We start from the raw sequence: 144,179 nt of genomic DNA, 5'->3' as shown, positions 1-144,179 counted from the left end.
TATGAATTAGAGATAATTATAAATGACCTATTGATTGATAATATAAAGTATGACCATGGTAGTACCACTTCAAAAAAAATGTGGCTCTCCAAGTACCACCATAATGACCATCATTAAAATACATTAGCGTAGTAGGCCTAAGTATTTATTAAAAATAAGGCTGGGACGGACGGGCTTAACGGTGTCTTGGCTGAATGAGCGTGTATCGGACGCCTCGGTCTCCTTGGACGCATCCTCGCTCATCCATACGGACTGGACACTGGCCGAGAGACGGTGGGCGATCCAGTTTTGAGTCGGCTCTCTTGGTTGCTTTGTTGGGTCTGCTCCTGTCTCTGGCTATGCTCCTCCCACCCCAGCAGACGATGGCGTGGAACACCGCAGAGGCCACCACAGTGTGTGTGGGTGTTGAAATGATGTTTTTGTTTGTTTAAGGCAGGGTCCCCAAGTTTTTGACTCGGGGGGCCGCATTGGGTTAAAACAATTTGGCCGGGGGCCGGGCTGTATATATACATATATATATATATATTACATATATATATATATATATATATATATATATATATATATATATATATATATATATATATATATATATATATATATATATATATATATATATATATATATATATATATATATATAATATATATATATATATACATATATTAGGGCTGTGAATCTTTGGGTGTCCCACGATTCGATTCAATATCGATTCTTGGGGTCACGATTCGATTTTTTTTTTTTCAATTCAACACGATTCTCGATTCAAAAACTATTTTTTTCCCCATTCAAAACGATTCTCTATTCATTCAATACATAGGATTTCAGCAGGATCTACCCCAGTCTGCTGACATGCAAGCAGGGTAGATTTTGGTAAAAAAAAGGATTTATAATTGTAAAGGACAATCAACTGATTGCAATAATGTAAATTTGTTTTCACTATTAAATGAACCAAAAATATGACTTATTTTATCTTTGTGAAAATATTGGACACAGTGTGTTGTCAAGCTTATGAGATGCGATGCAAGTGTAAGCCACTGTGACACTATTTTTATTTTTTTTTATTTTTATAAATGTCTAATGATAATGTCAATGAGGGATTTTTAATCACTGCTATGTTGAAATTGTAACTAATATTGATACTGTTGTTGATAATATTCATTTTTGTTTCACTACTTTTGGTTTGTTCTGTGTCTCCGCTCAATTGCTCCGTTTATTGCAGTTCTGAGTGTTGCTGGGTCGGGTTTGGTTTTGGAATTGGATTGCAATGTTATGGTATTGCTGTGTATTGTTTTGTTGGATTGATGAATTAAAAAAATAAAAATTAAAAAATTAAAAAAACAATGAAAAAAAAACATTTAAAAAAATAAGATTTTTTAAAAATGAGAATCGATTCTGAATCGCACAACGTGAGAATCGCGATTCGAACTTGAATCGATTTTTTCCCACACCCCTAATATATATACAGGTATATATATATACAGGTATTAGATATATAACGCACTTTCCGCACGCGCAATGATGTCACGTTATCGATGAGAAAATAAATTTTTAGACAATATGATTTGCCTGAGCGGCTAGGAGACACCGTGAGTAGCAGGCGGTACAAAGTGGATAAGAAAAGACAGAAAAAAATAATATATTTATTTATTTTTTAATACTTGGGACTTCACGCGGGCCTGATTTTGGACGCCGGCGGGCCGGATCCGGCCCGCAGGCCGTAGTTTGGGGACCCCTGGTTTAAGGGGTAAAATGACTTAGTGTAGACATGGCCTTAATATCCTTTGTGTTCTTTGATGTTTCCCTCTTACACCCCCCCCCCCTCCCCAGTGTTTACCTGTTTCTCACCTTTTTTGTAAGGGGCACCGGAAGTTGGCAGACCCGTCAGCGATCCTGTTCTGTCTCCCTGTAATGTTTGTCTGATCTTGCATGGGATTGTGCTGAAAATCTTAATTTCCTGACTTCTGAATCTGAATCTGAATACATATTCAACATATAACATATTGTTATAAACGGGACTGCTACTACATTATATATAGAATTGTAGTGTGTTGTATACAAAATGTTGGTGGAGGGTTTTGAAGTTGTTTAGAGGGTTTTGAAGGCTAAAACGGTGACTCCATTTAGCCACATCTTCCAAGTGTTTTTTATCTTTAAAACCCACCAAAAAAAGGCATGTGTTCTTGTCTCTCATAATGATTGTGAACGATAGGCAAAATTCCCAAAAAAGCGCAGTTCCCCTTTAACAATTGCACACACAGTCTTAGTAAATCACTTGCAACACGCCAACTAATAGTACGCGCTTTTTTAGAGATTGCACACGCTAGTAAATCAGGCCCAAAGAATACACTGTCCACCGCAAAACCGTGGTAACAGAAAATGAGCCTCCTGCCCGTGGTGAGGTGTTATCACACACCGCTGCACTTTCATTGGTGCATTGCAAGTATGGAGTACTCCACGCCGCCATCATGCTCAGCCCCCCCGCGGGGAAGGGAGCATCCTCTGCGCGTCTTGTGCACATTCACGTTGGCATACAGCTCGGCGGGTCCGTCCTGAGGACTGAAATCCACGGTAGTGTAGATCACAGCGGCCGTCTCCTAGAAGCAAAAAAAAACACTGTCACCAAACATGGTCCTTGTGTTTAAAACAGAAGTGTGACAAACGTGAGTCACTGAGGTCTCATGTTTCTTTTTTAAACACCTACTGTGGCCTCTTGTTTGGGTGACTCATGCAGACAGTTTCCATACTTGTCTAGAAAGAAATAGGCAATGATTCCATTTTGGAAAATTGCACAATCCACAAAATGTTTAAGATGTTGCGGATTTTACTAAATGCACACAAACACACACCTCAATGCTTACCTAACTGTTTGGATTTCATCTTGAGTCCAAAGAAAACGGCTCCAATCAAGGAGGAGACAACAATGATGAAACTCACGGACACAACGAGAGCTACCAGAGGGCCAAACGTCCAGACAGTCCTAGAAAGCAGACAAGGATGACCATTGTGTTCAAGCATCACCAAGCTGGCAGTAATGTGCATTAGAGTGAAACCAGTACGTGGGGGGCTCGCTGTGCTCCCGAGCTACTTGTGTACCAGTCGACTCTGGACTTGTGCTCGGCGTGACGGGGTCTTGATCGGTTTTGAACAGCGTGTCCTTAGACTGGCTGTGGTCAACTGAAGCTTCTGCACATTGAAAGGATTAGGTCACACTAAAAAATACTTTAGGTTCTGTTGTTCATCTGTGTTAACTCATGTTCTTAATCATGTATATATACAGATTAATCGCCCAATTAATTTTGACCGTACATGCTCCTTTACCTTTACCTTCGGATGGTTACCTGAAAGAGGTTGTTGTTACCTGAGGGTTGTTAAACGGTCAGTGATCAGGTCAATGCGTACATCAGTGCAAAAATGGGTGAGGTGACTGACTGGTGTGCTCACTTTGCAAGCAAGTAATTAATTAACTGTGATTAAAGGCTTACTGAAACCCACTACTACCGACCACGCAGTCTGATAGTTTATATATCAATGATGAAATCTTAACATTGCAACACAAGCCAATACGGCCGGGTTAACTTATTAAGTGCAATTTTAAATTTCCCGGGAAATATCCGGCTGAAAACGTCTCGGTATGATGACGTTTGCGCGTGATGTCACGGATTGTAGCAGAACGACAGCTTAAGTCGTCTGTTTTCATCGCAAAATTAAAACAGTATTCTGGACATCTGTGTTGGTGAATCTTTTGCAATTTGTTTAATGAACAATGGAGACAGCAAAGAAGAAAGCTGTAGGTGGGATCGGCGTATTAGCGGCTGGCTACAGCAACACAACCAGGAGGACTTTGAGTTGGATAGGAGACGCGCTATCCGACGCTAGCCGCCGACCGCACCGATGATCGTGGTGAAGTCCTCCGTCGCGCCATCGATCGCTGGAACGCAGGTGAGCACGGGTGGTGATGAGCAGATGAGGGCTGGCGTAGGTGGAGAGCTAATGTTTTTAGCATAGCTCTGTCGAGGTCCCGTAGCTAAGTTAGCTTCAATGGCATCGTTAGCAACAGCATTGCTAGGCTTCGCCAGGCGGGACAGCATTAACCGTGTGGTTACAGGTCCAGGGTTTGGTTCGGTGTCTCCTGATAGTAGAAGTAATAGTAGTATTGTTGATCTTCTGTCTGTCCTTCCAGTCAGGGGCTTATTTCTTCTGTTTCTATCTGCAGTTAAGCACGATGCTATCACATTAGCTCCGTAGCTAAAGTGTTTCGCCGATTTATTGTAGTGGAGATAAAAGTCACTGTGAATGTCCCTTTCGCGTTCTCGACTCTCATTTTCAAGAGGATATAGTATGGTGGTTTAAAATACAAATCCGTGATCCACAATAGAAAAAGGAGAAAGTGTGGAATCCAATGAGCCCTTGTACCTAAGTTACGGTCAGAGCGAAAAAAATATACATCCTGGCGTCCTGCACTGCACTCTAATCCTTCACTATCACTTTCCTCATCCACAAATCTTTCATCCTCGCTCAAATTAATGGGGTAATCGTCACTTTCTCGGTCCGAATCGCTCTCGCTGCTGGTGGGAATGATTGTAAACAATGTGCAGATGTGAGGAGCTCCACAACCTGTGACGTCACGCTACTTTCGGTACAGGCAAGGCTTTTTTATCAGCGACCAAAAGTTGCGAACTTTATCGTCGATGTTCTCTACTAAATCCTTTCAGCAAAAATATGGCAATATCGCGAAATGATCAAATATGACACATAGAATGGACCTGCTATCCCCGTTTAAATAAGAACATTTCATTTCAGTAGGCCTTTAATCACAATTAATCAAAATTCGGAATTGGGATTACTCTATTTTAAAACAAATTATTTGACAGCATTAAATCAAATAAACATTGCCCATGTAATTATTTTTATAGTGTTTTAGCACTAGGGCTGTACTCATGTGATTAGTCGCAAAACATTATCGTAATAATCATGTAAAAAAGTAAAATAATCACACAATTTATTTTGCCGGAAAATTGCACTTCAAAATACAACCCGACTTGACTTGAGATAATAAGGTTAGAAGGTTTTGAACAATGACGTGCGTTTGTGATGGCCCTGCTTAGCCATCACCCGAGGCTTGGGGCCCTTGGGTGTGTCACATTGACTGACGTGTGCTTTCTCTGAGGTTGCCATGGAGACACTTGACTGAGCTTGATTGAGTTCTGCCCTAGTGGAGCTGGGATAGACTCCAGCCCACCCGCGACCCGGGAGAAAATGGATGGATGGATAGTTCTCTCTCTCTCTCCCTCTCTCTCTTATATTAAATATGTTACGGCGCATGCAGTCATTCCCTCCGCTGCCAGTGCAACAAGAAGCTCCGCTAGAGAGCAGCCGGAAACGACCCGCGACCACGTGCCTACACGGCCGCGGGCAATCTGCAATCAGCGCACCTGGATCTGATGAGCCTCAGCAGTATAAAGACCAACGCAGCAGACGATCCAGCGCCGGAACGTAGTTCTCTGTTCACAGTAAGCTTCGCGTCTCTGGCTCCTCTCCTGTGTCTGCTCTCTTTGTTCCCTCGCTCCTTGTGCTGACTTGTCCCTGTCGTTTCCCTGTTCCCGCAGTATTCTCCGTCGCCTTAGAAGAGAGCTGTGCGCCTCACTTCTTTGGATCTCCCTCTGGACCCTGACTGCCTCCCTCGATCCTCGACTTCCCTCGCTTTGGACCCGGACCTCAGGACAGCTCTCTCCAGCCCCACGGACCTCATGCTTGGATCACGGACCTTTTTCTGCCCAGCCCCTTTGGACTTGTTCGCCTCTACAACCAACACACACTAACAACAAACTCCTGGTAAATACTATTTTGTTCATTCCTGCACATAATCTTGCATGCACACACATAGTAGCATACACACTCCACTCACTCATCAAAAGCTCAATATACCCTGTTGAGTGAGACTTCCTGTGTTGTGTCGTCTCCTTCCCCCTTGTTGTACATAACAAAATAATTTCAAAGTTTCCCTATTTTGGGTTTGACGGCCCTTTAATTAGGTAGTGATAATTGGGGGCTCGTCCGGGGTCTGAACCCATGACCTCTAAAATCACAAAAAAAAAATGTTCGTGAGTGATATTTGGAGACAAAAATTAGATTTGTGTCAATATATTGGCATATATAAAAAAATATATAATAATTATGCTCGCAAGTATTTAATCACGATTAATCAAACTGCAAAAAGTGTGATTAATCTGATTAAAATGTAATTGTTTTTACAGCATTAGTTAGCACTCGTCTCTGAACATTAATATTAGCAACACGGCTGTCCAGGCTGGTCCACTTAGAGCAGGGGTGTCCAAACTTTTTCCACTGAGGGCCGCACACTGAAAAATCAAAGCAAGCGGGGGACATTTTGAAATGTTTTATTTCAAAAACCAATACAATATATGTATAAAATATATACATTTAGGCCTCCACTCAGATCCCGGAGACCCCAAAGGGATTTGGTCAAAAAAATATATAAAAAATGTGTTATTATATAGTATTATTATTATTATTATTACTCAAGGTTTAAATCTCTAGATCAACATTAGGTCTATCTGTCAATATAACGTTGTTAAAGATTTAAGTTGTGTGCCCTTTTTGTCAAAGAAAATCCTGTTTTTTATGGGAAAAACACAAAATATACAATATTTTCACCTAATAAAGATTTTAAGTGGAATATTTGAGATTATATAATAATTGGAGCCTTAAAAAGGTCAATAAATCATAACAACATTGATTTTAACAATTTTTATTATTTTTTTAGCAATGACACTTAAAAAAAAAGTCCCACTAAAATGATTGGGGATCCAAAAGGGTCCTGCTCATTAAAGTGTTAAAAAATATATTACACTTTTTTATATATTTTCAACACAATAATCTCGAGATCAACTTCAGATCTATCCGTCAATTATAAGTTTTATTGTTGTTTATGTTTTTTGTTTGTTCGTTTTAGGCCCTTCTTTAAAATAAAAAAAAAGCTTAGTTTTTTTTATATGGCTAACACAAAATATGCAACATTTTCCCTAGAAATATCTCAACGTGGAATATTTAATGTGACTTAATTGGAGCCTTGAATAGGTCAATAATTCATAATGACATTGATTTTGATTCATTATTATTTTTTAAAGAAAGAAACAGCCTGCATGGCAGCTTTGCGTTATTAGAGTAAACATTGCAACATGTTCTTGTTACATTTGCTCTATTATACCACTTTTTATGTTTTGTTTAGTTTTTTATCATATTTTTAGAATGTGTCGTGGGGCCGTTAAAAAATTACCTGCGGGCCGCAAATGGCCCCCGGGCCGCACTTTGGACACCCCTGACTTAAAGTCTAGGCCCGGACATCTTGGGTTGCCATGGCACTATCACAAATCATAGTCAAGTCAAAATATTTTTTTACCTGACAGTGCTTAAGCAAAGGACTGTGTAATATTGCAAGTGCATAAGTAGACTTACCAGACACCTGAACAACATAATCTGTGTACATATAGTTTGGAGCGCTCATCACAGCACATCTGTAGTGGCCTCCATCAAGAATCCCAACCCTTGATATTTTGAACACAATCCAACTGTCTGTTTCAAACTTGGTGACTCTTCCTCTCAAGAACTGATGGGTGTATCCTGTACTGTCCAGAAGGGCATGACACCCACTTGGATAAACCTTACAGCACGACTTGATATTTGCATTATAAAACGATGGGAAGTCAAGTCTCAGAAAAATGTTGCCAAACTCCTCAATCGTCTGCATCGCTCTTGACCTGGCGATCTCTGAAAAACAAAAGCAATGTCTTAGTCCATAAAAACAGGCAAATAGTAATGACATTTTTATTCTAGCTTACCTAACAAGAGAAGGAAGACGAAGGACAACTTCATTCTGAAAGTATTTTTCAAGGTAGATGAGTAGTCTTGAACGTCTTATTCTCTTTTTAAACACTTCCTTGCAAACAAAAGAGGAAGGTGAAAATTTAGCAGCATGGTGCCCGGAAAATGGGATCCTTTTTGCACGTTTGTCATCAGAAATAGTGCCATAACTTCCCTTTTTCACGTTAACTTAAACCTACATTGCTTTGTTAACATTGCGTAAAGGACATTTGTTGACAATAATTAGGTTAGAGGGCAGCACGGGGGTACAGGGGTTAGTACGTGTGCCTTACAATACGAAGGTCCTCGGTTCAATCCTGGGCTCTGGATCTTTCTGTGTGGAGTTTGCATGTTCTCCCACCTCCAAAGACATGCACCTGGGGATAGGTTGATTGGCGACACTAAATTGGCCCTAGTGTGTGAATATGAGTGTGAATGTTGTTTGTCTATCTGTGTTGGCCCTGTGATGAGGTGGCGACTTGTCCAGGGTGTACCCCGCCTTCCGCCCATGTGCAGCTGGGATAGGCTCCAGCACCCCCGCGACCCCATAAAGGACAAGTGGTAGAAAATGGATGGATGGATGTAATTAGGTTCTACTAACATCACATTTTTTTCTGTAAACAGTAATCCCTCGTTTATTGCTGTTAATTCGTCCCAGACGTAAATGAATACGTTTATCGTAAATGCATTTACGCCAAGTAGGAATCTATAATTATAAACCAAATATTTTTTTAGCAAGAGCATAAAAAAACATGTTTATTACGCTGCAAATTGTTCACCACTTGCCAAGATTTAAAAATGTATTTCTAGCAATGTCCTTAGTTTTACGAGCTTTTGGTAATTTGTAGTAATTAACTTCACATCATAATCTTAATTTGAGTATAAATAATTATATTTGTCTATTCTAGTTTAAAAATGTTAAAATTGAGAAAATAATTATTAAAATAAGATATTTTGTTTCCCCCCCCCACATAGAAAATCTTGTTTAAAGATTATGCAACGGCCTGAATATTTAGGCTCCAGCGCCCCCCGCGATCCCGAAGGGAATAAGCGGTAGAAGATGGATTGGTGGATGGAAGTTGAATAATGCTTGTTTTCAGAATAAAATACTTATTCCCAGAGGTGGGACCAAGTCATTGCTTTGCAAGTCACAAGTAAGTCTCAAGTCTTTGCCCTCAAGTCTCGAGTCAAGTCCCGAGTCAAGACAGGCAAGTCCCGAGTCAAGTCCAAAGTCAAGACTGGAAAGTCTCAAGTCAAGTCACAAGTCCTGCATTTTGAGTTTCGAGTCCTTTCAAGTCCTTTTAACCACAGACTAATATTTTTACACGGATTGTGTATGCTTTTAAACCGCTGTATTTATTTATTAAAACAAGTGCATTTGAAATAGCAGGAAAAAAAATAGTACTGACATTGCAATTCATAATAGCACCATTAACCAGTCATTTTAATAGTTTAAACAATTTTAAACATTTAACTCATTCCTTTACAGAATAAACACATTTGCAAAAACAAGTGCAACTGTACTTATTTGTACAAAAGTGTTAACATTGTATTTCCATGGCATATTGCATTGTAACTAGTTCCACAGCAGTTTCTATTCTGTTCTTACCTTATCTCATTGATCTCATCTCATACTGTACGTGTGTTTATGTGTGCGTACATATGAAAAACATAACAAATACACGAACATAACAATGAACAGAGTTTTACTTTTTAGATGTCAGGGCCCTATGCAATATGTACACATATTCTTAATACAGTAAACATTTTAACTGACCTTTATTTGACTATGTTTGTCTTTTTGTAGGTGGCTAAAATACACGGTGCTGCTGACCGCCGTCTAACGTTATGTTACTGTCTGTGATACATTGACTAACGGAACGTTAAGTATAGGTACCTCATGCAACCCTGCTTAAAAAAATCACTTGATAAAAAGTATGAATAAGGTAGCAAACTGCAGTGGACGCAACAGATTGCTGTGTTTCAAATGATGTTATAACCATAGACATCTTATAAGTAGACGCAGTATTGGTTGCTGTGACGCGAGCATATTGCATCTTGAAGTGGTGATGAGGAGCCGGCGAGCAGCCTAAGCTGACAGTTGACAGGTAGAAAACAAAGATGCCGGGCTGGTGTTCAGCGTTTTTCTGCTCAAATGAGCGGACTGTTGAAAATAGGAATCGGGGGATTACCTTTCACAAGTAAGATTTAACATTAATGTACTATTGGTTGTATTTTATGAAAATAACATTACCACATAGTTGAGAAGGAGCAAAGATCTTCAATATTTATATGTGAAAATCACAAATAAATCTTCTGGGGGAGGATGACGACCCTACAGGGATTTGCTTTACAAACTTTCAGACCCACCTAAAACAAAATTCACCAGCCGCCACTGATTATGATGCATTCTCATTTTAGGCAAAATATAAGACAATACTTTCTTAACAGTATAATTGTAACCAGGAATAAGTCTTCAAGTAACAATATTCAAATACTAACATTGTTGGGTAAGACAGCATTTGGTTTTATTCTGAATCCAGTGAAACACATTGGTGGTTTTAGCTGATATAAAGACTTTCAGGTGTTTATATATGTTTAAGTATTTGGCAGACGCTTTTTCCAAAGTGACATACATAAAAAATACATATATAACAATCACTGTAAACATGATAATTTAAGGGAAGAATGTAATACAAAGTATCAATACAAAGTGTCAAGACAGAATAAACTCTCTGCTGCTGCAGCAACAGAGATACGGTCTATAAGATATACAGATATCTAATGTATTCATACATTGTTTATGTAGGATATACGCATGTATATATAACGTAATTATATTGTTTCTTCAACTTAAAAAATAGCTGACCTTTTTTTCCCCTTTCTCTGGGCTTATATTCCCGGTTTTGATCTCGGACGTCTGGTCACTTATAGCATATAAGAATATTATATTACTGTTAAGCAAACTATGAATAATAAAATATGTGTCCGTTATCATAGCTACACGTATGACAAAAAAGCGTGTGAAAATTAGTGGTATTCAGTGAGGTAAAATGAATTAAATGCGCTGACAGTTCATTGCTCCTGCCAAATGAATTGCACTGAGTGGAGCGGATCACCACTCCAAGATGGCGGCCCCGCGTCTCGTCTGCGCCAGTAAGCAGTAGCGCTCGATGCTGCGTACCCTTATAAGATGTCTATGGTTATGACGTTAGCAGTGAGTTTACAGCCTCACTGATTTAACTACACAGCAAATACAAGTCACGTTACTTAGCCAATAAACGTTATCTTACATTCAAAACTTACCCTTCTTTGTGCAACTTCAAATGTCGAACGAAGTTGGAAGTTGTTGCGTCTCTGTCTGTAATATTCGAACCGCATGATTTGCATACGGCAATTCCTTTTTTGTAGACCAAGTCGTAGTTTTTATACCCGAACGAAACCAACTTTGGTATAAATCTCTCTCACTGGCGCGTTGTTTGACAACTCTTGTTCATTGGTTGTCCTGCAATTTGATTGGCTGAATGCTGTGTGATGAAAACAATGTAGATCTAATTTGATTGGCTGTTGTACTGCGAGCACACACGCTGACACGCAGCACACACGCTGATAGACAGACACGTACAAAATGAAAGCTACGGAGCGCTCCCAAATAACTTTTTAAGCTTTAGGTTTTGGGGAAAGTAGCAAGTCATGTCAAGTCAAAAGGCTCAAGTCCAAGTGAAGTCACAAGTCATTGATGTTAAAGTCTAAGTCGAGTTGCAAGTCTCTTTACATTTTGTCAAGTCGAGTCTAAAGTCATCAAATTCATGACTCGAGTCTGACTCGAGTCCAAGTCATGTGACTCGAGTCCACACCTCTGCTTGTTACTATATTTTATAATGTTCAAAAAACTTTACCTTTCAAGGGTCTCCAAAACCATAACAAAAAACTACATGTGTTCAGCTCATCACTGAGGATGGTACATCATTTAACTCCTAAAACTGAAATACATTTGTGTTTTTATTTTATTTTACTTGACCTATTTCAAAAATCAATATCCCCCGTAAATGATAGTTTTCTCCTCATAATGTAAACAAGCTAAGAATACAAACTGGAAGGCTGTTGTTCTTTACTCGGAAACATAATTGCCATTGTTTTAAAATTAAATTATCGGAACATTTAACACATTATGACTTATAAAAATGGATTGGTATGATCATAACAATAATGCTTTGTGTAATATTGAAATGAGCCTTTTAAGTTTAAGTATTGGGTCTATATTTCTTCTATAAACATTTCCCCAAACTTCAAAACAATATTACATATGGAAAAATAAATGAATGACATAACATATGCAGACATTTCTTATTCAGCATGTGTTTAACTTTATACTGAATAGCAATGGATTTGGATATTTTTCTTTAATATGTTCAATATGCGGTTTCCAACATATTAATGATCAATTACTATTCTCAAGAATGTAGTTCATATACTCTGTCAATTTCCACTTGATTCAACTTTAATTTTTGTTTCACAATTTGATTTTGCACCCTGGACAGGTCGCTACCTCATCACAGGACCAACACAGATAGATAGACAGACAACATTCACACACTAGGGCAAATTTAGTCTTATTAATTTGTACATATTGAGATCTATTACTTAAAATAACTACTTAACCACTTTTGTGAAACACCTTTCTAATTTATGGGAGTATTGGGATAGGATTGAGGAAGATGTCTGCTGTGGTGGTGGTTAGTTTGGAAATCAATTTAATAAAAGTAAGTTTAAGTCAGGTAACTTTAAAGTGCAGTCTGACATTTTAGTTTGGAGTAATTTATAGTTTTATTTAGACATTGCAGTACACCATACCATACGCCCGGGAATCGTTTTTGGTGATTTGGCTCCAAAATTTTTTGTGGTCTTTGGTGTGACTCGGCCGGAGTTTTGAGCTTGCGACCTGCCGATCTCAGGGCGGACACTCTAACCACTAGGCCACTGAGATGAAGGAGGCAAACCAGATCTCAACAGCTTTCAGTTAGCTACAGATTTTGAGAGTATAATGCGAATAACTATAACTTTACAACTGTTTGCTGTGAATAGTGTTGAATAATAATTACAAATAACAGCCTACATTAATAATTAGAATAAGAGCCGATATGTAAAGTGTTAAAAAGAGGAGAAGTGTGATTAGGCCTGGCGCTTAGAGCATGGCCTTGTGTGTTTGTTGTGACTAGGTTGGATAACCAGTCAGAGACAGGCAAGGCAAGGCGGGGCAGCTTTGTTTGTGTGGCGTTTTTCCAGGAAAGGGCAGACTCAAAGTGCTTCACAGACAACAAAGTGAAATGAAAGAAAATAAAATCAAAATTAAAATGCAGACAATAAAAATAAAAACAGTGCGGACGTTAAAAGTTAAAAGATTAAAAGATTTAGCTGAAAGATAAGGAGAAACGTGAATAAATACATTCTTTTGTTTTGGAGAATATCACGTACAGCAGGAGGTCAGAGTGCAAGCATGACAGCTTGCTCGCGCCTACTGATAGACAAATGATAGTTTAAATTAACTTATAGATGGTCTTTAGGTGAATTAAAAGGGTACTTAAATACACATGAAGTAGTACGTATAATCTTTGAATTAAGGTTATTGATTAGCAATTAATGGGATAGTTAAGACTGTAATTTTAAAACGTGATATGCAAAATTGAACTAACCGAGAGGATATGAAAACGATGGGTGTACATGTTTTGAGTTCCAAATTCTGGAGAAAAAAAACCTCAACAAAACGTAAAACCATACAGACGGACTTGGGTGGTAGCCACGGTTGGAAAGGATGTGCAGCCGGGGGACTGCCAGCTTCTCTGAACAAGACAAGCTCCAAGGTGTAGCCAGAACATGCTCACAAAAAATACAGGTGCCACAGCAGGACGAACAGCAGGATACAAACAGACCCCTGCTGGACATAAGTGTCAACGGACAATGTTCAACACAATCTTTGAAGCATTCCTTTGTGGTCAACCTGCACACACTTTGTAATGACCTGCTTACGAACTGTGCCCTGACAATTCAATACCACACAGAAGGAACTTCCTGATGTTGCCTGACAGCACGACATCAGCTGACAACTACTGGGGACGCCTCCCAGGAACGAATAGAGGACGGGGACTGCTCCAACTGTCCTAGCACTGGCTGACTGAGGTGCGTCCGTGTGTACTGCCACCCAAACCGCCCAAGTGTATGATCACCAATTAGACGACTCATAATAGGAGCCTTTTGACTCTTATATATGGTGGGACTCAAGGTATGGCCGCTCATGTGAACTATCCTTACAACAATTAGCATGGTATAAGATGGACAACTAATGACCCACATTGTTCCTTTGCTCTCTGTCCTGCCTACGAAACCAAAAATGTAGGTCAAATGATAAAACAGGGCGTAGCTGCCGCTGATTGAACCGATACGCTAATACCACATTTTCAATTATTTCGGTTGTCTGTTAAAAACATAGCTATTGGTTGCAATTTGGACATTCCTGCTGTAGGCTACAAGGAGCTAGCAGCTACACAACAGCTGAGCTAAAATAAAATTTAAGCATATCAAATATTTATAGTTGCTTATTACATACACAATGTCGCAGAGAGACAGAAGTCTGTAGAAAGTATTCAGTAACAAACGTGTCCGCATTATTAAACTTTCTACCACAGGAAACATACTGAACAAATACAGCAGTTACTGTCAGACTCTAATCCTGATTACCTTGTCATCAGAGACATGGTTAAAACCCACAACAACTTTCGTTCTAATTAATGTCCCGGGGGACAAGATTACAGAAAAGACAGATCGAGTGACAAAGGGGGGAGGAATTATGATTTATGAAAGGGAAAACATTAAAAGTAGATCAATTTGAGTATGTTGAAATTAAAATCACATTTTCCTCAGAAATGTATTTCAAGGTAATTGTAGTATACCGACCGACCACAGCTAAAGACATTTTTCTTGATTCATTTTCAGACATCCTCAAACAGCATAGTATGAAAGAAGTAACGTCATGGGGGACGTTAATCTGGACTGGTTAAATAAAACACGTAGAAAGAAACTTAAGGATATTATAATTGGCTTCTACATGATACAAATGATAAGCAGCCCTACTAGAATTACAATTGGATGACAAAAATCAAAGAGAACATCTGCAAATACACGAATACAAAACCAGAAAGAAGAGTGCTAAAATAAAAATACCATTGGATTCTAATAAAGACATGAGGACTCAGCTCTCATAAGAGCAATTAAAACAGGTCTAAATACAGATCGTATGATTTAAAAGTTTGGAGGAACAAAGTTACAATGTTTATGCGGAAGTCTAAGGCTGACTTTCACTTAGAATTAATCAAAGCTGCAAAAGGGAAAAATAGAGAGTTATGGAAAACCAGATACAAACTTACGGAAAGAGAGCAAACAAGAAACAACACTATAACATTAAATATCAATGGCCCTACTGTCGCAGACAGTCTGGACATAAGTAATAATTTTAATGAACATTTCATCCAGTCTGTACAAACCCTGAATAAAAAGTCCCTCAAAATCAGTGCAAATAATTGTAATTTATTCAGGATGGACTAATTTTAGAATTAACAAATGAAACAAAGTTAAACAAAATCTTCACTGCAATATCAGACTCACGATCTAGAGATATATATATGGGTTGGACACTATCTTCCTAAAAACATATAAGGATTGTATTATTGCTCGTATAACAACGATTGATAAATAAATCAATAACGGAAAAGACTTTCCCTACCACGTCGAGAAACTGCTACTATGATTAAATCCATAAAGCAGGAAATAAAGAAGACCAGAACATGTACAGACCAATTAGCCTTCTCCACGTTATAACAAAAGGAATAGAAAATTGAAATTAAAAAGTGGATTTGGAGCAATCAAGGCTGCTCACACGGTCACTAAGAGAGGCATTATGTTGACACATCAATTTAATGAGTATTATATTTATCTATGAGAGCATTTTTGTTGTAAATTGTGAGGTATGGCTGTTAAAAGCTTGGTTGTTGTTATGAATGATGACAGATGTGAACAAGAGCAGGTATTGTCTTTGTGTGATGAGTATAACCCATTTATCATTTATCATTTATGTAAATAAGGTGTGGTTGTATTGTATATTAAGTATGTGTCCATGAAGGGGCATTTGGTGACTTTTCTTATCATTGATTACATGCTACAGTATGATTATTTTTTGGTTAATTATTGATTATTATGAATGTATATATTTATTATGATTAATTAGTGTCATATTTTATTGCTTGATTTTTGGATCCCTTTAATTTAGGTAGCCAGGGACTGCAGATGGAAAGTAGCTATATAGATATAATCTGGTACAGAACATATCTGTTTCTGAACTTAATGTTTCTGTGCATTGTCCCATCATAGATAGACTAAATTAAATACAACTATTTAGTGAATTATTGAGGCCACGATAATTCACTAGGTGTTGTAAAATATCAAAGTACTATTGCAAAAGCGAACAGTGACCTCAAACATGACCTGTCCTCCGCCTCTGTTCTTGCTGCACTTGACTATCAGCTGTCTTTTCTTTTTCTTGGATGTTTCTGAAACTACTAATACTACTACTACTATTACTGAAACTATTACTACGACTAACACTGTCCCTGTGAGAGGGACAGAGGGGGGAGGTGAGTTTGGATTGGGTCAAGTTTGAGCGTGTTGAGGTTTTATTTAATCAATATGATCAATCCGGTACAAGGATAAAGGAACGTAATGATTTAGATTGACAATTGCAGTGGTTGGCGGAAGCAACCCCAACCTCAAAGGAGGGTGCCAATTCAGTAATTAAATGTTTTGTGAATTATCTAATATCCCAACATGGTTTCCCAAAAAAGATTAGGTCAAACTACGGCACCAAATTTAAGAAAACAGGTTAATCTTCTTCAGTCACAAGATCAGCACTTCTCAGGACCAGCAGCTTCCTAGGAAGGTGGAAAGACCATGGGACCAAAATGGTAAGTTTGCAAAATGTAGAATTTGTGTGCCAGTTCCTCTGTGCAGATTTGAGGATGAAAGCAGCCACTCCAGATTCCCTTGCACTCGCTAAGAGGGGCACGGTCAAAGCCGATCCAGGACCAACACCCGATACCTGACTGGAAGGAACCGAGAGGAGAGACAACACCTTGCCAGCGATGACGAGAACGACTAAGGTTGCCGGCCAATGTGTCCACCGGGACTCCAGCAGCTGTGGAAAGAAGTGTCGGGAGTGCCGAAGCGGCGAGGAGGCCTAGAAGCAAGCCGAGGGCCTGGACCAAAGCCCCACGCCCCATACTCTTCCCCAAAGCCCCCATAGCTCCAACTTTTTCTCAGCTTTTCCCCAATTTCGGCCAGCACGGACATGCCATTGCACAGTCTGCCCAATGGACTGAACCACACCCCAAGAAGAGACAGAGACAGACTGTTTGAGTGGATCTCTTTCGTCACCAAGGCAGCCAAAAGCCCAACGAGGTGTCGGCAGGCCACCAGCCTGAGGCACCACCGAGCCATCTATACGAGCATTAATCGGACATGGACTCATACGAAATTCAGTTGTGTGTTCAAAATTAATTGGTAATTAACAATATTGGTAACTACATCCATTGCAAATGCCGGGAAAAATATTTTTGCAAATGTCTTACAGTCATAAGTCTATATACATTCATCTATTTATGTTCAATGATGTTCATGATCAAAGTATTTGTTATTCCTTTACTAAATCAAAGGGTAGGCCACTAATTGTGTTCTGTGAGATGGTTTTACTGCAGGCTGGTAACAGCGATCGCTCTGAAGGAGGGTCATAGACGGAATTTTTGCCTCGTATAAAAACATTGAGGTTTTTGCCTCTATCTGTGGTAGAGATTAGTGGTCTACATCAGAAATTGTTTTGGTCCAGGGTCTTAAAACCCTGGAAGGCGGGTATGTAGTAGAATTTCTGACCTTTGACCTATATTGCCTGTCTAATAAGGATGTACGCTCATTTAATTTCTCTTCTATTCTGTGCCAGTGGGACAAAAGTGAATATTAAGTCGTGCCAACCTGTCTACAGAATGTGTTGACTGTCTAAAGGATTCGAGTTGTTATGGAACAGATAGGGATAAGCAAAAGACATTGACGCATTAGATAACAAACAATGACGCACAAGAGACATATAAAAAATGGCAGAAGACCGGAACTCGACAGTGATTTTGGCTTGTGTGTGTCTTGTTTGTAACATGTGGTCTGTCTGCACGGCCAACTTAATTCAACCTGCACTTCTGATAATGGGTAAATAAATTTGTTGTACTAAACTACTTTTGTTGCCTGTTTAAGCTTCAGACAATCCACTACACCACAATATAAACAGCTTGCCTGCCCAATGAACGGAGAAGTTAAACAGGACAATACTGCCATCTAATGGATAGCCACCGGAACACTGAAATTCAAGTATTTTCTTTTTTTTCTATGTAAATAAAATAAATATATATATATATATATATATATATATATATATATATATATATATATATATATATATATATATATATATATATATATATATATATATATATATATATATATATATATATATACATATAGCTAGAATTCACTGAAAGTCAAGCATTTCATACATATATATATATATATATATATATATATATATATATATATATATATATATATATATATATATATATATATATATATATATATATATATATATATATATATATATATATATATATATATATATATATATATATATATATATATGAAATACTCGAGTTGGTGGATTCTAGCTGTAAATAACCACGCCCCCAAACACACACACCCCCACCCCCTACCCTCCACCTCCCGATATTGGAGGTCTCAAGGTTGGCAAGTGTGCGTCCAGGTATGCCATCTGGTCCAGCAGCTTTCCTCGGGTTCACCCTTCTTAGTATGCGCTGCACCTCATGTTCCTCATGAGGATGTTGCAGATCCCAAGTAGCCAGGACAAGCAGTCAGATAATAATGTCTAAGGAAAAAGCACACAGAACGTTTCTGTTGTTTACAGACTGGTCACTCATCAGAATTGATTAACATAAATTACAAATCCACAATTCACTTTATTTCCCAAATCTTTTGTCACTCTGTATTATCATGTCAATGTTTTTTTACTTTATCTTCACCATCATTAAACCATCACTGCATCACTGGAGTTATAATTACCATAGCAATACTGTATGCCTTTCCCATATATTTTCACATATCCAGATCATCACTCCAAAACATACAATATAGTGCCCAATTAGACCTTATTTCACTGTCTTGTCTTTCTCAGGAATATTCACCTTTAACTTCATGCACTTTTTAGCAACATTCATTTAAGCACTTGCCTTTTCTTCATATTCTTCTTCTTATGATAGCAGCTTTAAAGGCCTACTGAAATGAATTGTTTTTATCTAAACGGGGATAGCAGATCCATTCTATGTGTCATACTTGATCATTTCACGATATTGCCATATTTTTGCTGAAAGGATTTAGTAGAGAACATCAACGATAAAGTTGCAACTTTTGGTCGCTGATAAAAAAAAGCCTTGCCTGTACCGGAAGTAGCGTGACGTCAATGGTTGAAAGGCTCCTCACATTTCCCCATTGTTTTCAATGCAGCTAGAGCGATTCGGACCGAGAAAGCGACGATTACCCCATTAATTTGAGCGAGGATGAAAGATTCGTGGATGAGGAACGTTAGAGTGAAGGACTAGAATGCAGTGCAAGACATATCTTTTTTCGCTCTGACCGTAACTTAGGTACAAGCTGGCTCATTGGATTCCACACTCTCTCCTTTTTCTATTGTGGATCACGGATTTGTATTTTAAACCACCTCGGATACTATATCCTCTTGAAAATGAGAGTCGAGAACGCGAAATGGACATTCACAGTGACTTTTATCGCCACGACAATACGTCGGCGAAACACTTTAGCTACGGAGCTAACGTGATAGCATCGTGCTTAACTGTATATAGAAACAAAAGAAATAAACCCCTGACTGGAAGGATAGATAGAAAATCAACAATACTATTAAACCATGGACCTGTAACTACACGGTTAAATCTTTCCAGCCTGGCGAAGGTTAACAATGCTATTGCTAACGACGCCATTGAAGCTAACTTAGCAACCGGACCTCACAGAGCTATGCTAAAAACATTAGCTATCCACCTACGCCAGCCAGCCCTCATCTGCTCAACACCCGTGCTCACCTGCGTTCCAGCGATCGACGGTGCGACGAAGGACTTCCCCTGATCACAGATGCGGTCGGCGGCCCGGAGACAGAGGAAGTTAAGGTGAGTTCGGCGGCTAGCGCGTCTGCTATCCATCTCTCAGTCCTCCTGGTTGTGTTGCTGTAGTCCGCCGCTAATACACCGATCCCTCCTACAACTTTCTTCTTTGCAGTCTTCATTGTTCATTAAACAAATTGCAAAAGATTCACCAACACAGATGTCCAGAATACTGTGGAATTTTGAGATGAAAACAGAGTTTATTGTATAGGATTCAATGTGTCCGCATACTTCCGTTTCAACGATTGACGTCACGCGCATACGTCATCATACATAGACATTTTTAACCGGAAGTTTAGCGGGAAATTTAAAATTGCACTTTATAAGTTAACCCGGCCGTATTGGCATGTGTTGGTTGCAATGTTAAGATTTCATCATTGATATATAAACTATCAGACTTCGTGGTCGGTAGTAGTGGGTTTCAGTAGGCCTTTAAGTTACTGTACTTGAAATGTTCATTGACCATTCCTGAGAGCTTAACTTATATAACCATGTCCAAACACAATAAAATAGCATGTAAAACCTCTTTCAGAACACACACATTATACAAAAATACATTATAAAATCAATAAGAAAACGGGAGCTCTAATTTGGGAGTCTGAATTAGGATCAGAAGTTCCTATATAAACATTGCGCACTCACGTCGCCATTATGTATTAATTACTGCAGCCAGACTACTGTGCTCTGCACTGGACTGGAGGAAAAAGCACACAGAACGTTTCAGTTGTTAGAGACTGGTCGCTCTCATCAGAATGACAAGAAGCCTGCAGGTAATAGCATTCAATTAGGAAGAAACGCTCTACTGCCCCCTACTGACCAAGGTGAATACTGATAAATGTGGAATGACAGCTCCAAAAACGAATTCAAACCACAAAATAAATTAAAAAATCAACACAAAAATGTGACACATTATGGGTGGGTCACAAGGACATTGTCACGGGTTGAGGGTTGTGATGTGATTGCATGTGGTTGCTCCACCTCGAAGCGAGTGAAGAAGATGTTCAGTTTCTCCGCCAGCGAGGTTGTTGGATTTGTAGCCGGTGATGTGCTGCACCCCCTGCCACACCTGCCTTGTGTTGTTGCTGCTGAGGTGTCCCTCTATTCTCTTCTGGTATGCTGTCCTGGCCTCTCTGATGACTCTCCTCAGGCTGGCTCTGGCAGCACTGTACTGTGCCCCATCACCACACCTAAAGGCCTCGTTTCTTAAGCTCTTGTCCATTAGCAAATACACTTCTGGCATTCTATTGTAAGACAAGAAACACCATCATTATTTCACTCAACCAGCAACACATGTATAATTTCTGTTTTCACGTCTTTAATCCCCAGAAATTCCTCAGAAGCCTTGACTGCAGTTTTAATTCTATCACTTTTCCTCTGCTGTTGCATTGCTGCATTCACTGTTTTACAAATAAAGGCAATAAAGCTAGCTTTCTCAACTACCATTGTGTCTTTCTTGATCTTATTTAAACAAGGGCATGGTTCTTTTTCTTTTTGTATTTGTCTAGGGATTTCTTGAGCTCTAGAGTCTGCTGCCGGCTGAGGTATTGTGGTATTCACCCCCAGCTCTGCTTGCTTTACTTGTTTAACTGCATCTGCAAATGACTCATCGGTTACTTTGAATGTTATCATCTCTCTTGCTTGCTTTGTTCCCCACCACAGTTGCACCATTTGATGTTTGTTTCCTGCTGGCTTTTACTTTTCTTTCCACTGCGGGGGGTGGGGGGACGTGGTCGGGGGCGTGGTCGGGGTGGGGCTAAGGGCGTGGTTAAGAGGAGAGTATATTTACAGCTAGAATTCACCAAATGAAGTATTTCATATATATATATATATTATATATATATATATATATATATATATATATATATATATATATATATATATATATATGTATGAAATACTTGACTTTCAGTGAATTCTAGCTATATATATTTTTTTATTTTTTATTTTATTTTATTATACATATAAATAAAAGACATACTTGAATTTCAGTGTTCTGCAGGCTATCCAGTAGGTGGCAGTATTGTCCTGTTTAAGAGTGTCACAACATTGCTGTTTACGGCAGACGAACTGCTTTACGGTAGACTAAACGTGACTGCTGTTGTTGTGTGTTGTTACCGCGCTGGGAGGACGTTAATGAAACTGCCTAACAATAAACCCACATAAGAAACCAAGAACTCTCTCTCCTTGTTGTGCACTCTACTCTCTAAAAGCCGTAGATGTTATGACGTCATTGGGCAGGCAAGCTGCTGGGAAAGCGGACATGAGAACGGCTGTCCCCACTCAGGTCCGCATTGAGCTGGAGGGGGCGTGGCCTCCAGCTCCGGCTGAACACCAAGAAAACTAAGGAGATCGTCGTCGACTTCAGGAAACACAGCACTGACCTAGCCCCCTCTACATCAAGGGTGAGTGTGTGGAGAGGGTCCACACCTTCCAGTTTCTTGGCGTCCTTATCTCTGACAACATCTCCTGGTCAGAGAACACTACTGCTATCACTAAGAAGGCTCAGCAGCGGCTGCACTTCCTGAAGAGTCCTCAAGAAGTACAACCTGGACTCCAACCTGCTGCTGACCTTTTACCGCTCATACATTGAGAGCCTGCTGACATACCGCATCACAGCATGGTACGGCAGCTGCACCGCCGCAGACAGGGAGAGGCTCCAGAGAGTGGTAAAGGCAGCACAACGGATCATCGGCTACCCTCTCACCTCCCTGATAGACATTTACATCTCCCGCTGCCTCAGCAGAGCTACCAACATTATCAAGGACAGCTCTCACCCTGGCTTTGACCTGTTTGACTTGCTGCCCTCAGGAAGGCACTACAGGGTCTTCAGGTCTAAGACAAACAGACTCAAGAACAGTTTTTTCCCTAAAGCAATAACCACAGTAAACTCTCATAGGCACCGATTTTATAGTTTAGCACCTCTTGGTGTGCAATTTTTACTTTCCACCCACAATCTGAATGCTTCTGTATAAATGTATATAGTATAATATCTATTTCCTGTAAACAACACATTCTGTACATTCATTCTCAGGACTGGACTGTGCACCTTACCTCCTTTTGCACTATTTTTCTTTTTCTTTTCTTCCTATGTTTCGCATATTTGTAGACTGTCGCGCTGATACTTTAATTGCTTTTAATCTCATTGTACCTGTGTATAGTGACAATAAAAGGCATTCTATTCCATTATTTTCTATTCTATTCTACAAGTGGTGGAAAAGTGTATCGCAACTGAGTGCCTCTGCAGCCCATGCAAACTATATAAGTGATATTTTTTGGCAGCTCCATGGTTAAGAATCACTTTAAAAGTGTTAACATTATTGAAATCACTTTAGGTTAGAGTATTTTCCACTTGGGGGCACAGCAGTTACCAATTATTTTTTTAATTTTATTTTCTTAAAGGCCTACTGAAATGAATTTTTTTTATTTAAACGGGGATAGCAGATCCATTCTGTGTCATACTTGATCATTTCGCGATATTGCCATATTTTTGCTGAAAGGATTTAGTAGACAACATCGACGATAAAGTTCGCAACTTTTGGTCGCTGATAAAAAAAGCCTTGCCTGTACTGGAAGTAGCGTGACGTCACAGGTTGAAAGGCTCCTCACATTTCCCCATTGTTTACACCAGCAGCGAGAGCGATTCGGACCGAGAAAGCGACGATTACCCCATTAATTTGAGCGAGGATGAAAGATTCGTGGATGAGGAACGTGAGAGTGAAGGACTAGAGTGCAGTGCAGGACGTATCTTTTTCGCTCTGACCGTAACTTAGGTAGAAGGGCTCATTGGATTCCACACTTTCTCCTTTTTCTATTGTGGATCACGGATTTGTATTTTAAACCACCTCGGATACTATATCCTCTTGAAAATGAGAGTCGAGAACGCGAAATGGACATTCACAGTGACTTTTATCTCCACGACAATACATCGGCGAAGCACTTTAGCTACGGAGCTAACGTGATAGCATCGGGCTTAACTGCAGATAGAAACAAAAGAAATAAACCCCTGACTGGAAGGATAGACAGAAAATCAACAATACTATTAAACCATGGACATGTAACTACACGGTTAATGCTTTCCAGCCTGGCAAAGCTTAACAATGCTGTTGCTAACAACGCCATTGAAGCCAACTTAGCTACGGGACCTCACAGAGCTAAGCTAAAAACATTAGCGCTCCACCTACGCCAGCCAGCCCTCATCTGCTCATCAACACCCGTGCTAACCTGCGTTCCAGCGATCGACGGAGCGACGAAGGACTTCACCAGATCATCGATGCGGTCGGCGGCTAGCGTCGGATAGCGCGTCTGCTATCCAAGTCAAAGTCCTCCTGGTTGTGTTGCTGCAGCCAGCCGCTAATACACCGATCCCACCTACAGCTTTCTTCTTTGCTGTCTTCATTGTTCATTAAACAAATTGCAAAAGATTCACCAACACAGATGTCCAGAATACTGTGGAATTTTGCGATGTCCGAATACTTCCGTTTCAACGATTGACGTCACGCGCATACATCATCATACATAGACGTTTTCAACCGGAAGTTTAGCGGCAAATTTAATATTGCACTTTATAAGTTAACCCGGCCGTATTGGCATGTGTTGCAATGTTAAGATTTCATCATTGATATATAAACTATCAGACTGCGTGGTCGGTAGTAGTGGGTTTCAGTAGGCCTTTAAATATTTATTTAGTCATTTGATAAGGAAAAGATAATACAGGTACTGACAAACAGACAATTTTCCCCCTCGGCCCCCAAAAAAATAAAAGTAAAAAATAATAATATAATAAAGAAAAGAAAAACCCCAGATACCAATTTTTCAAGCTGAACAAATGGAAAAAATGTTGCAATGCTAAATTTGTTGAGGACTGAAACAGGAAACGGTACATTATCTTATGGAGGCAGAGTTGTTACTGTACACTTTTTGTTGTGCATCCCACACAGCTAACAGTTTTATTTGGATCGCCTTCCAGTTGCGTGTGTTTGGAACAAAACATGGGATCTCCTCATAGACCGCAACTACCGTACTTCTGGACTCGTTAAAGTGAAAATATTGGACACAGTGTGTTGTCAAGCTTATGAGATGCGATGCAATTTTTATTTTTTTTATAAATGTCTAATGATAATGTCAATGAGGGATTTTTAATCACTGCTATGTTGAAATTGTAACTAATATTGATACTGTTGTTGATATTCATTTTTGTTTCACTACTTTTGGTTTGTTCTGTGTCGTGTTTGTGTCTCCTCTCAATTGCTCTGTTTATTGCAGTTCTGAGTGTTGCTGGGTCGGGTTTGGTTTTGGAATTGGATTGCATTGTTATGCTATTGCTGTGTATTGTTTTGTTGGATTGATTAATTAAAAAAATAAATGAAAATAAAAATAAATAAATAAATAAAATTAAAAAACATTGATTTTTTAAAAATGAGAATCGATTCTGAATCGCACAACGTGAGAATCGCGATTCGAATTCGAATCGATTTTTTTCCCACACCCCTAATAAATAGGTCAATAATTCAAAACATTGATTTTAATTCATTATTATTTTTTGAGCAATGACAGTTAAAAAAAGAAAATCCCACTAAAGTTCTCGGGGATCCAAACGGCCCCCAATCATAAAAGTGTAAAAAATAAGTCATATATCAATATATGTTATTCTTACTTGCAACGCTTAAATAAGTATAATTATATGTTTTTTGGGGGTTTTTTTCATTACTTTTTTTTTTTTTAGCAATGACAGCTTTGTGTTATTAGTGTCAACATTTTAGGTCTGTCAAATAATTATGTTTTAAATCACATACACTACCGTTCAAAAGTTTGGGGTCACATTGAAATGTCCTTATTTTTAAAGGAAAAGCACTGTACTTTTCAATGAAGATAACTTTAAACTAGTCTTAACTTTAAAGACATACACTATATACATTGCTAATGTGGTAAATGACTATTCTAGCTGCAACGTATGTGGGCTCTGTACCGAGGATGTCGTTGTGGCTTGTACAGCCCTTTGAGACACTTGTGATTTAGGGCTATATAAATAAACATTGATTGATTGAAATGTCTGGTTTTTGGTGCAATATCTACATAGGTGTATAGAGGCCCATTTCCAGAAACTATCACTCCAGTGTTCTAATGGTACAATGTGTTTGCTCATTGGCTCAGAAGGCTAATTGATGATTAGAAAACCCTTGTGCAATCATGTTCACACATCTGAAAATAGTGTAGCTCGTTACAGAAGCTACACAACTGACCTTCCTTTGAGCAGATTGAGTTTCTGGAGCATCACATTTGTGGGGTCAATTAAACGCTCAAAATGGCCAGAAAAAGAGAACTTTCATCTGAAACTCGACAGTCTATTCTTGTTCTTAGAAATGAAGGCTATTCCACAAAATTGTTTGGGTGACCCCAAACTTTTGAACGGTAGTGTACATCACATTTTGAAAACTGGATTAATCATGATTAATCACAGGTGAAAACTAACGTGAATGATTAAATGATTTGTAGACAAGTGTAATTTTATTGTCGGAATGACATGCAGGAATGTTTTTATTTATGTGTCATTTATTTGAACAAAACTTGGTAACCGTTGTATCTAAAGTTATTTCAGGATGTATTTTAAATATAATATTTATCAGAATAGTTTTAGAATCAGAATAGTTTTATTGCCATTGTTTGAGAACGGGTTCACAAACTAGGAATTTTTCCTGGTGCAAACGTGCGACATAAAACACATATAACACATACTTGGTAATAAAAAGAGCTGTAACTGAGCTATCAGATAGACTTAGAAGGAATTCAAGGAATTCAAGGAGCTGCTGTTAGGAGTTATTGTTCATTTGCCTGATGGCCGAGGGGAAAAACTGTTCAGGTGGCGGGAGGTATGGGTCTGGATGGAGCTGATGGTCAGCTCCCACTTGAGGTCCTGGGTGATGATGGTGCCCAAGAAACGGAAGGAGTCCACAATGGGGACGGGTGTGGGAGAGTCAATCAGGGTGAGGGGGGATGGTGGGGCTGTGACTTTCCTGAAGTCCACCATTTATTTATTATCATTTCCACTGTTTTCTGGGCGTTCAGCTCCAGGTTGTTGAGGCTGCACCAGGACGTCAGCCGGTCCACCTCTCTCCTGTAGGCGGACTCATCTCCATTCGAGATGAGCCCGATGAGGGTGGTGTCATCCGCAAACTTGAGCAGTTTTACGGATTGGTGACTGGAGGTGCAGCAGTTTGTATACAGTTAGAAGAGCCAGGGGGAGAGTACACAGCCCTGAGGAGTACCAGTGTTTGTGGTTCGACTGTCCGAGACAATCTTCCCCAGCCGTACGTGCTGTCTTCGGTCTGTCAGGAAGTCATTAATCCAACTGCAGAGGGAGTCGGGCACGCTGAGCTGGTAGAGCTTGTCTCGTAGCAGTCCAGGGAGGATGGTGTTGAAGGCAGAGCTGAAGTCCACAAACAGGATCCTAGCGTAGGTTCCTGGGGAGTCCAGATGCTCCAGGATGAAGTGGAGGGCCAGGTTCACTGCATCATCCACAGACCTGTTGGCTCTGTAGGCGAACTGCAGTGGGTCCAGGAGGGGGGCGGTGATGTCCTTGACGTGGGGCAGGACCAAGCGCTCAAAGGACTTCATGACCACAGACGTCAGCGCGACCGGCCTATAGTCATTTAGTCCTGTGATCCGTTCTTTCTTGGGGACAGGGACAATGGTAGAGGTCTTAAAGCAGGACGGCACGCGGCATAGCTCCAGAGAGGTGTTAAAAATGTCAGTGAAGTTTTATCTAAGATTTAGTTTTATCTACAGTTCTTTCAGGATGTAATTTGTAGTGACATTTGCCAGCGAGACCACCAATTGGAGTCTCCTCACTCATTTTTGTACGGACGTATTATTGATCTAATGACACTCAAGCAGCTGTCCTATCCAAACGTGTTTCTTGTGTAGACAAAGCAAGCAACAACAACATGTAACAATATATCAACTCTTTATTGATCAACAACATGTAACAATATATCAACTCTTTATTGATCAACAACATGTAACAATATATCAACTCTTTATTGATCAAACGGCACAAATGTCCTCCAACATAACTCAAACCTACTTCCTGTCTACAGCACTAACCGTTCTGGGTAATGTAGTATATAAACATTTACTTCCTCGTTTACATGTATTTATTTAACATTTATTCATCAAGGGTAAAACAATTAGGAACATATTTACATTTATAATGCTGATCTATGAAAGAGGCAGCATTTACATGTTAGAGATGTTGAAGTGTGATGACAATCTCTCATGGCCTGTCATTTACCAAACAAAAATGATCACTAACAGTTCAAAAATGCTCTTAGCATGCAGGGGTAAATGTGTTGGAACATAAAAGTTAGAAGCAATTTGTCAAGCTTGTAACACAGAACAATGACAAAACATCCTGCGTCTTCATTTGCTGCTGCTGTTCTCACCCGCACACTTGTGTGTCTTACAGTGCAATTATTATGGAATCTTTCATCAAACACACACTGCAACTAAATGGTTTCTCTTGAGTGTGTGTCTTTTCAAAGTTAGACTGTCTATGAAACCTTTAAAGCCGACTGAGCTGATAAAAGGATTTTCAGCAGTGTGCTTTCTGCTCTGCATTATCAATAATGCCTTCTAGGTGAATGGTTTGTCTCCAGTGTACTTTAAGAGTCTTACTTTGTATAAAATCTTTACTACAGACTGGACAGGAAAAAAAAATGTTGTCCAGTGTACACTCTTGTGTGTATTTTCAGATGACTTTGTTGTGCAAAACCCTTACCACAGAAGGGACAGGAAAAGGGGTTTTCTCAGTGTGCATTCTTGCGTGTTTTTTCAGATTACCATTTCGTGCAAAACCTTTACCACACACTGAACAGGGAAAGGGTTTTTCTCCAGTGTGCATTCTTGTGTGTCTTTTTAGATCACTATTTTGTGTAAAACTTTTACCACAGAATGAACAGATAAATGATTTTTCACCAGTGTGCATTCTTGTATGCATTTTCAGATGACTATTTTGTGCAAAACCTTTACCACACACTGAACAGGAAAAGGGTTTTTCACCAGTGTGCATTCTTGTGTGTATTTTCAGATCACTTTTTCCTGCAAAACCTTTACCACAGACTGAACAGGAAATGGGGTTTTCTCCAGTGTGCATTCTTGTGTGTCTTTTCAGATGACAATTTTGTGCAAAACCTTTACCACAGACTGTACAGGAAAAGGGTTTTTCTCCAGTGTGTGTTCTCATGTGTATTTTCCGATAACTACGGTAACTAAAAGTTTTGTCACAGTGAGAACATGTAAAGTGTGTGTTGTCAGTGTGACATGTCTTATCATCTTCAGAGTCTTCTTCATCATCAGTGTCAGGAGAGTGAGACGTTGTGTCGTCACTATCTGATAGTGGAGCTAAGATCTTGTCTGCTTGTGATCCTCCACAGTGGTCTCCATCAGCTTCTGTTGTCATGTGTTGAGTTGAGCTGCTGCTTGGAGGCTCCGCCTCTCTCTTCTCCTCACTTTCACTTTTGTGGCTCCTCCTCTTCACCATGCTGGTGCAGTGGCGCATTCTCTTCTTTTTTAATGTGTGGGGGCTGTGGCACCTCTTCCCTTTTAACGCAGAGGACTGTGGCGCCCAATCTTCCTCAATGTGAGGGGATTGTGACTCAACTTTAATTTGAAGGGGCTGTTGCTCTACCTCTACAAATTGAGGGAACTGTGGCTCCTCTTCTTCTGTTTTGAAGTGTGGGGGCTGTAGCTCTTCCTCTACAAATTGAGGAGGCTGTGGCTCCTCATCGTCCTCTTTAATTAGGGGGCACTCTGGCGCCTCAACTACCACAATGTGAGGGAACTGTGACTCATCCGCTTTAATTTGAGTTGACTGTGGCCCCTCTTCTGTTTTAAAGTGAGAATGCTGTTGCTTCTCTTCCTCTATATATTGGGGGGGCTGTCCCTCTTCCCTTTTAATTCGGGGGGACTGCGGTGCCTTGTTTTCTTTAAACAGAGGGGACAGTGGGTCCTTCTCTTGGATATGTGGGTGGTATAGCTCCTCCTCTTCAATGTGGGGTGGTTGTGGACCCCCCGTAAAGGTCCACTCCTGCTGCTCAGGGAGAGAATGTTCTCCACAGATGTCTGCAGGACACAAATAGACAAAATCATGCTTTAGAAAAGTCCAGCTTTGCTCAGTTAAACCAGCATATTTTCTGATAATGTCCCTGATAATCTCATCAGTTTCCACATTGACATTCAAGATGCCATAACCACACTGTACACCAGGGAGTAACAGAAGCATTACAAGTCATGAAAAAACACAAAATCAACTCTGCAGTAAAGCCTTAAATACAAGCAAGACAGCTGCTCGTACACCCAAAGGACAAAACGATACAGGACAAAAAATTTATGAAACCCTATGCAAATCCTGTAAGAAATCAAATATGGGAGAAACAAAAAGGACAGTCAACACAAAAAAACAAAGAACAGAACTTTTCATAAGAAACCAAAAGCAAATAAGGAAAAGATACAAAAATGAGGGCCATAAATGAGCCATTTATGATTTGTTTGGGTGTAGTTTATTTTGTTTTGGTGAGCTATTGACCACTAGTGACACAACATGGAGTGCTTGGGTGACAGGGAGTCGCACAGTTTTTACCGTTTAGAATGCTCAGAACTGGGGATGTCCGATAATATCGGACTGCCGATATTATCGGCCGATAAATGCTTTGAAATGTAATATCGGAAATTATCGGTATCTGTTTCAAAATAATCGGTATCGGTTTCAAAAAGTAAAATGCATGACTTTTTAAAACGCCGCTGTGTACACGGACGTAGGGAGAAGTACAGAGTGCCAATAAACCTTAAAGGCACTGCCTTCGTGTGCCGGCCCAGTCACATAATATCTACGGCTTTTCACACACACAAGTGAATGCAAGTCATACTTGGTCAACAGCCATACAGGTCACACTGAGGGTGACCGTATAAACAACTTTAACACTGTTCCAAATATGCGTCACAGTGAACCCACACCAAACAAGAATGACAAACACATTTCGGGAGAACATCCGCACCGTAACACAACAGAACAAATACCCAGAACCCCTTGCAGCACTAACTCTTCCAGGACGCTACAATATACACCCCTCGCTACCCCCGTCACACAAATACGTCCGTGTGCAAAATAAACACAAATAACAATTCCTATTGTTACAAAAGTGCACACCCACATAACATGCTAATTGTTTTATATTATATAATTGATATGTATTTTCCCCACAAATTACATAGTACCGATAAATACCGGTATCGATAAGGACTATCGATAAGGGTAATGTATCGATAAATTCTTAACGATATACATAGATATTAAAAGGCTAGATTTGATCAAGAAAATGTCACTTAGAGGATTGTAAAATTCTCTGTATATCAACTAGGCTTGAACATCTTTTTTTATTAAAGCAAGTTCAAAACATACAATGCAATTTGGATGTAGTCCACATTTCCCCCCCCCCCCCCCTCCCTTGCACACATTTAAAAGCCCAGTATCACTAGTTCTATAACAAAATCCCTCCAAAACCAACAAAAAGGCTTCTTAGTTTAACAACAAATACAATTGTAAGGTTGGAAAACTCACATAAAATAAAATGACAAGGAATAAGTGTGAGTAAAAATAAATGATTAAGAAAATAAAATGAAATGTACATCTAAAAAAAAAAAAAAAGAAGGATATCATGAAAAAAATATTGCTAATAATGAAAATTGAGTGAAGAGCCCAAACCCAGTGTGACAGTTTGACCCCACACTGTCACTGTTTGATAGTGATGGGTCCGGCAACACAGATGCATCGGCGCATGCGTCGAGCTCATAGAGCGATACCCTGTGTCGGTGCGCGTACCGCTTTTAAAAAGTCGCGTGACCGATCATGAGCTGCTTTGGTCACGTGACCGATACGCGAACTGTATCGCACTGATGCCTCCTCCGTGCCCTGTGAGCAACGTTCCCTCTAAGGTGCGCGCCTGCGCAATTGCGCACTGCTCAAGCGTCTTCTGCGCACACTGTGCGCCGCACAGCAAATATATGCCGCGCACCAAATCAAACCCATCTGAATTCTACACAAAATAAACATTTATTCTGTGTAATTTTGAAATGCAACTTTGAGTGACAGTGACAACAAGCGGCCCTAACGGTGTTCGTCAACAACACGCATACCACTAAGCCACTGGTGCGTTTACGGCCACACAAAAAGTCGGACAACTCAAACACCACACAAAGTTACACTATGACTCCTCAGTCATACGTGTGCTTATTTTTCTGTCATTTATTATTAATGTTAATTTATTTATATTAATCATGGAATGCTGTTACTAGAGAAAGTTATAGGAATGACGGCGTGGCGAAGTTGGTAGAGTGGCCGTGCCAGCAATTGGAGAGGGGGTTCAATCCCCACCTTCTACCGATACATGTTCACATTATTTATTGACTGTATCTAAAAAAGATAAAAATATATTTTTATTTAAATTAAGATATGAAATAATCCTAAATGAAATAGAACGACTTGGTTTATATTATTGTATATCGAGTCATACCAAAGACTATAAAAATGGGACCCATAACCTCCCTGCTTGGCACTCAGCAACAAAGGGTTGGAGTTGGGGGTTAAATCACCAAAATGATTCCCGGGCGCGGCGCCGCTGCTGCCCACTGCTCCCCAAGGGGATGGGACAAATGCAAAAGGACAAATTTCTCCACATCTAGTGTGTGTGTGACAATCATTGGTACTTTAATCTTAATGTACTAGGTCATAAAATCAGTGTCAGTTGAGTCGGTCCATAGGTTGCCTGTAGGGATTTTTAATGTCCAGCAGATGTCAGTATTTAGTGACACAGTATCAACACAGTATCGACACAGTATCAATACAGTTTTGCCATGTGTCGAAACGCTTCATGACGCCTCATCAACCCATCACTAATGGACATACAAACATTCAATCTTGTTAGTCAGTGAAAAGCATGTGCTCAACAAACAAATTATTACCTGTCACTCACCATGGCTCTGAACAATTGACTAAAAGAGTCAGAGTGGGGCTGAGGGCTTTATATAGGTGAACACACCTGCATTCACTAATTAGGCCAAATTTGGGTCGAACCATGATTATCAAAAGCTGGGTGTTACGGAAGGACACTGGACATTTAAAAGTGATGTTACCTAAGCCTGAATATACTGTGTACAAAAATGACTGCACTACACATGCAAAAGTACTATGTGAATACTTTTTAGACATGTGATGGTTATTTATGGTGTAATTTGCAAAATAACTGTTTTCTTAATTCCCCCTGTCAAATTGGTCCCAGCTTGTGGGCGGGGCTATGGGCTATTTAAGTTGGAAAATGCTGTTTTTCTGACAGTCTGCTGTCTGTCACTGCCAGAGGAGGTTCTCTGTCCTGAGCAGGAGTTTTGGTCTCCATGCATCAAACATCTACTGAGGTGATTATTTTGATGATGAGATTATGTTGTGTTGTGACCGGTTAAATGAGTTTTGTTGAATGCTAATTGATAGTGATGGGTTGATGAGGCCTCATGAAGCGTTTCGACACATTGCAAAACTGTATTGATACTGTGTCGATACTGTGTCACTAAATACTGACATCTGCTGGACATTAAAAATCCCTACAGGCAACCTATGGACCGACTCAACTGACACTGATTTTATGACCTAGTATATACAATAATATAAACCAAGTCATTGTATTTCATTTAGGATTATTTAATATCTTCATTTAAATAAAAATATATTTTTATCTTTTTTAGATACAGTCAAATAATGTGAACATGTATCATGACTAGGATGGTAGAAGGTGGGGATTGAACCCCAGTAACCGATTGCTGGCACGGCCACGCTACCAACTTCGCCACGCCGTCATTCCTGTACCTTCTCTAATAATCAAAACAGATTTAGCAGAATCAATTAGTAGTGATGGGTCCGGCAACACAGATGCATCGGCGCATGCGTCGAGCTCATAGAGCGAAACCCTGTGTCGGTGCGCGTACCGCTTTTAGAAAGTCACGTGACCGATCATGAGCTGCTTTGGTCACGTGACCGATACGCGAACTGTATCGCACTGACGTCTCCTCTGTGCCCTGTGAGCAACATTCCCTCTAAGGTGCGCGCCTGCGCAATTGCGCAGTGCTCAGGCGTCCTCCGCGCACACCGTGCGCCGCACAGCCAATATATGCCACGCACCAAATCAAACCCATCTGAATTCTAAACAAAATAAACACATTTATTCTGTGTAATTTTGAAATGCAACTTTGAGTGACAGTGACAACAAGCGGCCCTAACGGTGTTCGTCAACAACACGCATTGCGCCGCTTCCTAATAAACAGTTTGACGCGCAGGCGTCAGTGCGATACAGTTCATGAGCGGTCACGTGACCAGAACAGCTCATGAGCGGTCACGTGACCAAAACAGCTCGTGTTCGGTCACGTGACTTTCTAAAAGCGATACGCGCACCGACACAGGGTATCGCTCTATGAGCTCGACGCATGCGCCGATGCATCGGTGTTGCCGGACCCATCACTACTAATTGATTCTGCTAAATCTGTTTTGATTATTTAATTCTTTACTTTGACATATTTGATTATTGACCTGATTGTGAATATGTATTTTCATATAATGGATGATTTAAATTTTGATTATTTTTAATATGCTTATTTTGATAAATTATATAGGCCTATTTAACGCATGCGACTTTGAAATGTATTTAGAATATAAATGTACTATATATAATATACAATACTAATATTGCCTCTATTACTGTTACAGATTGTGGGTGTTTCTTCCTGTTCACCTTTTTGACACTTTTTGGGATTTCAATAAATGTTTGTAAACCGTTACCAACTGCGTGCCTTGCCATCCTTGATTTGAAAGTCTGGTTTGCAAAGGCTACATTACCTTCACCCGAGGCGGGGTGTGACACCAGAGAAACAAAAGTTGTAATTGAGATAGAACTACTTGCACATGCTGCTCAACTTCCATCCATCCATCTTCCGCTTATCAGAGGTTGGGTCGCGGGGGCAGCAGCCTAAGCAGGGAAACCCAGACTTCCCTCTCCCCAGCCACTTCGTCCAGCTCCTCCCTGGGGATCCCGAGGCGTTCCCAGGCCAGCCGGGAGACAGTCTTCCCAACGTGTCCTGGGTCTTCCCTGTGGCCTCCTACCGGTCGGACGTGCCCTAAACACCTCCCTAGGGAGGCGTTCGGGTGGCATCCTGACCAGATGCCCGAACCACCTCATCTGGTGGCTGCTCAACTTGACCTAATAAAAGCTGCCCGCATCCTGACCATCACCTGCGCTGCTGAACAACCCGTGTTAAAAGTATATTCAGACCCTGCAGTTTGGTGTTCAGTCACGTACAGCTGGGGAGTTGGAAGTTGAGGACGGGATCAGGATCAAAAGGCGATGTCTTACTATACTACCTCGACAGGTGGGAGCTAAGGGGTCTCCAGTGGGTGTAGATCCTATCCGCATACCCTCGAAAAGAGAACTTAATGTTCTCCAGCTTCAGGAGAAATACAATTTATTGCGGCGGCGTGATCATTCCGTGTGTGCCTATGTTGACATTGAGTGGTCTGCTGTTTCCTCACTTCCCTGTATGTTTATTCTAGATCGCAAATTGTGCATCTCACCTGGATATGAGACGTCTGAGTAGGTAATCCGACAACTTGGGACACTGACAGCCAGAAAGACACAAAAAGCGCTGCCAAAATTTCAGACTGCGGGTCTATCTTAGCTGGTATGAAAAGGGAATTATCAATCAAAGTTTATTAATATAGCCCTTAATCACAAGTGTATCAAAGGGCTACACAAACCACAACGACATCCTCAGGTCAGATCCCACATCAGGGCAAGAAAAAAACACACCAATGGGAACAACAACAAACCTTGGAAGGGACCGCTTTAGGGAGTGAGAGCCACCCAGATGTCATCAAATTGGGGATCATATCTCAAGTGTTCCTATTGCCACAGTAGAAGACGTGAAGCTAGAAGGAGAGAGGGGAAGGGTGCCACAAACCAGAGATGGGAGAGAAGAAGAGCAGGAGTCCGCCTCTAATCAGCACCAGCTGCACTGGGGCGAGAAACCATCCATGGCCGCTTATCAGAGTCCGGGTCGCGGGGACAGCAGTCTAAGCAGAGATGCCCAGACTTCCCTGTCCCCGGTCACTTCCTCTAGTTCTACAGGGGGGGATACAGAGGCTTTCCCAGGCCAGCTGTGAGACGTAGTCCCTCCAACCTGTCCTAGGTCTTCCCCCGGCTGGACAAGCCCAAAACACAGGAGGCATCCGTAGTAGATGTCTGAGCCATCTCAGCTGGCTCCTCTCGACGTGAAGGAGCAGCAGCTCTACTCGAGTCTCTCCCGGATGACTGAGCTCCTCACCATCTCTGAGGGTGATCCCAGACATCCTGCGAAAGAAACTAATTTCTGCCGCTTGTATTCGCGACCTTGTCCTTTCGGTCATTACCCAAAGCTCGTGACCATAGGTGAGGGTAGAAACGTAGACGGACCTGTAAATCGAGAGCTTCGCCTTCTGGCTCAGCTCCTTCTTCACCACAACAGACCGGTGCAGTGACTGCATCACTGTCACCGCACCAATCCGTCTGTCAATCTCACGTTCTATTCTTCCCTCACTCGTGAACAAGACCCCAAGATACTTGAACTCCTCCACTTGAGGCAGAACTTCACTCCCGACCCGAGGGGTGCAGTCTAAAGCTGAAACGATTACTCGAGTAATGCGATTACAAAATATATTCTAGGAACTTTTGCAGCCTCGAGGTGTCAAATTTTTTTACGGCATTTTGCCTCGTTAATTTCCACATGAACACAGATACTTAATAAATGCATACTTATCTCTGCGTTTAGGCCTCTTGACAACACGCAGACGCATACTTGTGTCTTTCAAAATGCAGACATTTACAAACGCTGGCCAAAGTGTACAGATCCAAAACTTAGCGTATGCGTGTACACGGCACATACGGATACCTGTGATGACGTCACTGTTGTACGCTGTCATTTCCAAGCTCAACAACACTGCCTTGCTGCCTTTAAACACATTATAAGAGGACTTAATGTATGTTTGAACGTAAACATGCAGCTATTTTCACACATTAATAAAACGACACATCAAAATGGGTTTTGATGACAGTCAGCTGTTTTGGACACGATCACTGTCAAACTTCCACCTGATGGAACAACTTTGACAAGCAAGACTTGAAAAGTAAGGTGCGACATTATTTTATGTTTTTAGTCCTTATTTAACGACAAATCATGAAGTTAACTTACGTGTCTTGCGTCCATTTTTGCAGAAGCGACCAAGCAGCTAAAAAAAATAGCGTCCCCCTTGTAGTGTGTACTGATGTTAAAGACTATACACTTCATTACACATGTACTATATCACTATATCCATGATTAAATGCTTTATAATTCCACGTAGGGCTGGGCGATATGGCCTTTTATTAATATCTCAATATTTTGGGCCATGCCAAGATACATGATATATATCGCGATATTTTGCCTTAGCCTTGAATGAACACTTGATGCATATAGTCACACAAGTATGATGATTCTATGTGTCTACATTAAAGGCCTACTGAAATGAATTGTTTTATTTAAACGGGGATAGCAGATCCATTCTATGTATCATACTTGATCATTTCGCGATATTGCCATATTTTTGCTGAAAGGATTTGGTAGAGAACATCGACGATAAAGTTTGCAACTTTTGGCCGCTGATAAAAAAAAAGCCTTGCCTGTACCAGAAGTAGCGTGACTTTGCAGGTTGAAGGGCTCCTTTTACATTTCCCCATTGTTTACACCAGCAGCGAGAGCGATTCGGACCGACAAAGCGACGATTACCCCATTAATTTGAGCGAGGATGAAAGATTTGTGGATGAAGAGTGAAGGACTAGAGTGCAGTGCAGGACGTATCTTTTTTCGCTCTGACCGTAACTTAGGTAAAAGGGCTCATTGGATTCCACAGTTTCTCCTTTTTCTATTGTGGATCACGGATTTGTATTTTAAACCACCTCGGATACTATATCCTCTTGAAAATGAGAGTCGAGAACGCGAAATGGACATTCACAGTGACTTTTATCTCCACGACAATACATCAGTGAAGCACTTTAGCTACGGAGCTAAAGTGATAGCCTCGTGCTTAAATGCAGATAGAAATAAAAGAAATAAGCCCCTGACTGGAAGGATAGACAGCAGATCAACAATACTACTATCAGGAGACACCGAACCAAACACTGGACCTGTAACTACACGGTTAATGCTGTGCCGCCTGTCGAAGCCTAGCAATGCTGTTGCTAACGATGCCATTGAAGCTAACTTAGCTACGGGACCTCGTCAGAGCTATGATAAAAACATTAGCGCTCCACTTACGCCAGCCCTCATCTGCTCAACACCCGTGCTCACCTGCGTTCCAGCAAGGCGCGACGAAGGACTTCACCCGATCATCGATGCGGTCGGCGGCTAGCGTCGGATAGCGCGTCTGCTATCCTCAAAGTCCTCCTGGTTGTGTTGCTGCAGCCAGCCGCTAATACACCGACCACCCACCCACAGCTTTCTTCTTTGTAGTCTCCATTGTTCATTAAACAAATTGCAAAAGATTCACCAACACAGATGTCCAGAATACTGTGGAATTTTGCGATGAAAACAGAGCTGTTTGTATTGTGATACAATGTGTCCGAATACTTCCGTTTCAACCATTGACGTCACGCGCAAACATCCTCATACATACACGTTTTCAACCGGAAGTTTCGCAGGAAATTTAAAATTGCACTTTATAAGTTAACCCGGCCGTATTGGCATGTGTTGCAATGTTAAGATTTCATCATTGATATAAAAACTATCAGACTGCGTGGTCGGTAGTAGTGGGTTTCAGAAAGCCTTTTAGACTTTTTTTCATACTGCATTAATATATGCTCATTTTAAACTTTCATGCAGAGAGGGAAATCACAACTAAGTCAATTTACCAAAACTGTATTTATTAAGCAGTGGCACAAACATTCATGTCATTTCCAAAACAGAAAGTGCAAGATTGTCAGAGACATTTTAAAACAAGCTATTAGTGCACTTTTGTACATGATGTCACTAAGATGACATATCAAAACAACACTAAATTAAAGTGCACTTATTGTACAGAACGCCACTACAATATTTTAAAACAAATAAAGTGCACTTTTGTGCATGATGTCACATAAGATATTTCAAAAACTGTCAAATAAAAATGAGCTGCTTAATAGGAAATCAAATAGTATATGTCCTTCGTTCTGTGGTAGGTTCCTGCGGACGTTATCTCCTTCTGTTGATTTTTTTTTTCATACGGTGTTGATCTGGAAGTTGTTGCCTCGACATTTTGTGGGTGTGGCACCGAACGGAGATGTTGACATGCAGTTTCAAGCACTCTTTATTCACTCACGGGTGACTTTTCAAATTATGCTACATATTAACAGTGCTGCTACTTTTTGTAGCAACGCTTTTGCCGCATACTTGTTCGACATATTCCCGCTTGAAGCAATACCACCGCCAGACGATGCACCCGTGCTGTTCTTCTTGGGAATTAATTATTCCTCTATTTGTTACCAGATTCGCACCTTTTTTCTCTCGTATTACCACTCGCAAATCACTGTTAGCATCACAGCTAATGTTACCCATGTAGCTACCTCTCTGCTCGGGAGGGCGTGTGACATTGCACGCGTGACGTATGTAAGAAGGTGCCCTTTTTTAAGTCTCTGTGAGAAGGAGAGACAAGAAAGAGGGAGAAAAGCCTGTAGTGCAATGCCCGCAGCTAAAAACAACTGTGTGAGAACATAAACTCGAATATCACGATATAGTCATTTTCTATATCGCACAGAGACAAACCCGCGATATAATCGCCCAGCCCTAATTCCACGAGAGTTTTGCAGCGGCACACGCACGTCCGTGCACCTTATATAGGCACTCAAACATGCAAAAGGGTTTCGTTAGTGCGCGCGGATTTTAGAAAGAATGTACACTTCACTGCACATGTAATACATCACCATGTTGCTGAACACGTTATAATTCTATGAGTGTTGGGTTTCAACAGCACAGGCGTGAATACGCCTTTTAATAATGTTCCCAGGATTCTGTGTGTATGTGTAGGCAGGTTTTAAAGATAATGTACATGTCTTTGAACATCTAAAGTCGATCAAAAATAAATATAATAAAAGGTGTAATGCCACCAAGTCAGATATTGCTGATTTTTTCAGGCTTCTGATTGGACCAAATGTGCATGACAGCAGGTGTATGCGTTTGTGTGTAGACAGAGTTTTGAAACTACACGTGTGTGGATGGAGATTGTTTTAACCCCAAATATGTGTTTTTGAAACATTTCGCACAGACTGTTTAGGTGTTGCACAGCGTGTTTACGTCACAGATCATACGGCCCCTGCACTGCACAACACCGCTCTTTTAAATACGCTTGAGTTTAGAAAACTTTTTCGCCGACATAACTTGCAATGGCAAACGCCGCAGAAAGCAGTGGACAAGAGCCATAGCAAAACGAGAGAATTAAGAAGCGAAAAAAGTTGTCTAAAGTGTGGGAACACTTCACACTAAAATCGAAGGAAAACGCAGTTGTATGCAAACATTGCAAAGTGGAGCTCGTATTCCACAATAGCACAAGTTCGATGCTGTAGCACATGGGTGTCAAACTCTGGCCCGCGGGTCAATATTGGCCCGCCGTGTAATTTCACTTGGCCCTTGAGGGGATATCAAATTAACACTAAAGCTGGCCCGCCGATCCTCCCGGGAGTCCTCCAAACGCCAGCCAGCCAGCCCAACGAGTGCTGATCCAGTCACATAACGTGCAGCTTCTGCATGCACACACATTAGAATGCAACGCATACTTCATCAACAGCGATACAGGTTACACTGAGGGTAGCCGAATAAAAAACTTTAACACTGTTAGAAATATACGCCACACTGTGAATCCACACCAAACCAGAACCCTTTGCAGCACTAACTTTTCCGGGACGCTACAAGGGGTGTGTGTGTGTGGGGGGAAAGGTTTGGTGGTAGTGGGGGTGTATTTTGTAGCGTCCCGGAAGAGTTAGTGCTGCAAAGGATTCTGGGTATTTGTTATGTTGTGTTACGGTGCGGATGTTCTCCCGAAATGTGTTTGTCATTGTTGTGTGGCGTTTATTTCTAACAGTGTTAAAGTTTTTTATACTGGCACCCTCAGTGTAACCTGTATCGCTGTTGATGAAGTATGCGTTGCATTCGCTCGTGTGTGCGTACAGAAGACGCACATATCTTGTGACTGTGTCTGAACAATGTTAGAATGGATGAAAAGCGGACGTGACGATAGCTCGTAGAGTACGCTAAAGGTTAATTTGTTCAACCTTGGCCCGCGGCTTTGTTCAGTTTTAAATTTTGGCCCACTCTGTATTTGAGTTTGACACCCCTGCTGTAGCACCTGTCGAGAAAGCATCCGATTGAGGGACGTCCGGAGGCGAGGTAAGTCATATATTATCAAATATAAATGCAAAAGTTGTTAGTAAAATAAATGTTATTCATTATGATAACCAGGATGTGTTCTCTCACTCCCGCCAAGTCATCAAATGCTGTCAAAAGGTGTTGAAAACTAACAATGCTATCCGAGCTGTCGTGTTGAATTAGCCTTTCATTACTCACTACGCAAAAGTAGTCGTGCAAAGTTATTCGGGTTATTCAAGTCATGCAACCACATGCTACTTGGATAGCTTGCACTTGCAGCCACTATAGTCTCTGTAGAATGTAAGAGTTCCAAGTCCTTGTTCACAGTGGTAGCACTTGTGTGCCAAGTTCCTGTCAGCCATATTGGTTCTGAATATGAAGTTGCGCATTTCAAATGAAGTATTAAAGGCACTACCTAATCCACTCTTAATGTTTGATATAATGAAAACTGTTCTTGTTTTATTTTTAATACTAAGAATATAGTTTTATTTTAACTTTCTAAGGGCATATTAATTTTGAACTAATTTTATATATACTGTATGTGTTTTCATCTCAACAATGTTATGACGGCAAAATTAACATTGATTACTATTTTGCATGCAAATAATGCAATTAACTGTATTGCATTCTTAAAATGTAAAACTGTTGTCGTCATTATGAAGTGGTTTGTCTTTTTATATTGTTTATGTATTGTTGGCAGGTTGAAAACAGATCAGCGGATTTGCGTGGAGAAACCACTATTTAAACGGCACCGTATAATAATCATCAAAAACGCACGAGAGACAAGAACTTCATTTATGCGGTCACACCACACAACACACAGGGCTGTGAGCGCACCTGTTTTTATTAGCACACACAAATTGGCACAATCAACCACGGACGCATTTCAGCTGTGCTTGTCAGGCTTCAATAATGAAAACAGGCGTTTAGGAAATAAGACAATTAGGCCAAACAATAATTGAGGGTACATCTTAACATGTATAATTAAACCTTAATCAAGCAAAAACATTGCTCCGGCCCGGCTGCACCAAATAATAATTTATATACATTTAATAAAGTCAAAATACAAATAAGGCAACATGAGAAGTATCCCACACTTGTCTTTTGTAAAGTCAATTTGTACAGCCGATATGGGCATTTGTATCCCACACTTGTCTTTTGTAAAGTCAATTTGTACAGCCGATATGGACATTTACATCAACAATATGATTTGCCTGAGAAGCTGGAGAGGACAGAAAAAACAAACAAAAAAACTTCTTTTTTAAGCTAAAATATGATTTATTCGATTAATTGATTAATCGATCGGGATATTCAATAGATTACTCGCTAACTAAAATATTCGATAGCTGCAGCTCTAGTGCAGTCCACCCTTTTCTGAAATAAACCAAAGTACCATTTTGTGGACATTGGCTGCCCAATAATAGCTGATGAAATTGGGTCGCCCAAGCCCTGGAGTAAAGTCCTACCCGTTCTTGCGCGCTTATCATCCAAAATAAAAGGAGAAAAAATTACGATTTAAAATAGGACTTAGAAAGAAAATATGGGGGAAGATTGAAATAGATTTTTAAAGTCTATACTATAGTGGCAAACAATTCCACCTCTGTAGATCTGATTATATCGCAGCAGTTAGCGTGGCGACATGGGTAAAGTTAGCTGTAGCAGGTGGTGCTAGCGGAGCGAGTGGTAATACGAGAGAGAGAGAAAGTGTGAATCTGGTAACATATGGAAGAAGAAGAATTAATTCCCAAGACGGGGTCTATCGTCTGGCGGTGGTTTGGCTTCAAGCGGAAAGATGTTGAAGAGACAACCGTAATATGAAAAGTATGCGGCAAAAGCGTTGCTACAAAAAGTAGCAGCACTACTAATTTGTAGCATCATTTGAAAAGTCACCCGCTAGAGTAGAAGGAGTGCTTGAAACTCCGCATGTCAACATCTCCAGCCGGTGCCACACCAACAAGATGCCCAAGCAAGCAGCACTGACCCAATTGAGCCTGGCGTCTTCCAGTTCCACATCATCACCGTATGAAAAAAATTGCCAAAAACAGAAGGAGACAATGTCCGCAGTAACCTACCACATAGCGAAAGACATACACAATTTGATTTCCTATTATACAGCTAATTTTTATTTTACAGTTTTTGAAATATCTTGTGTGACGTCATGCACAAAAGTGCACTTTATTTGTTTTAAAATATTGTAGTGGCATTCTGTACAAAAAGTGCACTAATAGCTTGTTTTAAAATGTCTGACAATCTTGCACTCTGTTTTGAAATTACATGAATGTTTGTGCCACTGCTTAATAACTGTTTATTAAATACAGTTTTGGCAAATTGACTTAGTTGTGATATCCCTCTCTGCATGGAAGTTTTAAATTAGCATATATTAATGCAGTATGAACAAGAATGTTTTAATGTAGACACTTAGAATCATCATACTGGTGTGATAATATGATTATATGCATCAAGTGTTCATTCAAGGCTAAGGCAAAATATCGAGATGTATATTGTGTATTGTGACATGGCCTAAAAATATTGAGATATTAATAAGAGGCCATATCGCCCAGCCCTACCTGTTTTTGTGTATTTTGGATCCCCATCAGTCCTAAAAATGTTAAATCAAGGCATGGTGGAGATATTTAGTTACGTCAACGGATATTTCCATTTATGGGCTAGTTTATGGGCCAAACTATACCGATATGAGTTTTCATCCATATCGCCCAGCCCGACACTTGTGTTAGCGTCAGTGCTAGCACAGTTTAGGGATTTTCTCTGTGTCTGAGTGTTGCAGTAGGCCTTATGATGGCATTGAGCCTATATGTGTGTATGCGTGTACGTTGTTTGAGTGTTAATATAGAAATTGTAATATTTAGGGCATTTCATATTGCTACTACATTTTTTCTGTGTTACAATTTTTTTTCATTTAGTAGCACCAGTGCTACTACCTAAGCGTAGAGCACTGTGTTTTGCAGGCCTTGCAGACCGCGAGTGCCTTTGTTCATGCAAGCAACCTGCTTAATTATTTACGATTTCTTCCGACAAAAAAAATATATATATATAATATAATATATTTATCAAACGCATTTTATATTGATATTGTTTTATCGGGCCAGCCGTGATGAAAACTACTCGGATGAAAAGATAATAGTCTTCTGAGACATACTGAACAGTCAAGTGATGCCATGACAAAAACTTGATGAATGAGAACGTTCACTTTATTAAGGCCACAGTGTGATATTATTGTGTTATATCTATGAAGACTCTCATTCGTCCAGGTCGTTGTCATCTCAGGACTTTCAATCGTTCGCAACTGGACTGTTTGGTTTGTCTTGGAAGACGTTTCGCCGCTCATCCAAGTAGTCTTCATCAGTTCGTGCTCATAGACACCGTCCTTTCAACCATTCCTAAAAGACTCCAACAAATAACTAGAATTTGAAACATTCTGCTCACTGTGTGCCATTCATTTTCACTGAATGGAATGCTTACGTGGGGGATTGAGACTATTTTGAACTGGTAGTAGTCGATCCACAGCGATCGTTCTGCCACACAATACCTCAATGCTAATGAGGGGAATTTACACTTCAACGACTGTTGTTGGCTTTTACAGTTAGGATTGCTCGTTTGCATTAAAACAGTTGTTTTTTCTCTCACTACGATCGGGCGAAACCATCCTTGCCCAGGCACACCCTCCTGGTTTTTGGAGTATAAATAAATGGGGTTTCGGCACCAACCCTTGGATTTGATCTGACCAATCTAAGTCTATGAGCACGAAGTAATGAAGCCTACTCGGATGAGCGGCGAAATGTCTTCCAAGAGAAACAAAGCAGTCCAGTTGCGAACGATTGAACGCCCTGAGATGACATAAATATCGAATGTGACAGAGGGGAACAATTGCAGAGGTAGAAAATATGACATACAGAAAACTATTAATGCATGAGAGATTAAGAGGAAGAATAGAAGGCTGTCAAAGACTATGATTTGATCATACAGGGCTAAATAAAACAATGACATTAATAGGAAAATGTCAAACAGAAATGTGTGCCTCATGTAAAACTGTTGAAGATGTAGAACGCATTATATTATACTGCAAGAAGTTTACTGAAGAGAGACGTAAGTTAAAGGAAAATATCAGCAAGAGAGAGAAAGATTGGAAAATAGAAGATGTATTACAAACTTTGAGAAAGAGGGTTTGCAGTAAATATAGAGCTGTTATTAAATACCTCAGAGATACAGGATTATATATCATATGGCGGTATGCACCTTCTAAGTTACGGCTAACTAAAAGAAGAAGAAGCACAATAATAATGGCTTCGATTGAAGCCTACGCAAGCCGCCGTGCAGTGTGCATTATTTTACAGTAAACATGTGAGAGTAAGAAGGAAACAAACCTGCTTTGTTTAACATAAGTCGATGCCGCTTGAAGACAGCGTCCAATAGTCGACGTTGTCGCTGGTTCTCTTCCTCGTAGTCCGCTATCGTTCTTTCGAACACCACAAATATTTCTTCAACCGCCGCATTTAGTCGCTGATTCACCAACACTCTCAGCATTTGGACTGTACGCATTTTGGCACAATCACGACAATTAAACGTGTATCCGCTGAGCGACGTGTGGCCTACTTCCGCGTCTCTTTGTTAGCGGCTAGCAAGTTAAGCTAAGTCAAGCGCATCTATCTGCAGGCGGCAGACACTTAAAGGTGTGCTCTGTAAGGAACGCCCCCTTAAAGGAACGCCCACAGTAGTGTTTATTTTATTATACACACATCCAGCCATTTCCTACCGCGTGTCCCTTTTGGGGTCGCGGGGGGTGCTGGAGCCTATCTCAGCTGCATTCGGGGGGAAGGAGGGGTACACCCCGGACAAGTCGCCACCTCACAGAACAACACAGATAGAAAGACAACATTCACACTCACATTCACACACAAACAACGTATATTCACAATGTACACACAAATCAAGGCACTTTCAAACATCCACCAGGTTGAGCAATTATCGTCTCTAACAAACAAAACATGTCAAGGAAAGAAAAGGAGAAGACAATACATTTTATTTTTTAAACCTATAGGTTTAAAAAATAAAAAATAAAACATTCAAATACAAAATTAGGGCTAAACTAAATCAACTTAAATTCTTCCAATAGAGATACTAACTTAAGGACTTTTCTACTTTTCACCATTTTCCAAGATGTACTTTGAAATTAGGGATGTCCGATAATGGCTTTTTTGCCGTTATCCGATATTCAGATTTTGTTCAACTCTTAATTACCAATACCTATATAAACCGATACCGATAAATACAGTCGTGGAATTAACACATTATTATGCCTAATTTGGACAACCAGGTATGGTGAAGATAAGGACCTTTTTTTAAAAATTAATAAAATAAAATAAGATAAATAAATTAAAAACATTTTCTTGAATAAAAAAGAAAGTAAAACAATATAAAAACAGTTACATAGAAACTAGTAATTAATGAAAATGAGTAAAATTAACTGTTAAAGGTTAGTACTATTAGTGGACCAGCAGCACGCACAATCATGTGTGCTTACGGACTGTATCCCTTGCAGACTGTATATATATATTGATATATAATGTAGGAACCAGAATATTAATAACAGAAAGAAACAACACTTTTGTGTGAATGAGTGTGAATGAGTGTAAATGGGGTAGGGAGGTTTTTTGGGTTGGTGCACTAATTGTAAGTGTATCTTGTGTTTTTTATGTTGATTTAATAAAACAAAAGAAAACAGAAAAACAAAACAGATACCGATAAAAAAACAAAACGATACAGATAATTTCCGATATTACATTTTAAAGCATTTATCGGCCGATAATATCGGCAGGCCGATATTATCGGACATCTCTATTTGAAATCATTAAAGGCCTACTGAAATGAATTTTTATTTTTATTTAAACGGGAATAGCAGATCCATTCTATGTGTCATACTTGATCATTTCACGATATTGCCATATTTTTGCTGAAAGGATTTAGTAGAGAAAATCGACGATAAAGATCGCAACTTTTGCTCGCTGATAAAAAAGCCTTGCCTGTACCGGAAGTAGCGTGACGTCACAGGAGGTAATATTCCTCACAATTTTCCTTTGTTTACAATGGAGCGAGAGAGATTCGGAGCCACAAAGTGACGATTACCCCATTAATTTGAGCGAGGATGAAAGATTCGTGGATGAGGAACGTTAGAGTGAAGAACTAGAGGCAGTGCAGGACGTATCTTTTTTCGCTCCGACCGTAACTTAGGTACAAGCTGGCTCATTGGATTCCACACTCTCTCCTTTTTCTATTGTGGATCACGGATTTGTATTTTAAACCACCTCGGATACTGTATCCTCTTGAAAATGAGAGTCGAGCACGCGAAATGGACATTCACAGTGACTTTTATCTCCACGACAGTACATCGGTGACACACTTAGCTACTGAGCTAACGTGATAGCATCGTTCTCAAATGCAGATAGAAACAAAATACATAAATCCCTGACTGGAAGGATAGACAGAAGATCAACAATACTATTAAACCATGTACATGTAACTACACGGTTAATAATTCTCAGCCTGGTAAAGCTTAACAATGCTGTTGCTAACGACACTAAGGCTAACTTAGCAATTTAGCAACCAGACCTCACAGAGCTATGATAAAAACATTAGCGCTCCACCTACGCCAGCCAGCCCTCATCTGCTCCTCAACAGACGTGCTCACCTGCATTCCAGCGATCGACGGCGCAACGAAGGACTTCATCCGTGGGTTTGGCGGCTAGCATCGGCTAGGCGTCTGCTATCCAAGTAAGTAGTCCTTGTTGTGTTGGTACAGCCAGCCGCGAATACACCGATCCCACCTACAACTTTCTTCTTTGCAGCCTCCATTGTTCATTAAACAAATTGCAAAAGATTCACCAACACAGATGTCCAGAATACTGTGGAATTATGAAATGAAAACAGAGCTTTTTCTACGGGCTCCGAATACTTCCCTTGCCCTCGTGACGTCAGCATAAAAAAACGTTTTTAACCGGAAGTGTGGCAGGAAATTTAAAATTGCACTTTATAAGTTAACCCGGCCGTATCGGCATGTGTTGCAATGTTAAGATTTCATCATTGATATATAAACTATCAGACTGCGTGGTCGGTAGTAGTGGGTTTCAGTAGGCCTTTAAGCCAATGTGAAAATATAGGTTTTACTTTCAGAAATCGACATTTATGTTTAAAAAATGTAGCTTGCAGCATAATAATATTGACAAGCATTTCTACGTTACCATCGTTTCTAAATATGCCAAATTTGATCTCTTTTATTGTAAATGGGGACATCTCCACACCTCTTCCTTCCAGTCAATTTCTGATCTCCTCCCAAAACAAATGCACAGTACAACATTCCACAAACAATTGAGTCACATCATCTACTGCTCCACTGATACAACAGCTGTCTACCTCCATGTTAAATTTTTGTTTAAAAAAAAAACAGAGCAGGTTGTGGGGCCCGACTCTACTATGTCCCCGCTCCTGTTGGGTCCCTGCTCCAGCACACACACCCCAAACCCACCATAGCTCCACTCCTGCCACTGCACACCCTTTAGGTTTGTGCGTACGCAACATCCAACTTCTCGATAATAGATGTTTTGTTTTTTAAAAATCTGTCCTTTCTAATCCATTTTCTACCGCTTGTTATTCTCGGTGTCTCCTAGCCGCTCAGGCAACTCATATTGTTTAAAAAAGCAGTTATCCACTGATAACGTGACATCATCCCGCTCGGAATATGTATATATATATATATATATATATATATATATATATATATATATATATATATATATATATATATATATATATATATATATATATATATATACTGTATATATATATATATATATACTGTATATATATATATATATATACTGTATATATATATATATATATATATATATATATATACTGTATATATATATATATATATATATATATACTGTATATATATATATATATATACTGTATATATATATATATATATATACTGTATATAAATATATATATATACTGTATATAAATATATATATATATATATATGTATATACTGTATATACTGTATATAAATATATATATATATATATATATATATATATATATATATATATATATATATATATATATATATATATATATATATATATATATATCCATCCATTCATCCATTTTCTACCGCTTGTCCCTTTTGGGGTTGCGGGGGGTCGCTATCTCAGCTGCATTCGGGCGGTAGGCGGGGTTCACCCTGGACAAGTCGCCACCTCATCACAGGGCCAACACAGATAGACAGAGAACATTCACACTCACATTCACACACTCATATATATATATATATATATATATATATATATATATATATATATATATATATATATATGAGTGTGTGAATGTACTGGAATACTGGAAATACGTACAAATTGGAAAGAGAGGTGCTGTTTATCATTCACAATCCACATGCTTGGCTTTTTTATGCATTCAAAGTCGTAAATAAACATCTAACAATTGATTCAACAGATTAAGGGGGCCTCTGTTGCGCTCATTATACTCTTTAAAAACATCCAAAAAGCCATTTACATGCCGTGACCAGACTATTAATCAAATATGAGTGATATTATTATGAGCGCTTATGCGCATGACCAGTCGTCCTCTCAGGGAATAAAACACACAGGTCCATCCCAAGTTCTTTTGGATGACATAAATGTTGAGTAAGAAGGACCACCGAGACAGAATAGTACTTGGCCAAGTTTAACTAAAGCTTTAGGAGACCAGCCCTTACAATGCGACAATAGCATCAGCAAGAAGAGGTCTAAATCCAAACAAAAAGAGTCAGCTTATCTAGTGCGCAAACAGCCCCTCCCGCACAGAAATAAATACAGCTGTTGTTCCAAACAGATAAGGCCTTCTCCACAGAAAGGGAGTATACTCCTAGCAGACATTCCAGCGCCTTCAAGGTTGACAAAGAATGTCAACTGCTGACATAAGATAAAAACCCCAAAGAGTTCTCATGGAAAAATATTAGCTGCTCAAATATGACTATGGATTAAGAAAGAACACTTAAAAATATATGCATTCTCCACAGATCTTCCCCAGAAGATCTCTCATATCAGAGCAAGACTTGCAAAGCCCGCCCTACATTAAAGTAGGTGCTGTTTTGGTTAGTTACATGTAAAGGGTAGAGGGATGGATAGAGTCAACGTCAATGTCAGGGAAGGAAGCTAACAGTCCTCGAATGTCACTACTGTGCTTGCTACCCTTCAGCGACACAACAAGCCCCGTAGTTGGATGGTGTTGGCATTCAATTGCTCTCACAATGATGCAGGTGCAAAAAGATTTAGCACAAGGGGCAACAAAACATCCACAGAAAGCCATAATAGCCAGGAATACTCCAATAGAAATCAGGGCGGATTTGACCAAAAGTCCTGTGTAACCAATCTTTAGAACACGTAATTCATACGCTCAACATTCTTAGTGGGAGTGACAGGGAAAATCGCACCTATAAGTGGGAGGTTCTCAGCATCAAAGTAAACACCATCAGGGTTATTCATCAAATCAACGGAGCCCGTTACACTCCTACAGGACACAATATGGCGGGTTCGGATGTCAAAGAGGCCACTGATACGAGAATTCCAATGGGTGTCAATTTGGTGCCCACTCGGGTCAGTGGGGTCCCTAGTTTAACCATAGCACAAAGCCCAACGGCTGTTGTTGGGATTCTAATGTACAATCTGTGTTCTTCACAATACCAAAATAAGTCAACCCAAGCCCCAGGGCCTATTTTTGAGCCATTTAACAGATTAAAGAACCAGGAAGTGTCAATGTCACTCAATTTGTTGGGGGATAATTCCATTTTTGGCTACGAAGGGAAGAAGTCAAAAAGTAACGTGTCAGTGTTAACATCAGTCCTTTAAGAGGAGTTGTCAGGATCGTCATCTTGGTCAAAACACGTAAGAATCACCACGGCAGTCAGTCGGGGATCAATATCAAAAAGTTCACTTATTTCAACGACACAACTATTTATGCTAAAACAAGCAAGAGAAAATGGACAGCACCGAGTATATGGGCTTGTCTCAAGCAAGGATATACGATACAGCAGTTGAGCAGGTCTGGAAGATCTACACAATGGTTGATGGCAGCTCAATGGAGGGAGCTCTCTTGGCGTCGTCTTCTGGGCTGTGAGACTATGTGTTGCGAGCTACTACAGCCGTGTTCTTCTATGACAGCGAATCTTCTGTCAGCTTCTGTCTTTCATCAGGTGCCGCAGGCACAAAAGTCACTACTTGGGGGCAGAGGTGGGTAGTAACGCGCTACATTTACTCCGTTACATCCACTTGAGTAACTTTTGGGATAAATTGTACTTCTAAGAGTTGTTTTAATGCAACATACTTTTACTTTTACTTGAGTATATTTATAGAGAAGAAACGCTACTTTTACTCCGCTCCATTTATCTACATTCAGCTTGCTACTCGCTACTGATTTTTATCGATCTGTTAATGCACGCTTTGTTTGTTTTGGTTTGTCAGACAGACCTTCAAAGTAGGATCTATCGCATGTCTGCGTTTCACCAATCAGATGCAGTCACTGGTGACGTTTGACTCCGTTTCACCAATCAGATGCAGTCACTGGTGACGTTTGACTCCGTTTCACCAATCATATGCAGTCACTGGTGACGTTGGACTCCGTTTCACCAATCAAACAGAGCCAGGCGGTCACATGACCGTCACACGTGGACCCCGACTTAAACAAGTCGAAAAACTTATTCGGGTGTTACCATTTAGTGGTCAATTGTACGGAATATGTACTGTACTGTGCAATCTACTAATAAAAGTTTCAATCAATCAATCAAAAGTGTGAAGGAAAAAAGACACTTTTTTTATTCCAACCGTACCTCCCGTCAAAAGCCTAAAGACTGTTCCTGTCTTCACAATAAAAGTGCCGCTCCATCGCGCCTGCGCTAACAAAATAAGAGTCTCCGAAAGCCAGCGCAAACAAGCTAGCAAGCTACGGAGTTTGCCGCCAATGTATTTCTTGTAAAGTGTATAAAAACGAATGTGGAAGCTGGACAAATAAGATGCCAAAACCCAACCACTTTCATGTGGTATTAGACAGAAAGGAGGAACTTTTTTTCTCCTCCATTTGAAAACGTGGACGTTATCAGCACTGCTGTCTGATTCCAATCAATACAACTGTCTGATTCCAATCAATACAAGTCATCAGAATCAGGTAATACACCAACTTATATTCTTGTCTTCATGAAAGAAAGGAATCTATGTTAAACATGCATGTATATTCATTAAAACACCTTTAACATGTGAACAAAAACGGCAAAATAAATAAATTATATACTGTATATATAAATGTATGTGTATATATATATATATATATATATATATATATATATATATATATATATATATATATATATATATATATATATATATATATATATATATATATATATATATATATATATATATATATGATATGAGTGTGTGTGTGTGTGTGTATGTATATTTGAGGTAGATCGCCTCGACTTGGTCGTTTAAAAAGTAGCTCGCCTGCTGAAAAAGTGTGGGCACCCCTGGCTTACATGAACTCAACATCAAATTTGAGGAAGCACATCGCGGTAAGTAACGTTAGTAGATATTTTGGCTGTCACCATAGGCTGATGTTAGCTTCCCTGCTATGAATCACTGTCAAATGTACATCGTGTGGGGACATTTATTAACGCACTGCAGACTCACAGACACACACACACACACGCACACGCATGCATAGAAACACTAATCAGAAGTGCACAGTGTGTTTACCATGAATGGATTAACGTTGAAAAACTTATTGGGGTGTTGCCATTTAGTGGTCAATTGTACGGAACATGTACTGTACTGTGCAATCTACTAATACAAGTTTCAATCAATCAATCAATGAATGCCTACTGAGCCTATGGTGCTGTTAAGTTATTGTGGCTCAATTTGCCTTAATTTTTTTTATTTTAATGTATTATTATTTAATATATATTATTGTTTTAGTTGCTTGGCGGCGCGGCGAAGTTGGTAGAGTGGCCGTGCCAGCAATCGGAGGGTTGCTAGTTACTGGGGTTCAATCCCCACCTTCTACCATCCTAGTCACGTCCGTTGTGTCCTTGGGCAAGACACTTCACCCTTGCTCCTGATGGCTGCTGGTTAGCGCCTTGCATGGCAGCTCCCGCCATCAGTGTGTGAATGTGAATGGGTGAATGTGGAAATACTATCAAAGCGCTTTGAGTACCTAGAAGGTAGAAAAGCGCTATACAAGTATAACCCATTTATCATTTATTTAAGAGATATTCCTGGCTCTGAATTTGCTCATTGCTATTTTTATGTTTTTGTGCATTATTTGTTTCCGTCATCATTAAACGAAAACAGGTTACTCATCAGTTACTCAGTACTTGAGTAGTTTTTTCACAACATACTTTTTACTTTTACTCAAGTAAATGTTTGGGTGACTACTCCTTACTTTTACTTGAGTAATAAATCTCTAAAGTAACAGTACTCTTACTTGAGTACAATTTCTGGCTACTCTACCCACCTCTGCTTGGGGGTCGAAGGGTGCGGGACGTGGCGAGGTCAATGACGACGTCTGTCAGAGATCTGCCAGGTTCCTCAGCAGGAGTGTAGAGGGAGAGTTATACCAGGTGTCGTCTTGAAGGGACCAGTCCACTTGCGCTTGATAAACCTGGACCTCAACCCACTCAACAGGCGTAAGGGAATCTGGACTGGCAGATTCTGAATTTGGTCAAAATAACATTTTGCTTTCATGCTGATTCCTCCTTCCAAGGGAACTGATGGTCCTGGGAAGGGCTGACCTGTATGCAGTTCATAGGGCGAAAAAAACCTGTTTTGTTCAAGGACATTCGGATGATCATTAAAGCCAATGGCAACGCTTCTACCCAATTCATTTTGGTCTGTGCACAGATTTTTTTCCAATTTTGTTTTGCTGTTACCAGTACCCTTTCCCTTGTACTGGATTGATCATATCAGTAAAATCAAAAACTTGACACGCTCAAATTCGACGCGCTCGCCCCACACCTTCTCCCCCTTCTGTTTCTGAAAAACAGGACTGCGTTAGGAGTGCTATCACTTTTCAGAAACATCCAAGAAAAAGAGCAGCTGATAGTCAAGCATAGCAAAAGCAGAGGTGGAGGACAGGTCATGTTTGAGGTCAATGAAAGCCTTTTCAGCCTCTGTGGACCACTGGAGGGCGCCATTAGGGTTGGGGACCCCTAAGCGATATCGACTGACCCTTATAGCGATAGCAACCCTACATTATAGGCAAAATATTCGATATGGTGAAATCCACAAAATATGCCTTTTATATATGGACACAAATCTAACAAAAACACTAACCTTAACCTTAACGTGCTTTTGCAATGGTAATTAGATGGTTTTTGTTTTTTCGTTTGTTCATTCATTCATTCGGGCGGTATAGCTCGGTTGGCAGAGTGGCCGTGCCAGCAACTTGAGGGTTCCAGGTTCGATCCCAGCTTCCGCCATCCTAGTCACTGCCGTTGTGTCCTTGGGCAAGACACTTTACCCACCTGTTCCCAGTGCCACCCACACTGGTTTAAATGTAACTTAGATATTGGGTTTCACTATGTAAAGCGCTTTGAGTCACTAGAGAAAAAGCGCTATATAAATATAATTCACTTCATTAAGTCAAGCTCATCGCGCAGAAATTTGAACGATGCGGACACGTTTGTTACAGGATACTTTCTAGCAGACTTCTGTTTTGGAGACTTTGTGTACGTAATAAGCAACTATAATTATTTGATATGCTTAAATGTGCTGTTTTAGCTTAGCTGTTGTGTAGCTGCTTGCTCCTCGTAGCCTACAGCAGGGGTGTCCAAAGTGCAGCCCACAGCTATGTTTTTAACAGACAACGGGGAGTGTTAAAAATTGGGTATTTGGGTGTCGGTCAAATCAGCGGCAGCTATGCCCCGTTTCGTCATTGTACCTAAGTGTTTGACTTGGTAGGCGGCACAGAGGGAAAGGTAACAATGTGGGACAGCAATTGTGTTCATCTTACACCATGCTAGTTGTTGCAATGATAGGTCATTGAGCAGCCACACCCTGAGTTCCAACATATATGTAGGTGTAGATCAAAAGCCTCCTGGTATGAGTCGTCTGACTGTTGATCATAATATGTGGCGGGTCGGGTGGCAGTACATACAGACGCAGTTCAGCCAGCCTAGGGCTTTCATTGATAGAACAGTTGGAGCAGTCCTTGTCCTTCACTCGTCTCGAGAGGAGGCATACCCAGTAGATGTAAGCCATTGCTGGTACTTCAGGCTGTGGTACAAGCACGAACATGGAGGAGCCTTTGTAGTGGTGTCGCAGCTTGGTAGTTGTGCCATCAGGTAACACCAGGAAGGTTCCTTCTGTGCGATATTGAATGTCAGGGTACAGTTTGTAAAGCAGATCATTACCAAGCAGGCAAGATGTATGCAGATCGACCACGAAGAGATGTTTCAGTGTGTGTCCAGCAATCTGAACCGGAAGTGGTTTGGGTGACAGGTAACAGTCTCGTGACCCCAGCGAAGCCTTCGACCTTCAAAAAGGAAGCACACAGTTTCTTTGGAACAAATGCATTCAGTAGTGAGTGCGTGGCACCAGTGTCAATCATGAACTGATAACGTTGTCCATCGACAACTATGTCCAGCAGGGGGCCTTTCTGTACTTCCTGCTTTGGGCGTCCCCTGCCACGTCCTGGTGCTAATCTGTTGGCATGACGAAGACTCTCCTGCTCGGAAATGTTAGGACACTCGCGAGCCCAGTGACTCGGCTGGCGGCATGTAAAACAGTTTCCACCCTGGCCTGGCCTCGGAACGCCGCGTCCACCGCCCGAGCCCCACGACCGCTGGTTGAGTTTATTGAGGATTCTCTCACCTATTTCCTGGAGCTCGAGAGTGAGGGTGCCCGTTGCTGAGTACACCTTGCCTGATTTTTTTTTTAGCTTTTGGTTCTTTCGTCAGTTTTTTCGTGTCAGCCAATTAAAAATTAAGAAGTTGTTTCCTTGCAGCCCTCTCACCTGCCTTGTCACCCTCGTCCTGCTTTGTCCAATCCTGCATGTGTTTAAAATTACAGCATTAATTGTACTAATAAACATTAAATCAATATTCCTAATTCAAAGGTTATACGTATTTCTTCATGTAATTTACAAGCACCTTTAAAAGCATATGCCTCTAATCATATACTGACAATCCTCATGCTTTCCTCTATGCCTAGGTTTATAAGTAACATTTTATACAAACTGAACAGTGTCTGTAAGCGAAGTAACCTATACTTTTACGACTAAGAAGAGACATTCCTCCAATTATTTATATTTGTATTTGCAATTAATATTCAAAACTATTTAAAACAAACAGTTGTTACTGTTACAGTCACACACGTGTCCATGCATTGACTGAGAAATAGTGCTGTTTACCCAGCACATCATTTAAATGTCATTCTTTTACTGATACTTGCGTTTTGGGCTTTCAAACTATCGTCTGTGTCTGACATTTACATCCTAGCATGCTTATCACTTGTGCACTCTGACTTCCTGTCGTGTGTGATAATCTACAAAATAAAAGCATGCATTTATTCTCGTTCGTTTATTACTCGCATTATTCTATCAACATATAACACATTCATTTTCACACTGCTTTAACCCCATAGCAAAAGAGTTGCACACAAGGCTGTCAAACTTTTGCCATCCTCGCTCATCCATGCGGACAGGACACTGGCTGAGTTAGTGGGCGGCCGAGAGTGGAGTCAGCTCTCTTGGTTGCTTTGTTGGGTCTGCTCCTGTCTCTGGCCATGCTCCCTCCACCCCAGCAGACGATGGCGTGGAACACTGCAGAGGCCACCACAGTGTATATGTTTATTTTATTTTTCATTCATAGCTGTATGTAGAAGTGGCTGGTTGCATCAGCTCTGCTCTTTTAATGTCTTGAATGTCCCTTTTCCCTCTTACACACATGTAAGAGGGATGTGTGCTATGGCTATGAGTTTTTTTTCCCTTGGCCTCAGTCTGGACCCCCTCTCCAGGGGCCCAGGCTTAGACGGATTTTTTTTCTCTCCCCCCCTCCACATTGTTTACCCGTTTCTCACCTTTTTTGTAAGGGCCGCCGGAAGTTGGCAGACCCGTCAGCGATCCTGTTCTGTCTCCCTGTAATGTTTGTCTGATCTTGAATGGGATTGTGCTGAAAATTTTAATTTCCCCTCTGGGATTAATAAAGTATTTCTGATTCTGATTCTGATCTCGCTGCCTTTCCCGCTCCTCCTGCACCACACACAAGCGCACATTCCAAGAGAAAAAGCTGCACCAAGGCTCTTTCCCTGCATTTCGCTTTTTCATATAACTTCCACTTATGTTCATTCCTTCTCATTTTATTTTCTCATTTGTCAAACGCTTTAATTCTTGCACACATAAGTGTTGCAAGGCGTCTTTTAACCAATTAAGCTCCTGGCTTTGGGCCCGAGTCATCTCCTTCACAACTTTCTCTTTCCTTTTTGTCGCGCGACCAGTCTTCCTCTCAGGGAATAAAACACACTGGTCAATCCCAAATTCCTTTGGAAGACATGTATGTTGAGCAGTGACGTGCTGTGACGTTTATAGCTGGTGAGGCACTGACGTAGTCAGAATCAGATTTACAAATACATGCGCTCAGCGCAGATTATTTGCCATTTGATTGGCAGCAGTTTACGGGTTATGTTTAATTTCTGCATTCTTTACACATACCGCCACACGGCAGACAGAGCAGTTAATGAGGGATTGCGAAAATTCTGCGATTTTGAAGAAAAAATAATCAAAATTGGTGAAGCTAAATGAAAAATAAAAACTAACCATTAAAATAATTTTATCATAATACATTTTATTTCTTTGTATGATCGCAGGTGAGGCAAACTGCCTCCCCTGACCGCACGTCACTGATGTTGAATAAGAAGGACCACCGAGACAGAATAGTATTTGGCCAAGTTTTTTTTACTAAAGCTTTAGGAGACCAGCCCTTACAATGCGACAATACCATCACCAAGAGAACTAAATTCAAACAAAAAGACTAAAGCTTTAGGAGACCAGCCCTTACAATGCGACAATACCATCACCAAGAGAACTAAATTCAAACAAAAAGACTCAGTTTATGTAGAGCGAACACAGACCCTACCGCTCAGAAAGAAATACAGCTGTTGTTCCAAACAGATAAGGCCTTCTCCACAGAGGGAGTATGTTATTCTACTCGCAGACTTCAATGTTGACAAAGAGTTTAGTAGTGGACATAAGATAAAAACCCTAAAGAGTTTTCATGGGAAAATATTAGCTGCTATGCTACATAGCTGACTATTGATTAAGAAAGAACACATACAAATATATGCATTCTCCACAGCGCCAACGCAGACGGATTATTTTAGCAGCGCTTTGATAGCAGTGAGCTAATGCTAGCTCACGCTACCATTGTTGACACACTGAGCCGACAGCTGCTTGGTCTCAAATTTGCTAAAAGTAAATTCTAGATTATAATTCATGCATCTCTCACCTGGTAGTAGACAAATGTGGCCATGGACCGACAGGCTGCTCCACTTTCACATAACCCTTCGTGAGAATTGCGATTGAATCTTCATCTAAACGGAATTATGTGAGCGTCCGGTCAGTTAACATCCCAGTGAGAGTGGAGCTATTACAGTAAGTGTTTGTTTTTAAAACTTAGTGCCCATCCTCTTTGTGTTCGGATTAAAAAATATAAGGTTCTGGATCATAATTTTTCCAGAAGTTCTTGTTGTTGGCTCTCACAAAGTCACCTTGATTAGCATTGTTGCTGATGGGGAAGGGATCTGTGGTTCCTACTCCTCACACGATCACCCGACTGGCTTCCTCATCATCTCTCAAAATGGCTCGGGAATCTCCGTGAAATTGATACTGTTTTGATCATATCCATTTATTCGCAAACTTTAGAAGTATTTTGGTGTATTAAATCAGACATATATGATAATAGCTTCAACATAGAGGCAACTTGTTTTTCCACCCTACCGGTACTTCAAGTTCTCGGGAATCCAAAAGGGCCCCACTCATAAAAGTGTTAAAAAGGGGTCATATGAACTTCAGATCTATCTATCGATATATAGTTAAAAAAGTTTTTTAATGTTTTTTCTCCCCATTTTATTAAAGAAAACATTTTCCAACAAAAAATTTACAAAGTGGAAAATTTGATGTGAAGTAAGTGGACCCTTGAATATGTCAATAATTCATAACATTGATTTTGACTCATTATTATTTTTGGACAGCTTTAAAGTAAAAAACAGCCTGCAAGGCAGCTTTGTGGTATTAGTCAAAATTGCATTTCACCCGTATGATCTTTTATTCAACTTTTTTTTTTTTTTTTTAATAGTATTTTTAAATTATTATTTTTTTGCTGCGGGCCGCAAATGACGTTAGTAGCGAATCTTTACCAAGCGCAGAGACGTGACAGCCACTTGACTTCAATGCTGGAACATTTTATGGCAACTAAACATTTCTTCATGAAGACAATGCCTGACAGTAAAGCATCCCAAGAACTGGGCAATAAACAGGAAAATCTATTTAAATTAAAACCTCAAACTCAACAAACCCAAACATTCGTGACTTATTATTAAACTACAGTCCAGCCTGGATGAATTGTATGCAGAACATCGTCACATTACAATAATAAATAAGTTTGAAAACAAAAAAGTCTACAAATTAGCTTTCTACAATGTGCAGACATTATACAACCGGTTTAATGCCCCCATCAAATAAAAATACACCCATGAACACTAAGTAAATGAATGATGGCTATAATAAAGCAATAGAACAAGGGCAAAAAAGTATTCTGGAAAAAAATTAAAAAATTAAATGTGTTTCTATGCATCAATATTGATGATCTCCGAAGGAGATCTATAAAGTTATTGAAGAACACACAGAAGAATGTGTGTGAGTGTGACAGGTCTCTGATGTGTAAATGTACACAACAATTAAATGTTCAATACTATTATCATAACTCATGATAAATCCTTTAGTGTTCATGCAAAGTCTAAATAAGGGACAGAGGACGGTGAAGCTGATGGTTATGAGTTAGAAAACAACAGCAGGTCATTGTTGCGGTAAAGCAAAAAACTGCCAGGCAAACAAAAGAGCAAGGCGACTGGGATGTCAAAGAACCGTGTAGCAAGTAAGGCCCAAGATGGCAATGTACCTTCATCATCCATGGCTGACAAAAAGTCTCGACCTGAATTCTTGCGCGGTAAGGTAAGGGAGGGTGGGGTGGGGGGGAGGGGGGGGACAACTCTCTGTTCCAGTCATTCAGGTCTGTCTCCAAAGGTGTCTGTTGGTCCCGGACGCCGCTCCGGCTAAACCAGTTTCTTGGCTTCAAAGAAGCCCTTGAGGTGCTTCATCTGCCATATGCCAGTGATGATGAGGATGAGCGTCTGGGCGATGGACCACCAGAGGACGCGTTGGTTGGTGCTCTCGCTGGTCATACGGAAGCGCTCCTCTCGATACTACGCAAGGACAATGTTACGCCGCTGGGCAGCCAGGAAATACAAATAAAGAGGTACAGTTGAAGTGTTTACTCACTCGCTGGTAATTCTGCTCCTTTTGAATCTGCTCCACCTGATCCAGGAGCTGCCTGGCACGCAGCTGCAGCTCAGTCAGCTTGTCCTTGGCGGCAATTTCAGGGTAGTTGTTGGTATGTTCCCCGACCTGAATATCCAGGTGCACTCTCTGCGACGTAGCAAAGACACATTTACTTTAGTATACTTTCATTATTTGTACGTTTACAACGGAAAAATTACATATTTCTCACAGTGAGTGCTCACATTAGGACTAAACCCATGCATGTTGAATAATACTTCTAATAATACCTCTGCTCCTTAGAACCACGTAGTCTACATTCCAATAGAATCTGCTGTAACTTTCCTGCAAGAAGGCTAAAAAAGTAACCACAAATGTGGCCAACCTGGGAATAGGTTCCGTACCGATTACCGTAAAATCAAACGGTACAGTATTTCAAGATCTTGGCTGCACGTGACAACTCAAGCACTTGGCGTGCAAGCAGGCATATTTTGTATTAAAACCGCCTTTAGGAAGTGTAATTTTTCATACCAACAAAGCAAGCGTGTTTGCTAGAAAATGTTTAAAAGTGAGGCTCCGCTTTTCAAAATGCGCTAGCTTGATGCTAATGGATTTGCCATATACACGCTACTGTTTAGCATTAGCGATTTCAACACCTCCAAATTTAGTAATGAAAACTGAAACTAAGCCGGAGTGTATATGTACAATACCTACAATATAAACTAGAGATGTCCGATAATGGCTTTTTTGCAGATATCCGATATTCCGATATTGTCCAACTCTTAATTACCGATTCCGATATCAACCGATACCAATATATACAGTCGTGGAATTAACACATTATTATGCCTAATTTTGTTGTGATGCCCCGCTGGATGCATTAAACAATGTAACTTTACCATGTTACCATTTAGTGGTCAATTGTACGGAATATGTACTGTATTGTGCAATCTACTAATACAAGTTTCAATCAATCAATCAATCAAAAACAAGGTTTTCCAAAATAAGAGAACAACTTCAACTCCAGTTATGGAAAAAAGTGCCAACATGGCACTGCCATATTTATTATTGAAGTCACAAAGTGCACTATAATTTTTAACATTCCTCAAAACAGCAGCTTGGAATTTGGGACATGCTCTCCCTGAGATAATCCTAATACCCACTACTACTATGGGAAATACTATGTTTTGACTTTCACAAAGTGCATTATTTTTTATTTTTTTTAAACATGCTTTAAAACAACAGCTACAAAAACAATGAAGGCACACAGCTTCAGTCCAGAGTATACTAGAGCATACTTGCCAACCTTGAGACATCAGAATTCGGAAGATGGGGGTGGGGGGCGGCGGGGTTGAGGTGGGCGGGGTCGGGGGGCGGGGTTTGGTGGTAGCGGGGGAAGAGTTAGTGCTGCAAGGGGTTCTGGGTATTTGTTCTGTTGTGTTTATGTTGTGTTACGGTGCGGATGTTCTCCCGAAATGTGTTTGTCATTCTTGTTTGGTGTGGGTTCACAGTGTGCCGCATATTTGTAACAGTGTTAAAGTTGTTTATACGGCCACTCTCAGTGTGACATGTATGGCTGTTGATCAAGTATGCCTTGCATTCACTTATGTGTGTGTAAAAGCCGCATATATTATGTGACTGGGCTGGCACGCTGTATGTATGGAGGAAAAGTGGACATGACGACAGGTTGTAGAGGACGCTAAAGGCAGTGCCTTTAAGGCACGCCCCCAGTAATGTTGTCCGGGTGTAAATTGGGAGAATGGTTGCCCCGGGAGATTTTCGGGAGGGGCACTGAAATTCGGGAGTCTCCCGGGAAAATCAGGAGGTTGAAACCGATACCGATAATTTCGATATCACATTTTAAAGCATTTATCGGCCGATAATATCGGCAGGTCGATATTATCGGACATCTCTAGTACAAACACTTGGCAGTAGCTATATGAACACTTCATATCACGGTTATTTTTATTATCACTGTATTTTTAAATGTGCTCAAAAGTACTTATACACCCTAATTTTTAAATAAACAAACAATGTATTTCAACATTGTTTTGGCTTCCTAAAAGTAGGGTTGTCCCGATCCGATATTTGGATCGGATCGGCCGCCGATATTTGCCAAAAAATGCGTATCAGCAAGGCATGGGAAAATGCCGATCCAGATCCAGTTTTTAAAAAAATTCCGGTCCGTGTTTTCCAACGCACCGATTTAAATAATACATTCCACTTTTCTGCTGCTCCCTAATTTCCGTTCCGCATTTTCCAGCACACCAACACATTCACAGGTCTGTGTCCTAACCGTTAAGACGGCCATGTGAATTAAAAGTTACCGGTAAAAATGTCAGCTGTCTCTGTGCAATATAGAAAATGACTACCGGTATATCGTGATATTCGAGTATACGTTCTCACACAATTGCTTTTAGATGCTGGCATTACACGACAGGCTCTTCTCACTCTTTCCTGTGTCTCCTTCTCACAGACAGCAAGCGCACCTTCTTACACACGTCACATACTGTCACGTCAGACGTCACATATGTATACGCACTCTCCCAGCAGAGAGGTAGCAGCATGGCTAAAGTTAGCTGTGATGCTAGCGCAGCCGTGCGAGTGGTAATACGAATGAAGGAAGAATTTATTAATTCCCCCAAAAAACAGCAGGGGGTCCATCGTCTGGCGGTGGTTTGGCTTCAAGTCGAACAGACAACCGTAATTTGTCAAGTGTGGAGCAAAAGCGTTGCTATAAAAAGTAGCATTACTGCTAATATGTAGCATCATTTGAAAAGTCCCCTGCTAGAGAATGAAGAGTGTTTGAAACTCTGCATGTCAACATCTCCATTCGGTGCCACATGCCCACACCATCAAAATGCCGAGGCAAACATTTCCAGATCAACACCGTATGAAAAAAATAGTGATTTTTTTAGTTGTGATTTTCTTCTCTGCATGAAAGTTTAAGAGTAGCATATATTAATGCAGTATGAAGAAGAATGTTTTAATGTAGACACATATAATCATCATACTGCTGTGATTATATGCATCAAGTGTTAATGCAAGGCTAAGGCAAAATATCGAGATATATATTGTGTATCGCGATATGGCCTTAAAATATTGCGATATTAAAAAAAAGGCCATATCGCCCAGCCCTAGTTCAATGATGCCATTTCTGTTTGTCATGTATAATTTTGTCTATTTTGTGTTTATCCTTGAATAAACAGGTCAGTTTCTTGTTACCAACCATTGTGTATTATTCAAACTCACCTAATTCAGGTGGCTAGTTGTTATCAAGAGTACTAAAACCCTTTTCAACATGAATCTGACAACTAAGTAGGCTAAATAACTTTAAACTTTAATACATGCTCGGATAGGCCAGTATCGGATCGGAAGTGCAAAAACCTGGATCGGGACATCCCTACCTAAAAGCCATATTTTAGTTTGTTTTGTTCTTCTGTTGTCATTTTAAATGTTTAGATGGGGGTTTACTTCCTGTTTTGGACATGTCCATGTATGGATCTTCCTGTCAATGTACACAAATTAATATCTTAGTTGCACAGACAGTAATGTGCTTGTACAGATTTAGATTGGGGTATGACATTTGTAACGGGGAAAGACATTCATGTGCTTTGCATTCATGTAAGCATTTAAGCTAGCTAGCAATTACCACGATTTGAGCAGCATCTCCGCTCTGGGAGTATGTCAAAGTGTTTAAGATCATTCTAACTTAAAGGCCTACTGAAATGATTTTTTAAAATTTAAACGGGGATAGCAGATCCATTCTATGTGTCATACTTGATCATTTCGCGATATTGCCATATTTTTGCTGAAAGGATTTAGTATAGAACGACGACGATAAAGTTCGCAACTTTTGGTCTCTGATAAAAAAAAGCCTTGCCCCTACCGGAAGTAGCGTGGCGTAGTCAGTTGATCGCCTCCTCATATTTTCCTATTGTTTTCAATGCAGCTAGAGCAATTCGGACCGAGAAAGCGACGATTACCCCATTAATTTGAGCGAGGATGAAAGATTTGTGGATGAGGAACGTTAGAGTGACGGACTAGAATGCAGTGCAAGACGTATCTTTTTTCACTCTGACCGTAACTTAGGTACAAGCTGGCTCATTGGATTCCACACTCTCTCCTTTTTCTATTGTGGATCACGGATTTGTATTTCAAACCACCTCGGATACTATATCCTCTTGAAAATGAGAGTCGAGAACGCGAAATGGACATTCACAGTGACTTTTATCCCCACGACAATACAATGACAAAACAATTTAGCTACGGAGCTAACGTGATAGCATCGTGCTTAACTGCATATAGAAACAAAATAAATAAATCCCTGACTGGAAGGATAGACAGAAGATCAACAATACTATTAAACCATGGACATGTAAATACACGGTTCATGCTTTCCAGCCTGGCGAAGGTTAACAATGCTGTTGCTAACGACGCCATTGAAGCTAACTTAGTATAACGGAACCTCACAGAGCTATGATAAAAACATTAGCGCTCCACCTACGCCAGCCAGCCCTCATCTGCTCATCAACACCCGTGCTCACCTGCGTTCCAGCGATCGACGGAAGGACTAAGGACTTCACCACGATCATCCGTGCGGTCGGTGGCTAGCGCGTCTGCTATCCGAGTCAAAGTCTTCCTGGTTGTGTTGCTGCAGTCCGCCGCTAATACACCGATCCCACCTACAACTTTCTTCTTTGCAGTCTTCATTGTTCATTAAACAAATTGCAAAAGATTCACCAACACAGATGTCCAGAATACTGTGGAATTATGAGGTGAAAGCAGAGCTATTTTGTATTGGATTCAATGGGGTACCGATACTTCCGTTTCACTGGCTACGTCACACGCATACGTCATCATCCAAAGGCGTTTTCAACCGGAAGTTTAGCGGGAAATTTAAAATTGCACTTTATAAGTTAACCCGGCCGTATTGGCATGTGTTGCAATGTTAAGATTTCATCATTGATATATAAACTATCAGACTGCGTGGTCGGTAGTAGTGGGTTTCATTAGGCCTTTAAAATAGTAATAATAAGTGTTTGGAGTTGTACTGCGATATTTATAAGTACCAGACAGTCATCATTACATCCTTAGTGTAGTTTTTCCAGCATCTTGGACCCGTGCGCGTGTGAATTGTTTAAACCGTTCAGGAAATGCAAAGCCCTGCTTTATCAGAGTACCCAGATGCTAGCACTGGGGTCTTACCAGTTTCCCTCCAGCAAACAGAGCCATCTTGGTAGAGTTGGAGTGCAGACAAATCTGGTGTTCTCCAGGAGTATGGGATGTGAAGGTGAAGCGGCCATCAGATCCATACTGACGGGACAGGATGACCTGAAAGGGTCGGAGAAAATCAAATCTTGAGATTTTCTGTGTGTGTCGGCTTCACACTTCTTATTTTTCCATTCCATACACACCTTTGCATCAGGATCCTTGATTTCAACATGCATTCCAAGACCAGGGGTCGACGGGAGGAAAGAATTGGTCTGTTTGTCCCACAACTGAGTTTTGTACTTTCCTGTAAATATGACACAAGTCATTCAGTCAACGGATGGATACACAAACTTTGTGAGACTTCCACAAAGACGAGGTGTAATACGACTTTTCTATTGAGAAAACACTTAAAAAAGTTAAGTCTGATTTGTGTTTGCATTTTGCTGTGTAATTATTACAATATATGTACTGCAACTAGTTTGCACTATGTTGTGACTCAAACAAGAGGTAACACCCTGGGACAACACAGTGTCAAACTGAACTGAGCCTTGTCAGAATGTAGAAAATATTTATTGTTATTCCAACCATATAGAGATGTGTTACCAATTTACTTCCACTTGCCGCTTTTCTAGCCAGTCGACCCTCGCCACATCAAATTGATTTAGCATTTCTTAAGGCAGATGTCAACTTTTTTCGAACATGCTTTTTTATATTCCCCCCGCAATTTTTCCACAAATGAAAATGTCTTTAAATACACATTTAACAATGATCCAGCACACATCAGTGTAGTTTAGGAATGAATAGCAGTGACATAGCCACCCCACTCACTGTACCTTGCAGTTTTAAAATGAAAACATGACACATAATTATCAAATTCATGTTAGCATTTAAAATAGCAAACGAATAGAGCCCTAATCGCCAGCTCACGATTAGGGTGCCAGTTAGCAACTAGCGCTTAGCAGCTAGCGCTTAGCAGCTAGCGATTAGCAGCTAGCGATTAGCAGCTAGCGATTAGCAGCTAGCGATTAGCAGCTAGCGATTAGCAGCGCTCTAATAAATTATTTGAATATAGGGCTGCAACAACTAATCGATTAAATCGATTACAATCGATTATAAAAACAGTTGGCGATTAATTTAGTCATCGATTCGTTGGATCTTTGCTATGCGCATAGGCTCCTTTTTATTTATTTTTTATACACCTTTATTTATAAACTGCAACATTTACAAACAGCTGAGAAACAATAATCAAAATAAGTATGGTGCCAGTAAGCTGTTTTTTTTCTTCAATAAAATACAGGAAAGGATAGAAATGTAGTTTGTCTCTTTTATCCGATTATTAATTGATTAATCGAAGTAATAATCGACAGATTAATCGATGATCAAATTAGTTGTTAGTTGCAGCCCTATTTTAATATCTTAGTATTGCACAACAACAAGGTACCTTTAGCACCAGTTTAATTAAAAACAATCACAATTTTATACAGGATATAATGTGAGTGTGAATGTTGTCTGCCTATCTGTGTTGGCCCTGCGATGAGGTGGCGACTTGTCCAGGGTGTACCCCGCCTTCCGCCTGATTGTAGCTGTGATAGGCTCCAGCGCCCCCCGCGACCCCGAAGGGAATAAGCGGTACAAAATGGATGGATGGATGGATATTAGTAGGGCTTCCCCACTTCTATCCATCAGTTTGCCCTGGAAACTGTTGAAGACCCGTTTTAGTTTCAGTAGAAGCATTTAAGCCCCATCTTAAAACTAATTTGTATACTCTAGCCTTTAAATAGACCCCCCTTTTACACCAGTTGATCTGCCGTTTCTTTTCTTTTCTGCTCTGCCCCCCTCTCCCTCATGGAGGAGGAGGGGGGGGGGGCACAGGTTCGGTGGCCATGGATGAAGTGCTGGCTGTCCAGAGTCGGGACCCGGGGTGGACCGCTCGCCTGTGCATCGGTTGGGGACATCTCTGCGCTGCTGACCTGTCTCCACTCGGGATGGTCCTCTGCTGGCCCCACTATGGACTGGTCTCTCACTATTATGTTAGATTCACTATGGACTGGACTTTCACAATATTATGCTAGATCCACTATGGACTGGTCTCTCACTATTATGTTAGATCCACCATGGACTGGACTTTCATGCTAGATCCACTCGACGTCCATTGCACCGGTCACCCTAGAGGGGGGGTCGCCCACATCTGCGGTCCTCTCAAAGGTTTCTCATTGTCATCCCACTGGGTTTAGTTTTTCCTTGATGTGGGATCTGAACCGAGGATGTCCTTGTGGCTTGTGCAGCCCTTTGAGACACTTGTGATTTAGGGCTATATAAATAAACATTGATTGATTGATTTGATTGATTGATTGATTGATTTAACGCATACCCCACAACCAATGTTCCCTCTAATTTTTCATGTGTGTGAGCAAACGCACAAACTCCCTGAGCATTCAGTGGAGCACATGTGAGCAACATCAGATGTGCACACTGTGGCCACACCAGCGTCACACCTGTCCCAAACCTGACATCATAACCATTTAAATGTTTTATTAAAATAATTTTCTGATATAAGTGATTTTGCCAGAGGGGTTAGTGTGTCTGCCTCACAATACAAAGGTCCTGGGTTCGATCCTGCGCTCGGGATCTTTCTGTGTGGAGTTTGCATGTTCTCCCCGTGTCTGCGTGGGTTCCCTCCGGGTACTCCGGCTTCCTCCCACCTTCAAAGACATGCACCTGGAGATAGGTTGATTGGCAACACTAAATGGTCGCTAGTGTGTGAATGTGAGTGTGGTCTGTCTATCTGTGTTGACCCTGTGATGAGGTGGTGACTTGTCCAGGGTGTACCCCGCCTTCCGCACGAATGCAGCTGAGATAGGCTCCAGCACCCCCGCGACCCCGAACGGGACAAGTGGTAGACAATGGATGGATTGATGGAAGGGATTTTGCCCTCTTACGATGGCAATAACAAAAAAACATGTTTTTCATGACCTATGTGCTAGTATTGTATGTCTGGCTGCGGGTCCTGCCTTTAAAATAAATGTTACCCCTTTCAGAGATTACATTTAGTTCCTGTAACTTTCTGTCTGTAAAATACATCTTTGTATTAGCATTCATGAAATATAGTAACAATATTTCATGTATAATATCCTTAGATTAACATTCTTAATAAATGGCAGTAAAATAAGCACACATCTAAGGCTGAAACGACGCGTCGACGTCATCGGTTACGTAAATACGTCGACGCCGTTTTTGTGCGTCGACGCGTCGCATATTTACGTCACACTACCGTCATGGCGGACCGCAAAGCAGACGATCAAAGCAGACGATGCGAGCGGTGCGAGCGAGGGGGGAAAAGCATGCCAAAAGTGGTCAAAAGTGTGGGAGTATTTCAATAAACGGCCTAATAATGTTGTTGTATGCACACTGTGTCGAGCGGAAATGGCCTATCATAGCAGCACAACGGCTATGAACGAACATTTGAAAAGAAAACCATCAACTAGTCAATCGTCCGCGCGAGCATACGTTGTCATCATTACACAAAAACATGAATGTGTCATTTGTATCTGCTAGGGGTGTAACGGTACGTGTTTTGTATTGAACCGTTTCGGTACGGGGCTTTCGGTTCGGCACGGGGGTGTACCGAACGAGTTTCTAAGCTAAAGCTAACTTTAGCTGCTAAGGTCTTAACAAGCTGCTTCGCTCCTCTGCCTCTGTCTCAGCACGCAGCATTGTCCCACCCACACAACCATCTGATTGGTACACACGCAGCATTGTCCCACCCACACAACCATCTGATTGGTACACACGAAGCATTATCAGCCAATCAGCAGTGTGTATTCAGAGCGCATGTAGTCAGCGCTTCAGCGTGGAGCAGATAGGTAGGGATGGGCGATACCACACTTTTAGGATTCGATACGATACCGATACTTTTTCTTGCATTTTCATCGATACCGATACCAATAATTTCTTATTGACAATTTTTTTTCAGTCAAAAATATTATTACTATTGTAATTATTTAAGACAAATCACAAGACAAATACAGACCATTTATACCACATTAATTATGGTCAATATATAATAAAAGTAAAATTAAAATAAATAACATAAATATGAAAAATAAATTAAATATTATATATAATAATAACTACATATTATATATAATAATAATTAAATATTAGGGCTTTCCAATAAACAGTCAAATCCGAATTGCAAGAAGCTGCAGTTATTTTTTAAAGTTTGTGATATAATTAGCAATTAATGAAATATTAAATAGGCTAATGTTTTCGAAATGTAAGAAATCATGTTACAGATTAAAACCAAAATCACATTCAATCATATATTCAAGATTTTCTTGGAAAAAAAAAAACTGTAATGGAAAGATGAAGAATCTCCAAATTGTATCTCTTTCTTATTTTGTTTTAAATACTCAAGCAATTTTCAACAAACAGTAAATTCCCCTGTGTGGAAATACTTTGAATTTAGGATAATAATTTAAACAAAAATATTCAGTAAACATTACTAAAAAAAACAAAAAACAATGCCTGTTTTAAGTCAACAATTGGACAACACTGGATATGCCTGGCTGCATCGCTGTCGGCTGGCTGTGTGTGTGTTGCACGTTGACGACGCTCATTCGCTGTCTCTTGTCACGTGACTGGGCCAGCTCTATACTCTGCCAGGTACAGGGGTGTCCCAGCACATAGTAAGTTAAGTAAGTAATCAAAAACATCTGAAAGTGATGCTTGCACCCCCCACACGCCGTTTTTTGGTTTATATCGATACTTTTTTCAGAAAAGTGATGCCAAATGAGTAGCGTGTGGGTATCGATATATCGATACCACAGGATCGATACGCACATCCCTACAGATAGGTGTTTAGCAGGTGAGCATCAGGCAGCGGACTCTCCCCAAATGATAATAAACACCTCCCAGTCAACTACTAGTAACATCACTATGAGCCCGTTGACCTTCTAGAAATATAAACTGCAGCTCAGCTCACTCGCTTGAGGTGAAGGCTAATTACCTCTCAGTTCCAGCCACATCGACCCCTTCTGAGCGCCTATTTTCAGCTGCTGGGAATATTGTAAACAAGAAAAGAACCAGAGCATGTACACATGCTAACCTTTCTTCATTACAACTGTTAGTCACTCACTGGAATGAGTAGAATTGGTTATTGTGTACTGTGTTGGACTGGATGTTTATTTTGCACATTTTAAAAGCAATACTTAATGTTAACAGTGCTCCAGAATATTTAGATTGGCACTTTTTTGTATTGGATGTTTATCTTTATTTTTGCACATTTGAGCAAATAAGCAATACTTTCACTTTTGTTGAAATATTTACACTGTTGTTACAGAATATTTCGTTTTGCACTTTTTTGTACTGGATGTTTATCTTTATTTTTGCACATTTTAAAGCAAAATAAGAAATACTTTTACTTTTGAAATGCTTATACTATTGCAGAATATTAAGATTTGTACTGGATGTTGACTTTTATATTTGCACATTAAAAAGCAAATAAGCTACTTTTAATTTTGTTAAATGTTAAAATTTTTAAATGTTTACATTGTTACAAAATATTTAGTCTTGTTGTTGTCAATGTTGACTGAGTGGCCATACTTCTTTTTTTTTGCAAATAAAAGCCATGCCTTTTGAAAAAACGGGCCTACATTTATTTTTTCATCTTCATTTTGAATAAAAAATAATCGGTAAAAGGAAAAATAATCCATAGATTAATCGAAAAAATAATCTATAGATTAACTGATTAATCAAAAAAAATAATCTATAGATTAATCGATAGAAAAATAATCGTTAGCTGCAGCCTTACACACATCTGATTGAGGAGTCAGAGTGTTACAACCTGGCATTTACACATTGTGTGGCGTTGGGGTTGTCCGACTTTTTGTGTGGCCATAAACGCAGCACTGGCTAAGTGCCATGAGTGCGTGTGTTGGTGCAGGTGAGACAGAGCGAGCGGCTTCTGTTGAAACGACGGATGACAACGTTGGTTTGAGCCTGGTTTGTATGGCAAAAAATGACCAGTTTTTATAGATAAAAGGTTTTTTTACTCACGTTTTTGGTGTGGTTACAAACAGTTTTGCTCAATAAAGTGATTGATGGAATTCCCGTCCGTAAAGGGTCTCGACAGACAATAATTGAACTGTGTTGACAAAGATAGTTTTATTCATTGGGGCCACTCTTGTTGTCACCAGTCACTCACAGAGTTGCATTGCAAAATCATACAGAATAAATTGTAATGTGTTTATTTTGTTTAAAGTCCAGATGGGATTTTTTATTTTCTGCGCGGCATTAATTTACTGCGCGCAGAGGACGTGTGAGCAGTGCGCAATTGCGCAGGCGCGCACCTTAGAGGGAACGTTGCCCACAACACATTTGGCATAAATTAAGCATTTTCAAGCATAACAATGTGTAAATGAGCTAAAAATGTCAACACAACAGTAGTACTAACAACTATAAGAGACCAAACCAATCAGAGCACCCTGTTCAGTATTGTGGCCACTGATTGGCTCAGCCTCAGCGAACAATGACGATATTGACTTAAGAACGTGTGAAGGTGACTGTGTGGATGTGATTCCATATCTAGAGGGCTCTCATAATGTTATGAAACATAATTAGAAGGTCGTTAACAGGTTTTTATGATCTAACTATGAAACTACTTGATTAATAAACTAGGAATTGCGGAGGTTTGATCAAAGGTCGATGATTACAACATTTTACATTCTGAGCAGGCGAATAAACACTCACATAAAGATTTACTATCAACTTCGAATACAACCGATTAATGACCCATATCTCTAAAAGGAAATGTCATGGAATAGGTCGCTATTATTTCCTTGCGACTGCACTGAAGTCTTTTATGTGGGGTAAATAAAAGTCTAGCCTATCCTTAAACCCACTTCCGGTCGTCACGAGCAGGTACAATGCTAGCTAGCTTCCTTAAGCTAATTGTCAGCAATGTCTTACCGATCACCATTGTCTCGTCTGGAATCTCTTCAATGAAGCATTTTTTCTCAGTCTCTCCTATGTGGAAGTAGAGGGCGTAACTTGGATAAATACAAACTGCCATCAAAATAACTCCAGCTGTAGTGACGGTCAGCATCATGAAGCCTCCCCCGCTCGCTTGCACACGTTAGCCGAAAGCACGGAGCGTCGTTGGAGCTATGTGACGTCATCACCTAATGCGGAAGAAGGAAGGGGATTTCCTAAAGGGTCATTTAATTTCGCCCTGAGTTTTGTCTGTCGATCTGCATCAAAGTCGATGGGAAGCAGTAAGATTCAAAACAATTGTAATATATTGTTTGAACAACATTATGAACGTGTTTGAAAACGGTAATTCTGGGTTATTATTCTAACATCATTAATATAGAGTGTGCAAAATGAACCATGTAACAATAGGGAAGCTCAAAACAACATGAAAATAACATTTTGTTGACTAAAACACTGACACAGGAAATCATCCTTTAACGTTGAGAGAATGTTTGTCTAGAACACTGCAAATCACCCTTTAACGTTGAGGAAATGTTTGACGGAGATGAGACAAGCTTTTGAGTCCGACTAAGTTTTGCCTGACAATCTAAACACGGGGTTAAGGTGCTACCGTCAATTGCTAACAACACTCTCGTCATGAGCTTGACAGTTAACCTCAACCTACGCATAACGTTTTAGGAGAGCCTGGAAATATAGGCGCAGTTCAATTGTTGGTGTGTTCAAGGTCGTTGCGGTCAACTACTATGATTGGCAACAAGTTCTTCTTAGAGGTCAAACGGTTTATTTCTAGCTAGCTGCCCAAGCTAAGTTGCTAGCTGTGTGTTAGCCTGCTAGCTCGCTAGCTTGGCTGCACTCAGCTTGTGAGCGAGCGGTTGCCTCTTTTCCGGATAACAACACTGGGAAATAAAACAAGGTAACAAGGGACTTTGTATTTGTTTTTGAAAGGTAAATAACATTTAATTTGGGTTTGATTATAGTTTATACATTGTTTCAGTATCGTGGAGGAACATGACAAACGCCGAGCAGTAGTAAACACCACCCACCGTTATGTAATGAGATTGGCAATATTTTTAATACATTTCACGCTATTAACACGCATGAATATAGTAATAATGTAGTAATGTGAACAGGCATTATTTCCCAGGCTGGCGTGTTGCCCCATCCTTTTTGGATGACGTAATGCAAAGGTGTCAAACTCAAATTCATTGCGGTTATGGCAGAGGGCCGCTTATAACAGCAAGTAATGATTATATATTTTTGAATGTAATCTGTAAACTTTGCAGTAAAAAAAACTGTTAACTCAGTCACCAGATTTGTACTGTAAAATATACAGTGTTGTTTTACAACATATTACGGTAAATGTGTTGTGTTACAGTAAAAAAAAAAAGGCTGCTTGGTCGCCAGAATTTCTCTGTAAAATCTACGGTGTTTTTTTATAACAGTACTGTATATCAGTGCTTCTCATTTATTTTCTCTGCATCACGGCCTCTCCAGGTAGAAAAAAACATTTAGCGCCACCCAACTCTCTGCTGCGGCTATACATAGTATAATTTTTATTTTTTTTAGATTTAGATTTAGATTTATTGGTCCCCTTGGGGAAATTCATTGTCACTGCCGTACATTTGAACAATAGACATTACACATCACAAAAAAAATTGTCTATGAAAGTGTACATACCTGCATGCCATTGTATCCATATTACGGTGGCACAGGGGTTAGTGCATGTGCCTCACAATACGAAGGTCCTGAGTAGTCCTGGTTTCAATCCCGGGCTTCGGATCTTTATGTGTGGAGTTTGCATGTTCTCCCCGTGACTGTGTGGGTTCCCTCCGGGTACTCCGGCTTCATTCCATCTCCAAATACATGCACCTGGGGATAGGTTGATTGGCAACACTAAATTGGCCCTAGTGTGTGAATGTGAGTGTGGATGTTGTCTATCTGTGTTGACCCTGCGATGAGGTGGCGACTTGTCCAGGGTGTACCCTGCCTTCCGCCCGAATGCAGCTGAGATAGGCTCCAGCACCCCCCGCAACCCCAAAAGGGACAAGCTGTAGAAAATGAATGGATGGATGGAAAACAAAAAAGACAAATATAGATCAACTTACAACAAATAACTTTGTTAATATTGTTGTTTTAGTCTAACAGAAAATATCTTAAATGCATCAATTTGCCTGAAACTAAAAAGAAAATCAAATCCTTATTTAAAGAGTAAACATTTTTTTGACTGACGTGAACCATTTGATACTGAAAAATAAAAAAAATGTGAACTCAATAAATAATAATATTGTAAAAGTGTGTGTGTGTGTGTGTGTTACAGGGATGGTGCAGCCCCAACCTGATGGTCCACTGCAGTGGGACATGTCAGGAGAGGACAGTGGGGGGGCCCTCAGGGTCCCACCTGAGCTGGCGGCCAATGAAGTGGTGACCCGGTTGCTCGGGGACAATCAACAGCTCAGAGGTACTTTGTACTGTATTGGACTTAATGATGTTATACACACACACACACATACTGTATATATATAAATGGTAATTATGGCAGATGTCCTGCTTATGGTTTGACCCTTGACTGTATTTGGTCTAAAGCAGTGGTGTCAAACTAATTTTAGCTCGGGGGCCACATGGAGCAAAACCTATTCCCAAGTGAACCGGACAGGTAAAATCATGGCATAATAACTTAGAATCACTAGGCCACCTACTCAGTGGCCTAGTGGTTAGAGTGTCCGAGCTGAGATCGGTAGGTTGTGAGTTCAAACCCCGGCCGGGACATACCAAAGACTATAAAAATGGGACCCATTACCTCCCTGCTTGGCACTCCGCATCAAGGGTTGGAATTGGGGGTTAAATCACCAAAAATGATTCCCGGGCGCGGCCACTGCTGCTGCTCACTGATGCTGCTCACTGCTCCCCTCACCTCCAGGGGGTGAAGAAGGGGATGGGTCAAATGCAGAGGACAAATTTCACCACACCTAGTGTGTGTGACAATCATTGGTACTTAAATAAAGACAACTTCAGATTGGATTTTTTAAATAATAGACCAATCACATTCTGAAAATGTACCAATCATAGTGGTTGGTTTTTTTACACCTACATGTTGCGGTTAATAGTATTCTATCTTTATTTGCCGGTATTTATACTTTCTGAATAAAAGATGGGATAATGTACATCAGTCACATAGGTGGAATTGAGTCTGGCAGAGTTTTATAATGCTCCCATTGGTGTTAATTTTTTATCTATTAGAAGATGAATTAAACTTTAATATCAAAATCAAATTACAGGATGTTATTAATGTAATATACTCATTTTATTTATCTACGTGAAGTAAGAAGGGTATACATATTATTTCAAAATATTTGTGCGGCCAGAAAATGTGTCCCCAGTCATAAATACAACACGAAAGGTACAGATTATCATTTTGTATACTATCACTTATAAGCAGCGAAAGTGGGCAGTGTCCAAACACAGAAGTGTCGCCTGTTTTAATATGCCACATAGCTCCGCCCCCCTCTGATGCCATGCGCTCTCGCGGCAGGGGATCAAAAGCATTGCTATTGCAAAATCCAGCAGACACATTTAGAACAGCAGTTTCTTTCATTCAAACATTTCTGCTCATTTTTATACTTTGCAAACTGATCTCGCGGGCTGGATGAAACCTGTTGGCGAGCCTGATTTGGCTCACGGGCCCTACGTTTTACACAACTGGTCTAAAGTTTTAGGACAGAATTCTTCATCAATTAATTACATCACATGTCTAAATTCCCTGAGTCTTAATTTTACATCTTAGTGGCACCATTTTTTATGGGAAATTTTGATTTAATTAATAAAGTTAATTGAATGTGTTATGACAGGTATAAATATTTATGCTATTGTATTGTTTTACTGTTATGAACATATAAGTACCTAAGTACAACAGCCGTATATAGTCAATACTAGAATGATTACATAGATATTTTTTATTATCACAAAATCTTTTGACAATTTTTATCGTTAATAAACCAAGGAAATACACCCCTGGACACAGGAGAACTTTAATTATGACCAATGTATGACTCTGTAACTACTTGGTATTGAATCCATATCCAAATTTGTAGTATCACCCAAAAATTATGTAACGTATCATAAAACAGAAGAATAAGTGATTATTACATTTTAATAGGGCTGGACAATTAATCCCATTTTGATTTCGATTATGGCTTCTCACGACCAGGGAAATTTCAATAATTGAAAAAAACGATTAATGCAACGTGCATGTAAATTCCTGAACTTGTAACAGTGGAACGTAGGGTGAGGGAAAAAAAGCACGTCTACTAGAAGTTTGGATTCTCACCATGGTTGCTACTTATTATTTAACACATCGCTAGTATGCCTAATCAATAATCACTAAACTCAATAAAAAAATATAGCATATGATTTCCGCGGTGACGTAACAGCAGATGGAGTCACAGAATTGAACAATGTAACTAAATCCTATATTTATATGTATGTATGTATTATATAGTTCTATAGCCCTTAATCACAAATGTCTCAAAGGGCTGCACAACAACATCCTCGGCTCCGATCCAACATTAGGGCAAGAAAAAAAACTCAACCCAATGGGGACAACGAGAAACCTTGGAGGGTACCGCAGATGTGGGGACCCCCCTCTTGACCTGATAATCTCTCCATGTAGGACAGGGTGGCAAAGTAGAAAAAGAGAGACGGCAGATCAACTAAAAAGGGGTCTATTTTAAAGGCTTGAGTATACAAATGAGTTTTAAGATGGGTTTTAAATGATTACATTTAAGTCCATCAACTTACAAACACGACGGCTGTCGCAACTTGAGAGGCGGTCTCTCTCATTTTTTAAAAACAGCCTTAAGTCACCTCCACACATCAAGCTGAGAACAGCAGCACACTTGCCTTCCCTCCTTCACAATAATAGTGTGGTGCACCACACCCGGTCTGACCGTGCTAGCAAATAAAAGGTTTCAAAAAAGTACCTTACACAAGCAAAGTGAACTTAAAGCACTTATTGATACATTTACATAATGATTATGCCATCCATTCATCCATCTTCTTCCGCTTATCCGAGGTCGGGTCGCGGGGGCAGCAGCCTAAGCAGGGAAGCCCAGACTTCCCTCTCCCCAGCCACTTCGTCTAGCTCTTCCCGGGGGATCCCAAGGCGTTCCCAGGCCAGCCGGGAGACATAGTCTTCCCAACGTGTCCTGGGTCTTCCCCGTGGCCTCCTACCGGTCGTACGTGCCCTAAACACCTCCCTAGGGAGGCGTTCGGGTGGCATCCTGACCAGATGCCCGAACCACCTCATCTGGCTCCTCTCGATGTGGAGGAGCAGTGGCTTTACTTTGAGCTCCTCCCGGATGACAGAGCTTCTCACCCTATCTCTAAGGGAGAGACCCGCCACCCGGCGGAGGAAACTCATTTTGGCCGCTTGTACCCGTGATCTTGTCCTTTCGGTCATAACCCAAAGCTCATGACCATAGGTGAGGATGGGAACGTAGATCGACCGGTAAATTGAGAGCTTTGCCTTGCGGCTCAGCTCCTTCTTCACCACAACGGACCGATACAGCGCCCGCATTACTGAAGACGCCGCACCGATCCGCCTGTCGATCTCACAAACCACTCTTCCCTCACTCGTGAACAAGACTCCGAGGTACTTGAACTCCTCCACTTGGGGCAAGATCTCCTCCCCAACCCGGAGATAATGATTATGCTTTGACCTAAAATACTGGTCAAATTTTGTATTGCAGCAATCAATGTGAGGATTTTTGCATTTAATTAACAAACATTTTATTACATTTTATTTGACACAAAAAGCAAACAAACACTCCATGGTGGTAAAAATAAGTGTTAAAAGTAAAAAACGGAACTAAAAACAATTAAAACATTAAAAATTATATTGTAATGTATTTTATATTGCTATTGTTATTTAAATGTATTGTTATTACTATTTTACTGGTTGTGTTTTTTCGGTACTAATTCATATCAGGTTTTTTTTACTACATTTGGAGTTGAGTTTTGGTGGTACAAGAAATACTCTTGTTTTCAAAATAATTAATAATCGTGTAATTAATCGCGATTACAATATCAATCAAAATAGTCGTAATTATTATTTTTGCCGTAATCGTCCAGCCCTACATTTGAACAGTAGTGTAGCCAGAACCTGTTAAAACAGAAAGTAAGCAGATATTAACAGTAATGAACAAGTAGATTAAAGGCCTACTGAAATGAATTTTTTTTATTTCAACGGGGATAGCAGATCTATTCTATGTGTCATACTTGATCATTTCGCGATATTGCCATATTTTTGCTGAAAGGAATTAGTATAGAACAACGACGATAAAGATTGCAACTTTTGGTATCTGATAAAAAAAAGGCTTGCCCCTACCGGAAGTAGCGTGACGTAGTCAGTTGAACATATACGCAAAGTTCCCTATTGTTTACAATGATGGCCGCATGAAGTGAGAGAGATTCGGATCGAGAAAGCGACAATTTCCCCATTAATTTGAGCGAGGATGAAAGATTTGTGGATGAGTAAAGTGCAAGTGAAGGACTAGTGGGGAGTGGAAGCTATTCAGATAGGGAAGATGCTGTGAGAGCCGGGGGTGACCTGATATTCAGCTGGGAATGACTACAACAGTAAATAAACACAAGACATATATATACTCTATTAGCCACAACACAACCAGGCTTATATTTAATATGCCACAAATTAATCTTGCATAAAAACACCTACGTGTTTGTTATGCTAGCTCCTAGCTCCTCTGCTAGCTCCTAGCTCCATAGAACACGCCAATACAATTCAAACACCTGATCAACACACACAATCACTCAGCCCAAAAGACCGTTCACCTAACCCAAGGTTCATAAAGCTTATATATTTTTAAAAAGTTACGTACGTGACGCGCACATACGGTCAAGCTATCAAATGTTTAGCAGCCAAGGCTGCATACTCACGGTACCTGATATTCAGCTGGGAATGACTACAACAGTAAATAAACACAAGACATATATATACTCTATTAGCCACAACACAACCAGGCTTATATTTAATATGCCACAAATTAATCCTGCATAAAAACACCTGCGTGTTTGTTATGCTAGCTCCTAGCTCCTATGCTAGCTCCTAGCTCCATAGAACACGCCAATACAATTCAAACACCTGATCAACACACACAATCACTCAGCCCAAAATACCGTTCACCTAACCCAAGGTTCATAAAGCTCATATATTTTTAAAAAGTTACGTACGTGACGCGCACGTACGGTCAAGCTATCAAATGTTTAGCAGCCAAGGCTGCATACTCACGGTACCTGGTATTCAGCTGGGGATGACTAAAACAGTAAATAAACACAACACATATATTTACTCTATTAGCCACAACACAACCAGGCTTATATTTAATATGACACAAATTAATCCTGCATAAAAACACCTACGTCTTTGTTTTGCTAACTCCTAGCTCCTATGCTAGCTCCTAGCTCCATAGAACACGCCAATACAATTCAAACACCTGATCAACACACACAATCACTCAGCCCAAAAGACCGTTCACCTAACCCAAGGTTCATAAAGCTTATATATTTTAAAAAAGTTACGTACATACGCAAAAAAAAGTTGCGCACATACGGTCAAGCGATCAAATGTTTAGAAGCCAAAGCTGCATACTCACAGTAGCACGTCTGCGTCTTTGTCATCCAAATCAAAGTAATCCTGGTAAGAGTCTGTGTTGTCCCAGTTCTCTACAGGCGTCTGTGTATCGAAGTCAAAAGTCCTCCTGGTTAGAGTCTCTGTTATCCGAGTTCTTCCATCTTGACTGCATCTTTCGGGAATGTAAACAAAGAAGCGCCGGCTGTGTACTGTTGTTGCTGACTACGTTCGAAAAATACGTCCATTTCGCACCGACAACTTTCTTCTTTGCTTGCTCAGCTTCTTTCTCCATAATGCAATGAACATGATTGCAACAGATTCACGAACACAGATGTCCAGAATACTGTGGAATTATGAAATGAAAACAGAGCTTTTTCGTATTGGCTTCAATGTGGAAGGCATACCCGTGTTCCCCGGGCTACGTCACGCGCATACGTCATCCTCAGAGGCGTTTCGAACCGGAAGTTTAGCGGAAAATTTAAAATGTCACTTTATAAGTTAACCCGGCCGTATTGGCATGTGTTATAATGTTAAGATTTCATCATTGATATATAAACTATCAGACTGCGTGGTCGGTAGTAGTGGGTTTCAGTAGGCCTTTAATGTTACATGATAATTTTGACAAAATAAAAGAATGAGAAATGACACTATATGTTACTGCATATGTCAGCAGACTAATTAGGAGCTTTTGTTTGCTTACTTACCACTAAAAGACAAGTTGTCTACTATGTTCACTATTTTGTTAGTTTCAGTTTATTTCGAACATGCATACAATACAAATACAACGTAATGCATCACATGTTTCCAGTTGTTTCATTACAGCACGTCAGAAAAGGAGTAGTAAGAAGCAGATCTTATTTAATCCTGTCAAAGCAATTTTATCCCATTTATCTTACCATCTTATTTGATGGCAACATTATTTTTTTGCAATAAAAAATATTTGTTTAATGTATCATAAGATTGTATGTTAAAATAAAGCCAATAATGACATTTTTGGGATTTATTTTGAAAAGTATCGAAATACATTTTGATGGGATAACTCTATTACCGTAATTTCCGGACTATAAGCCGCTACTTTTTCCCCTCGTTCTGGTCCCTGCGGCTTATACAACGGTGCGGCTTATTTGCGGCCTGTTCTTCTCCGACACCGACGAAGAGGATTTCGGTGTTTTAAGTACGCAGGAGGAAGACGATGACACAATGATTAAAGACTGACTTTTCATATACCGGTAGGCTGGTTATTTTGATAACGTACAGGCGAGCACTTCCTATTACTTTGCACCGTTGTATTATTTGTACTCTACACGAATGCTGTTCGCCATGTCAAAGATGTGAAAGTTTGATTGAATGATTGAAAGATTTATTGTTAATAAATGGGACGCTTTGCGTTCCCAAACAGTCATCTATGTCCCGACAATCCCCTCCGTGGTAGCAGGAACCCCTATATGCTACGGTAATTACACATCAAAACCCTGCGGCTTATAGTCGGGTGCGGCTTATATATGGAGCAATCTGTATTTTCCCCTAAATTCAGCTGGTGCGGCTTATAGTCAGGTGCGGCTTATAGTCCGGAAATTACGGTACATGCTTTACAATGAACGGCCAACAAGATGCTTTTTTTTAAAATAATCAGTAAGCGTGGCCAACATAACGAATGCCATGGGTGCAATGTTGGACTGATTGAGGTTATGATGTCCAGTTAACTTTCAGTAAACCTGAGGTGTTGACTTACATCATAAAGGTGCCAGTTTGTGAGGCGTACCAGCCATGAATATTTTTTCAAACACTGCAGCAGCCCCGTGTTCATGGTAGGGCTGGGTGATACATCAAATATACTCAATATATCGCGGGTTTGTCTCTGTGCGATGTAGAAAATGACTATATCGTGAGTATTCGAGTATACGTTCTCACGCAGTTGCTTTTAGCTACGGGTATTACACTATACAGTCTTTTCTCACTCTTTATTGTCTCTTCTTCTCACAGAGAGATAAAACAAGCGCACCTTGTTAAATATGTCACATACTGTCGCGCGTGCAACGTCATACACTCTCGCGGAGTAGAGAGGTAGCGGCATGGGTAATAGCTGTGGTAGGTGGTGCTAGCGGAGCGGTGAGAGTGGTAATACGAGAGAGAGAGAAGGTGCTAACCTGGTAACAAATGGAGGAAGAAGAATTAATAATTCCCAAGAAAAACAGCACAGGGTTCATCGTCTGGCGGTGGTTTGGCTTCAAGCGGGAAGATGTTAAACAGACAACAAGTAATATGGAAAGTATGCGACAAAAGCGTTGCTACAAAAAGTAGCAGCACTGCTAATTTGTAGCATCATTTGAAAAGTCACCCGCTAGAGAATAAGGAGTGCTTGAAACTCTGCATGTCAACATCTCGGCCGGTGCCACACCAACTAAATGCCGAAGCAACCAGCACTGACCCAATTGAGACTGGCGCCTTCCATTTCCAGATCAACACTGTATGAAAAAAATAGTCAAAAACAGGAGATAACCTCCGCAGTAACCTACCACATAGCGAAGGACATACACAATTTGATTTCCTATTAGGCAGCAAACTTTTATTTTACACTTTTTGAAATATCTTGTGTGACATCATGCACAAAAGTGCACTTTATCAGTTTTAAAATATTGCAGTGGCGTTCTGTACAAAAAGTGCACTTTAATTTAGTGTTGTTTTGATATGTCATCTTAGTGACATCATGCACCAAAGTGCACTAATAGCTTGTTTTAAAATGTCTCTGACAATCTTGCACTTTCTGTTTTGAAATGACATGAATGTTTGTGCCACTGCTTAATAACTCATTAATAAATACAGTTTTGGTAAATTGACTTAGTGGTGATTTCCCTCTCTGCATGAAAGTTTAAAATTAGCTTATATTAATGCAGTATGAACAAGAATGTCTTAATGTAGACATATAGAATCATCATAGTGGTGTGATTATATGCATCAAGTTCATTCAAGGCTAAGGCAAAATATCGAGATATATATCATGTATCGTGACATGGCCTAAAAATATTGAGTTATTAATAAAAGGCCATATCGCCCAGCCCTAGTTCATGGAAATGTATCCTTTGTGGTAATTCTGTAAGATTATGAAAACAATCCACAGGCAAGCTAAATCATCTCAGCTCCATCATTATTATTATTATTATTGTTATTAAGACGAGTGGTGCATCTGTTTGACAACGAGTGCCCTTTCTCTTTCCCCAGAGGCCTTGCGGCGGAGCAACCTCGCCCTGCGTCAGCGCTGTGAAGAGATGGAGAGTTGGCAGCGAAAGACAAGGGAGGACAGAGAGTTTCTTAGCTGTCGTTTCCAGGAGGCCAGGTCCCTGGTGGAGAGGTTGGCCCAGGAGAACTACTCCTTACAGAGCCTGGTGAACGGATCAGCCTCCTTATCTAACTGCTGTAGCTCCAGTCAGACTGAAGGTCCTTGTCCAACCAAGAATGGGCCTACAGATGCATCACAGGTTGGTTCTTTGAAAATTATTCAGATCCATAAATAGACATTTGGCTGAAAGAATATTTAATTGCAGTTTGTGGTTGACTCAGCGGAATGCCACTCATGCAGCATTAGTTCAGTTCGTACCAAGGGCCCGTGTCTACCGTTTGGGCTTATAGGGGGGCTGCACTTTTTTTTGTCTATCATAATGAGACTAGAACAAGTCTTCCTTTTTTTTTTTTTAATGCATTCTAAGTCGTAAATAACACTAGCAAGAGGTGGCTAATGATGCAGGTAGTAGTAGGGATTCAATCAATTCTACAAAGCACTCTAAAAAAAACATCCACAAGCCTACAACGTTTCATATACATGCTGTATGTATATATGTAATGTAGTAACAAGCACATTTACAATAACATGTAATATTTATTTATTTTGGTCATTCTAAGCATCAGGGCGACGCTGCAATGATTTCACAAAGCGCATCACAACCTTTGCTATATCTTCAACAACTACTAATCATGGCAGACTTTCTGAGAAAGAACATAGACTACTTTGGGACAAATTATGATCCAGAACTTTGTATTTGTGAGCTTTAACATACAGAGGATGAACTACAAGTTTTAGAAGCTGTGTGCTAAACAGATCCAGCTTTAGTGAAACACTAAGCATCATGTAGCAATACTGCCGACTGATGGAGTGTTTATATCTTTCAGCACAAGACCTGTGTCCTGGTTTAGCTGCTAAATGAGTCATAATCAGTGTTTCAAAAAACAGCGTTATATAATATCGCCGTAACAAGCAATCTTAGTTTTTTACTTTCATATATGTTACTATGATTAGCAAGACGTTTGGTGTAGTTGTATGTCATCATGGCAGCGTCAGAACTACAGCAAGTTCAATGCAGGAAGTAACTTTTGACAAATGAAAGCAACAACCAGCACCACACAAAAATCAACTTGATAACAAATGAAAGGAAGCAACATCACACAGCAAAAAACACACAACTTGTAAGTACACACACACATACACACACTTCTACTTCAACGGAATAATGAACAACAAGTTAATAATGGAAGCGACAAGTTTGCAATCCAACAATACCCCGTTTGTGGACAAGGAGACTATAGCATTCAATCTCTTCCTTAACCAGAGGTAACACAATTCACCGAAAAGATCCAACAGAGCTGCCGTCACTGCCAGCAAACTGCGAGTCTTAGCTAACATACACAACTGAGCTAATGCCGCTCTGTCTGGGCACTGACGCCACACATCATGTAGCGACAGGCATCGCCTTTTAAAGACACATACACTCCGGTCTCATGAAACATCTCAACTGCATTATGCCAGAAATTCGAAGGTTTTTTTTTTTGATTGACACAATAATTACTTCTTCTAATAACTAAGTACATCTATTAAAGAGTAATTATGTTAGTAATTTAATTACTTTTTTGGCAAAGTATTGAGTAACCGTAATTAATTACTTTTTTAAAGTTATTTTCCATACACTGATTATTGGTTACTACCTGATTCTCGACTCTTTCTCATCCTCATCCTCTGCATCCGTTGCAACAGAAGCCTTTTTTCTGCCCATGTAGTTGCGGTCAGAAGGCTTTGGAACTCAGTGTTTTGCTATGGTTAGCTTGTCTTGCTCGTGATTTGTCTTTTTTGAAGAGTTGTTTTATTCCAATCCCGATGGTACTGAAGCCAGTGATGTCAGCAAACAAATCTGGGGTTTTGGTCAAGATCTGTGGTCAGGAAAAGTGCCAAAATGCTCCACTTATAATTGCATCCTTTCTCACTTATTTATTTTAATATTAAGTGTGGTGTACACGCATCCAAACTTTGAGTGCTGGACTTACTGTAGCCTCAAAAGCGCGTACAAAAGTGCTTAAAGGCCTACTGAAACCCACTACTACCAACCACGCAGTCTGATAGTTTATATATCAATGATGAAATCTTAACATTGCAACACATGCCAATACGGCCGGGTTAACTTATAAAGTGCGATTTTAAAATTCCCGCCACACTTCCGGTTGAAAAACTCCTTTGGATATGATTTATGCGCGTGACGTCACAAAAGCAACGGAAGTGGTTGGACCCCATCGGACCCGATAAAAAAGCCTCTTGTTTTCTTCGACAAAATTCCACAGTATTCTGGACATCTTTGTTGGTGAATCTTTTGCAATTTGTTTAATGAACAATGGAGGCTGCAAAGAAGAACGTTGTAAGTGGGATCGATCGGTGTATTAGCGGCTAAGTACAATACTTACAGCAACACAACAAGGACTACTTACTACGCCTAGCCGATGCTTGCGGCCAAACCCACGGATGAAGTCCTTTGTCGCGCCGTTGATCGCTGGAACGCAGGTGAGCACGGCTGTTGATGGGAAGATGAGGGCTGGCTGGCGTAGGTGGAGCGCTAATGTTTTATCATAGTTCTGTGAGGTCTGGTTGCTAAGTTGCTAAATTAGCCTTAGCGTCGTTAGCAACAGCATTTTTAAGCCTTACCAGGCTGAGAATTTTTAACCGTGTAGTTACATGTACATGGTTTAATAGCATTGTTGGTCTTCTGTCTATCCTTCCAGTCAGGGGTTTATTTATTTTGTTTATATCTTAATTTGAGAACGATGCTATCACGCTAGCTCAGTAGCTAAGTGTGTCACCGATGTATTGTCTTGGAGATAAAAGTCACTTTAAATGTCCACTTCATGTGCTCGACTCTCATTTTCAAGAGGATATAGTATCCGAGGTGGTTTAAAATACAAATCCGTGATCCACAATAGAAAAAGGAGAGAGTACATAGTTCTGTGAGGTCCGGTTGCTAAGTTGCTAAATTAGCCTTAGCGTCGTTAGCAACAGCATACCTAAGCCTTACCAGGCTGAGAATTTTTAACCGTGTAGTTACATGTACATGGTTTACTAGCATTGTTGGTCTTCTGTCTATCCTTCCAGTCAGGGGTTTATTTATTTTGTTTATATCTTCATTTGAGAACGATGCTATCACGTTAGCTCAGTAGCTAAGTGTGTCACCGATGTATTGTCTTGGAGATAAAAGTCCTTTTAAATGTCCATTTCGCGTGCTCGACTCTCATTTTCAAGAGGATATAGTATCCGAGGTGGTTTAAAATACAAATCCGTGATCCACAATAGAAAAAGGAGAGTGTGGAATCCAATGAGCCAGCTTGTACCTAAGTTACGGTCAGAGCGAAAAAAGATACGTCCATCACTGCCTCTCAAGTCCTTCACTGTAACGTTCCTCATCTACGAATCTTTCATCCTCGCTCAAATTAATGGGGTAATCGTCACTTTCTCGGTCCGAATCTCTCTCGCTCCATTGTAAACAATGGGGAATTGTGAGGAATACTAGCTCCTGTGACGTCACGCTACTTCCGGTACAGGCAAGGCTTTTATTTATCAGCGAGCAAAAGTTGCGAACTTTATCGTCGATTTTCTCTACTAAATCCTTTCAGCCAAAATTTGGCAATATCGCGAAATGATCAGGTATGACACATAGAATGGATCTGCTATTCCCGTTTAAATTAAAATAAATCATTTCAGTAGGCCTTTAAAGTGCTTAAAGGCCTACTGAAACCCACTACTACCGACCACACAGTCTGATAGTTTATATATCAATGATGAAATCTTAACATTGCAACACATGCCAATACGGCCGGGTTAGATTAGTAAAGTGCAATTTTGAATTTCCTGCGAAATATTCTGCTGAAAACGTCTCGGTATGATGACGTTTGCGCGTGACATCACGGATTGTGCGGACATATTGGGACACTATTGTGGCCAGCTATTAAGTCGTCTGTTTTCATCGCAAAATTCCACAGTATTCTGGACATCTGTGTTTGTGAATCTTTTGCAATTTGTTTAATGAACAATGAAGACAGCAAAGAAGAAAGCTGTAGGTGGGATCGGTGTATTAGCGGCTGGCTGCAGCAACACAACCAGGAGGACTTTGAGTTGGATAGCAGACGCGCTACCGTGAGTACGCAGCTTTGGCTTCCAAACATTTGATCGCTTCCCCGTACGTGCGTGCCGCTATGTGCATGTCACATACGTAACTTTGGGGAAATATATGTGCTGTATGAACTTTACGGAGGTGAATGGTACTTTGGGCTGTGGGATTGAGTGTGTTGTGCGGGTGTTTGAGTTGTATTGGTGGGTTATATGGACGGGAGGGGGGAGGTGTTTGTTTTGCGGATTAATTTGCGGCATATTAAATATAAACCTGGTTGTGTTGTGGCTAATAGAGTATATATATGTCTTGTGTTTATTTACTGTTTTAGTCATTCCCAGCTGAATATCAGGTCCCACCCGCCTCTCACAGCATCTTCCCTATCTGAATCGCTTCCACTGCCCTCTAGTCCTTCACTCTCACTTTCCTCATCCACGAATCTTTCATCCTCGCTCAAATTAATGGAATAATCGTCGCTTTCTCAGTCCGAATCGCTCTCGCTGCTGGTGGCCATGATTGTAAACAATGTGCAGATGTGAGGCGCTCCACAACCTGTGACGTCACGCTACTTCCGGTACAGTTAAGGCTTTTTTATCAGCAACCAAAAGTTGCAAACTTTATCGTCGATGTTCTCTACTAAATCCTTTCAGCAAAAATATGGCAATATCGCGAAATGATCAAGTATGACACATAGAATGGACCTGCTATCCCCGTTTAAATAAGAAAACTTCATTTCAGTAGGCCTTTAAGTCGATGGAAGGCCAGATTCGACAGGGACCACCACATTTAGGTGTCGCTCCAGCTGGTGGAAAGAGTCTGCGTAATTGCCTGCTTTTTTCATTTAAAGCCCAGTTACAAACTCAAGGCCCGGGGACCAGATATGGCCTGCCACATCATTTTGTGTGGCCCGCAAAAGCCTGGAAAGAGTTTGTTTCAATAAAATATATATGTATTTTTTTTCTTTTAACACTAAATTTTGACGGGGGAAAAGCATATCTTTAACTTTAATATTATCTAAACATGCCAAATATTATATTATTAAATACTATATTAAAACAATATTTTTGCAAAGATCAAAATAAATAGTTAAATATCTGCATGTCACGTTTACTTATGATTTAAAATCAAGTTATTTATCAATTTATACATTAAAAAAAATCTAATAATCCAACGCAGCAAGTGTGTATAATAACATGAGGTGATTATACATTTATATTTGTGCTGTCAAATTATATTTTAAATAAAATCCCACTTGAATTTCGATTAATCATGATTCGGAAGACAATCATTGAGGGTTGGTAGTATCTCGTCATCCTATCTTGAGTGCCCAGTAGGGGTTCCACATGGCTCTATTCTGGGACCTGCATTGTTTTCTTTATATATAAATGACCTGCCAAATGTTTTCATGAATGGGAACTTTCAAATGTATGCTAATGATGCCGTTATCTTTACACCTGCCAAAAGCACACATGGAGCACAATCCATCCTCTCGTCAGCCCTAATAAGTATTCAGAATATGCTTCTTAAATAATGTTTATTGTTAAACTAAAATACAACTGTTTCAATGATGGTCACAAAAAAAACCCATAAAACTAAAGCATAGAGGAGTTCAAGTACCTTAGGGTCACACTGGGCCAGACACTTTCTTTAGAAAAAAAACCCAAATCAAACTCACAGCTAAAAGAATCAAGTTAAATCTGCATAATTTTAAACAAATCAGACCTTCCATGACAATCAGTCTGCTGACATTCTTTTACACTCAATGATATTTTCCCACATAGATTACTGCATCACAACCAGGTTGCTTACTGGAAACATAATATTACAACCCATAGAAGTTATTTTAAAAATCTATAAAAAGCCTTGATAAAAAGCCTCTGTCATTCTATCAGTGTAACATTTTGGTTAAAATATATAATGCTTAAGAATTATTGAGAATTTTGTTCATTTTAAAAACTGCTATTTAATCTCCACATACATTCAACTCAGCGCTGGCATAGGTTTTGGCACCAGAGCCTCCTTTAGAGTAGACCTTGACATCCCCTACAGAAAACAACCTTAGGACATGGAACAGACTAATTTCCTAGTAATATTAGAGAATGTCACAATTTTTACACTTTTAAAAAGCATCTTAAATTGTTTCTTAAAAATTCACAGTAATATCATCACTTTTACCAATTACATTTTTTAAATGTTTTGTCTCTGTGATTTTTAAATTATAAAGTTGTATTCTGTGTTTCTGTTTTAATGTGTTGGGACTACTAATGAGCAACTATGTATAATCTGGCTCATTTACAATAAGTAAATCATATTGTTCATTAATGTGCACTGTCCCAAATAAACAAATCCAAAAAAATCACAAGTTGTCACCCGCATGCATCATTTAAATTACTTTTTTTTTTTAAAAGGCAGCCATTACTGCAATATGGCCCCCAATAGGAAACGAGTTTGACACACCTGATTTAAAGGGTCTGTTTGCAACATTTACACAGATGCCGAAAATGCGCTAAGTTTCCAATGTAATTTAGGCGTTATATCCCACCCTCTTAAGGCTTCTAGGACATAACTACGAACGTACAGTCGTGGTCAGAAGTTTACATACACTTGTAAAGAACAAAATGTCATGGCTGTCTTGAGTTTCCAATCATTTCTACAACTCTTGTTTTTTTGTGATAAGAGAGTGATTGGAGCACATACTTGTTGGTCACAAAAACATTCATGAAATTTGGTTCTTTTATGAATTTATTATGGGTCTACTGAAAATGTGACCAAATCTGCTTGGTCAAAAGTATACATACATCAATTTTAATATTTAGTTACATGTCCCTTGGCAAGTTTCACTGCAAGAAGGCAGTTTTGGTAGCCATCCACAAGCTTCTGGCAAGCTTCTGGTTGAATTTCTGACCACTCCTCTTGACAAAATTGGTGCAGCTCAGCTAAATTTGTTGGTTTTCTTACATGGACTTATTTCTTCAGCATTGTCTATAAGTTTAAGTCAGGACTTTGGGAAGGCCATTCTAAAACCTTAATAGAAGCCTGATTTAGCCATTCCTTTACCACTTTTGACGTGTGTTTGAGGTCATTGTCCTATTGGAACACCCAACTGCGCCCAAGACCCAACCTCCGGGCTGAGGATTTTAGGCTGTCCTGAAGAATTTGGAGGTAATCCTCCTTTTTCATTGTTCCATTTACTCTCTGTAAAGCACCAGTTCCATTGGCAGCAAAACAGGCCCAGAGCATAATACTATAACCACCATGCTTTACGGTAGGCATGATGTTCCTGGGATTAAAGGCCTCACCTTTTCTCCTCCAAACATATTGCTGGGTATTGTGGCCAAACAGCTCAAGTTGTGTTTCATCTGACCACAGAACTTTCCTCCAGAAGGTCTTATCTTTGTCCATTTGATGTCAAAACACATGTCAAAAGTGGTAAAGTAATGGCTAAATCAGGATAGAATTAAGGTTTTAGAATGGCCTTGTTAAAGTCCTGACTTAAACTCTATCACAAAAAAATAAGAGTTGTAGAAATTATTGGAAACTCACGACAGCCATGACATTATGTTCTTTACAAGTGTATGTAAACTTTTGACCACGACTGTATGTAACACTTGCACACGCATTCGCTTTGGGTGGATGGTTGGTGTTGGCAATAATTGAATGTCTATTCTATCATTACTGCAAATTGTTTGTTGCTCCAGACTGTTTTATATGTGGTGTACGTGTAAACACCAATAATTTTTTATTTTGTAAAGTGTGATTGTGAAAAGTATAAACAGTCCTAAAACAAATGTGTTCTGTTAAAGCACTAATGGTAACAAGCTAGTTGGTGGTGTTTTTTTAATGTATTTTTTGCTTTAAATTTTTTTACGTTGAGCAGGTTGCAAACGGCCTCTTGAAGTACATGGGAGAATAGGACTAAGTGGTGGTGTCTATATGATTCCTGCAATTGACTGAATTCCTTCCTTGACATGCAGACCCTGGACCAGCGGGACCAGAAGAGAGCAGAAGAGGCCGATCAGCACACACAGACAACTCCGCCTCGCAGCTTGGTAATATTTCAATTGTGAATATGGACACAAGTGGCATTACTGCTGGTTCTGATGGATGGATTTGTTTATTTCCCAGTGAGCTAGTGGGTCCATGTTTTGGTCGAGGCAAATGTGTATTGCTCTGGTAGGGGGTGAATTGGCAGGATTTTATATGTCCAGTTTTTTTTTTTTTTTTTTGTTTTTGTCATAAAGAAATACAATCATGTGCGCTTACGGAATGTATCCCTGCAGACTGTATTGATTTATATTGATATATAATGTATATATTGTGTTTTTTATGTTGATTTAATTTAATAAAAATATATATATATTTTTTTTTCTTGTGCGGCCGCGGCCCGGTACCAATCGGTCCGGTGGTTGGGGACCACTGCTCTAAGGTGCGCACCTGTGCAATTGCGCACTGCTCACGTGTCCTCTGCGCATGGCAAATCTAAGCCACACACAAAATCTAATAAAAACAATTTTCAATATACCTGACGACAAGCGGACACTACAGATAAAAAGGAGGATATGAATTCCATCTGTCACTTTGAGTAAAACTCTTAGTCGGCCATAAACAAATGACCAAAAACATTGGTAGAACATTTTTATCTGGCAAAAATTGTAATTTTCTGCCGTACAAACCAGACCGAAACCAACATTGTCATCTGTCATATCAACAGCAGCCGCTCGCTCTTTCTCTCTTGCGCTAACACATATGGCACTTAACCAGTGATGCGTTTACAGCCACACAAATAGTCGGACAACTCCAACACCACACATAATGTGTAATTCCAGGTTGTTACATTATGATTTACCAATCAAATGTGTGCTTATTCTGCTGTAATTTTTTAAGAATCTTAATTTATAAATATTAATCGTGAAATTATGTTATTATATTAAGGAAATACTAATCAAAAAATATATTTTACAAACAGAAAGTTACAGTAATTTACACATGATCCCATGCTTACATCTCATTGTGCAACATGTGAATGTTTTAATGGGAACTAAATGCGATATCTGAGAGGGGTACAAATTATTTCCAAAGCAGGACCCCCACCCAGACATACAATACTAGTACATCGTTCATGAAAAACATTATTTTTTGTTATTGTCATTGTAAGTGGGCCAAAACACTACCATTAAAAAATAATCTCATGGAAATGACTGCTGTCATTTGATTATTATTATTAAACATTTAACTTGTTATTTAGTCAGCTTTAGGACAGGTCTGCTGCTGGTATGGCCACAGTGTGCACGTCTGGCGTCGCTCACATGCACTCCACTGAATGCTCAAGGAGTGTTTGTGTTTGCTCACACAATTAAAAATTTAGAGGGAACATTGCCCCCGCTTCCCGCCCAAAGTCAGCCGGGATAAGCACAAGTTTACTTGTGACCCTAACTAAGACAAGCGGTACCACTAACCCAGTGGTTATCAAACTTTTTTTGTCATCCCCCACTTTGGACAAGGGGGAGTTTTCAAGCCCCACATGCCCCCATCGCCCCAACAGAATGCTAATGCCAAGCTTAACATTTTCAAATTTATCGAACATCAAGTAACATCAAGTTTTATACATTCAAACTCAATAACATAAAATAAAATCAAGTTCAATAATAAATAAAATAACTGTGCAGCTGTGGTATTACTTGCATCAAGTTCAATATCAAATAAAATAACTTGCATCAATTCAATAATAAATAAAACAAAAGTGTTATAACTTGCATCAAGTTCAATAATAAATCAAAAAAAGTGTTATAACTTGCATCAAGTTCAATAATAAATAAAAAAAAGTGTTATAACTTGCATCAAGTTCAATAATAAATCAAATAAAAGTGTTATAACTTGCATCAAGTTCAATAATAAATCAAATAACTTGCATCAAGTTCAATAATAAATAAAACAAAAGTGTTATAACTTGCATCAAGTTCAATAATAAATCAAAAAAAGTGTTATAACTTGCATCAAGTTCAATAATAAATCAAAAAAAGTGTTATAACTTGCATCAAGTTCAATAATAAATCAAATAAAAGTGTTATAACTTGCATCAAGTTCAATAATAAATCAAATACCTTGCATCAAGTTCAATAATAAATGAAAATAAAAGTGCCACTTTGCAATCTTTGCCAAAAAAAGGAGGACAGGGCAAGTGAACATGAGTTTTACAGTACTCCAGCATTAGTGGCTGCAATGAGCCTGTTTTGCACTGCACAGCTTTTCAAATCGGGGTTGCAGGCTTGACACTGCCACTGTTAAAACCTCATTGAATTCGGGGCTGAGCTGCCTTGACGCGAGTGTTTCCCGGTGAATGACACATTGTGTCCAATGCGCATTTGGCGCAACCCTCTTCATTAGAGCCTACAGCCCGTTTCTTGACTTTGCCATGCGCGCCATCAGAGCAAAAGCCCACACAGTTTTCCCATTTAAGGTCGTGTTCTTTGAGGAAACTGTCCATTATCTTGAACAGCTCATCAGCAGTGGCTCTATTTTTTATGTATTTGCAAAACAGCAGATCCTCGCACAGTGACTCGCCATTCACAAAGCTTCCGCTTAGCCCCGCCACCATTAGTTACTGTTGCTATGTCTGTCAAACTTTCGCTTCTACCTAGAAATGTAAAGCCTACAGGAAAAATAAGTAATTTACATTTATCTATATAGCGGATTTCACAGACAGAATCACAAAGTGATTTCCAGTGTGTATAGAAAATGAAAGCATAGTAAAAAAAAAATCAAAGAATATAATAAAAAAATTTAAAAAATCAAAGTGAAATTTCCTCGCGCCCCACCTGTCATGTCTCTATTCCCCACCAGTGGGGCGCGCCCCACACTTTGAGAAACGCTGCACTAACCCATCTTGAGCATTTGGATCATTTGCGTCCATTTCCTGTGTTTAGTGATAATAACGCCTTACATGGTCACATTGCACACCTTGCTCCGCAGCCCACTGATGGTGGAAACAACTTAGAATAGAATAGAACAAACTTTATTGTCATTATTTGTATTATATACTTCCTGCAGACACTGAACAACCACAAAGAGAAGCTGGAAGAAGGCATGCAAGAGCTTCAAAAGAAGAAAGAGGAGCTGGAGAGGGAGAGGGACGAGGGCGAGAAAGTCAGAGAGCGAATGCGTCGCTGCATTGACCAGCTGTGGGCCAAACTGGCCCAGGTGCAGGTAGCTGGCATGGCCCAAAGTGTTTGTTGTGAATGCACCGCGTGACACAAAGGGCTGACTTTTTTCATCTTTTAATAGGCAAACAATGCTACTGAGGAGGCTGGTCAACATCGCTCTGAGGCCCAGCACTCATCTGACTGGTATGACACGCTTTCCCCTCTCAAGATCTGCTTCTTGCATTGTTTGACTTGTAACACGACTACATTTTCAGTGTGTCAGCTATATATGCACTTAACTGTCATCTTTGGGCTTTCCTAATCAAAGCCTCATTTTGTATCTGCCTCCTACTCCCTTCCTTCCTGTTCCTGTCCCCAGCTCTAGCCTGGCTAAACTCACAGAGCAGCTTCAGGCCACACAGGGCAGGTGAGCCCACAGCTCTGTGTGGCTTTTCTCTCTCTCTCCCTCTCTCTCACATTGTGCATGTCCACTCACGACTGTCCTCTGTGTTCAGTGCTGTGGCTGTTTGGCGTGACTTTCCTTCAACCGCTTGTGCCATTATGGTGGAGTTGTGAAAAACAAATGGTTTAGTTGTTGCATGAATACAGAAGCCTTTGTTGTAGTCCTGTGGTATTCTTACACCTCCAAAATGTCAACATTTACAAAAAATGTTTTTTGAACCCCTTTCAAATTGGTACGATAGATACACTGTGGTACCGCAGCTTACGAGTTTTTCAGGATACGAGATGTCTCGGCTAATTGTTATGCTTTAGGTTGCCAAAAAATTGTGGATTAAACGGCAAAAGTCATTTCCTGTATGGCAGTTTTTCGGATTCTTTCAAAGGGACCGTAGTCAGACCAATGTGGTTTGTAAATGATCCAAAGACCGCTATTACCACACCACCTTAGCCATGCTCACCCTTTAGAGCAGAGCTCTAACTTCCTGCCACTAAACCTGCAGAAAATAGTTCTCAGGTTTACATTTTCACACTTTTCACTATTTTCTTAAACTTTATTAAGCATTTCTTACATATTCCTTATTTTTGCACCTTGATTTTAAGAGCGTATTGTTAAGGGTTCATTATTTTAGAATGTTTAAATTGATTGTTTTCGGTGGTTGTGCTGACATTTCCTTTCCTTTCTGCCGTGATAGCTGAGGGAATTATAATCAGAGGAAGGCCACAATTGAAATACAAATATTTACATTTTGAATATTTTTCTCGTGGTCCTTATTTTCCCTAGGTCATAAAAAATATCAATAATTATCAATATCGACCAATTTGAAACACTTATAGCGTGATACAGTTTTCAGCCATACCCCTTAGCACTACAGTGAACCCTGTAAAGTGAAGTTCTGACCAAAACATGCGGTCTTAGTAGCTAGCATTAGCTTATAGCTAGAGCTGTTTATTCAAACATGAGATAGGCTCCAGCACCCCCCGCGACCCCGAAGGGAATAAGCGGTAGAAAATGGATGGATGGGAAGGAAGAAAGTAAGTGGACAGTGCTGAGAAGAAGTGGATATTGGTAGAGCGGCTGTCCAGAAACGTGAGGGTTCCTGGTACGAATCAAGCGTACCACATCCTAAACACTGCCGTTGTGTCCTTGGGCAAGACACTTCACCCAACTTCCTCCCAGTGCCACTCACACTGCGGTATGAATGGGAATTAATGTTTGGTGGTGGTCGAAGAGGCCCCGGGCGCTAATGGGCAGCCACTTTTCCGTCAGTCTACCCCATGGCAGCTGTGGTTATAAATGTGGCTTACCAGCACCATGTGTGAATGTGGAGCGAATTAATTATGGGTTCTCAGTCCTCACTGTAAAGCCTTTGAGTCTGTAAAGTATAGAAATGCGCTAAATAAATCTAAATCATTATTATGATGTAATTCACTGAATTAAAAAAGAAATCATCAAAAACATAACTGAGCGTGTAACTATCTAACTTGGTGACGCAGTTAGAATGTTAAAATGATATCAAAACGGTGAACATGTTTTCATGAAAAGATGGAGAAGCTGCTGATGTATGACGACAAAGCAGTTCGAAGGAGATACTGTAGCAGTTCACTCTCCAGGGTAAATGCTGTTCATTAATATTACATTACTTCATAAAAGTACTGTGTATGTTTACATTGTATTGTATTGTTTTTTATCAAATTATTATTATCTAAAAGTTCTTTATTATTTTTAACGTCCTTGGCTGCCGTTATGGACCCACTCTGCTTCAGTATGGTGCAGACTAGCAGTGCTACGCTCTGACTGCTTCGCCAAGTTAGCTACACCTTCTGTCATCTTTTTAATTATTTCTTTCTTCAATTCAATGAATATCATCCATTTCTTCTTCTCAGCACTGTCCTTCACACTCTCTTTCTTCTTTCCCATAATTGGAAAAACAAAGTTCTGTCCATCTATAGCTATAAGTTAATGCTAGCAAGTAAGACCGGATGTCAATCAATCAATCAATCAATGTTTATTTATATAGCCCTAAATCACAGGTGTCTCAAAGGGCTGCACAAGCCACAACGACATCCTCGGTACAGAGCCCACATACGGGCAAGGAAAAACTCACCCCAGTGGGACGTCGATATGAATGACTATGAGAAACCTTGGAGAGGACCGCATATGTGGGTAACCCCCCCCTCTAGGGGAAACCTAAAGCAATGGATGTCGAGTGGGTCTAACATAATATTGTGAAAGTCCAGTCCACAGTGGATCCAACACATCAGCGAAAGTCCAGTCCATAGTGGGGCCGCAGGAAACCGTCCTGAGCGGAGACGGGTCAGCAGCGCAGAGATGTCCCCAACCGATGCACAGGCTAGCGGTCCACCCGGGGTCCCGACTCTGGACAGCCAGCACTTCATCCATGGCTGCCGGACCTGTGCAACTCCCCCTCCACAAGGGAGAGGGGAGCAGAGAAGAAAATAAAAGAAACAGTAGATCAACTGGTCTAAAAAGGGGGTCTATTTAAAGGCTAGAGTATACAAATGAGTTTTAAGATGGGACTTAAATGCTTCTACTGAGGTAGCATCTCTAACTGTTACCGGGAGGGCATTCCATAGTACTGGAGCCCGAATAGAAAACGCTCTATAGCCCGCAGACTTTTCTGGGCTCTGGGAATCACTAATAAGCCGGAGTTCTTTGAACGCAGATTTCTTGCCGGGACATATGGTACAATACAATCGGCAAGATAGGCTGGAGCTAGACCGTGTAGTATCTTATACGTAAGTAGTAAAACTTTAAAGTCACATCTTAAGTGCACAGGAAGCCAGTGCAGGTGAGCCAGTATAGGCGTAATATTATCAAACTTTCTTCTTTTTGTCAAGTCTAGCAGCCGCATTTTGTACCAACTGTAATCTTTTAATGCTAGACATATGGAGACACGAAAATAATACCTTACAGTAATCGAGACGAGACGTAACGAACGCATGAATAATGATCTCAGCATCGCTAGTGGACAAAATGGAACAAATTTTAGCGATATTACGGAGATGAAAGATGGCCCTTTTAGTAACACTCTTAATGTGTGACTCAAACGAGAGAGTTGGGTCGAAGATAATACCCAGATTCTTTACCGAGTCGCCTTGTGTAATTGTTTGGTTGTCAAATGTGTTGGTCGGACCTTACGGGGTTCACTGTGACATTCACTACGCCGACTAGTAGTGGGGAGTCTCGTAACTTCAAAATCTGCAAACTAAAACATAACAATTAGTCGAGAGACAGCTGGTATCCCAATACCTTTCTAAGCTGGGGTACTAATATCCCGAGGTATCAGTATATCAAACACACTACATGCCCTCTCAATATAATGGTTTACGTTCTTCACATCTTTCCTCATTTTATTTGTTTTATAAATCTTGATATAACCTAATCAAATTTGATATTTATCTGGACAAAAACTGAAGCTAATCAGGAGTCTGCCTTTAATCGATAGGTATCATGAGCTGGAGGAGAAGCTTGACTACCTGCAGAAGAGTTCTGCTCAGCGTGACAGAACCGAGGCTCTTCTCAAGCAAAAAGACAAGGACTGTGAGGCTCTCAAAGCTCAGGCGACGTCTCTCTTAGCAGAATTGAAAGAGAGGCAGAGCTGCCTGGACAAAAGCGAGCATGAACGCAAAATGTTGGAGGAAAAGTATGTAACCGCTACTTATAATTCTTTGAAGATGAGCCTTCATGTGCATACATGTCACTGTCGTGTGCTTGTGTGCAGACTGTGTAGTAAGGTGAAAGCCCTGCAGGTGGCAGAGCAAGAACTGGAGCAGCAGCGCAGTCAACATCACGTGAACATGGACAAGCTTCTGTTGCAGATTCAGAGCTTGGAGCAAGCCCTGAAGGCAGAGAGACATGTTGTCACTGAGGAAAAGTAGGGCCACACACTCACTATCTTCACCATTAAAACATCCAGGAACCATTAGTATTTATAGATTTTTTTTCCCAATAACTGTTACTACAATTGCTATGTTGAGCAAAGATTTTGATTTGATGTTTTTTCACTTAAATTGTTCACTTTTAAAAGTGTTTTTGGTGTGTGTCTAACCCAAAATCCATCGCTGTTTACATACTTTTTGCAGTACCTAGCTGCTGAATACACTATCATTCAGGGTGCATGATAAATACCAGGCCAGTATGAGAAAATATGACGTCATTCCAATAAATTTAAAACATTAAAAAAATGGCTTTGATAAAAAATGTTTTACCAAAACGCTCCAATAAAGCGAGATTATCCGCAGTGTTTTGTAGGTGTATTAGGATGAGAAAAACAAGCGCTCCTACCCTGAGCTCACTTTACAAACATGCTTGTGTGCTACTTCGGGGTTTCAGAGGAAGACTTTGTGTGCTATTTAAGATAGGATATACTTTTATTTTTTCCCGCAATGGCAAAATTGTGTGGTTGCTGTGCAGGTTTTTACATACAGTACAGTAACACAAGTAAAACGTAATGAAAAACAGAAAATTAGCAAAAAATACTACATATTGTACTCTACATTTGCACCCAAAATTTGCAATTTCGTGAGGAGGGGGCGGGGAAACATCACGCTTCAACACATCGAACTTTAGCCGCCACCAAAAATATATTATAAAAATAATATATTTTTCATTAAAAAATTTAACAAAAATGCTGTAGGTAGATTAGGGTGAGCAAATCAAACGCTCCTTGTCATAAACTTACACTGAGCTCACAAACAAACATGGCATCGATCATGTGGGACTTCTTCACTGTTTTCGCTTGCTATTTACAATAGGAAAGACTAGGCCAGGGGGGCCCAAACGTTTTACTCCAAGGTCCAAAATCGAAAATGTGCCCATGGTCCGTGGGACAAATAGTGATTTTTACAATGCAACAACAGCACCACGAGTGTGGAATTTAGCCTCATACTGCCATTTATACGGATAAATTGTGTGCCTAATTCAGTTAACTCTGCATCTTTTATGTACAGTTTTAACCTCCAAACATTCAAAAAGGTCATTTTTTTAAAGATTTTTGCCACTTCCAGGTGTTGTTCTGTAACCAGTTCCACCTAGATATTTCATCTGATGTCTTTCAAACTTTACCCAGACAGATTGGACATACGGAGGATGCTAAATTTTGAAGCGTTTAGGTTTTCATTTTAGAATATCAGCAAAGCATGGCGACCAAGATTATGTTTTTTCATAGAGCGTCAAAAAGTCACAACTTTACCGTAGAGCAGGGGTCTCCAATTCTCATGCACCTAGTTAGCCCGTAAAAAAAATCTATAGCTTTTAAGATTTAAAAAAAAAAAGTATTTACGGTGGGTTTTTTTACATCCAATTACCCATTTTCCAAAATGGGGAAATTGTGGTTGCAGTGCAGATTTTTACACAAAGTAGCACAAGTAAAATGTAATGAAAAGCTGAAAATGACAAATAAATAATACATATTGCGCACTAAATTTGCAGGTGATGTTCTGCAAACCTTTAAAAAACATCACACATCAACACATCGTCTACAGAGACACCTGCGCTGCAAAAAAAAAAAGCTGCCGCAAAGAAAGGTGTGCACAAACTAGAGTTAAATCTAAAATTAAAACAAATAATACATTATCGGTTACCGGAAACGGTCTTGAGAAGCAGGAAGTCATCTATCAGTATCAGCTTGAAAGAAAAAATATATTGCATCCCTCATGATCATGTTATGGTACACAACCATGCAGTTTTTACAGTGGTATTTCTCGTGTGTTGAATCATGTCTACTGTAGCTTCGGTTGCCATGTCTGCCATGTCTGCCATGTTTACTTGATGACACAAACAACTCAGTGTTCTAAATTGTAATGGTGTCCTACCTCCCCTCTTATTTCTTAGGAAAAAACTGACCCAGCTTCAGCACGCCTACACGTGTCTCTTTAAAGACCACGATTCTAAAATGAAGAGCGAGGTAAAACAATGACTTCCGCAAACCATGAAGCCTCACCCCTATTGGCTTGGTGTTTTCACATCTGCGTGTGTACGTGTTGCAGGGGGATTTGTACAGCCGACTGGAAGACGCAGAGAGAGCGCTGGCTCTGAAGCAGGACCTGATTGACAAACTGAAAGAGGAGGCGGAGCAACAAAAAGGCTCACTGGAGACCGTTCCAGTCCTCACCGCGCAGGTAGGGTTTCTGTGTGAAAATGTATAGTTTTTGTAACAAACTAGTTGCTGTAGTCAGTGTTTGTGTCATCAACCAAACATGTTCTGTTCTGATTAGTGCTCACAATGCACCAATCTGTGCGCAGCTGAATGATCACATGACCACGCATGATGCATAAATGGGCTATTGCTCTTGCAGCTCTCTCTCAGGCAGGGGTCTCAGACACGCGGCCAATTGCGGCCCGCGAGACGTTATTTTGTGGCCCGCACCTTAATATGAAAATGTAATGTTAGTGCGGCCCGCAAGTTTTATATGAATGGCGCTTGACAGCGTCATACTTGCCAATCCTCTCAATTTATTCGGGAGACTCCCGAATTTCAGGGCAACCATTCTCTCGAATGTCTTCACCCAAACAACAATATTAAGGGCGTGCCGTGATGTCACTGCCTTTAGCGCCCTCTACATCCTGTACAAACAGCGTGCCAGCCCAGTCAAATATTGTATGAGGCTTCTGTACACACACATAAGTGACTGCAAGACATACTTGCTCAACAGCCATACAGGTCACACTGAGGGTGGCCATATAAACAAGTTTAACACTGTTAAAAATATGCACCACACTGTGAACCCACACCAAACAAGAATGACAAACACATTTCGGGAGAACATCCGCACCGTAACACAACATAAACACAACAGAACAAATACCCAGAATCCCATGCAGCCCTAACTCTTCTGGGCTGCAATATACACCCCCGCTACCACCAAACCCCGCCCCCCCCAACCCTGCGTCCCCACACATCAACCTCCCCTCCCCCCCTCCGTGCGTCAGTTGAGGTGGGCATGGTTGGGGGGCGCGGGGTTTGGTGGTAGCGGGGGTGTATATTGCAGCCTGGAAGAGTTAGGGCAGCAAGGTGTTCTGGGTGTTCTTGGTATTTGTTCTGTTGTGTTTATGTTGTCTTATGGTGCTGATGTTCTCCCGAAATGTGTTTGTCATTCTTGTGTGGTGTGGGTTCACAGTGTGGCGCATATTTGTAACAGTGATAAAGTTGTTTATACGGCCACCCTCAGTGTGACATGTATGGCTGTTGATCAAGTATGTCTTGCAGTCACTTACATGTGACTGCAGAAGCCTCATACAACATGTGACTGGGCCGGCACGCTGTGTGTATGGTGAAAAAGCGGACGCGACGACAGGTTGTAGAGGACATTAAAGGCAGTGCTATCACGGCACGCCCTTAATATTATTGTCCGAGTGAAAATCGGGACAAATTCGGGGGAATGGTTGCCCCGGGAGATTGTCGGGAGGGGCACTGAAATTCGGGAGGGGCACTGAAATTCGGGAGTCTCCCGGAAAAATCGGGAGTGTTGGCAAGTATGTTGCTAGGGCGGGATAGCCATTCAAAGAAGGTGAATTCGTTAAAAAGTGCATGTTAGATTTTTTTAAGAAATCTTTTCTTGCGGCCCAGCCTCACCCAGTTTCTGCATCCATTGGCCCCCAGGTAAATTGAGTTTGAGACCCCTGCTCTAAGGCCATGTCCGCACGAACACAGACAGTTTCAAAAACGCATATTTGGGCTTATAACGATCTCCGTCCACACAAGAGAAGTTTCAATACTGTCTATGTCTACACACAAACGCATACACCTGCTGTCATGCACATTTTGTCCAATCATAAGCCTGAAAAAAGCAGCCACAGCTGATTTAGTGGCATTACACTTCATTTATGTTTATTTTGATATACTAGACGTACACAATGACATGTACACCATCTTTAAAACCAAACTGCACGTACACAGAGCCCTGGGAACATTATTATCTCTTTTTTTCTTTGTTAAAAGCGCGCATGCACGCCTGTGCTGCTGAAACCCATCACTGATAGAATTATAACATTTTTGGCAACATGGTGAAGTATTACATGTGCTGTGTCCATTATTTCTAAAATCAGCATGCACTAACAAGCCAAGGAAACCATTTTGCATGTTTGAGTGCGCATTTTTAAGTAAGCATGAGCAGGATGACACAAGAAGCTAACTGCTAAAGCTCAATACCTAGTGTAGTATCTGTTTATAAACGATACTAAAGTGATTCGATCAATATTTTCTGGTTCTTATTATTACAAAATAATTTTTTGGTGGTTCATGTTATGGTTTACAAAGTTAGGAAGTACGTCTCAGAGCAGGAAAACCCAAATGGGAGCCAATAGTAGTTTGGGTTTTTGTTTAATTATTGTGCACTAGTCACTTTATTCTGTTAAAAATAAAGTTAAAGTTAAAGTACCAATGTCATTGGTACTTTAACTTTAACTAAAAGTTAGTGTGTATGATTGTCACACACACACTAGGTGTGGTGAAATTTGTCCACTGCATTTGATCCATCCCCTTGTGGGAGGTGAGAGGAGCAGTGGGCAGCAGCGGTGGCCGCGCCCGGGAATAATTTTTGGTGATTTAACCCCCAATTCCAACCCTTGTTGCTGAGTGCCAAGCAGGGAGGTAATGGGTCCCATTTGTACAGTCTTTGGTATGACTCGGCTGGGGTTTGAACTCACAACCTACCGATCTCAGGGCGGACACTCTAACCATAAAGCCACTGAGCAGGCTTTGTATGTATATGTATGTGTGTGTATATATATATATATATATATGTGTGTAACATTCAATAGCCCAATTTTAAAATATCATTGGATTTACACTAACATGAATGAATTATACACTAATAAGATAAGATTGATAAAGAATGTGTTACTGTGTTTACATTAGTTACTTGCTATACAACATTTTCACTTCTGTTATCTATTGTCAAAGTATCAAATTTGGCCCTAAAAAGAGATCGGGATCTCAGGCCAAAAATGTTAATCGGGACATCCCTAATTCTTTGCATTTATTAATTTCACATATTCCTGTTGTTTCAGGCTGAGATCTACAAGGCAGACTTCCTGGCAGAACGAGAAGCAAGAGAGAAGCTGAACCAGAAAAAAGAGGAGCTGCAGGATCAGCTAACTCAGACTTTGGTTGAGCTTGACAGGCACAAACAAGAAGCCACATCCCGGTAAATGTACAACATTTTCATGCTCTGCCATTATCAGTCAAATGCATGCAGTCAATGTGGTCACGAGGAGGACAGTCAGTGCCCTGCAATTTGTGACTTTTTGTCCACAATCTAAGGAAGTCAAGAAGTGTCCTTTCAAACCTTTTAGGATTCAGATGCCCTTGTGACCTGAATAAATGTATATATATATATATATATATATATATATATATATATATATATATATATATATATATATATATATATATATATATATATATATATATATATATATATATATATATATATATATATATATATATATATATACTGTGTATATATATGGGGTCACCCAAACAATTTTGTGGCATAGCCTTCATTTCTAAGAACAAGAATAGACTGTCGAGTTTCAGATGAAAGTTCTCTTTTTCTGGCCATTTTGAGCGTTTAATTGACCCCACAAATGTGATGCTCCAGAAACTCAATCTGCTCAAAGGAAGGTCAGTTTTGTAGCTTCTGTAATGAGCTAAACTGTTTTCAGATGTGTGAACATGATTGCACAAGGGTTTTTTAATCATCAATTAGCCTTCTGAGCCAATGAGCAAACACATTGTACCATTAGAACACTGGAGTGATAGTTGCTGGTAATGGGCCTCTATACACCTATGTAGATATTGCACCAAAAACCAGACATTTGCAGCTAGAATAGTCATTTACCACATTAGCAATGTATAGAGTGTATTTCTTTAAAGTTAAGACTAGTTTAAAGTTATCTTCATTGAAAAGTACAGTGCTTTTCCTTCAAAAATAAGGACATTTCAATGTGACCCCAAACTTTTGAACGGTAGTATATATATATATATATATATATATATATATATATATATATATATATATATATATATATATATATATATATATATATATATATATATATATATATATATATATACATATACATATATATATATATATATATATATATATATATATATATATATATATATATACATACATACATACATATATATATATATATATATATATATATATATATATATATATATATATATATATATATATATATATATATATATATATACCTATATATATATATATATATATATATATATATATATATATATATATATATATATGCATATGTATATACTTGTAAAAAACATACGAACCCCGTTTCCATGAGTTGGGAAATTGTGTTAGATGTAAATATAAACGGAATACAATGATTTGCAAATCCTTTTCAACCCATATTCAATTGAATGCACTACAAAGACAAGATATTTGATGTTCAAACTCATAAACTTTATTTATTTTTGCAAATAATAATTAACTTAGAATTTCATGGCTGCAACACGTGCCAAAGTAGTTGGGAAAGGGCATGTTCACCACTGTGTTACATGGCCTTTCCTTTTAACAACACTCAGTAAACGTTTGGGAACTGAGGAGACACATTTTTTAAGCTTCTCAGGTGGAATTCTTTCCCATTCTTGCTTGATGTACAGCTTAAGTTGTTCAACAGTCCGGGGGTCTCCGTTGTGGTATTTTAGGCTTCATAATGCGCCACACATTTTCAATGGGAGACAGGCCTGGACTACAGGCAGGCCAGTCTAGTACCCGCACTCTTTTACTATGAAGCCACGTTGATGTAACACGTGGCTTGGCATTGTCTTGCTGAAATAAGCAGGGGCGTCCATGGTAACGTTGCTTGGATGGCAACATATGTTGCTCCAAAACCTGTATGTACCTTTCAGCATTAATGGCGCCTTCACAGATGTGTAAGTTACCCATGTCTTGGGCACTAATACACCCCCATACCATCACAGATGCTGGCTTTTCAACTTTGCGCCTATAACAATCCGGATGGTTCTTTTCCTCTTTGGTCCGGAGGACACGACGTCCACAGTTTCCAAAAACAACTTGAAATGTGTACTCGTCAGACCACAGAACACTTTTCCACTTTGTATCAGTCCATCTTAGATGAGCTCAGGCCCAGCGAAGCCGACGGCGTTTCTGGGTGTTGTTGATAAACGGTTTTCGCCTTGCATAGGAGAGTTTTAACTTGCACTTAAAGATGTAGCGACCGACTGTAGTTACTGACAGTGGGTTTCTGAAGTGTTCCTGAGCCCATGTGGTGATATTCTTTACACACTGATGTCGCTTGTTGATGCAGTACAGCCTGAGGGATCGAAGGTCACGGGCTTAGCTGCTTACGTGCAGTGATTTCTCCAGATTCTCTGAACCCTTTGATGATATTACGGACCGAAGATGGTGAAATCCTTAAATTCCTTGCAATAGCTGGTTGAGAAAGATTTTTCTTAAACTGTTCAACAATTTGCTCACGCATTTGTTGACAAAGTGGTGACCCTCGCCCCATCCTTGTTTGTGAATGACTGAGCATTTCATGGAATCTACTTTTATACCCAATCATGGCACCACCTGTTCCCAATTTGCCTGTTCACCTGTGGAATGTTCCAAATAAGTGTTTGAGGAGCATTCCTCAACTTTATCAGTATTTATTGCCACCTTTCCCAACTTCTTTGTCACGTGTTGCTGGCATCAAATTCTAAAGTTAATGATTATTTGCAAAAAAAAAAAGATTATCAGTTTGAACATCAAATATGTTGTCTTTGTAGCATATTCAACTGAATATGGGTTGAAAATTATTTGCAAATCATTGTATTTAGTTTATATTTACATCTAACACAATTTCCCAACTCATATGGAAACAGGGTTTGTACACTGTATATGTATATGAGGTTGATTCCATGTCGCTGTTTTGAATAAGTTATAAGGTTAGTTGTGTCGATTACTGTTGCATTACGTTCCATACGTCCATGTGGTTTTTATTTGTCTTCATAGGCCCTCTGCACAGCTTTCACACACACTTACAACACTTCCTATGCTCCTAAAACACTTCATACATTGTATAACTGGGGGTAGAGGTGGAGTCGTAGTGAGGCTGGGCCGCACAAATAATCACATTTTAACCACGTGGCTACATGTGGTACCTGCTTTCACAAGCAGCAAGTGACCCTGAGTTATGGTAAACCTATAAGTCCAAAGTGCTGCTCGCAGCTAATTTTTTACTACATTTTTTTTCCTAACCTATGAAAAGTGTAATAGAAGAGCAAACAGGTGTAATGTAACAGGAAATAGTTGAAATGGTGACGATAATAACACAAAGTTGACATGCCGGCATTTTTTTCCTTTAAAAAAATAATACAGTGGAACCTCGATCTACAAATGTAATTGTTTTTGAACAGTGTTCGTCAATAGAAAAGTTTGTACAGTGAGGCAAATTTCTCCATAAGAACAATGTAAATATGAATAATGGGTTCCAGCCTGGACAAAAGTCCATATTTTAGTGAAGGTTTGTACAATCAATCAATCAATCAATGTTTATTTATATAGCCCTAAATCACAAGTGTCTCAAAGGGCTGTACAAGCCACAACGACATCCTCGGTACAGAGCCCACATACGGGCAAGGAAAAACTTGCCCGTATGCCGACTACCATCCTAGTCACGTCCGTTGTGTCCTTGGGCAAGACACTTCACCCTTGCTCCTGATGGCTAGTGCCTTGCATGGCAGCTCCCGCCATCAGTGTGTGAATGTGTGTGTGAATGGGTGAATGTGGAAATACTATATAAAGTGCTGTCAGTACTGTATATCAAACCAACAAAACAAGGGGGTGATTGATCAACTTTCTCTTTGTTAACAAGCCAAAACAACAGTATGCGCTGCTCTGCCAACACTCACACATACACAGAAGTACCATTGGTGCCCTCACAAACTATCAGAAATCACCAAAATTCTTAACGGAACAACTATACTGCTACAACAATAAGCATTTAAAAAAGTAAAATCCATCCACATTACCATTGGCACAGGAGGAGTTAGATGAGAAAGAAGCAGACAGAGGGAGAGAAGTAGGGGTCATGTGTGCATGTGCACGCGTGCTGAACGAGAGTAGCTCTTCTCCGCTATGAAAGAAGTCTGCTTTGGCATATTTTTCCAGAAAAGTCTGGTTTAATCACAATTAAAACTTGCTATGGTACCTGCTTTGTCGATTTTTCTATACTTGTGAGCACCATTAATGTACTCCTCGCAAATAGTTGATTCCCTCCTTCTTTCCATGCTGGAAAGTTCTCTTTTTGGGACTTGTATTGAATTAGCAAAATGGACAATACTAGTCAAAAGGTGAAAAACACAAAAAGGCACACACGCTGAAGCACTGAGAAGTGATTAGTAGTGTACAGTGCTGTGCAGCAAGTGGCGTGGAGGGCTGCGACTCCCCAAAAATGCTGCGCCCTGCTTTTTTTTGCCTGCAGGTATGACACAAAATAAATGAATGAATGAAGAGTTTGTACACAGAGACATGGTTTGTAAATGTAGGCATAGTTGGCTTGACCAAAAGTTCGTAAATCGAAAAGTTCTCAAATCGATGGGTTTCACTGTATATTTTACTGGTTTTAAAAGTGAAGAATATCAAAATGGCGCCCAAATCTTATGATTTTTTCATTGTGAGGCTTTTTGTGGAAAAGCTTTGGACAATGTACACTGAACCGAACCCCAACCGGACAAGATTCGAACCGTGGATTTTGTTGGGAGCTGGTCCATCCTGAGTAGGATGTCATAATTCCTCATATCCGTCCGATAATTATTTATCTTGCACCCCTAATCTTGGCACGGAGTTAAAATAAGATCACTTTGTTGGGGACAAGATCTTTGATTGGCATTTGTTGAAGGTGTCTACATTTGGGACTGTTTCAGGGCACGCATGGAGCAAATGAAGCTGAGACACCAGGAGGACTTTCCGGCACGGGTCCCACATATTCCAGCTCCACTAGGTATGTCTCTAATGAGTCGTGGTAACCAAACAGACTGATGGAACAATAACTTATGTTTGAATGAGGGTGTGGGGGCCGGGGTCGGATCACGTTCAAAAGGAAACCTGTCCAATACTTTCCACTGACGGCATCCTGATCTGTTATCAGCAAAAACAAGTATGGGATGATATTGCATCTAAAAAGCTTCGATCTAACTGCTCTGATACAAACAGTCCTGCAGCGTGTTTGCTTAGGTGTGATATCATGTGCGATACAAGCAGTCCTGCAGCATATTTATTTGTGTGCGATATCATGTGCGATACAAGCAGCCCTACAGGGCTGGGGACGGCGTGGCGAAGTTGGTAGAGTGGCCGTGCCAGCAATCGGACGGTTGCTGGTTACTGGGGTTCAATCCCCACCTTCTACCATCCTAGTCACGTCCGTTGTGTCCTTGGGCAAGACACTTCACCCTTGCTCCTGATGGCTAGTGCCTTGCATGGCAGCTCCCGCCATCAGTGTGTGAATGTGTGTGTGAATGGGTGAATGTGGAAATACTGTCAAAGCGCTTTGAGTACCTCGAAGGTAGAAAAACGCTATACAAGTATAACCCATTTATTTATCATTTATTTACAGCGTGTTAATTGTGTGCGATAACATGTGGGATACCAGCAGTCCTGCAGCGTGTTTACTTGAGTGATATATCATGTGCAATACTAGCAGTCCTGCAGCATGATTACTTGTGTGTGATATAATGTGCGATACAAGCAGTCTTGCAGCGTGTTTACTTCAGTGTGATATCATGTGCGATACAAGCAGTCCTGCAGCGTGTTTGTATGCAATATCATGTGCGATACCAGCAGTTCTGCAGCGTGTTTACTTGTGTGTGAGATAATGTGCGAAACAAGCAGTCTTGCAGCGTGTTTACTTCAGTGTGATATCATGTGCGATACAAGCAGTCATGCAGTGTGTTTAATTGGGTGTGATATCACGTGCGATACTAACAGTCCTGCAGCGTGTTTACTTGTGTGCGATATCATGTGCAATACAAGCAGTCTTGTAGCGTGTTTACTTCGGTGTGATATCATGTGCGATACAAGCAGTCCTGCTGTGTTTACTTGGGTGTGATATCACGTGCGATACCAGGAGTCCTGCAGCGTGTTTACTTGTGTGCGATATTATGTGCGATACAAACAATCCTGCAGCGTGTTTACTTGTGTGTGATATCATGTGCGATACCAGCAGTCCTGCAGCGTGTTTACTTGTGTGTGATATCATGTGCGATACATGGAGTCTTGCAATGTGTTTACTTGGGTGCGATATCATTTGCGATACAAGCAGTCCTACAGCGTGTTTACTTGTTTGCGATACAAGCAGTCCTACAGCGTGTTTACTTGTGTGCGATACAAGCAGTCCTGCAGTGTGTTTACTTGTGTGCGATACAAGCAGTCCTACAGCGTGTTTACTTGTGTGCGATACAAGCAGTCCTACAGCGTGTTTACTTGTGTGCGATACAAGCAGTCCTGCAGAGTGCTTACTTTTTCAAAGCTGGACAGCAAGTTAACAAGTCCTCCAATAAGTACACAATTGTTCCTATTTTACTAAAGTAATTTACAAAAGGTAAACATGCTCGCCTATAGGCTACTAGCAGCTATGCAACAGCTAAGCACACAATAGCACACTAGCTAGACATCAATGATAATCATTGAACAATAAAACAGCACATTTGTCAAAATAAACAAGTATTAAATAATTATAGTTGCATATTACTTACACATACAAAGTCTCCAAGGCAGAAGCGTATTAGTAAGTATTCAGTAACAAACGTGTCCGCATCATTCAACTTATTTTGCATGAGCTTAAGTCCATGAATTATTGTGGCCACTAGGTGTCACTAAAAAAACCTTAAAACGCAAAAGCCTAAGCTTTTGTGTTTTCCATTCCTATCGTTGGTCTCTGACTAAATTCACTTGATTAAACCTTTTCTAATATTCTGCACTACAAAATCATCTTGTACTATGATCTGTGCTGATATTGTATCGGATCAATATCGCCGCCGGCCATTACTCAGGAGTGAAATAGGTGTACACTTTCACACAACGGTGATATTACTTATTCACTGCAGAGACAATGTAACTTGTGCCTAACCTTTCCCCCAGGTGTATTTTCAGTTGGAGCTTTCAACACGGCACCCCCGCCGTCGTACCGCATTCAAGGCCCGGGGCAGGTCGGTGATCATGGAGCAGCGGGAGTTGAGGAGCTGCCAGACTTCCGTTGTCCCAAGTGCCAGTACCAGGCTCCAGATATGGACACGCTGCAAATCCACGTCATGGACTGCATACAGTAACAGAGTCCCTCATACACACACATTGAACAGCCATACCGCTATGATCTCGTAAGGGCGAATGGAATAACACATCAGTGGGTGAGACTTTGATACGTGGGCATCCTCAAAGTTGACATATGCAGGAGCTGCCGAAAGATATTTGGAGAAGGACAACCGGTCAACCGATGGGGTAATTTGTAGGATGTAAAGTCGAACTTTAGTCGTCAGTTTGCCATATAGCTGCAGGTCAGTTAGTGTGTCCATGTGCAGAAGATCCAAAGTGCCTACAACAGGACCATGGAACAATGTTGGCATTAGTCTCGGCTTTTTTTCTTGCAAACCGTTGGCATGGGCAGTCTGATACTTTTGAAAAATGTTCTACTGGGTTTTTAAGATTGTTGTTTGACGCTTAGAAATGATTGCAGACCATGTATATCCTTCCATGGAGACAGTATCACTTGGGGACTGTTGCAACAGAACATTGAGAATTACCACATACGGGATCTTTTGTGTGTAACACCTCAAGCTCCTGGTGTTAAATGTGGTCTCTAAAGTCTACACATTTCAATTTAACTGAGGTTCTTTCCAAAACAAAACAAAAACCCAAGTTTGATGTCAAAGATCACCTGGTCAAAGGTCTTGTCAGAGCTGTTATAGTTCCAGTTCAGTATTTGGGTGAAGGTTGTAGTGGTATGGCTGATCAGTGTCGACGCTCTGTATGCAGTTAGGAATTATTTTTTTTTATAGTTGCACCATAACTTGCACACACGTTCACAATCACGTAAACCAGGAGTGCCCAAACTTTTTTAGCTGAGGGGCACACACTGACTAATCAAAGAACCCGGGGGGCCATTTCGGTAGTTTTCACCTTCAAAACAGTACAGTATATCGATTTGTTTCTAATGAACCACAAAATGCTCTTTTGTTAGAAACTTTTTGTGAATGATGAATAGGCAAAACCGAACTAAAATGCTAACAGCTAGCACGCTGGCCCAGATAGCATCAAGTAACAAAAATATAAGCAGAATGAGCTAAAAAAAACCAAAAAAAACGAGCATGCTAACAGTACTATATTAACATGCTAACAATAGCATGCTTACTGTTAACATTAGTGACATACCAAAATATATGACACTCAGGTGTATACCTGCTAAATTAGCTAAACAATCTAGCATGTTAAAATGCTTACTGTAACATGCATCAAGTACCAAAATATATTACTCTGAAGTGTGTTCCTAAAAAAATGCTAATGTTAGCATGTACCAAAATATGACTGAGTTGTATGCCAACAAAAATTAGCTCAAAAAAAAAGCTAGCATAATTACATTAGCATGTTAACAGGTATCATTCATCAAGTAATAAACTTATTTGACATTGAAGTGTATACCTGCAAAATTAGCAAAGAAAAATTAGCATGCTAACGAATGTGCCGCAGGCCGTTAAAAAATGAGCAACAAGCCGCAAATGGCCCCCGGGCCGTACTTTAGACACCCGTGGTGTAATCTAATACGTGTGATTAAAGTGACTGATGGAATCGAGGCTTCCCAAACAAAAGGGAAAAAAAACACAGGACTCTTTCTTCTGACCTGGTCTACCAACTCACTCTGTTGGAGCTGTTCCATTTTAAAATCCCCTGTCGGTTTTTTTTTTTGTTCATTTCCCCTGATCCACCTCCTTTTCATACCTAATTTTGTTGCCAAAAAAAATGCATTTTATCAGACTTTGCACACAAACAGTTTGTCTCACCTTACTGTGCAGAGTTAGCGGTGTAATGCAATGACTATTCTTTGTCTTTGATTGAAACTTTCACTGTACTAGTTCATCTTTGGACCTAAGATAATATATTATTAAAAAAAACAAAACAGAGTTTTTACAATTCCCCTTAAAGGTTGAATGTGAGTCAATAACCTAGTAAGCTTTGAATAAAGTGTATATTGAAATATTTGGTCCTAAGTGTTGCAAGTCTACATTACCTCAAAACATTTACAGTTTGTACGAGAGATGGTTTCACTCGTCTTGACCGAAGTAACCCTTCTCTGTGTTCTGTGTCCGTGTATATTGTTGACTGCATATATTGTGTACTCTCCTGTAGCTATTACTACGAATGTAAGAACATTGAGGTCAACGTTGGTGTGATGATTGTCTGTAATTGTGAATGCTCTGTTGGCGCAAAGAAAAATCGTTTAGAAGCTCCAAAATAAATGAGATATCCTTTTGGCCCACGTCTGGTGACGTTAACTTCTTAAAAAAATATTAGAACCGTTACATCTGTTTTTGGTCAAAGAACAGTACTGCAATGTAGGGGTGGTCTAAATATCAATAGCATCGATACTGAGGTGTGTATGGCATCAAATTGATACTAGCGCGATGGGATTGATACTTTTGTTGCACCTGCATGAAACAAGTTATTTATGTTGTTTTCTTGACATTGTTGCATTCTTGTTATTTTTCTGCAATAATTGTGTGTAATTGAAAGTTTTAAGGGGGTTATTTTAATCAATTTATACCAAATGTTTGTTTGGTATAGTTGCTTTTATTTACAATAACTTTTTTAGGCAACATCCCAAAATAATTAAATGATTATGAGGTTTGAAGTCAAAACAACGATGTCAGTGTTGATGACACAGCTGTATTGACTTAGTGACAAATCGATACCAAAAGTCCCAATACAGTAAGTAAGTAAAAATTTAATTTTCGAAATATACGTAATTAATTTATTCTGAAATATTGAACACTTAAAGCCCCACTTAAGAACTTTGGTTGACTTTGGCGCCGCCAGCGGACCACAGCGGTAGTGGTTTGCCAGAAGAATACCACATTTCCCATGAGTACTAGCGCATATAGCGTCACACTGACATGATGTCCGATGTAATATCGTCACAAATATTCGTCTCTATGGCGATGTTGATGTTAAATAACAGACACTATCAATAAATGATCTTGGATTTTTCTACACACATGACACTACTACCAAGAATGTATCAGGGTGGATGCAGGTAAAGCAAAGAAAGACAGACGGGAGAGTTTTTTCAAAAAAGTAGTGTGGAACTATCACGACGATGGCTGTTTATTGCTACACCCAAATTTCGGATAGCTAACATTAGCATTATTATTTTGATTTGTGCATCAAAAGTCACTTACTAGTTTAGCAGGGACAGAAGCAAGGCACAATCCCTCGTCTTTGAGCTTTGATCCTTGACTGTCCTTTTTATCCGGGTAGCCTTCATTGTTTTTTGGCTCCTCAGACAAAACTTTTCGTTTCTTTGGTTGTTTTGGAGCTTCGGCCATGATAGCAGTAATTGCAGGTAGGCGTCCGCATCGACTTCCATCTTTTAACGAATGGGGAAAGGGGGAGTGATGAATGCCGTAAAGAAAGTCAGCACACTTGTAGTTTTTTGTGTGGGAGGGTTCCTGCCACCCTCCTCAAAGTGGCTAAGTGTCAGTAAAAACGATAGGCCATGACAGAGGTGTAATTCAATGTGTTGTAAGTCGATGTATCATCCCAATAGTTAAGACAATATTTGATGAAGGTTGAAAAGTTACTTAGTGCTGCTTTAAGTATGCTGATTTTTATTATTAAAATTATTGGAACTCGGGGTGTAAGAAAAAAAAATGTTTTCGAACGTATTGCGATTCTTATTTGTAACGTTTCTTAATCGTTTAAAAAAAACTAAAATGTATTTTTTTTTTTAAAGTATTTTTTATTTGTCCTGTCCAGCCACTCAGACAAATGTAGATGATCTATATCTGCTGTACAGATTTACTTTAGAGAAGAGAAGTGTTGGATACTTCTCTTTCTGCCTTATTTGTATTTCCATCCATCCATCCATCTTCTTCCGCTTATCCAAGGTCGGGTCGCGGGGGCAGCAGCCTAAGCAGGGAAGCCCAGACTTCCGTCCAGCTCCTCCCGGGGGATCCCAAGGCGTTCCCAGACCAGCCGGGAGACATAGTCTTCCCAACTTTATTAAATGTTTGGGTAGAATTTTACTCAACAAAAACAATTTTTCATCCATCCATCCATTTTCTACCGCTTATTCGAGAAATGTATCAGAGCTGTTTATCTATTTTATGGAGGAATGTAGTTAATAATAGATCTAGCACCCAATGTTATTAAAATGTATCGATTTTGAATCGAGAATCGATCCGAATCAATCAATCAATCATTAATCAATGTTTATTTATATTGCCCTAAATCACAAGTGTCGAAAAAGGGCTGCACAAGCCACAATGACATCCGCGGTACAGAGCCCACATAAGGGCAAGGAAAAACTCACAACCCCAATGGGACATCGATGAATCAAATTGTTATTACCCCCAAGAATCAAATCAAATCTCGTGGTGCCCGAAGATTAATATCCCTAATGGGAACCATTAGGGATATGGTTCTGAACCATTTTACTATGCGTCCATCATACACATACCGGTACATGAATAGACGCTAGACATGTGACTCTCGCGAACAAATCTAACATTTTTAACGGTTCCTTTGAGTGAATGATGACAACCGGTTCCCAGTGGAGAGCCGTTGGTTTGGGAGCCGTTTTTTATGTACATGCAAATTTAGCGCCGAGAATTGCCCACTCGTGCAACCTGATTGCAAGCTGTACGGAGTGGTATACAGACGTAGAGAGAAGTACAGAGCGCCAATAAACCTTAAAGGCACTGCCTTTGTGAGCCGGCCCAATCACATAATATGTACGGCTTTTCACACACACAAGTGAATGCAAGGCATACTTGGTCAACAGCCATACAGGTCACACTGAGGGTGGCCTTATAAACAACTTTAACACTGTTACAAATATGCGCCACACTGTGAACCCACACCAAACAAGAATGACAAACACATTTCGGGAGAGCATCCGCACCGTAACACAACATAAACACAACAGAACAAATACCCAGAACCCCTTGCAGCACTAACTCTTCCGGGACGCTATAATATACATCCCCGCTACCCCTACATCCCCCCCCCCCCCCACCTCAACCCCGACCCAACCCCGCCCACCTCAACCTCCGCATGTCCCAAATTCCAAGCTGCTGTTTTGAGGCATGTTAAAAAATATAATGCACTTTGTGACTTCAATAATAAATATGGCAGTGCCATTTTGGCATTTTTTTCCATAACTTGAGTTGATTTATTTTGGAAAACCTTGTTACATTGTTTAATGCATCCAGCGGGGCATCACAACAAAGTTAGGCATAATAATGTGTTAATTCCACGACTGTATATATCGGTATCGGTTGATATCGGAATCGGTAATTAAGAGTTGGACAATATCGGATATCGGCAAAAAAGCCATTATCGGACATCTCTAATATATATATATATATATATATATATATATATATATATATATATATATATATATATATATATATATATATATATATATATATATATATATATATATATATATATATACTGTATATATAGGGCAGCACGGTGGCGCAGTGGTTACCGTTGTATGGAGTTTGCATGTTCTCCCCGTGACTGCATGGGTTCCCTCCAGGTACTCGTTTCTTTCCACCTACAAAGACAAGCGCCTTGGGAGAGGTCCATACCACCTCGAAAGACATGCACCTGGCCATAGGCCCCTCCCACCTCCAAAGACATGCACCTGGGGATAGGCTGATTGGCAACACTAAATTGTCCGACTCCCTAGTGTGTGAATATTGTCTGTCTGTGTTGGCCCTGCGATGAGGTGTCCAGTGTGAACCCCGCCTTCCACCTGAAGGCATTATTGTTTTGCAGTTATTTTTTAAATGGTATTTGTTTTTTCTTCTATTTATTTATTTTTATTTGGATTCACTTTTCGGGTTCATTATTCTAAAGCAGGGGTGTCCAAACTTTTTTTCATTTGGAGCCGCACACAGAAAAACCAAATCCAATACAATTTCAAAACCTTAATTCTTCATCTTTGGTCACTGTAGGGGTGTAGTCTGTGATGTCATGATAATAGGAAGCTGAGCTTGTTTCATACACGACTCCTTTATTTCAGTCTCCACTTGAGCTAACTTGGCTAATGTTAGCAACTCTTGTGACGCAGAGACCTCACGTGACCTACGGTGGCCTTGGATGGACAAACAAGACATTTCTCACAACAGACCACAACTTGTATTTTCTGACAGTCAATAAATTAGAGTTGTTTCAGCTGCCTGACACTTGATACCTACTATACACATTCTAAACTACTGCATACTATACTGATCTCTGTTATGCATGAATGTTCTAGAAGCAATCCTTAAAGATTAGGTGATGACCACAACCACCACAGATGAGACATCTGGTCAGAATGCCCCCCGAACGCCTCCCTGGCGAAAGGTGTTTAGGGCGCGTCCAACCAGTAGGACACCACGGAGAAGACCCAGGACACGGTGGAGAGACTATGTCTCCCATCTGGCCTGGGAAAGCCTCGGGACCCCCGGGAAGAGCTGGATGAAGTAGCTGGGGAGAGGGAAGTCTGTGCTCCTCTGCTTAGGCTGCTACCCCCTAGTCTAAATCGTAACAAACACTTCCGTTGTCCTCACCTCTGTGGGAACCTCTTTAGCTTAGATTTTAAAGTGGGTGCAGTTTAGGGTGGGCGCGACTTAGATTTAAAGTGGGCGCCACTTAGACTTTAAAATGGGTGCTGCTTAGAGTGGGCGCGACTTAAAGTTTTAATTTAAAAAGTGGGCGTGATTTAGTGTGATGGCGACTTAGGGTGGCCGCAACTTATAGTGGGCGCGACTTATATTTTAAAGGCCTACTGAAATGAGATTTTACTATTTAAACGGGGATAGCAGGTCCATTCTATGTGTCATACTTGATCATTTCGCGATATTGCCATATTTTTGCTGAAAGGATTTAGTAGAGAACATCGACGATAAAGTTCGCAACTTTTGGTTGCTGATAAAAAAGCCTTGCCTGTAGCGTGACGTCACAGGTTGTGGAGCTCCTCACATCTGCACATTGTTTACAATCATGGCCAGCAGCAGCGAGAGCGATTCGGACCGAGAAAGCGACGATTACCCCAGAGATAGATAGGGGGTGCATTCTCAGGCAGCTGTGGAAAATGCACCCCCACCCTAACTCCACTTCTGGTAGTCCGATCATCACATGGTTTTCACTGTACACTGAGTGGGCTATGATGAGTCACCAGGGTGAGTGCCAAGTCTCTATGACCTTCCTAACCAGAGATAGATAGGGGGTGCATTCTCAGGCAGCAGGCCTGAACGTCCTGCCTGAAAATGCACCCCCACCCTAACTCCACTTCTGGTGGTCCAATTTTCACATGGTTTTCACTGTACACTGAGGGGGCTATGATGAGTCACCAGGGTGAGTGCCAAGTCTCTATGACCTTCCTAGCCAGAGATAGATAGGGGGTGCATTCTCAGGCAGCTGTGGAAAATGCACCCCCATCATAACTCCACCTCTGGTACTTCGGGTACTTAACGTTATTTGTGAATGTTCAATTTGAAACTTCTTAAAACCAAATCAATTGTAGATATCAGATACATTCATTTATTTATTCATCCATCCACCCATGAGCTTCTTAAAGTTAAAGAAAATGTAATATTTTTAAAAATACGAGTATTGGATCACGACAACACGTCGAATGAAGCAGCAAACATTCGTTCTCCTTGATGTCTCTAAAAAAGGACATAGTGAGGTTTACTTTGGTGTATATATTCTTTACAGTAAGCTGTCAAGGTAGACCATTAATACTACATTTTTGGGACAGCAAATATTCCAATATTAATTGGTTATTGTTTTCACCTTATCTGATCTAATGACGGCGAAATCATTAAAGGCTCTCAATTTTTAATCCATCCACAAATAAAGAATACGTGGATTATTTCACTTTATGTACTTTTTTATGCCGAAAGAGGCGATTTCAGCCACTTGAATGACGGCGAAATCATTAAAGTCTCACAATTTTTAATCCATCCAAAAGTAAAGAAAACTTGGATTATTTCACTTTATGTACTTTTGATCTAATGACGGCGAAATCATTAAAGGCTCACAATTTTTAATCCATCCACAAATAAAGAATACGTGGATTATTTCACTTTATGTACTTTTTTATGACGAAAGAGGCGATTTCAGCCACTTGAATGACGGCAAAGTACCCGGAGAGAACCCACGCAGTCACGGGGAGAACATGCAAACTCCACACAGAAAGATCCCGAGCCCGGGATTGAACCCCAGACTACTCAGCACCTTCGTATTGTGAGGCAGACGCACTAACCCCTCTTCCACCGTGTGATTACAGCCGAGTTTTTTTTTTTTTTTTTTTTTTTTTTTTTTTTAAAGCTTTATTTATACATTTCAACATTTCAACAATCAAATAAGTACAAAAGTAGTACAAAACAGTACAAAAAGAATACAAAGCAGCGCCAGGGGGTTATAAATTCAAAGTAACCAAAATAGAATGCAAAAAAAACATATATATAATATAAACCAAGTGCAAAGCCATAGGCTCACTCAATTTCAGTAAACAACTCAAATTTGGAACACAGCATAATCGTCTTCACAGCTTTCTGGTTGCTAGAGGTAGAGAGTGTCTTAATGTACAGTTCTAACTCTTTTTTAAAGGCACAAAAGACAGGTCGGGTATTGAGAAACTTACATTTATGAATATAAAACTTAGCCAATAGTATAATGAGGTTGCAAAGGTAAAATTCCTTTTCAAATTTTTGTTCATATAGTGTAAAACCAAATATCACATCTTTAAAACAAAGCACAAATTTGTCATGAATATTGTCCAGGATGAAGCGACAGATGACTGCCATAGTGATCGAGTGCTTTCACAAGTCCAAAACAGGTGGTAAACAGTCTCTGGATGCATGTTACATAAGGTGCAGGTAACATCAATGTCCTTCTTGTATCTAACCATCACAGTCTTTACAGGGTAATAACGATGAATGATTTTAAAAGATATCTCTTTGACTTTGTTGGTAAGTAAATACCTGTTAGGAAGGGACCATGTTTTGACCCAGCAGATGTCATTCACAATATTATTCCAGAGCGCAATTACATAGGAGACAGACACACAATCATTTTGGAATAAGCTGCGGATTTTTCTGTTATTTTTCTGATCAAAGCAAAGTTTCCCCACAGGAGTGTCAAGTGGATCATTCACAATTTTTACAGCAGAAAGAGGAGATGAGTAAGCCCTGTACAACATAACAACACCCGTTGGAATGGCATCAAATACAATGGCAAATTGTTTGGGAGTCACAGGGACCTTAAAGTGGTTGAGAAATTCTTGGTAATTAAAAAGTTGACCTTCCTTATTGAAAAGCTGACTCACTAAAATAATATCATTGTTGAACCAATTGTTGAGGAAAAGAGATTTCCTTTTGTAACATATATCTTTATTGTTCCAAATGAAGTATTTGGTAGATGAGAAATTGTGCTTGTATATAAGAGACCATGCCAGAAGGGCTTGTTTGTGGAAGTTTGAAAGAGCAACAGGAATCCTATCAATGCTGTAGTTACACAATAGCAAAAATTTTAGGCCTCCAAGGTTAGAAAATACATGATGAGAAATGAAGTTCCAAATTGAGGTAGGGTCTTTCAAATAGTGTCGTATCCAATTAATCTTGAAGGTGTTGTTTAGTGTAGTGAAATCCAGAAAGTTTAGACCACCCTGATTATAATTGTTCATTATAACAGATTTCTTAATATAATGAATTTTGTTTTTCCAAACAAAGTCAACAAGTATTTTGTCAATAGTTTTACATATTTTTTGGTTAACATCTAAAGAAATAGCCGCATACGTAAGCCTGGAGATACCTTCTGCTTTGGAAAGAAAGGTTCTGCCTTTTAAGGATAAATCTCTCATTACAGCCGAGTTTAGATATACTTTTCGAGACGAGTGACGTAAGCGAGTGACGTAAGCGCGCTCCCCGCGTCAGGGGGTGCATTCTATGGCAGGGGTGCGTTTTCAGGCACAACACCTGTCAACGACTCACACACGCTTTCTTGTTTGATCTGCTGCTATTTGAGCTTGGAAATGCCGGAAACCTGCTGTGCTGTTGGATGTACACGAGGCGATAAACCAAATCTTAGCTTCGGATTGCGGCGATTTGTCGTGAACGATGGAAATTTACGATGTACACAAGGATATGCAATGAACACTTCATATCAGGTATGTAAACAAACTATTCACCCCTGATTTGTTTCACAAAATGAGAAATAATACAATATGGGATGATACAAATATGATTGTTGAAAATGCTGGGTGCATTTTTAGAAAGGCAGCAAGGCAGGAAATGGGATTATTTCTTCAGTTCACCCCCCCCCCCCCCCCCCCCCCCTCTTTTCTTCTGGAAACATGTTAAGAGACCAATAAGTTGTGTGTTTTGGATTGACATAGCAGTGTGTGTGAGTGTGTGAGTGTGTGTGTGTGCGCGTGTGTGTAATATATATATATATATATATATATAAATATATATAATGCACCCCCTACTGCAAGAAAAGGGCTATGATGAGTCACCAGGGTGAGTGTCATGTCTCTATGACCTTCCTAGCCAGAGATAGATAGGGGGTGCATTCTCAGGCAGCAGGCCTGAACGTCCTGCCTGAAAATGCACCCCCACCCTAATCCCCATCTTTTAGGTACCGTTTTTATTTTTTCATGATGCTTCATCTGATTGGCTTGAAAACTTTATCAATGTAAATGTTGAGCTTCATATTGGAATTGAACAATGAACTATCATGAGTGAATGCATTAGGAAATTTCAAAAAAAATTATGATGGACCTTGTGAAACAATTTTTTTCCAATGAAGCATTTTTGAACAAGAGGCTTTTTGTTACTTCATTTGGCACAAGGTAAAATCTACATTGGTAAAGTTTTCAAGCCATTGGCACAAGGTTAAAATTTTTATTGGTAAAGTTTTCAAGCCAATCAGCCGAGGCATCATGAAAAAATAAGAAAAAAATAATAACGGTAGCAACTTAGACAGACAGGTATCTGAATGAGTTCACTCTATTCAGTTTTTTAATATGTCAAGTTATGAAATGCCATTACAAAACAAATTGAACTGGGTATATCCCCATCAACAACGTGCTTAATTATTTATGGCAGTCATTATGAATAATGTGATTGTTTAATTGTTTCAGGTGCAAAAAGCGAAGATCCACTATCCCCAGACTATGTGCCAAGTATATTTGAGCATACCCAGTCACCTCACAAACGAAAACTCAAATGTTCAATGAAGATCTTTGAGAGAAGACAAAATCTCAAGCAGCGTAAGAGAGACCGCGAGAGGGCATTGGCAGCAGCAGCAGCACTCGTCAATATTTCCCAGTCTGTCCCTTGAGAAAATAATCAACTACCCGCTGGTGAAGATGTGGTGCACGCTGAGATTCGAAAAGAAGGCAGCTTAATCCACTAGATGTTGAGGGCACCAGAGGATTAGCTGCTGTCCGTATCCATGTAGAGAGAGTTATTGGACTCGCAAGACAAAAGTATACCATGATGGAAAATATCATACCCATCTCTTTATTGTCATCTGATGACAGTGGTTTCACTACATTAGATAAAATTGTACAAGTGTCATGCGCACTTACAAATTTATCTGACCCAATTGTACCATTTGAGTAATGATGTTGCATCCATATTTTTTCTGTAATAAATACCAGGAAAGAATCTTACAGAAACAACTTTTTCTGTTTTACTTCCAACTTCTTACAGTTAGGGCAAAACCATCGTTGTGGGACTCGTTTTATGCCAAGACATTTCATGTGGAATGCTTTGATGCTGCAGTTCTCAGATTTACAAACCAACATATCCTCAGTGGGAGGGTTACGGCAGTAGCAAACAAACTCTTCCGAAGCGGATGCAGTTGTGGCAACAGATTGTTCTACCGTGTACACTTTAGCTAATAGCTCTGGCATAATACAACGGAGATAGAAACCAATCCAGCCATGCAGGTACAGTGGCAGCACAGGATCTGACCATCTTTCGCTATTGCTACCCAAGGTCTGAGGGGAGGATCATTCATCCGTTGAGAGTGTTTTACCTGAAACAGATAATATGACATACCTTATATTATTATCAGTCCCTAATTTGGATATAATATACAAGGCTAGACCTTACTGTCCATTTATGCATATTTTACCTGGCATTTGGTAAATGTTCTCATGAATCATTCATTAAATTAGCCTGAAAATTTAAACCTGGTTCATTTTGAGCAAGAAACCAAAATGAATTATTAAGCCTGAATTCTAAAAATTATTTTTGTAGAAACTGTTTCATAAGCTCTATACTGAATAGTTGGAAATTATGTAATGTTGTTTTATTGTAGGAATTAATTTCTCAGATTTCAATATGAAGCTCCTGGAAACAGTTTTTTACAAAGCAATTTTTGATAGAATTTTTTTATAATATTGTTTGGTCACATCCTTAAACTGAATGCGATAAATGTTCAGGCTAATCTTTTATTACAAAAAGCCTCCTGTTCAAAAATGCTTAATTAAAAAACTGTTTCACAAAGTCTATAGTAGTTTTTTGAAATTATGTAATGCATAGAGAGAAAAAAAAGCTTAACAATGTGAGTTTTCATTAGAATCACTTCAGTAGTTTTTTCACAATCACACTGTTACTGCCACGCGGATTTGTAAACAGACAGTAGGCTCTTCTGTGTGTGCTTTTTCCTTACCTTGGTCATGAGAAGAAATCGATTTTTGTTTGGAATCTGCCATATCAGCCCATCATGCACAAAACCTGCTGTAAAATACTTGTAGGCATCCAGACTCTTGTATGCCTTAAGGTCCTTTCCAGTGTACGGAGATGGTGAATGGACGAGGTAATTATAAATGTCTGGATATGAGAGATCAGGCAGGTCGGCTGTTGCAAAATGCTTAGGTGATTTTAGCATGCTTCTCGGTAAAAGGTACGGATCCGTTGTGCCAACAAGGTTCAACTTCTCTCGGTAACGTTTCTTGGACTCTTCATCCAAATGCACAACTTCATTGGATAGCAAATCAACCATAATTCGGATGAAATCGGTGAAAATGTAGCGCAGAAATCAAACTGAATCTGTACGAACACGTAGGAACGAGCTGACCGGTTGACCGGCAAGATGGCGGCGTAACACAAAGTCACGTGATAAAACCGCGTGACTGCAAAGCCTCTATTGAGCAGGTTAACAAGGAGTAAATTATGCCATGTTTTAATTGCATTCAATTAATCTACATTCCAGTGCTGTCTTTGTTGTATTTGTGAATATCTATAATTATTTACTTCCAGGAAGAGAACCAACAAGAAGGGGCAGGAGTACACTGACGCGCACGACCAAGACCACTGCATTCCATTTCTATTGTATTATAATTATCACTAATAAAGAATTAGAGTTGAAATTTCTGTTTGAGTGTTATTCCTGACAATATAGCACAAAAACAGATGTAAATAGCATGTTCCTAAACAGTTCCCTAAACGTTCTAGCCAAACGTTCTTGGCTAATGTTCTGCTAACCAAGCAAGAACTCCACAACCTCACGTTCTTTGAACGTTATAAACTAACGTTCCCAGAACAATGCCACTACGTTCTCCTAACGTTCACATAACGTTCACTTGTTACCTGGGGTTTAATCCACAGAAATATTTTTTAAGTATTTAACACAATGTTTTTAATTGCGTGTCAATACATTGTAGGAATATTGATAGTTTTCTTATTTATGTAATGTCCACATGTTTAATATACATATTGTGGATTTAAGTTGCATTATAAGTGTAGCTTTTATCGTCATAGTACAACAATACAAAACATTTGAATGAGTAGCTGCAAGTCAACTTTAGCTTCTTGATTTTTACAATGTTTCGCGTAATGTGACTTTTTTTGGTCCTTTTAGACTACCATCCATCCCCATGCTTTTATCATTGCTTTTTCCTAAATCTAACCTTGTTTGCGTGTATGTTCTTCACCAGCAGATAATAGTTTCTTGTATGTTAGTATTTTAGAACGACTCTTTTTCAAAACTAACAAACGACGGAAATACAAGGTGACTTTAATAGTAGTCTTTCGAAACAATAATAATGCAAACTATATTTGTATGTGTATCTCATTTTTCCCAGTTTAATCATTCGTATTACAATTGTACACCATGCACATTTGTGCATTAGTACACATGTTGGATAAGCAGGGTCCTAATCCTACTGCATGTGTACATCTATTCATTAAAGGTAATGTATGTCAAACCAGACCTAAACCTGTACACCCTATTACTTTTTTCAATCGCTGTTTCTGTTTCTTTTTTATTCACTACTCAGTTTGTCAGTGATGTAGCAAGTTTGTTTTACAATGTTTAGTGTACTGTTTTTTTTGGGGGGGGGGGCTTTTAGACTACCATCCATCCCCATGCTTTTATCATTGCTTTTTCCTAAATCTAACCTTGTTTGCGTGTATGTTCTTCACCAGCAGATAATAGTTTATTGTAAGTTAGTATTTTAGAACGACTCTTTTTCAAAACTAACAGACGAAGGAAATACAAGGTGACTTCAATAGTAGTCTTCGCAACAATGATGGATAAACAGGGTACTCCTACTCCATTTGTACATCTATTCATTAAAGGCCTACTGAAAGCCACTACTACCGACCACGCAGTCGGATAGTTTATATATCAATGATGAAATCTTAACATTGCAACACATGCCAATACGGCCGGGTTAACTTATAAAGTGCAATTTTAAATTTCCCGCTAAACTTCCGGTTGAAAATTCCTTTGGAGGATGACGTATGCGCGTGGCGTAGCCAGTTTAACAGAGGTATGGCTTCCCCATTGAAGCCAATACGAAATAGCTCTGTTTTCATCTCATTATTCCACAGTATTCTGGACATCTGTGTTGGTGAATCTGTTGCAATTTGTTCATTGCATTATGGAGAAAAGCTGAGCAAGCAAAGAAGAAAGCTGTCGGTGCGTAGCGGAGTATTTTGCGAGGGAAGTCAGCAACACAACACAGTCGGTGTTTCATTGTTTACATTCCCGAAAGATGCAGTCAAGATCGAAGAACTCGGACAACAGAGACTCTTACCAGGAGGACTTTGATTTGGATACACAGACGCAGACGCGATACCGTGAGTACGCTTCCAAACATTTGATCGCTTGCTATAATATGCTCGAGCTAGTAGCTAGGAGCTAGGAGCTAGCATAACAAACACCTAGGTGCTTGTTATACTAGCTCCTAGCTCCTAATTTGTGGCATATTAAATATAAGACTGGTTGTGTTGTGGCTAATAGAGTATATATATGTCTTGTGTTTATTTACTGTTGTAGTCATTCCCAGCTGAATATCAGGTCCCACCCGTGCGCTTCCAAACATTTGATCGCTTGCCCGTACGTGCGTGTCACGTAAGTAACTTTGGTTAAATATATAAGCTTTATGAACCTTGGGTTAGGTGAACGGTCCTTTGGGCTGAGTGAGTGTGTGTGTTGTGCAGGTGTTAGAATTGTATTGGCGGGTTTTATGGACGGGATCCCGTCCATATAACCCGCTCGAGCTATAACTAGCTCGAGCTAGTAGCTAGTAGCTAGGAGCTAGCATAACAAACACCTCTGTGTTTTTATGTGGGATTAATTTGTGGCATATTAAACATAAGCCTGGTTGTGTTGTGGCTAATAGAGTATATATATGTCTTGTGTTTATTTACTGTTGTAGTCATTCACAGCTGAATATCAGGTCACCCCCGGCTCTCACAGCATCTTCCCTATCTGAATCGCTTCCACTCCCCACTAGTCCTTCACTTGCACTTTCCTCATCCACAAATCTTTCATCCTCGCTCAAATTAATGGGGAAATCGTCGCTTTCTCAGTCCGAATCTCTCTCACTTCTGGCGGCCATCATTGTAAACAATAGGGAACTTTGCGGATATGTTCAATTGACTACGTCACGCTACTTCCGGTAGGGGCAAGCCTTTTTTTTATCAGATACCAAAAGTTGCAATCTTTGTCATCGTTGTTCTCTACTAAATCCTTTCAGCAAAAATATGGCAATATCGCGAAATGATCAAGTATGACACATAGAATAGATCTGCTATCCCCGTTTAAATAAAAAAAATTAATTTCAGTAGGCCTTTAAAGTTATGTTAAACCAGACCCAAACCTGTTCACCCAATTACTTTTTTCAATTACTTTTTCAGTTTCTTTTTTATTCACTACTCAGTTTGTCAGTGATTATGCAAGTTTTTTTTCAAAACCTATTCAAAATGTTCAACATTTTAGGATTGTATTATTTTTTTGGTAGCAATATTTTACATGTTTAAGAGCAGAATGTTTCCCACAAACCTACTGCACTTGTATATCTATACATTAAGGCCAGGTTAAGGTAAATAATTGTGTTATTAACTATGTGTGTGTACATACCTTACTGATTCATATTGGTTGAATTTCACATACATATATTTATAATCATTGCTTTCAACACTTTCAACTGATTTCCAGTTGTAATTCTTAAAAAAAGCTAACATATAAAGCTGTTATTTGGATGAAACAATGTCGGAAACTAATAATGCTAAAGTTTTACAATGCATTTACTTTTGTTTAGCTGCATCATTTCTAAGCGATTTCTACTACTTCTTGTGGGGACATTGATGAATCTCTCCATATACCGTGTAATCATTCTCATAATAAAAGACTGCAATGTAATTGTACTACTGCTATAGTCCGGGGCTATGTTCTCCTTATGGTATAAAACAGACACCACAAGGCAGCGTTAAACTTCTAATAGCAACATATTCATGTGCACATGAAAGTCTATTTTAAAGGTAATCAACACTGTAAGTGTTTTCACACTGAGGTTATGATCATGAGACCCAAATAACAAATTGATGTTAGTATAATTCTATTGGTTTATCAAACTAGCCATGTGTTTAGCTGTGTTTAAATACTTTTTATACATTTGTAAAGTTTATTTTAATGACACATTGTCCTAGGTTAATGATTTTTTTTGCACTGATATGTACACCTTGCACATTTGTGCATATGTACACATCACGGATAAGTTATATAATTGTACTTGTACTTTTAACGACTGCAAACCATCAATGTGCATGTACAAACCGTATATGCTTTATGTACTTTGTCATTCATTCACTCACTATTTTCAGTATCTTCATGGATTTAATGTTTTCCTAAAACAACAATATTACAAACATGATTTGCACGCACATACACTTGGACAGTCTAAGATGTTTCTTATTTCAGACTGCATGCAAAAGTATTTTACAATTTTTAAGTTTTTATTATTATTCTTTGGTATCAATATCAATCAATCAATCAATGTTTATTTATATAGCCCTAAATCACAAAAGTCTCAAAGGGCTGCACAAGCCACAACGACATCCTCGGCACAGAGCCCACACAAGGGACGTCGATGTGAATGACTATGAGAAACCTTGGAGGGGACCGCGTATGTGGGTAACCCCCCCCTCTAAGTACAGTCCCTAGTGGATCCACATAACAGTGAGAGTCCAGTCCATAGTGGGGCCAGCAGGAGACCATCTCGAGCGGAGACAGGTCAGTAGCGCAGAGACGTGCCCAACCGATGCACAGGCGAGCGGTCCACCCCGGGTCCCAACTCTGGACAGCCAGCATCTCATCCATGGTCACTGGAACCGGAATAACCCGGCGAGGGGGCAAAGGAGAAAAGAAAACGGCAGATCAACTGGTCTAAAAAGGGGGGTCTATTTAAAGGCTAGAGTATACAAATTAGTTTTAAGATGGGACTTAAATGCTTCTACTGAGGTAGCATCTCTAACTTTTACCGGGAGGGCATTCTATAGTACTGGAGCCCGAACAGAAAACGCTCTATAGCCCGCAGACTTTTTTTGGGCTCTGGGAATCACTAATAAGCCGGAGTTCTTTGAACGCAGATTTCTTGCCGGGACATATGGTACAATACAGTCAGCAAGATAGGCTGGAGCTAGACCGTGTAGTATTTTATACGTAAGTAGTAAAACCTTAAAGTCACATCTTAAGTGCACAGGAAGCCAGTGCGGGTGAGCCAGTATAGGCGTATAATGATCAAACTTTCTTGTTCTTGTCAAAAGTCTAGCAGCCGCATTTTGTACCAACTGTAATCTCTTAATGCTAGACATAGGGAGACCCGAAAATAATACATTACAGTAATCGAGACGAGACGTAACGAAAGCATGAATAATGATCTCAGCGTGGCGAGTGGACAAAATGGAACAAATTTTAGCGATATTACGGAGATGAAAGAAGGCCGTTTTAGTAACACTCTTAATGTGTGACTCAAACGAGAGAGTTGGGTCGAAAATAATACCCAGATTCTTTACCGAGTCGGCTTGTGTAATTGTTTGGTTGTCAAATGTTAAGGTGGTATTATTAAATAGATGTCGGTGTTGAGCAGGACCGATAATCAGCATTTCCGTTTTCTTAGAGTTGAGTTGCAAAAAGTTAGCGGACATCCATTGTTTAATTTCATTAAGACACGCCTCCAGCTGACTACAATCCGGCGTGTTGGTCAGCTTTAGGGGCATGTAGAGTTGGGGTCATCCGCATAACAGTGAAAGCTAACACCGTATTTGCGTATGATGTCACCTAGCGGCAGCATGTAAATACTAAAGAGTGCAGGGCCAAGAACCGAACCCTGGGGGACTCCGCACGTGACCTTGACATAGTCCGAGGTCACATTGTTATGGGAGACGCACTGCATCCTGTCAGTAAGATAAGAGTTAAACCAAGACAAGGCTAAGTCTGACATACCAATACGTGTTTTGATGCGCTCTAATAAAATATTATGATCGACGGTATCGAAAGCAGCGCTAAGATCAAGAAGCAGCAACATAGATGACGCATCAGAATCCATCGTTAGCAATAGATCATTAGTCATTTTTGCGAGGGCTGTCTCTGTAGAGTGATCTGCCCTGAAACCGGATTGAAAAGGTTCACAGAGATTGTTAGACGCTAAGTGTTCATTTAGCTGCTGTGCAACAATTTTTTTGAGGATTTTCGAGATAAACGGAAGGTGGGACACCGGCTGGTAGTTTACCAAGAGGTCAGGATAGAGGTTAGGTCTTTTGAGTAGAGGATGAATAACCGCTTTTTTGAATGCTAGGGGAACAGTACCAGAGGAAAGTGATAAGTTTATAATATTTAGCACTGATGGACCTAATAATACAAAAAGCTCCTTGATAAGTTTCCCAGGAAATGGGTCAAGTAAACATGTTGTTTGTTTTGTCCCATTTACACATCTTAACAATTCCTCTAATGTTATTTCATCAAAGAGAGAGAAACTATTTTGGAGGGCGGTATCCGTCGTATATACAGTCGTATCTGTGTTAATAGAACCCAGTTGTAGCTGGGATGCATTGTCTTTATCTCCTTTTTAATGACTTCAATTTTCTTATTAAAGAAATTCATAAAGTCATCTGCCGAGTGGGTGGAGCCCAATCGCTCTACACTCCCAAGAGCGTCTGTGGGCCGCTGCCATCAGTGCGCCGCCATCTTGAGTCGTTCAATATGTTATATGCCTAAGAGCTGAGTGTTTCCTACATTTCATTATTGAATAAATTAATAATTTTAGGGTGATTGCACACCCATTCATGACAGTAAAAGTTCCTCTCTGGAACCAGTTCTCTCGAGAGGGGCTGGACTCTCTTCCACTATGGCGTTGCCGGCAGTGAGAGGCGACGGGCTGGGGTGGCAATTCTTGTTGCCCCCCGGCTCAGAGCCTGCACGTTGGAGTTCAACCCGGTGGACGAGAGGGTAGCTTCCCTCCGCCTTCGGGTGGGGGAACGGTTCCTGACTGTGGTTTGCGCAGCTCAGAGTACCCACCCTTTTTGGATTCACTCGAGGGAGTACTTGAGAGTGCTCCCCCGGGTGATTCCCTCGTTCTACTGGGGACTTCAATGCTCATGTTGGCAGCGACAGTGAAACCTGGAGAGGCGTGATTGGGAAGAATGGCCGCACGGATCTGAACCCGAGCGGTGTTTTGTTATTGGACTTTTGTGCCCGTCACAAATTGTCCATAACGAACACCATGTTCAAGCATAAGGGTGTCCATATGTGCACTTGGCACCAGGACACCCTAGGCCGCAGTTCCATGATCGACTTTGTAGTTGTGTCATCGGATTTGCGGCCTCATGTTTTGGACACTCGGGTGAAGAGAGGGGCGGAGCTTTCTACCGATCACCACCTGGTGGTGAGTTGGCTGCGATGGTGGGGGAGGATGCCGGACAGACCTGGCAGGCCCAAACGCATTGTGAGGGTTTGCTGGGAACGTCTGGCAGAGTCTCCTGTCAGAGAGAGTTTCAATTCCCACCTCCGGAAGAACTTTGAACATGTCACGAGGGAGATGCTGGACATTGAGTCCGAATGAATCATGTTCCGCGCCTCTATTGTCGAGGCGGCTGATTGGAGCTGTGGCCGCAAGGTAGTTGGTGCCTGTCGTGGCGGTAATCCTAGAACCCGTTGGTGGACACCGGCGGTGAGGGGATGCCGTCAAGCTGAAGAAGGAGTCCTATCGGGTTCTTTTGGCTCATAGGACTCCTGAGGCAGCGGACAGGTACCGACAGGCCAAGCGGTGTGCGGCTTCAGCGGTCGCGGAGGCAAAAACTCGGACATGGGAGGAGTTCAGGGAAGCCATGGAAAACGACTTCCGGACGGCTTCGAAGCGATTCTGGACCACCATCCGCCGCCTCAGGAAGGGGAAGCAGTGCACTATCAACACCGTGTATGGTGAGGATGGTGTTCTGCTGACCTCGACTGCGGATGTTGTGGATCGGTGGAGGGAATACTTCGAAGACTTCCTCAATCCCACCAACACGTCTTCCTATGAGGAATCAGTGCTTGGGGAATCTGTGGTGGGCTCTCCTATTTCTGGGGCTGAGGTTGCTGAGGTAGTTAAAAAGCTCCTCGGTGGCAAGGCCCCGGGGGTGGATGAGATCCGCCCGGAGTTCCTTAAGGCTCTGGATGCTGTGGGGCTGTCTTGGTTGACAAGACTCTGCTGCATCGCGTGGACATCGGGGGCGGTACCTCTGGATTGGCAGACCGGGGTGGTGGTTCCTCTTTTAAGAAGGGGAACCGGAGGGTGTGTTCTAACTATCGTGGGATCACACTCCTCAGCCTTCCCGGTAAGGTCTATTCGGGTGTACTGGAAAGGAGGTTACGCCGGATAGTTGAACCTCGGATTCAGGAGGAACAGTGTGGTTTTCGTCCTGGTCGTGGAACTGTGGACCAGCTCTATACTCTCGGCAGGGTCCTTGAGGGTGCATGGGAGTTTGCCCAACCAGTCTACATGTGTTTTGTGGACTTGGAGAAGGCATTCGACCGTGTCCCTCTGGAAGTCCTGTGGGGAGTGCTCAGAGAGTATGGGGTATCGGACTGTCTGATTGTGGCGGTCCGCTCCCTGTATGATCAGTGTCAGAGCTTGGTCCGCATTGCCGGCAGTAAGTCGGACACGTTTCCAGTGAGGGTTGGACTCCGCCAAGGCTGCCCTTTGTCACCGATTCTGTTCATAACTTTTATGGACGGAATTTCTAGGCGCAGTCAAGGCGTTGAGGGTATCTGGTTTGGTGGCTGCAGGATTAGGTCTCTGCTTTTTGCAGATGATGTGGTCCTGATGGCTTCATCTGGCCAGGATCTTCAGCTCTCACTGGATCGGTTCGCAGCTGAGTGTTAAGCGACTGGGATGAGAATCAGCACCTCCAAGTCCGAGTCCATGGTTCTCGCCCGGAAAAGGGTGGAGTGCGATCTCCGGGTTGCGGAGGAGACCCTGCCCCAAGTGGAGGAGTTCAAGTACCTCGGAGTCTTGTTCACGAGTGAGGGAAGAGTGGATCGTGAGATCGACAGGCGGATCGGTGCGGCGTCTTCAGTAATGCGGACGCTGTATCGATCCGTTGTGGTGAAGAAGGAGCTGAGCCGGAAGGCAAAGCTCTCAATTTACCGGTCGATCTATGTTCCCATCCTCACCTATGGTCATGAGCTTTGGGTCATGACCGAAAGAACAAGATCACGGGTACAAGCGGCCGAAATGAGTTTCCTCCGCCGGGTGGCGGGGCTCTCCCTTAGAGATAGGGTGAGAAGCTCTGCCATCCGGGGGGAGCTCAAAGTAAAGCCGCTGCTCCTCCACATCGAGAAGAGCCAGATGAGGTGGTTCGGGCATCTGGTCAGGATGCCACCCGAACGCCTCCCTAGGGAGGGTTTAGGGCACGTCCGACCGGTAGGAGGCCACGGGGAAGACCCAGGACACGTTGGGAAGACTATGTCTCCCGGCTGGCCTGGGAACGCCTCGGGACCCCCCGGGAGGAGATGGACGAAGTGGCTGGGGTTAGGGAAGTCTGGGCTTCCCTGCTTAGGCTGCTGCCCCCGCGACCCGACCTCGGATAAGCGGAAGAAGATGGATGGATGGATGGATGGACTTTATTTTGAAGGACACTCCATACAATGATGTATATATTATTGATTTATGCTTGGTTTATCCCGTGATGGAGAATATATGTAATGCACATCTTCATTGAAAAACAGTATTTTAGATTAACTCTACATTTGAAAGTGATTATACCTTTTACCAACGAGCTCTGTGTATTATTTGTTAATATTTTAGAACACTGTTTTTGGAAAACTAACATATGTTGGAAATAAAATGTTTGGGCTACCGTAATAATTGTCTTCACAACATTAATATTGCAAACGATTTACATTTGTAAGCCTATAGTTGACCAAAGTATACGTATTAACGCTTTACATGGACATGCCCCGTCAACTCACCAGCCCTCCAAGCCTTTCCATCAGCGTGAAGACACACCTACATTGATCAAGCACGATACATGAGCATTACCCAAGTCGAGCCCTACCTACCACTTTGAAAAACAACACTTTGAGTGCAGTACATGCTACAAGTATTGGCAGGCATTCGAATGTATATTCTACACATCTTTTAACGTGACACAAATATACATGGTGCGTGAACTGGTAAGTTGTACAAAAATACCTTTAAAGGCCTACTGAAATTAATTTTTTTTATTTAAACGGGGATAGCAGATCTATTCTATGTGTCATACTTGATCATTTCGCGATATTGCCATATTTTTGCTGAAAGGATTTAGTATAGAACAACGACGATAAAGATTGCAACTTTTGGTATCTGATAAAAAAAAAGGCTTGCACCTACCGGAAGTAGCGTGACGTAGTCAGTTGAACATATACGCAAAGTTCCCTATTGTTTACAATGATGGCCGCATGAAGTGAGAGAGATTCGGACCGAGAAAGCGACAATTTCCCCATTAATTTGAGCGAGGATGAAAGATTTGTGGATGAGTAAAGTGCAAGTGAAGGACTAGTGGGGAGTTGAAGCTATTCAGATAGGGAAGATGCTGTGAGAGTCGGGTGGGACCTGATATTCAGCTGGGAATGACTACAACAGTAAATAAACACAAGACATATATATACTCTATTAGCCACAACACAACCAGGCTTATATTTAATATGCCACAAATTAATCCTGCATAAAAACACCTGCGTGTTTGTTATGCTAGCTCCTAGCTCCTCTGCTAGCTCCTAGCTCCATAGAACACGCCAATACAATTCAAACACCTGATCAACACACACAATCACTCAGCCCAAAAGACCGTTTACCTAACCCAAGGTTCATAAAGCTTATATATTTTTAAAAAGTTACGTACGTGACGCGCACATACGGTCAAGTTATCGAATGTTTAGCAGCCAAGGCTGCATACTCACGGTACCTGATATTCAGCTGGGAATGACTACAACAGTAAATAAACACAAGACATATATATACTCTATTAGCCACAACACAACCAGGCTTATATTTAATATGCCACAAATTAATCCTGCATAATAACACCTGCGTGTTTGTTATGCTAGCTCCTAGCTCCTCTGCTAGCTCCTAGCTCCATAGAACACGCCAATACAATTCAAACACCTGATCAACACACACAATCACTCAGCCCAAAAGACCGTTCACCTAACCCAAGGTTCATAAAGCTTATATATTTTTAAAAAGTTACTTACGTGACGCGCACGTACGGTATGGTACGTGTTATGCTAGCTCCTAGCTCCTCTGCTAGCTCCTAGCTCCATAGAACACGCCAATACAATTCAAACACATGATCAACACACACAATCACTCAGCCCAAAAGACCGTTCACCTAACCCAAGGTTCATAAAGCTTATATATTTAAAAAAAGTTACGTACATACGCAAAAAAAAGCCAAAGCTGCATACTCACAGTAGCACGTCTGCGTCTTTGTCATCCAAATCAAAGTAATCCTGGTAAGAGTCTGTGTTGTCCCAGTTCTCTACAGGCGTCTGTGTATCCAAGTCAAATGTCCTCCTGGTTAGAGTCTCTGTTATCCGAGTTCTTCCATCTTGACTGCATCTTTCGGGAATGTAAACAAAGAAGCGCCGGCTGTGTACTGTTGTGGCTGACTACGTTCGAAAAATACGTCCATTTCGCACCGACAACTTTCTTCTTTGCTTGCTCAGCTTCCTTCTTCATAATGCAATGAACATGATTGAAACAGATTCACGAACACAGATGTCCAGAATACTGTGGAATTATGAAATGAAAACAGAGCTTTTTCGTATTGGCTTCAATGTGGAAGGCATACCCGTGTTCGCCGGGCTACGTCACGCGCATACGTCATCCTCAGAGGCGTTTCGAACCGGAAGTTTAGCCGCAAATTTAAAATGTCACTTTATAAGTTAACCCGGCCGTATTGGCATGTGTTATAATGTTAAGATTTCATCATTGATATATAAACTATCAGACTGCGTGGTCGGTAGTAGTGGGTTTCAGTAGGCCTTTAATATGAATACAAAATATGCATTTTTATGCCATGCTGATTTCATAGTTTTTCATTTACTTTCATACAGGGGAGTTATAAAGGAATCAGTGAATATAAAAAGCATGTGTGCCTACCAGGCAAAGCTACACGATTGACTTGAATGCCGCTTGGTCACATACGAATGGATGGACATTTTATCAAGGACCATACATTGCACGCCCAACACACCCAGAGATGCAGAAATCGAAAACATGGAGAAATTTATGCCAAGGGCCAGAACTTTGTCTCTACTGACTGATGTTTCGTGGGATTTGATGGTTTTAAATGTTGTTCACATGTCTGAAACAACACTGTCTGACATATTTCAAAATATATTGATGGATTGGGATGGTGACAATTTTAAAGGCCTACTGAAACCCACTACTACCGACCACGCAGTCTGATAGTTTATATATCAATGATGAAATCTTAACATTGCAACACATGCCAATACGGTTAACTTATAAAGTGCAATTTTAAATTTCCCGCGAAACTTCCGGTTGAAAACGTCTATGTATGATGACGTATGCGCGTGACGTCAATGGTTGAAACGGAAGTATTCGGACACCATTGTATCCAATACAAAAAGCTCTGTTTTCATCGCAAAATTCCACAGTATTCTGGACATCTGTGTTGGTGAATCTTTTGCAATTTGTTTAATGAACAATGAAGACTGCAAAGAAGAAAGCTGTAGGTGGGATCGGTGTATTAGCGGCTGGCTGCAGCAACACAACCAGGAGGACTTTGACTTGGATAGTAGACGCGCTATCCGACGCCAGCCGCCGACCGCTTCGATGATCGGGTGAAGTCCTTCGTAGCTCCGTCGATCGCTGGAACGCAGGTGAGCACGGGTGTTGATGAGCAGATGAGGGCTGGCTGGCGTAGGTGGATAGCTAATGTTTTTAGCATAGCTCTGTGAGGTCCCGTAGCTAAGTTAGCTTCAATGGCGTCGTTAGCAACAGCATTGTTAAGCTTCGCCAGGCTGGAAAGCATTAACCGTGTAGTTACAGGTCCATGGTTTAATAGTATTGTTGATTTTCTGTCCATCCTTCCAGTCAGGGGTTTATTTATTTTGTTTCTATCTGCAGTTAAGCCCGATGCTATCACGTTAGCTCCGTAGCTAAAGTGCTTCGCCGATGTATTGTTGTGGAGTTAAAAGTCACTGTGAATGTCCATTTCGCGTTCTCGACTCTCATTTTCAAGAGGATATAGTATCCGAGGTGGTTTAAAATACAAATCCGTGATCCACAATAGAAAAAGGAGAAAGTGTGGAATCCAATGAACCCTTGTACCTAAGTTACGGTCAGAGCGAAAAAAGATACGTCCTGCACTGCACTCTAGTCCTTCACTCTCACGTTCCTCATCCACGAATCTTTCATCCTCGCTCAAATTAATGGGGTAATCGTCGCTTTCTCGGTCCGAATCGCTCTCGCTGCTGGTGTAAACATGGGGAAATGTGAGGAGCCTTTCAACCTGCAACGTCACGCTACTTCCGGTACAGGCAAGGCTTTTTTTATCAGCGACCAAAAGTTGCGAACTTTATCGTCGATGTTCTCTACTAAATCCTTTCAGCAAAAATATGGCAATATCGCGAATTGATCAAGTATGACACATAGAATGGATCTGCTATCCCCGTTTAAATAAAAAAATGTCATTTCAGTAGGCCTTTAAAGTTGGTCATTTATTTACGACGTATGCACTGTTTGTCGATATTGTGAGATACTGTATACAAAACTCCATACTAGTAGACATTACTGCGGAGTTAACAGCATTACAAAAAATTATGTTGCTATAAGAGTTTAATGCTGTATTGTGGTGTCTGTTTTATACCATAAGGAGAACATAGCCCCGGACTATAGCAGTAGTACAATTACATTGGAACCTATTTATTATGAGAATGATTACATGGTATATGGAGAGATTCATCAATGTTCATACAATAAGTAGTAGAAATCACTTAGAAATGATGCAGCTAAACAAAAGTTTCGCAAAATTCCTACAATGTATTGTAAAACTTTAGCATTATTAGTTTCAGACATTGTTTCATCCACATAACAGCTAGTTGTTTATGTTAGCTTTTTTATGAAATACAACTGAAAATCAGTTGAAAGTGTTGAAAGCAATGACTAGCAATATCTATGAGAAATTCAGCCAATATGAATCAGTAAGGTATGTACACACAAATAGTTAAAGAGTAACACAATTATTTACCATAACCTAGCCTTAATAAATAGATATACAAGTGCAGTAGGGTTGTGGGAAACATTCTGCTCTTAAACATGTACAATATTGCTACCAAAAAATAATACAATCCTAAAATGTTGAACATTTTGAATAGGTTTTGAAAAACAAACTTGCTAAGTCATTGACAAACTGAGTAGTGAATAAAAAAGAAACAGAAAAAGTGATTGAAAAAAGTAATTGGGTGAACAGGTTTGGGTCTGGTTTAACATAACTTTAATGAATAGATGTACAAATGGAGTAGGAATACCCTGCTTATCCATCATTGTTGCAAAGACTACTATTAAAGTCACCTTGTATTTCCTTCGTCTGTTAGTTTTGAAAAAGAGTCGTTCTAAAATACTAACATACAATAAACTATTATGTGTTGGTGAAAAACATACACGCAAACAAGGTTAGATTTAAGAAAAAGCAATGATAAAAGCATGGGGCTTGATGGTAGTCTAAAAGCACAAAAAAAAAACACTATACAAAATATTGTAAAATCAAGAAGCTAAAGTTGACTTGCAGCTATTCATCCAATGTTGTTGTATTGTTGTACAATGACGATAAAAGCTACACTTATAATGCAACTTAAATTCACAATACGTATATCAAACATTTGGACAATACAAAAATAATTCCTACAATATAGTGACTTGCAATTAAAAACATTGTGTAAAATATTAAAACAATATGTAAACATTAACATGTCTTATATAACACCCTCACCATTTTTTTCAGAATTCAGGGATGATGTTTAACAGGTCATCGTTATCTTGATAAAATAGGCAGGGAGGGGTACTCCCCCCCCCCCCCCCCAAACTTCCTGTAAAAAAACCCTCACTAAGGATACAAGACCCCCTTCAAGTCTACACACAGTGACTATAGCTGCAATAAATTCAAATTCCATCCATCCATCCATCTTCTTTCGCTTATCCGAGGTCGGGTCACGGGGGCAGCAGCCTAAGCAGGGAAGCCCAGACTTCCCTCTCCCTAGCCACTTCGTCCAGCTCTTCCCGGGGGATCCCGAGGCGTTCCAAGGCCAGCCGGGAATTCAAATTGAATTGATTATATTAAATATATAGAGAGGACAGAGACACATCTTTCCTGTCAAATTAAATATAGTAAATATAAATCATATCTTATCAAATCATAGAGGCCAGAAGGCGGGACATACACACCGGAAGCTAGGGGGCGGGACATACACACCAAATGCCAGGGGGCGGGGCTTATAGGTCATAAATCATTTTGATTGATGGGTTTTTGACAGTTTGACACAAAGTATATCCTTCATTCTCTCTTATGTATGTTGAATCCATGTCCTTAAAAGTCTTCGTATGGATAAATATTGTTTATGTTGTTTATTTCACCTTAGGTGGTAATGGGAAATACAAATATAATGTATGCATTTTTAAAACTGCGTCTTCATCAAATTTAGTAAGTATATCATTGTTTTGTTTGCCTTTTTTTTTTTAAGAAGAACTGAACACACAAATTGACAATGTACAAACAAATCAAGGCATTTCCAACACATTTCAACATTGACATCTTTATACAATCAAAACATGTTAAAAAAAAGACGATACAAAAAGATGAAGAACAAATGACAATAATTTAAAAGCTTTTCCATTTCTAACCATTTTGTAAGATATTATTAATAATTTGAAATCATTAATTTTAGAGATGTCGATAAATGCTTTAAAATGTAATATCGGAAATTATCGGTATCGTTTTTTTTAAATTATCGGTATCTGTTTTTTTTGTTTATTTATTAAATCAACATAAAAAACACAAGATACACTTACAATTAGTGCACCAACCCAAAAAACCTCCCTCCCCCATTTACACTCATTCACACAAAAGGGTTGTTTCTTTCTGTTATTGATATTTCTGGTTCCTACATTATATATCAATATATAACAATACAGTCTGCAAGGGATACAGTCCGTAAGCACACATTATTGTGTGTGCTGCTGGTCCACTAATAGTACTAACCTTTAACAGTTAATTTTCCTAATTTTCATTCATTACTAGTTTCTATGTAACTGTTTTTTATGGAGCCTATAAAGGGACATGGGATTTTTTTTTTTAAGACATGTATAAAAATATATATATACGTATATATATATATTTATATATTATATATACACATATAAATTATATGGGTAGATATTTGCTCTAAAAAGGGTATTTCAACAAGTAAACAGTACAGTAGGTAGTTGATGTTGATATATGTAATGCACATAAGGGTATTCTAGTCAGATGCGCGTGTGTAAATATGCGATGTGTAAATATCAAAATATTACGTACGTCGAATCACTTTTTGTCAGGCAATATTACATTTAATGACAATTTTACATAAATGAATACATCCAAACACGTTGTACATATTTATTATTTGCAGGAATAAATAACAGTTACAATTGTGTGTGTATTTTTCAAGCAAGAAAGAAGTTTGATCACATCAACATGGGACTAACTGACACACTCCGCTTCGCTGCAGGTCCGCAAGCCACGCCCACCCCCCACAGCCACAGAAGAGGAAAACTGTCCTTTCCCGGGCATGATAAAGTCTTAAATAATGTCAAACACGTAGCGTTACAATAACCAGGAAGATAAAGTGTTTGTCTCACACCTACTAATCAAGCATTCACATTTTGCCACAACACACATGGGGGAAAGTCCTAATTGGAAATACAGCCATATTAACTCCTAAACTGCCATTTTAACACACACCAAACCATCAGTACATATCCAATGCTTTCTCGTGGCCACGAGAAAGTTTCTCGTGCGCACGAGAAACTTTTAGTAAAAAATAAATAAAAATAAAAAATAAATTCTTTTTTTTTTAATAAAAAGAGAAAAGTTTATACATGTCTAAAAAAAAAAAAAATCCCATGTCCCTTTAGGGGCTCCGTAGTTTTTATATTGTTTTACTTTCTTTTTTATTCAAGAAAATGTTTTTAATTTATTTATATTATTTTTTTTTTTTTAAAAAGGACCTTATCTTCACCATACCCGGTTGTCCAAATTAGGCATAATAGTGTGTTAATTCCACGACTGTATATATCGGTATCGGTTGATATCGGTATCGGTAATTAAGAGTTGGACAATATCGGAATATCGGATATCGGCAAAAAAGCCAATAATTTCCGCAAGTGAAATTAATTCATTTTCACTTGCGGAAATCGACTTGGTAGTGACTATTGTATTGTGGCGCAATTGCACTGCAAATGTGTTTCCGCATTAAGAAAGAGGAAATTACAAGCATTTCCTTCAAAATAAAGGTAGTGTTATTTATTATAATATATTGTACGTTTAAGTATGCAGTTTTTATGTATAAATAATCGCTTTTTTTGTAGTCTGGGATTTGTGGTAACCATGCGTATACTTCTGAAATACGAAACACTAAAAGTGCTGATGTGGAGGCCACGTTGGTTTTATTTTGGTAGGGTGTAAAGTGCAGCGCTTCCCGTGAAGGCTTGACTCACGACTCCATTCACTCTTTGAAGAGCTGGTGTGTGTTGTTTCTTCTCGCCCTGTTCTCTCCCAAGGCTTCACCGGGCAGACATGTCAGACTCAACTTCCCCGCCTCCACAAACAGAAGCCATGGGAACCGAGGGGTGTTTACCCCCTGGGTACAAGCCTTTCAACCCCGAGGACCACGGCCTGGAGCGCGGCTTCCGTCTCACCTCATTCTCGGGCTTGAAAGGATGAGGCTGCAAAGTCCCGCAGGAGGCTCTGCTCAAACTCCTGGCGGGACTTGAGTCGGACCGGGCCGACGGGCCAGGGAAGGACGGAGATCAGGCGCCTGAGTTCGGACAACAGTTGCCCGGCCCCCGGCTTGGTTAGTATTGTTATCTCGGAAAGCTAGCATGCCGTTGTTAGCGAGCCTAGCTGAACATGCTAGCTAACCTGCGTCAACATGTCACTTGTTGTCACATACAACAGCAACAACTACTACTGAATATGCTTTCTCCGATAACCATTGATATTTACACAAGTACTAACACAATCATTTTAAAAAACAACATGGGAAACGCATAAAACAAATTATGTTATGTAGTATGATTCAGCATATTTTGAGGGCAAAGGTCAGCCCCTGGTAATGTTTTGTCGTCCCTCGCAACATCGCGCTTCACTCAAGAAAAAAATCTAATTTCGATTTGACATATAACAATTCGATTTGCGATTGTTATATTAATATAAATGCATACAACTGAGAAATAACGAGTGAGGGAAGACATGTTAAGTAGTTCTGTGCGGACAGATACCGAAATATCAACACCGCCGATACTAGCCCTTTAGTAACGTTTCCCAAAGCAAAATATCGATACATTTGATACCATAGATAGAGGTAGGAATCTTTGGGAACCTCACGATTCGATTACAATTTGATTAAAAATCGATTATTGTTGCATCTTTAATTATCATGCAGTTTTAAATTTTGTTTCATTTCACTAAATAAGTGTTTATAACTTGCAACTTTTAATAACAGTGCATTTGTAATAAGTAACAGTTAAATTGATTCCTTTAACATTTATGAATTAACAGAAATGTGTGCAAAACTGGAACATATGTGCCCTATCTTAAAGGAGGTGGCTCGCTGCAGTCAGCCTAATTTTAGAACAGCCTGCATTACTTTATTT

General features: G+C 40.2%; 5 protein-coding genes across 9 annotated transcripts in view; 2 read left to right on the top strand and 3 right to left on the bottom strand.

Annotated features, from left to right (window-relative positions):
- Positions 1–1,842: 1,842 nt before the first annotated feature.
- On the bottom strand, positions 1,843–11,295 carry LOC133653163 (uncharacterized). 2 transcript variants are annotated; one of them, XM_062052203.1, is made up of 7 exons: positions 11,191–11,295; positions 7,863–7,956; positions 7,480–7,791; positions 3,060–3,186; positions 2,862–2,980; positions 2,705–2,751; positions 1,843–2,597 (listed from the first exon to the last, which is right to left on the bottom strand). In XM_062052203.1, exons 2-7 carry the CDS (start codon positions 7,894–7,896, stop codon positions 2,427–2,429), a joined length of 810 nt encoding a protein of 269 aa, XP_061908187.1. In that variant the 5' UTR covers positions 7,897–7,956; positions 11,191–11,295; the 3' UTR covers positions 1,843–2,426. The 2 variants fall into 2 exon arrangements, with proteins under 2 accessions (XP_061908187.1, XP_061908186.1); XM_062052202.1 differs by having other exon boundaries at positions 7,863–7,960; positions 11,191–11,234.
- A 16,870-nt stretch (positions 11,296–28,165) lies between these two features.
- LOC133653162 (zinc finger protein 271-like) lies at positions 28,166–46,421 on the bottom strand. The gene is made up of 2 exons (XM_062052201.1): positions 46,091–46,421; positions 28,166–30,332 (listed from the first exon to the last, which is right to left on the bottom strand). Exons 1-2 carry the CDS (start codon positions 46,263–46,265, stop codon positions 28,960–28,962), a joined length of 1,548 nt encoding a protein of 515 aa, XP_061908185.1. The 5' UTR covers positions 46,266–46,421; the 3' UTR covers positions 28,166–28,959.
- Positions 46,422–58,412: 11,991 nt separating this feature from the next.
- On the bottom strand, positions 58,413–73,713 carry LOC133654147 (transmembrane emp24 domain-containing protein 4-like). The gene is made up of 5 exons (XM_062054216.1): positions 73,506–73,713; positions 66,740–66,840; positions 66,531–66,656; positions 61,326–61,472; positions 58,413–61,249 (listed from the first exon to the last, which is right to left on the bottom strand). Exons 1-5 carry the CDS (start codon positions 73,642–73,644, stop codon positions 61,100–61,102), a joined length of 663 nt encoding a protein of 220 aa, XP_061910200.1. The 5' UTR covers positions 73,645–73,713; the 3' UTR covers positions 58,413–61,099.
- Positions 73,714–73,724: 11 nt separating this feature from the next.
- Positions 73,725–114,750, top strand: ikbkg (inhibitor of nuclear factor kappa B kinase regulatory subunit gamma). Of its 4 annotated transcripts, none has more exons than XM_062054212.1 (14): positions 73,725–73,871; positions 75,847–75,987; positions 84,394–84,650; positions 92,564–92,638; positions 95,637–95,792; positions 95,871–95,932; positions 96,108–96,155; positions 99,658–99,855; positions 99,934–100,086; positions 102,045–102,117; positions 102,200–102,331; positions 105,222–105,358; positions 110,131–110,207; positions 112,343–114,750. In XM_062054212.1, the coding sequence occupies exons 1-14, from the start codon at positions 73,853–73,855 to the stop codon at positions 112,528–112,530; spliced, it is 1,716 nt and encodes a 571-aa protein (XP_061910196.1). In that variant the 5' UTR covers positions 73,725–73,852; the 3' UTR covers positions 112,531–114,750. The 4 variants fall into 4 exon arrangements, with proteins under 4 accessions (XP_061910196.1, XP_061910199.1, XP_061910197.1 ...); XM_062054213.1 differs by lacking the exon at positions 73,725–73,871 and adding an exon at positions 74,137–74,442; XM_062054214.1 differs by lacking the exon at positions 73,725–73,871 and adding an exon at positions 74,137–74,442 and having other exon boundaries at positions 75,823–75,987.
- A 28,241-nt stretch (positions 114,751–142,991) lies between these two features.
- sephs3 (selenophosphate synthetase 3) overlaps positions 142,992–144,179 on the top strand; it is an 8,167-nt gene continuing 6,979 nt past the window's right edge. Inside the window, exon 1 of the mRNA XM_062054211.1 lies at positions 142,992–143,377. Within this exon, the coding sequence (XP_061910195.1) occupies positions 143,101–143,377 (277 nt within the window). The 5' untranslated portion in view covers positions 142,992–143,100. The remainder of the gene's footprint in view (positions 143,378–144,179) is intronic.

This window comes from Entelurus aequoreus, linkage group LG07 (assembly GCF_033978785.1).
Source record: "Entelurus aequoreus isolate RoL-2023_Sb linkage group LG07, RoL_Eaeq_v1.1, whole genome shotgun sequence".
Lineage (NCBI taxonomy): Eukaryota > Metazoa > Chordata > Actinopteri > Syngnathiformes > Syngnathidae > Entelurus > Entelurus aequoreus.
This window is presented reverse-complemented; position numbering and strand designations above follow the sequence as displayed.

Excerpts from the sequence above, each read along its gene's own strand:
- LOC133654147 (XM_062054216.1), bottom strand. The coding sequence starts at position 73,644 with ATGATGCTGACCGTCACTACAGCTGGAGTTATTTTGATGGCAGTTTGT. Across the intron at positions 66,657-66,739 it reads TCAAGGATCCTGATGCAAAG|GTCATCCTGTCCCGTCAGTA; the intron begins GTGTGTATGGAA and ends CGACCCTTTCAG. Across the intron at positions 61,250-61,325 it reads AGGAGCAGAATTACCAGCGA|TATCGAGAGGAGCGCTTCCG; the intron begins GTGAGTAAACAC and ends GTCCTTGCGTAG.
- LOC133653163 (XM_062052203.1), bottom strand. The coding sequence starts at position 7,896 with ATGAAGTTGTCCTTCGTCTTCCTTCTCTTGTTAG. Across the intron at positions 3,187-7,479 it reads TTATGTTGTTCAGGTGTCTG|AAGCTTCAGTTGACCACAGC; the intron begins GTAAGTCTACTT and ends TTCAATGTGCAG. Across the intron at positions 2,981-3,059 it reads GAGCACAGCGAGCCCCCCAC|GACTGTCTGGACGTTTGGCC; the intron begins GTACTGGTTTCA and ends TCTGCTTTCTAG.
- ikbkg (XM_062054212.1), top strand. Across the intron at positions 99,856-99,933 it reads CGCAAAATGTTGGAGGAAAA|ACTGTGTAGTAAGGTGAAAG; the intron begins GTATGTAACCGC and ends GCTTGTGTGCAG. Across the intron at positions 102,118-102,199 it reads ATTCTAAAATGAAGAGCGAG|GGGGATTTGTACAGCCGACT; the intron begins GTAAAACAATGA and ends TACGTGTTGCAG.
- LOC133653162 (XM_062052201.1), bottom strand. The coding sequence starts at position 46,265 with ATGCGTACAGTCCAAATGCTGAGAGTGTTGGTGAATCAGCGACTAAAT. Across the intron at positions 30,333-46,090 it reads ACTTATGTTAAACAAAGCAG|ACATCTGTGGAGAACATTCT; the intron begins GTTTGTTTCCTT and ends TGTGTCCTGCAG.